Genomic DNA, 121896 nt, shown 5'->3' with positions numbered 1-121896 from the left:
ACTTCTGGAGGGAAAAGGCAGATCCCAGGATGATGTTTATTTTTATTTATTTGAGAGTGACAGAGAGAGAGGGAGGGAGAGAGAGAGAGAATGGGCACGCCAGGGCCTCCAGCCACAGCAAATGAACTCCAGACGCGTGCGCCCCCTTGTGCATCTGGCTAACGTGGGACCTGGGGAACTGAGCCTCGAACCTGGGTCCTTAGGCTTCACAGGCAAGTGCTTAACCACTAAGCCATCTCTCCAACCCCTTATCATTTTTTTAATCTTTATTTATTTGAGAGTGAGAGAGAGAAAGAAAGAGAGAGAGAATGGGCACACCAGGGCTTCCAGCCTCTGCAAACAAACTCCCGACGCGTGCGCCCCCTTGTGCATCTGGCTAACGTGGGTCCTGGGGAACCGAGCCTCGAACCGGGGTCCTCAGGCTTCACAAGCAAGCACTTAACCGCTAAGCCGTCTCTCCAGCCCGATAGTCTGTTCTTAAAACGACTGCCTAGGGGAAGCGGCCTGTGCAGACTTAAGACTGAGAGGCCAGGATCACTCGGTCATAGCAGACAGTAAGGAAGAGGCATGCCGGGTCTTTATTACATCAGAGAATGCCTCTCTCCCCTGCTCTCTGTCTTCCCCTCTCTCTATCTCTCTTCCCCTCTGTCTTTATCTCTCTCTCCCCCTTTCCCTCCCTTCCCCTCTCTCTGTCTTTATCTCTCCCCCCCTTTATATTTATCTCTCTCTCTCCCTTTCCCTCTCCCTTCTCCTCTCTCTATGTTTTTATCTCTCTCCCCCCCCATCTTTATCTTTCTCTCTCTCTTCCCCTCTCTCTGGCTTTCTTTCTTTCTCTCTTTCCCTCTCTCTTCCCCTCTATGTTTTTAGCTCTCTCTCCACCTCTCCTCACACTCACCCTCTTTCCCTCTCCCTCCTCCTCTCTCTCCACAACAACAACAACAACACACACACACACACACACACACACACACACACACACACACACACCTTCACCACGCATAAATAGTACCTCGGGGATAATCATACCTTGAGACTAGGATCTTTGGGACGAGCGAGTTCCTAACCTGGTCATTCTGAGATTATTTCTGTCCTTTCTCCACCCACTCAGGAATGGCACCGAGGGGGCGCACACCTGGCAGCCTGGAACCCATGGTTTAAGGCGTGGGGCTCCCCAGCTCAGACCCAGTGTCCCAGAGAACCAGGGGAAGTGTGTTTAGGGCTTGGAGCTCCCCATTTGAGGCCCAGTGCCCCCAGAGGACCAGGGAGAAGTGGGTTCTCCAACAGGGGACCACCTGCCACTTTCCTGTGGGCCTGTCACAAACTGTAGGGGACCGCACTGGTGCCGGAGGGTCGGGGCAGGTTAGGGAGGGTCTGGGGCGCAGTGTCCCATCCCCTAGGTCAGGACGGGTAAGGGGGTGGGGGGGTGGGATGGGTGTAGGGCCCAGTAGGTCCCAAGTCTGCATGGGCGGGGACGTCAGGGGACAGGGTTTGGCTGGGCGTGGCAGATCCGGAGTTTGCCCGGGCCGGCAGGCGGGCCGGGGCGGGCAGGCGGGAGGGGGCGGGCCGGGGCGGGTCCTGGCTCTGCCCAGGGCTGCGGGCCACTTTCCCTCGCTCTCTTCCAGCCCGGGAGAGAAGCGGTCGTGGCCAGCGTGCCCGGTGCCTGTGCGTTCTGGGAGCGCCGCGCTCAGCCCCGGAGCGTCCACGGGCGGGTCCCCAGCGCGCTGCCCAGGATGGAACCCGGACCGGTGCCACTGCTGATGCTGCGGCTGGCGCTCGGGCAAGGTAAGCCCGGGGTCCCCTCCCGTCCTTGGCGTGGGGCCGGGGAGCAGACAGCTGTGCGCCCCGAGTCCACGTGGAGCCGGGCTCGCAGCCACCCGAGCTGCTGCGGGGAGGCGCGCGCGCGCACACACACACACGCGGATTGGGGATTTGAGGGTGGTCCCCATCTCTGCCTCCCCACATCCCCTGGCTCCCCGTCGAGGCAGGTGCGCAAGATCTGCAACCCTCCCTCCCCCATTCCCCCCATGCACTAGCTTGCAGCTCCCCAATACTGCCTGGTGGGGCTTTTCAGGAAACTCTCGAAATGCTTTTTTTTTTTTTTTCTTTTTTCTTCGTCCCATTGGCGTGCACAATGTCGCCTATTCTTGTTTCAGGATGCAGCGCTGGGGTCTCTTTCCACAGGAGACAGAGAGACATCAAATGCCCCTTAAATCCTTGGCAGAGGGAATTTCTTCCTTCCCTTCTTCCTGCTTCCTCTTATTGTTCCAAAGTCGTCTGGGCAGAGTGGTCACTAAATGCAGTCCTTCTCACTTTCCGGGTCCTTGGATGCATGAGGCCAGAAGTAGCCAGAGGGGCCGGGCAGGGGCAGCTCTCCCTGCATGGCCTCACTGCCTCTGCACTGGAAGGAACCCGGGTTCCGTCTGCTTGTTCTCACCCCTTTAACGCGCAGGCAGGTGTGTGCCCAAGTTTAAGAACTTGAGTTGACTTGAGGACAGGATAGCTGTCTGAGCAGCTATCAAAACAATGTGCACGGCCAATGGTTTTCAAGTGTCTTGACAGACAAATACTCCCCCAAACTGTCCTCTGGGGGGGCGGGGGGAACTCTTTCTTTAAACTTGAGAAAAAAATAACCAGTCCAGGTCAACCCTGCGATGTTTTCTGTCGTTCACGGATAAGAGAGAAATGGTGTCAGCGCCTGGCTCCTCCAAGCAGATACAGGACAGGTTAAGGGTTAGGCGGCAAATTTAACACACAGTCTGTACCCAGGAACACGTCAGTTGGTTTGAGGGGCCACCAAGTGTCACCTAGATAGATAGAAGGTATCAGGCAAAGTTGGATTGGGCACTGAAAATCAGTGCTGGGAACTGTACCACCTTCGGGGGGAGGTGGGAGAGAGAGCTAATAGAAATATAAATTCAAGCTCTTCCTCTCTCTAATTGCTGGTATTCAAAGAAGCTATGGAAACACAACATGGGTTTCTGATCCCTGAAGTGTTGAGGCTTGCTTGGTAAAGAGCAGCTAGGAACACCCCGGTGGAATGCGTCCCCGCAGGGCATGAAGTCAGGTCCCCGGATTCTCGTCTGGAGCTCAGCGCGCGTTAACAGACATGACTCAGTGTAAGCCGGCAGCTGCGAGTTCAAATGACATCCGTGAAAACGGCTCAGGTATTTACGCCCTCTTCCTGGTCCCGGCACTTGAATATGCAAAGAAGTTGCCTCTGATTGATGTAAAATTATATAATAGTGCTTTGTCATTGGGGATAACAGTTGAGGTTTTAAGGAGAGTGGCATGGTTCTTTTGGTTTCATAGTGTGAGTATCTAAGGTTAAGTAAGAATCTATAGGCCAACAATATTTACATTTTTCATGGTGTCGCATTAGCTGATGAACTTTGGAGATGGTGTCATCTTTGCACACACTATATTAATGGTTTCTTATGGATTATATATGTGCAGTTGTGGCACACAAACACACACAAAAACTAAAGTTTTTAACGTGTGTGTGTGTGTGTGTGTGTGTGTGTGTTTATTACCCCAGCATCCAGGCAAACAAATTCCCCTTACATCTCATTTTAACCCTTAAATGCTAGTTTACCTTCCATAAGCATGCTCACAGCTGTGGACGAGAAGGACGCACTCGGTGGTTTTGTTCCCTATCTATCACTTTTCCTGGTTCCCAGGCAGGCTGAGGGTGACCAGAGGTATCACATGATGCTTAGAGAACCTGTCCACCAAGTTAACGCCCTCGCAAGAAAGGCGACTGTCACAGCAATGTGAATGAGGTCATGGTCTCCAGGCGCGTGCATCTTTGCGCCCGTATTCTAGAATGTCTTACTTCTTAACTGCCCTGGAGCCCTCTAAGCACTTCTTAAGTGCACATCTTCAGTTCGTAACTACTCTGTGTTCTACACCTTTTCCCTATTTGCGTTCCTCCTGAAACACCCTCCGCTTCTGGCTTCTGTTCCTGCTGATTTCCGTCTATTTCCTGTCCTTGTCTAGACCTCGTCAGTGGCTCATTGTTGGCCTATTTTCAGTTGGCGTTTACTGAGCTCCGTCCGTTTGTGGCGCTCTGTCCTGAATCCTCCTCTTCATTCTATCAGATTTTCCTGAGCCTGGCTCTCCAGCTCAGCCTCACCCTTCTCTTGAGTTTGCTGGTTAGCATTTCTTTTCCTTTTTCTCTTTTATTTATTTTTTCTTTTTCTTTTTTATTTGAGAGAGCAATAGGTGAGGAGGAGGGGGAGAGAGAGATTGAGAATCTCTCCCTGCTAATGAACTCCAGATGCATGTGCCCCCTTGTGCATCTGGCTTACGTAGGTCCTGGGGAATCGAACCTGGGTCCTATGGCTTTATAGTCAAGTATCCTGACCACTAAGCCATTTCTCCAGCCTGCAGGTTAGTATTTTTATCAGCCACCAAATATGTCCACCATGTTATTCTCTAAGCACAACAAACACAACATTTTCTAACCTGAATTCCACTCGTATCCCCAAAGGTTTTCTCCTCTCTGGTGTCCTGTGGTTTTTGGGCAGCATTGTTGAGCAGAGAGAAGAGGCTAGAAATCTAGGGAGCGTTTCCAGCCTCACGCTCACGTCTGGGAGTGGGTAGTTAGTTCTTCCCACGATGCACGCCGTCAGCCAGCCAGACCAGCGATCATCTTCTGGGGTCTTTGAACTGCCTTTCCTGATCTCTTTCTTGCCCTTTTGTTTATTGATTCATTGTCATCAATACCCTCTTTCTGAGACTCTTATCAGTGTCTAATCACTTCACTTTTGTATTTCACACACCTGGTGGTCCCCTCCACACCCGCAAACGGGCAAAGTCCAAATTTCCTGGTGTCATAAAAAGTCTTTTGCCATCTGGCCACAGCCTCCCTATCCAACTTTTTGTGTGCCCTCCCTTTTTCTGAATGTATATAAGTACACACACACACACACACTCACACACTGCAGAGCTTGCAGATACACCTGTTTATACCGTTTTGTGTCTGAGTACATCTGGCCATATCATGCTTGATGTTAGAATATATTCCAGACCATTCCATCATCTTCACTATGTTGTTGCTTTTTCTCTTTTCAAGGAGAGAGAGAGAGAGAGAGAGAGAGAGAGAAAGAAAATATAAATGAATGGGCACTACAGGGTCTCTTGCCACTGGGTATGAATTCCCGTTTGCGTATCTGGCTTTACATAGGTAGTGCGGAACTGAACACAGGCTGTCAGGCTTTGCAAGCAAGTGGCCCAACCACCCAACCACTGAGCCATCTCTCCAGCCTACAGACAGGATTAAAAATATGTTTTATTTATTTATTTGAGAGAGGGAGAGAGAGAGCGTGTGTGCAAGAGAGAGAGGAAGAGGTAGATAGAGAGAATGGGCACACCAGGGCCTTCAGACACTGCAAACGTGCATGGGCCACCTTGTACATCTGGCTTATGTGGGTCCCAGGGAATGAAACGTGGGTCCTTAGGCTTTGCAGGCAAGCGCCTTAACTGCTAAGCCATCTCTCCAGCTCCCTACAGCAAGTGTTTTAAGTGAATGCTACAATATTATCACTGCCTCTTCCTCTCATTGTGTCTCTTGGCATTTTTGGCTTGTGGGTGCGTGTGTATCTAATGTGGACTGTGTGTGGTGTGTACACGTACGTATCCTTGGAGCGCCCCGTGTGTTTGCACACAGTGGCTGCGGTATAAAGAAAGACACATGTCCCGTTCCATCGCCCTAACGCTGCCTCTAGTTTGAGCTGCAGTCTCTTACTGACTGCTGGGCTTGCTATGTTTTCAGAGCTTTGGAGATTCCTGGGTCTCAGCCCTCCTCCAGGACTAGGGTTATAGGCATGCATGGCCATGTCAAGCAGTTTATAAGCATGTTAGAGACTCAAACTCAGGCCACCTGGGAGGCTCCCCTCAGGCCGTCAGTTTTGTTCAGGAAGGACACTTCACAGGTGAATCATCTCCCCAGACCTCCCCACATTTCCCGCGTTACCTGGACCACCTTGGCAAGTGACCACCAAGAGAGGGAGATTTCAACGCGAAGAGGCAGTTATCACAACAACTGTGTCAGTTCAGATGAATTCCTTCTGACGTGGGCGGTGACTGTTCCCTGGCTTCATGTGCTCACCATCCTGGCTCTCATTAAGAAGGGCATGCCTGCTCATGCAAACACACGAGCTGCTAATGATAGAATTTCAGACTTCCAGCAAAATAATGACATGTCGGTATATTAAAAAAAAAATACAGTGCTGGAAAGATGGCTTAGAACTTAAGGCACTCGTTTGTGAAGACAAAGGACCCTAGTTCAATTACCCACTACCCACATAAGCCAGATGCTCAAGGTGGTGCATGCATCTCGAGTTCATTCGCGGTGGCTAGAGGCCCTGGTGCACCCGTTCTTTCTGTGCATCTGCCTCTTTCTATCTCTCTCAAATAAATAAGCAAACATAAATATATATATTTGGTTTTCCGAGGTAGGTTCTCACTCTAGCCCAGGCTGACCTGGAATTCACTATGGAGTCTCAGGGTGGCCTCAGACTCACAGCGATCCTCCTACCTCTGCCTCCTGAGTGCTGGGATGAAAGGCGTGTGCCACCACACCCAGCTCCAAACATAAATATTTTTTAAAATATGGGGCTGGAGAGATGGCTCGGTGGTTAAGGTGCTTACCTGCAAAGCCTAACAACTTGGGTCCGATTCCCCAGCACCCAAATAAAGCCAGATGCACAAATACTCACCTGCATCTGGAGTTCCATTGCAGTGGTTAGAGTCCCTCATTCTGGTGTGTGTGTGTTTCTCTCCTTGAAAATAAATAAAGAAATTCGCTTTCAAAAATAAAAATGGAGCTGGAGAGATGGCTTAGCAGTTAAGTGCTTGCCTGTGAAGCCTAAGGACCCTGGTTCGAGGCTTCATTCCCCAGGAACCATGTAAGCCAGATGCACAAAGGGGCACATGCATCTGGGGTTCCTTTGCAGTGGCTGGAGGCCCTGGTGTGCCCATTTCTTTTCTCTCTCTCTGCCTCTTTCTCTGTCTGTCGCTCTCAAATAAATAAATAAATAGTTTAGAAACTAGAAATAAAAACGAATTTTAGGGAGATTAGGAAAAATAACAGAGGCTGAAAATTTTTCAGCATCAGGCAAACACCATGGTCTTCTCTCCACCACCAATGCGGCTCAGCTGAAGTCATCACAGAAAGATTCACCACAACACGCAGGAAGAGAGAGCACAGGTGCCTGGCCCTCCGGGAAGAAAAGCAAAGGTCTGGAAAGTCGCCGTCTGTTGCTTCTGATTGTCGTCGTGACAGCGACCGCTGGTTGACCAGGCAGAACACGCAATGAAGTGGCCTTCCAGGAAAGAGCCGGAACCTCTCAAGTCCTGACACAGTAGTCTGGGTGTGACAATGGCCCTAATCTCCTTCTGACCCACGGAGATGACAGCGAATTCCACGAGCCACTGGGAGCTCACCTTCAGGAACCATCACGTCTACGCAGACACAGTATCTGGGGGGAGTAAGCAGGGGTCAGGAGTAGGATTGCAGCCTGTTTGGAAGCAAGTTCAAACACTCTCCTAAGCCACTGTGGACAGCTAACGGGCTTCAGCCCATCATGCTCACATTTATCAAGTCAGCACCTTTTTCTGCATAGCTTGGAGATCCGGGCTATGGAGAGGGTGCTTAGCGTGAGCTGTGCCTTTCATCACTGTCAGATGGATATGCCAGTGGGTAGTGGTATGTGGGCCAATAAAGATATGTGAGGTGTCAGGTTTAGATGTGAAACTCAGGGAAGTTATGACTATTTTGCAGGCATGATGCCAGCAAGATATCTTAAAGAGGGGGCTGGAGAGATGGCTTAGCGGTGAAGGTGCATGACTGCGAAGCCTAAGGACCCAGGTTCGATTCTCCAGGTCCCACATAAGCCAGATCCACATGGTAGTGCATGCATCTGGAGTTCGTTTGCAGGCCCTGGAATGCTCATTCTCACTCACTCTCTATCTCTGTCTCCCTCTCTGTGTCTCAAATAAATAAATAAAAAATTAAAAATATCTTTTAAAAAAGAAAAAAAGATATCTTACAGATAAAGCTAATATACTGGTCGTGTCACAGAAAGATGGTGAGAAAATAAGTATCCAGGGCTGGAGAGATGGCTTAGGTGGTTAAGTGCTTGCCTGTGAAGCCTAAGGACCCTGGTTTGAGGTTCTATTCCTCAGGACCCACGTTAGCCAGATGCACAAGGGGGCGCAGCGTCTGGAGTTCATTTATAGTGGCTGGAGGCCCTGGCGTGCCCATTCTCTCTCTCTCTCTCTCTGCCTCTTTCTCTCTGTCTGTTGCTCTCAAATAAATACATGAACAAAAAAAAATTTAAAAAAGAAAATAAGTATCCAACCATATCTTTGAGCTTCTGAGTTATCAAAATGAAAGACCATCTGCTCCCTACCCCCTCAGTGTCTTGAACATTTTTATATACTTTCAAAGTTATGTTTTCTGTAACTTAGAGTTGTAGCCTGTTCCTATAGCGTAATAGATGCTTGTGCCGAATTAATGAGTCAGACAGAACTAAACGTTGGGTTAGAGATGCAGAAATAGCGCTGTGATGCACTAAGGTGCCTGCAAAGGGCAGAAAAGAAGGATTAGAATTCTGATCTCCCAGGGACGAGCTTAATGATCATGGAGTTGATTTCTCTGCCATCCTCAGTAGATTAAGGTTGTGGTAAGAAACACAGAGAGTAGCATTATTAGAAGACCCAAATCTCCTCGATCCTGGGACAGATGTTTAGTTCTTTAAAAAAAAAAACATTCAATTTATTTATTTACTTGCAAGCAGAGACAGAGAGGAGAGAGACAGACGCCAAGAAAGAGAGAGAATGAGCGCGCCAGCACCTCTGGCCAGTATGAACAAACTCTCGACGCATGTGCCATTTAGCGCATCCATTACTGGGGAATTGAACCCTGGTTGTTAGGCTTGGTAGGAAAGTGCCTTAACCACAGAGCTGTCTCCAGCCCAGATGTTTAATCCTTGAATGGAAAAAGTGACAAAAAAAAAAAAAAAAACACATCATTACACATTCAAGCTGTTTTCAGAGAGTGGAAGGTGAGAGGTCAGAAGCCATCTGGCCTTGGGTCCTGCAAACCTTGGCAAGGAGCCTGCCTCCTATTTTCAGGACAGTGGAACCGTCTCTCTTACGCAGGGAAGAGCCTTGCTCATAAGTTATCATTAGCAACATTGCTGTACTGCTGGGGGAAGTTGGTTGGATGGAGACCAGACAGAAGGCACCAAGAACATCTAGGAAACAAAACCGTTTCAACGTTAGCTTAGCATGCCAGTGACATGATAGTGATCAGAACTTGGTGAGTGGTAGCGAAGAAAGAGAGAGGGAGAGAGAGAGAGAGAGGAGCACCTTGAAAGATAGAAGGAAAAAATTATGTGGGACATGGGGACTGGTTTATGGTGCTGTCACACGGAGAGAGAAGGCAGGAGTTCAAGTTGTGATTTGAAACCTCTGTATGGTGTCATTCACTGAGGCAACTGTCTGAACGAGGGAAACAGGAAGAAAGTGGTGATCAGTTTGTGCAGCTAGAGTTGGAGACCCCCAGGTACCCTCACCTAGTCAGTCAGTGGTTTCATGGAATTGTCTCAGGAACAGGCAAACTGGAGACCTGGAGAGAGATGACCTCATCTGTAGAAACACTAAAGCCATGGCCTGGATGAGTCAGGCAAAGAAGAGTAGAAAATGTCTCTGGGTACAACCTGGGAACTCCTTTGAGGCTCAGGGAAGGAAGAGGCAGTCTAAAAGAGAGGCAAGGGGCTGGAGAGATGGCTTAGCGGTTAAGCGCTTGCGTGTGAAGCCTAAGGACCCCGGTTCGAGGCTCGGTTCCCCAGGTCCCACGTTAGCCAGATGCACAAGGGGGCGCACGCGTCTGGAGTTCGTTTGCAGAGGCTGGAAGCCCTGGCGCGCCCATTCTCTCTCCCTCTCCCTCTATCTGTCTTTCTCTCTGTGTCTGTCGCTCTCAAATAAATAAATAAATAATTAAAAAAAATAAAAGAGAGGCAAGGAGTGGCCAGAGAATTAGAAAGAAGGCTTCAGGAAGTGAGGTACCACTGGCACATTCAGAGTCGACCTTACAGAAGCCAGGCACGTGCAGTGGCTTTGACGAGGGTGGTCTCCACGGGGTGCAAACGGTAGGAACAAGAGTGGAGGGGCCTGGGGATAAGTGGAAGTGAGGACCCGTAGGCCGGGAGGAACATTTGATCATAAAAGGGAGAAGAGAATAGAGAGAGAATCAAGAGAGGAGAAGTTGTCTTTGAACACCTCCGCAAACATGGAGAAGCTTCCATAAAATGATGGTGATGAGATTTGAATTTTTTCTTGGTTATGATCCACTATGGTACAACTGTAATATTTTTTTTCCCCAAAAAATAAGGCATCCATAGGTATCAAAGACCTCCTAGCAAAAGACATACAGCAAAGGAGAAGAGTTTTGAGGTTGGGGTAAGGGTCTTTGCCCAGGGAAAGGAGACGCAGGAAGACTGGTGGCCAGCATTGGCACAAAAGACTCTCACAGATGATGATGAGAAAGCAGCTAAGTAGGGTCTAGGATGTGGAAGGGAGAGGTTAGATTGATTGACAGGAGGAAGGCAGAGTCGATCCAAGGCTGCAACACAGGAAAGAGCAGAACGAGAGCGAAGCCAAGAGGAGCTTAAGGTCAGAGAAACGGGAGGAGAATCCCTCGGACTCTAGCCCGCTGCCATTCTGCTGACGAGGTTGTTTCAGAAACACGCTTAACGTGCTAAGGTAGTTGATCATCAGGACGTTGTTTTTTTTTTTTTTTAATTTTTGTTTATTTTCATTTATTTATTTGAGAGTAACAGAGAGAAAGAGGCAGAGCGACAGAGACACAGAGAGAAAGGCAGATAGAGAGAGAGAACAGGCGCGCCAGGGCTTCCAGCCACGGCAAACGAACTCCAGACGCGTGCGCCCCCTTGTGCATCTGGCTAACGTGGGTCCTGGGGAATCGAGCCTCGAACCGGGGTCCTTAGGCTTCATAGGCAAGCGCTCAACCGCTAAGCCATCTCTCCAGCCCAGGACGTTGTTTTTGATGCGTGATACGAAACAGCGTTCCAACTTGGATAGTCAAGTTATATACTGCTTCAGGCAGATTTTCCTGAAAATAAATAATAAATAAAATTGCGGGGGGGCCAGGGACATGGTTAAGTGAGTCAAGTGCGGGTTGCACAAACGAGGATTGGGAGGGAGGAGGGAGAGGATGGTACCGACATATGATGTGTCCACACACAGTTTCTACTTAATTTAAAAAGAAAAAAGTGAAAGAAAAAGAAAAAAAAAATAAACCTTGGGGGAACCTGAATTTTGACCCGCAGAGCCCACATAGAAGCTGGGTGTGGTGGCATATACCTTCAGTACCAGCGCAGGGCAGCAGGCTGCTTCGGACTCAGTGGTTCTCTAGGTTAGCTTCAGTATGACGGAGTGCAGAGAGCGCAAGGAATCAGGTGAAGAGACGCGCACACACCGAAAAGAGAAGGGAAAAGTGGCTTGCAGAGACGTAGAGATTCATGCTTCTTCTCCAATTAATCTTTTGCATGTCCATCTTAATCTTTGACGCTGGAGGGGTGCTGTGCACGGGTGTGGGGGTGAATATGGAGGTCAGAGAGGGTGCTCAGTTGCCCTACTCCAGAACACTGGCCTCTTCCTCAGACAGGCTCCCGTGCTGGCCTGGACTTCACCGGGGAGGACACATTATCTGGCCAGTGAATCCCAGAGAGCCTTCTGTCTCTAATGGGATTACAGGCGCATGTAACCATGCCCAGATTTTTTTTTTTTTTTTAATGTGGGTACTGGGGAATCGAACTAGAGTCTGCACGCTTTTGAGACAAGCAGTTTGCTAAGTAAGCTATCTCCCTAGAGCTCCCCAGTTTTAATTCTGACTTTTACATAGTACCATAGCAATCTTTTGGTGTTTTTGTTTTGTTTTGTTTTGATTTTCAAGGTGGGGTCTCTGTAGCCCAGACTGACCTGGAAATAACTATGGAGTCTCAGGCTGGCCTCGAACTCACAGTAATCCTCCGAGTGCTGGGATTAAAAGCTCTTACCACCACATCTGGCCACCACCACACCTGGCCATAGCAATCACTTAAATAATGTTTTTTGTCAATCTGTGTCACGTTAACTTTGAAAGGGTTTATGGGTACAATATCAGATCCTTCTACTCTGTGCAATGCATGTTCTGTTCAGATCATTTTAGAGCCGTTTTACTTAATTGTATAAATTTGAAAATGCACTGATTCATGATTTTGTCAGTTATAGTTACCTCGAATTGGCATGCACCCAGGTGTTTTATCCAGTCTGGGTCCTCAGACACTTGCACAAGTAAGTCACTTTGCTACCCAGGACAGAACCGAACCGCACGGTTGGCTTGTGTTTTCGGCTCACGGAACACTGTGGCACCTCACAACTGTCCAATACATCCGCTTGTTCTGACTGTTCAGGTAGTTGGCACAGGCCACAAAGTTCCGACATTATCTTGCTGCACCGCAGAGGTCATTCATAAATCCGGAACACAGAAAGGCTTTCTGTCTGAGACGGAGGTTAATGTTCAAACCGAGCAACGGGCACTGACGGCGTGAGTGACCCCTTCGCTGTGGGTGCAGAAGCACGGGCGGAGCCGTCACGCCCGTGGGTGCCTGGAGCATTGGCAATTGTCATTCTCCCCTTCCGCGGTGATCCTGCTCTGTCTCTGTGTGGGGCTCATTCAGTTTCCCTGGATACCATGTGGAAACAGAGTGAAAACACACTGGCCTCCGGTCAGGTCGGTAAGATGGCTCGATTCCAGGTTGTTTTCCCGTTTTGTTCCATTCCTCAGCCGCTGGCTTCTTGGTGGCTTTCTTAGGCCACGGGGCCATCCTAGACCTTATGGCCCCTTCTAAATCATACTCTGAATGACTGGTGCATAAAATCGAAATTTCACAATAACTGACTTAGTTTTCTGGGCGTTAGAGTTGTTCCCTGGGTGTGGGGTGGGGATCGGGAAGTAGAAGAAAAGCTGAGCTGGAAGTTTGAATGCCTTTAGATGGTCTTTATTGTTTTTAATAATGCAAATGGGCCAGGCATGGTGGTGCATGCCTTTAATCCCAGCATTCGGGAGGAGTTCGAGGCCACCCTGGAACAATATAGTAAATTCCAGGTTATCCTGGGCTACAGTGAAACCCTACCTGGGGTGCGGGGGAGGGGAATGTTGCAAATGGGCTGGAGAGGTGACTCAGAGTTTAAAGGCACTTGCTTTCAAAGCCTGAGGGATACAGGTTTGATTCCCCTGTACCCATGTAAAGCCAGATGCATAAAATGGAGCATGCATCTGGAGACCATTTGTAGCGGTAGGAGGCCCTAGTACTGTGGCTATTTTCTCTCTCTCTATTTGCAAATAAATAATAAATAAATTATTTTTAGAAAAAAAAACCTAAGTTCTGCATTGCCCTAATAATACATAATGCAAAATTGAAAGTGATTCATCAATAATTTATGCAAGTGTCGTGGTAATTAAGACATTCCCTTTTTGGCCTGGAGAGATGACTGAGCAGTTAAGGCACTTGCCTACAAAGCCTAAGGACCCAGGTTTGATTCCACAGGACCCACGTAAGCCAGATTCACAAGGTGGCACATGCATCTGGGGTGTGTTTGTGGTGGCTGGAAGCCCTGGTGCACCCATTATCTTTATCTGCCTTTCTCTTCCTCACACACATAAATAAATAAAGCATTGAATATAAGAAATACCCATTTTTACTATAGTGCTTTGTATATTCCTCTCAAATAATCAGACTTTCATGGCATCATTTTCTTATGATTTCTTATTGCTAGAAGGTGAGAGAGAAGTACAAGGGTTCAAGTGAATCCCTTTGTCAGCGTGCAGCCCGCTCACTGCTTGCCATGTGCTGGGGACCATTGTGACAAGTGAATGATGCCAGGGAGGGCCACAAACGCCACCTACTGCTCTGTGCGATTGGATGGACTCTGAGTGACTGCCAAACTGAACATTTCTCAACTTCTATTTTCATGTTTCTGTGCTTATTTTTAAGATTATTGGACAAATTAGTTTTCACTTCTTTTTGAAAAATATACTGGGGCTGGAGAGATGGTCTAGCGAGCGGTTAAGCACTTGCCTGTGAAGCCTAAGGACCCCGGTTCGAGGCTTGATTCCCCAGGACCCATGTTAGACAGATGTGCAAGTGGGGCGCATGCGTCTGGAGTTCATTTGCAGTGGCTGGAGGCCCTGGCATGCCCATTCTCTCTCTCTTTCTCTCTCTCAGCCTCTTTCTTTCTCTCTCTCTCTCTCTGTTGCTCTCAAGCAAATAAATAAAATAAGTAAAAATATTTTAAAATATTGTATTTATTTATTTGCAAATTAGAGAGAGAGAGAGAGAGAGAGAGAAAGAGAAGAGAATGGACATTCCAGGGTCTCTAGGCAATGCACACAAACTCCAGATGCGTGTGCCACTTTGTGCATCTGGTTTCACATGAGTACTGAGGAATCGAACCCAGATCATTAGGCTCTACAGGCAAGAGCCTTAAATGCTGAACCATCGTCACTTCTTTGACAGAAATTGTTAGCACTTAAGATCTCTTTCCTTAGTCTTAAAATGTACTTAGAATGTACAACCAATAAAAGCATTAGGGCAATGCTGGCATCTCTCCCCCACAAGCCCTTTCTGAATCTCATAAAAACAGTAGCATCATTTATCTTCAGCCCCATTCCCTTTGCTACTGAAGACGCTGTGTAGGATCGTGTGGTGGGATGTGAATACAGTAGCAAGGATTTCAACTCCCGCAGTGCATGATGTTCCCAACTGAGGCCAGCAGAGCGGCCCTCTGTCCATCCCAGCTTTACCGTCACCCGAGCACACTCTGCATTTTCTTATTCAGCACCAGGATTTTTATGTTTTTGTACTTTAGTTGATTTTGCTTTTCAAAATGTCCTAAAAAAAACATGTGTTTACACAGCCTCATTGCGAAACAAATTTATGTATTAATTGATGGGTGGATGTGCTGAGACCAGAGACTTAAAGGGAATGCTCTCCCATAGGAACAATGACGTGCGTTTGCTAATTTGGTATGGGCAGGCATTACACTGAACGCCGTTACCATGAGTGAAGAAAACGCACTGCATGTGAGAAGCCCTCAGTGCAGTCCCCTCGCGTCTACTTTCACGCATGCGTGTGTGCGTGTGTGTCATTTCTTTATTTTTTTGACAGAGGGAGACAGAGAAAGAAGTGTTAGAGAGATCATGGGCACACCAGGGCCTCTTGCCACTGAAAATGATCTCCAGATGTGTGTACCACTTTATGCATCTGGCTTTACGTGGGCACTGGGGGAATCAAACCGAGGCTATCAGACCTTGAAAGCAAGTGCCTTTGATCACTTCAGCCTACATCTACTTTCTCTATTCTATTTTCCCTTTGGAGTTTTTTCTCTAATATAAATTATTATTATTCACTAATTCTCGTTTCAATAATGATGATCCTATTGTTAAGCCCTTTCTTAATTATGATTTTGTTATTGCAACTTGAAGTTTCATAATTGTTGCTTAGTTCTTCCTAACTGTCTTAGCTGAAGTTTTTTTTTTTACCTTCTCAATTATTCCTTATTATTCCTTTTATTAGTTACGTACACAGTATGTATACAGCCTCGTTGGTACCATCGTTAGCCTCCTCCCTGTCCTCTCCCACCCGCAGGCACCCTCCTCCTTGGGGAAGGTGGGTCGTGCATTGTGGGGGTAGCCATCAGTTATGGGGAGGAGGCAATGTCTTTGTGTATGATGACCCAACTTGTGGCTCTAACAATCCTTCCGCCCCTCTTCTGCAAATTTCCCTGAGCCATGATGGATTCATTTTAGGTCTACTTCAGTGATGAGGTCTTGGGAGCCTCTGTGTCTCTGGCTCTCTGGCTTGGTAGGAGTTGAGCGTTCTCTGTGTCTGTCTCCTTCACCCTTGTGCTGGTACCAGGTTCACCAAGAAAGCAGCACTTTTGCTCATTTCTCCAGTTATTCTATGGTCTCAGCTGGGGCCCTGGTGAGGTGCGAAGAGCTGTTTCTCTCCTTTGGATCTGCATCCGTCTGAACAAGAGAGAGCTGAAGATTTTTAATGGAGCTTGCTTTCATTTGAAGGGTTGCGACCCTGAGCTCTTCATAGATCGTGTGTTTAGGTCCCGTCAGTAGACCCAGGTCGCCGTGGCCTCCAGTTTGGGCTGGTCCCCATTTACGCTCTCTTCTCCCTGCTCACTACTCGTCCTTGCTGGACAGTATATCAACGCACTTACCTGGGACAGTAATTTGGAGTTTGGGATTTAATCTTTCTTTTATTGTTTAATTTAATTTGATTTTTTGGGGGGTGGTGGTTTTCAAGGTAGGGTTTCACTCTAGTCCAGGCTGACCCGGAATTCACTATGGAGTTTCAGGGTGGCCTCGAACTCATGGCAATTCTCCTTCCTCTGCTTCCAAAGTGCTGAGATTAAAGGTGAGCGCCACCACACCTGGCTAATTTAATTTTTAAAGGTTTTAATTTTAAGGTGGGGGGAGAACTGGTGGTCCAGGGCCTCAGCCACTGAAATTGAATTACAGGCACTTGCGCCACCTAGTGGGCATGTGCGACCTTGTGCTTGCCTCGCCTTTGTGCGTCCGGCTTACGTGGGATCTGGAGAGTCAAGCATGGGTGCTTAGGCTTGGTCATATTTGCCATCAGGTTATCTAGATACACATTTTAAGGGTCTCCATAAACATAAAGCCACACTGATTTCTAACCTTCCAATTTCTTAAAGGCTGTGTTGAAGTGACCTTTTAACTGATAGAAAAGTACATGTTTTCCTTTGGCAAAAATGTATTAAATTGATGTTCCATATAGACTGATATTATAAAATTTTAATTTTATAATGAAAATACATTAAGTAGCAAATTTAGTTCACCTATAATTTTTTTTTGTTTGTTTTGTTTTTCGTGGTATGGTCTCACTTTAGCTCAGGCTGACCTGGAATTCACTCTGTATTCACAGGGTGGCCTAGAACTCACGGTGATCCTCCAACCTCTGCCTCCTGAGTGCTGGGATTAAAGGCGTGCGCCACCATGCTTGGCTCTCACCTATAATTTTCACACACATACACACACACATATTCTGTTTTTAGCTGCAAGGTAAGCTTACGTATTGAAATACCAAATTTGACTAGTAAATTTAGCTTATAGAAGCTGAATACGTGATCATATCACAAATGACACATACTAAAATATTCATCTTAACAGGAAGAGTATTTCCTTTCTTTTTGTGTTTAGAAGTATGAATTTAAACTTGTCTTAGATGTATTCACCACTTAAATGTGTTTTTTTTTTTAACTTGGTCTATTACATTTATATTTTTTCCACCTGGGTTTCATGTTTATGCTTTAATGAATATATTGTGTGCCTTGTCCTCATTAACTATTGTCCCATTGTTTTATATATAAGATACATGAAGGTTTTTTTTTCCTGTTTCCTCTTGGATAATTTCCCAGAGGGCATTATTATGTCCGAGACTATACATATGTGTATGTGGGGTGTGTGTGGGGGGTGGTATTTAGGTCTTATCACATTTTGAATAGCATAGCCATTTATTTTTTCTTTTAATATTTTATTTTTATTTATTTATTTGACAGAGAAAGAGGCAGTGAGAGAGAAGCAGAGAGAGAATGGGCATGCCAGGGCCTCCAGCCATTGCAAATGAACTCCAGATGCATGCGCACTCTTGTGCATCTGGCTAATGTGGGTTCTGGGGAATTGAACCTGAGTCCTTTGGTTTTGCAGGCAAACGCCTTAACTGCTAAGCCATCCCTCCAGCCCAGTATAGCCATTTATAATGTAGAAATTTACCAACATTTCCAACATTAGATTTGCATTCACTCTCTGTAATTTGGTAGCTGTAAAGTGGTACACACATTCTTGTCATTCACAAGAAATCATTCTTCATAAGTTACAATTTTGGAATACCTGTCTTCTGAAAAAAACAAAATAAGCCTGTTGATTCAGGTCCTGGAATTTAGGCTTGGTGTCCTAGCACTCATTCCTAGAAAAACATCTCAAGAGATCATCTGGGAGCCGGAGAGATGGCTTAGAGGTTAAGGCATTTGCCTATAAAGCCAGAGGACCCCAGTTTGACTCTTCAGGATCTGGGGAAGCCAGATGCACAAGGGGCACAGGCATCTGGAGTTTGTTTGCAGTGGCTGGAGGCTCTGGCACGCCCATTCTCTCTCTCTTCCTCTCTGCCTCTTTCTCTCTCTCTCAAAAATAAAGAAATAAAATATATTTAGGAAGAAAAGAGAGATCGTCTGGTTTGACGTTCCTCCTCATCTTCTAGCTGGCTCTTGAAATGAGTGCAATATAGGACGTTCTGTCTGTTTTGAAGATGGCTGGCCATCACCCTCCAAACTTCCATTTGTCTTCTGTTTGGCACGTGCAGTTCCATCCATTTTCACTTGAACTTGACAGTCCCCTAGGAAAGATGGCGACTCTTCAGACATTCTGGTTGCCAAAACACTTGATTGTAAACGATGCCATGTAGGTTCGACGGCAACACTCTTCGTTCATCATCACTGACCCTGTCTCTGTCCCATGGTTTCTTGCACTGCTTTGAAAATGGCCAGGGCACTCTGGCCACGTGCTGCTTTGAAGGGGTCAACAGCTTCCTTCCTTCCTTGACATGGTAGCGTCCAGTCTTCCCAGCGCAGCACCTGCAAGTAACTGGCTTCGCCTGTCATGACCTGGATTCCACAGTCAAGCATCCTAATAAAGAAATGACATGAGTAGAAACTCATCATGCTCACCTCACTTGGGAGGGGGGTGGCGGAGAATGAGATTTTGCATCTCAGAGCCAGGATGTAGCAATATTCCACCACAGCCCCAGGGCCAACTTAAAGACTGCTCACTGGTTACATGAGCTGGGGTCGGGGCATCTGCGCAGAGCTTGATGATCCTTTCTAAGAGAGAGAATAGACAGAGTCTCACTGTGCTGGCGTGTAAATAGCTCATCTGGCTGGATCGGCACCCTACCCCCAAAGCGCCAAGGCAACATATATCCAAGTACCACCAAAGGTCCCCTGAGCAGAGCCAGAACGCACTAAGCACTCTTACTGTTCCCAGCAGCATAGAGGTCTAGCTGTGAAGGGTGAGTTAAATGTCATCACTTTTCTTAGTGACCTTAGGTAAGTCACAAGCAACCCATTTGCTGCTTTATTGTTTCTCACTGACAGGCTCAAATGTGATTATGAAAAGGGAAGCATTTTGTACCTCGTAAAAGACAAGGCATATTTGAAATCCGTGAGCTTGTTACTCACCTACTTTTGCCATCACCCATTTACTTGGGACACTGTTAAATGTCGAAGGACCTACCACATCCCAGACACTGGCAGAATTGTGAACTGTAAGGCCTTGTGAGTGCAGGGATTACTGTACAATCACCACACCCAGCACATTCTCTCCTTACGTTGAAAGCTGGGGTGCGTGGGGGGGGGAGCTTTTTGCTATGTTCACAGGCAGTTGTTGAGGTCATTTTGGGCTTTGACTAGGGGGGTGTTTTTTAAGTGACATAGCTACAAGCCACACGTTACAAAGCTTATATCTTTACATGCTGGCTGGTCATTTCCAAAGAGCTATAATTCACTTTGCTGGGTTTTTTTTTAATTCTTTTTTTTTTTTTCTTTTTTTGAGAAGGAGGAAGCGTTACCTGCACTGGGGCCCTTGCGGCCTAAAGACAATGCTATTGCAAAAGATGCTTCCTGTGGTTGTGCATGCCTACAAAAGATCTAACATGACCTATGGCCATTTCCCGTTGCTATACATATTCTGGGTAATAATTAGCTGCACTCAGGGCTGGAAGCGTGTTTGTTTAGCTGTGGAGCAGGGCTTCATCACCCTGCATCCTGTCCGTGTGGCTTCCTGGAAGGTCTGGGGACTGATAATATTTTCTTGGTCTTGATGGTGGGCTTTTTACGCACATCAGCAAAGAGAGTCATTTGTCTCCCAGCTACGCATGATGCAGCAGTTTCAGAAAATTAAGTTGAAATGCACAATGATGCTAAAGAGACAGGACAAACAGAAACCGACTTTACTAAAGCGCTTCTCTCTAGGCTGAGGGTTTTCTAATGCATTATCTGATAACAGGGAGGGATGCCCACATAATAAACTACCACGCAGATAAAAAAGCAATGGAGGGCTAGGGAGGTGGCTTAGTGGTTAAGGTGCTTGTCTGCAAAGCCGGAGGACCCAGGTTCGATTCCCCAATACCCATGTGAGCCAGATGCACAAGGTAGTGCATGCTTCTTGAGTTCGTTGGCTGGAGATCCTGGCACGCCTATGCATGCTCTGTCTTGCTCTCTGCCTCTTTTTCTTTCTCTCTCTAATGGAGATCCTAGTGCCTGAGAAACTTGTCCAGAGCTGCTCCAGCCTCAGAGGTTCAACACGTGCCCTCATTTTCAGGGGGGCTGAGAACCTTTGCTCCATGGGAGAGCACCAGCTGGCAAGGTGGAGGTTGCAGTCTCACAGACGGAACCACAGGAGCGACAGCCATGACACTTGATACTAGTTTTTGGCCTTCTTATTTTGAAAAGGACACAGGAAGATGAGCTTCCCTCCGGTAGACTTGCCGTCCCCAGTGATGGATGAGGGGACCGTGAAGTGCTCTTGTTGGCTCAAGAGTTATTGTGAGAGCTACTGCCCATTCCATCTTTGGAACCAACTTCCTATTTGCCCTGTGTGAGGTGGAAGAGAAATTCTTTTCCATTCTCATTTTAACCTTAACCCTATCTATTGGTTAAGGTCATAGGCCTACTTTCACCCAAGGCGTGGTTATCAGAAGATGGGAATCACTGGACGGTACTCTACCATCTCCCAGGGAGTGGTGGGGGCAGAATCTCTGAGAGCCTGGTGTGAGAGAGAAACTGCAATGCAGTGAGAGTGACGACGTGGCTCTCTGGGAAACGTCCATTCCAAACAAGGGACCAGATGCTGAGTGTCTGAGACCCAAGAGTGGTTAAGGAGGAAAAGCTGAAGGCAGGGCTGGAGAGATGACTTAGCGGTTAAGGTGTTTGCCTGCAAAGCCTAAGGACATCGGTTTGATTCCCCAGGACCCATGTAAGCCAGATACACATGGTGGCACATGCCATTGCAGTTGGTTTGCAGTGGCTGGAGGCCCTAGTGCACCCATTCTCTCTCTCTCCCCCTCTGCCTTTTTTCTCTCTCTTTCAAATAAATTCATAAAAATAAAGTTTTAAAAATAAACTAAAAACAGCTCATTAACATTCCAAGCTACAAAGGACGCAAATGATGAGAATCAAGGGAGATACAAAAAAGAGGGGTTCATGAAGGTTTTGATGATCAGGCAAGAAAGACTACAGCCAAAAAGTTATAGAGATATTTCTTATGAATGGAAGTGTACAGAAGAAATAATCATTTTAATTCTGTTTATTTTTCATTCACTGACTGCAATATGTGAAATGCACTTTCCATTTAGCAACTTAGGTAACAGGGAAAGCAGGTGGAAACGGGGAGGGAAAGAGAGAGGGATGGAGAGAGAATGGGGAAAATCTCTCTTCCATCTCACACACACGGGGCAAAACAGGAAGTCGGTTCCAAAGATGGAATGGGCAGTGGTTGTCACAGTAACAGGAGTATTTCGTGGTGCCCTGTAGTCATCAGGAGACAGTGCGTGTATCAGATGGCAGGCAGCCCATCTTCCAGAGTCCTTTTCAAAATAAGAAAATCTACTGAGTTCTTAGGAGGCACCGAGTCATAGTAAGTGGACATAGGAAACAATTGTGGGACTTTTGTGTGGTTGTTTGCTTTCAAGGTCAAATTGCTGAAATGCAGAAAGGCCTTGAAATGACCTAACCACAAGTAGCCTGTAGCAGTTCACATAACTTGATGGGATTTCTCTCTCTCTCCTCTTCTCTCTTACTCCCCCCTCATGCCCCATTCTCCCCAGACCTTAACACATTGCATAAAATATGGACCTTACAGGATACAGAGTAAGTTTAGATTTCTCTATATAACCTATCATAGTAACTTGAGAATTTATGCTATCATTAGACTTCTCTCTGTCTAGTCCCATGACAAAAGACCACAGGCACTTTTATTTCCTAACAGTCATGGAGGTCAGCAGTGTAGGCATTTTGAGGACTGGGGTGGGGTGGAGTGGGGCACTTGCTGGTTTACAGCTGGCCACCTTCTCTCCATGTTTTTGCCTGGCCTGTCCTCTGGTGTCCCTTCCTTTGGTACAGACCTGGGTCCACTCTGATGACTTCACTTAACCTTGGTCATTTCCTTGCAGTCCCTGACTCCAAATGCACTCACGTGGCAGCGTGGGGAATCAGTGTGTTACGTGTGAGGCGATTGTACTTTAACCCATAACATCCCCCAAACCTAAGCAATGCATTAGAAGGTGTGTTTCTGACTTTGCAAATGAGTGACGCCAATCATTTTATATGAACACAGAGTAACTGTCAAATACATGATATATACATTTACTATAAAAAACGATGTCCACAAACCATAAGGTAGGGGATTATGTTCCAAAATGTCATCTGGCATCTCTCTCTCTCTCTCTCTCTCTCTCTCTCTCTTTCTCTCTCTCTTTGTTAAAATTGAGATGAAATTCATTCCAATCCTTATTCTATCTCTATAAGCAAGTAACACACTCCCAAGTTTCTTTGAACTCCCGAGAGGAATACACTGCCCTCATCATTTCTCCCTCAACTTCCTCGATGTAGACTTCTCTGTTCAGTGGAACCTTGTGCACTGGCTACTGTGTTAGCCGGTTGTGTCATGGATGTTGACTGATGTCGTGAGACTTGTGAGTGAAAGGAGAAAGGCTTTCCGATGGCCAGCGACACAAGCATCCTGATACCAGTTTTTGGACACAGGAAGATGAGCTTCCCTCCGGTAGACTTGCCGTCCCCAATAATGGATGAGGGGACTGTGAAGTACTCTTGTTGGCTCAAGAGTTATTGTGAGAGCTACTGCCCATTCCATCTTTGGAACCAACTTCCTATTTGCCCTGTGTGAGATGGAAGAGAAATTCGGCCTGAGCACGCCGAACCTGGATTCCACTCGCTCTAGCCTCATAGCGGACAACCGCATGTACCACGGGTTACGCTACACGAAAGGAGCAGAGGGCTAAACTTTAAATTTTATTTTATTTCTTTTTATTTTTTTAAATTTTTTTGTTCATTTTTATTTATTTATTTGAGTGTGACAGACAGAGAAAGAGACACAGAGAGAGAGAGAGAGAGTGAGACCACCCCTCGCCCTCAAAACACAATGTATACAGGGACAAGAGATCCCTGACATGAATCCTCTCATATTTCCTTTGTATTTACTAATCCTTGTCTTCATAAACCTCCACCACACAACCTTTAGGTTTGTATGTAGCAAGGGGCGCTAGGAGACAAGCCAACAGAAACACCAGTGCACACAGACTACAGGCTCAGTGCGAGGTGTCCTGGTTCCTGAAATCTTGAACCTCATCACTCTATTGCGAGCCCTCTTCCCTTTTACCGATCATTCTCCTCCGTCTTGGGTAAGAGATATGCTATCTGACTCTCTTCTCCCTATCTCTCTCTCTCTCTCTCTCTCTCTCTCTCTCTCTCTCTCTCTCTCTGCTTGCAAATAGGTAAATAAACAAACAAACAAATAAATAATTGAAGTTCCTTTGCAGTGGCAAGAGGCCCTGGCATGTTCTTCCCTCTCTCTCTCCCCCCCCTCTCTCTCTTTCTCTCTCTCTCTCTCTCTCTCTCTCTCTCTCTCGGTCCCTCTTGTCTCTCTCTCAATGTATAAATAAATTAAGTATTTCCTTAAAAAAAAAAAGAAATGGACACAAGATGATAAAGTCCACTTAATAAATATGTGTCTATAAGTTTAACAGTTTTATTGGATGGACTGTTGTGAAGGGAGCTAACATAGTCGTACAATCAGAGAGATGTCCACTGACATCGTATCGTAGATATGAAAGAGCTCACACAGTGAACATGACACCCATGGAACTGAAGTTGTCATGTAGCCATTTAAGACATTGAGACGGGAGTATTTATCACCATTGCCATTTTGGCACATAGTGACTCAGATCTCCAACTGTTATATAATAACTAGAAAAGGGAAATTAAGAGTTAAAACCACCCCTGTGGACCACAGTGATATTTTCACGGGTGCGATCATCAGATTAAGTGCTGAAAACAAGATGGAAGGGAGGTAAGAAAGAGCTTGTGTTCTAGGACATGAAAGGAAGTGAATGCTTTCTGATTTTTGCTTATTGCAAGAATATTATACAATGGATGAAATGTGGAACACAGCAAATTGCTTTCACAATTAAACTACTTGCTGGGTTAATATTTTATAGGCTACTTTGTATTTTTCTTCTCTTCTGAAAATTAGTTTTGTATTAGGCTTTCATTAAACATTTTTACCCTCCCTTTATTCTTCACTATTTACTGTTTTTAATAATTATAAAATTTCATTTTTTCTATACTGCGATTTGCCTACTCAGTTTCCTTGTATTGGACATTCAGGACTTATTATTATTATTAAGTGGTCTTTTATTTGTTTGTATAGTCATTCACTTTGAGCTAGGGTCTTGTGTAAACCTAGTCTGGCTTTGAATTCACTAAGTAGTAGGCACTGAATTAGATGAGTTAGATGGGCTCCTTTGCCATCTAATTTCTAGAGTTATATAAACTGATTAGGATCATATACCCCATGCGAAATGATGACATAGATAGTGAGCTATAAATCCATTTTGAAAGAGAAACGGGTGAGTTGAAATTGTCCAGATTTATCAAATGAGACAGAAAAATAGAAATATAAATCAAATGTGATGGAGGGATAGTGACAAAGAATGACACATTTTGTGAAGAAAATGAGCAGACCATTTGTGATCAGAACTCCTAAAGGATAAAGCAACAAGGCTGAAGAAATTGAGCCAAGCAAAGAGCCAGAGCTTAGCCACCCCGGCACACAGACCAGGAAACACATCGAGCACTAGTCCATTTCGGGTTCCTTACCTGCCAGTTGTTAATAACCACTAGGTTTGCACAAGGTTGTTGCGAGGAAGAAATGACGCAGAATGATTTTGTCATTTCAAGAAGATATGGAAGGAAGAAGTAGTAAGACACAATGGGATCCTGGGCATAGCAACATAGTGGATAATAGGTAAGCACCATGGTTTAAATAGAGGGGAGGGCTGCAGAGATGGCTTAGTGGTTAAGGCATTTGCCTGCAAAGCCAAAGGACCCAGGTTTGATTCCCCAGGATCCACGTAAGCCAGATGCACAAGGTGGCACATGCGACTGGAGTTCGTTTGCAGTGGGTAGAGGCCCTCGTGTGCCCATTCTTAATCTCGCTCATAAATAAATAAAATAGAGGAGAAATGCTGAGAGGAAATTTTATCCAAAATAATCACACTTATGTTTGAGTATTAGGAATCTGAGAAGTCCCTTTTCACTCCTCATGTTTCTGCATTCCAAGTCTTTATTGAAGAGCATATGTTAACTTGCAATGGGTTTTGTTCAATGACGATTGCCCAGGTGCTAAGAAAATAAAGGTGAATACAAGGTAGGGCCGGCCTTTCAAGGATCCTGCATTTAGTAGGCAGAGAGACACCAAACAATACAGACATGTGAGAAAACGTGGGGTACCTGTGACCCCAGTGGCAGAGTGACGGAGTGGGACAGCGCGGCTAGGTGGAGGGGTCAGAGTTCCCGCTGAGAACGGAGCACGGAGCCGTGGCCCGCGTGGTGGACGCTTGTCATGACCTAAGTGGTGCAGAGCTGGAGAAACTACCGTAGGCAGTGGGACAGGGAGCTGGGAAGGCCCCAGACAGAATGTACTGGATGTGCTCAGGGAACAGGAAAGGCCATGTGAATGCGACTCATTGTGACCAGGAGGAGAGGAGAGGGAAATGAGATCAGACAGATGCACAAGCTCCACATGGAAGCAGGTCTTAGAAACAAGTCGAGGAAATTGGATTTCACTCCCACTACAAGGCGATGGGAATGCATTTCTTTTAGATGCTGGTAAGCTTGGGCTGTTTGTTTATTTATCTATTTATTTTTCAGGGGGAGAGAGAGTGAGAGAGAGGTGGATAGAAAGAAAGAGAGAATGGGCACTCCAGGGCCTCCAGCCACTGCAAGATGTATGCGCCAGCTCATGCATCTGGCTTCCATAGGCACTGGGGAATCAAACCTATGTCATTAGACTTCAAAGGCAAGCGTGCCTTAACTGCTAACCCATCTCTTCAGCCCTATGGGAGTATTTTAAGTAGAGATAAAAGTGACTACGTATACACATATTGCATTTATTTACTATATATATTCCTATATGCCCATATATAATGCAACTAAACTTCCATATAATCAAGTTAACTCCAGCTTTTTGTTGTAAATGGATTTAGTAAACATAAATATGCATAAACAATGATGCATATATGCTATGTGTACATAATGTATAAGAACTTTTTATTTTTGTTTATTTATTTATTTTGATTTTTCAACGTGGGGTTTCACTCTAGTCAAGGCTAACCTGGAATTCACTATGTATTCTCAGGGTGGCCTCGAACTCACAGCAATCCTCCTACCTCTGCCTCCCAAGTGCTGAGATTAAAGGTGTGCACCACCACGCCCGGCTTATAGGAAAATTTTAATCAACCATGGTTTACAAATGGTGAGGTTATCCCTTAACATTATGTCCTTCAGAGATGCCACAGTGATCTTATTTAAGACCATTTTATTATGGTATAACAACAAAACCACCTAACACTGTTTTTTTTTAAAGTATGTTTGGCATTAAGTCAGGTATGACTCTATATGCAATATCATAAAATTTAACTTCAAAATAATAAAAATGAACTCCATCATATTTTCTTGTCATTGCATGATTTGCCATAATCTAATTAATGGAAGGAAGGGTGACAATATTTTATGTCCAATCTCGCATGTTGTTTCTGGGGTTAGATATTTGTAAAAAGCGATAACAGTTTTTCATGATCTCCCCAAGTTCTTTAGGTAATATATTTGAGACCTGGCAGACATTCACATAGTAATTGCTAAATTCTGTGCGATGGGTAAAGGGGAAGGATGGATTGGATACACCGGTATTCTGAAGGCCTCATTCTGGTTTTCTGCTTAACTTGCTGTGCTATTTTCTTGTATATTTTGAGTCCTCAAAAGTAAAATAGGTGGCTATGAAAAGAAGACGTTAAGGTTAAAATCTGCAAATGTTCTGCATGTAGATTACGGTACTTAGTTTCTCAAAAGGAATATTTGCACATCTCTTCTTGGCAGCACGGATTTCTAAGAAATCACGATCCTAGCTTTCGCGATGAGCAAATCCCCACCAGAGTGGTTTTGGCAGTTGAATTCCCCCGTTGACTACATTGTCCCTCTGTCCAACGTGCTCACGGAAGTTTAAGGGCACAATGGAAGAGCAAGTCACTTCTCCCAGGCTTTCTGCACCTCGAACAGTAGAATTATAATTCACCACGTGGCTCGCTGCTGTCTTGAACGTGGGCTCTTCCTCTGCGAGAACCCGTGGTCACGGGACTTTGAGGACAGTGAATCTGCTCACTGGGCGCAGACGTGGATGCTGGCGCCAAACCACACAAAGCCCTCTTGCATCTCGGCAGAGGGTTTACACATCCCCAAAGCTCCTTTCTCCAGGGGCGTCCAGCATCAATGCTCCTGTGACAGAGGAAAAGTGGTGACCCTTACTCCCCCCATCCCCACACGCCATCTGAAGCAAGAATTTCCAAAACTGTCTATCCAGATGGGTCCTCCTCACTCTTGGTTCTGACTTTTATAATTTGTCAATTCTTATTTTATTGACAACTTCCATGATTGTAAACAATATCCCATGGTAATGCCCTCCCTCCCCCCACTTTCCCCTTTGTAATTCCACCCACATCATATCCCCTCCCCCTCTCAAGCAGTCTCTTTTATTTGGATGTCATGATCTTTTCCTCCTCTTATGATGGTCTTGTGTAGGTAGTGTCAGGCACTGTGAGGTCATGGATATCCAGGCCATTTTGTGTCTGGGGAGAGCACGTTGTAAGGAGTCCTACCCTTCCTTTGGCTCTTACATTCTTTCCACCAGCTCCTCCACAATGGACCCTGAGCCTTGGAAGGTATGATTGAGATGTTTCATCACTGAGCACTCCTCTGTCACTTCTCAGCTCTGTGGTGCCTTCTGAATCATCCCAAGGTCACTGCCATCTGAAAAGAGAAGCTTCTCTAACTAAAAGTGAGGGTAGCATTAACATATGCATATGAACATTAAGAGCAATGCTTACTGGACAGTTTAGTGAGCACAGTATATACAATTAGTCAATTCTTGGTCATTAAGGAAGAAAAATCAAAGAGCAAAACTCGGGCTGGGGAGATGGCTTCAAGCCAGTGACAGCCCCTGATACCCAAAACATGAAGGCCAAAGAGGCCCTGATTGTCCCTGGGTTCAATTCCCCAGCACCCATGTAGACAGCTGGGCATGACCACGCTTGCCTATGGCCTCAGTCCCGTGGGGTGTGGCGTACCAGGCTCACCAGGTTAGCATTCTGATCGAAAATGGAAGCTCCAGGGCTGGAGAGATGGCTTAGCGGTTAAGCGCTTGCCTGTGAAGCCTAAGGACCCCGGTTCGAGGCTCGGTTCCCCAGGTCCCACGTTAGCCAGATGCACAAGGGGACGCACGCGTCTGGAGTTTGTTTGCAGAGGCTGGAAGCCCTGGCGCGCCCATTCTCTCTCTCTCTCTCTATCTGTCTTTCTCTCTGTGTCTGTCGCTCTCAAATAAATAAATAAATTAATTAATTAAAAAAAAAAGATACAAGACCTTTCTCTACACTTTTATCCCCAAAATGCTGTCGTCTGAGAGGAAAGGATATGATTTCCAAGGGCTTTGCCTATTCGTCAGCAACATGTTTACGACAGTCACGTCCTGTCAAGGTTTGCAAGGGGCTCAGAAGAGACCCTTGAGATCTTATAGCTAAGTGGCTGAGGGTCTTGCTTAATGAAGGACAATTAGAACTCAAATGACCTTGAAATCCTTAACAGGTCAGGCAGAGAGTTGAGTTCAGCGTCTTGACCGGGCCAGTCTGCGGTTCAAATCCCAAACCTGGTTCTCACTCCTCTTCAGTGGTGAGATGCACTGACCTCTGGGAACTTTGGAAACCTTTGGGAAGCAAGGGTGTCCATTAGTAACTATCTACCGAGGGTGCGGTGCGGACAGATAAGTCGTGAACCCTGCCCGTGGTCTAGGCAGCTTGAGCCCGGGGCCTCACGTAAGTATGTTTGGCGCACTTGCTATTACTGATTAGTAAGCACAGGTATGGTTTGCTATTCTCAGGCCCAGCAGGATTTAAAAAAAAAAAAAAAAAAGGTCTTGAACCATTATATTATGTACTTGCAGTGAAAATTTATAAGTACAGGCTATGTTTTTAATTTTTTAATAGGCATTTTGAGCTGTTTGGCATACAACGTTGGCCTCCCAGAAGCAAAAATATTTTCCGGTCCGTCAAGTGAACAGTTTGGCTACGCGGTGCAGCAACTTATAAATCCAAATGGCAACTGGTAAGACTGGATTTTTCTTCTCAGTAAAATACGATACACATTCAGTATTTGATAATTCCAACTGCTTGTTCAAATGGATGCATGAATATATTGCTAATGGATAATCCTCATTTGTTTATTGGAGACAGACAGAGAAAGAGGCAGATAGAAAGAAAGACTGGGTGCGTGAACCAGGGCCTCCAGCCCGTGGAAAGAAATCAGACACCTGCGCCTCCTTGTGCACCTGGCTTACGTGGAAACTGGGGGATCAAATTTGGGTCATTAGGCTTCGCAGGCAAATGCCTTAGACGCTAATCCATCTCTTCAGCTCAAATCCTTGAATATATTTTTTTAAATGAAGGCCCTTTCTTTGAGAGTTTGACAACTGCAGGTTGATAATTGATAGGTGAGTGTAATGGTGCTTTTTTGTAAGAGCCTGGATAGAAAATTTAGCTGTCTCTTGCAAACTGATAACAGTTTGGGCCATTAGATTAGTTAATGACAGCGAGATAGATACTGTCTTCATTTCTTATTCTGTAAATATTGATATTCCTTGATATTTAAGATCACTGGCCAGCTAACATTGTTCTGGTGTCGTTTAAAATAGTAGAATGATTGAGCCGGGCGTGGTGGCGCACACCTTCAATCCCAACCTTTGGGAGGCAGAGGGAGGAGGATCACTGTGAGTTCAAGGCCACCCTGAGACTCCAGGTCAGCCTGAGCTACAGTGAGACCCTAGCTTGAAAAACAAAACAAAACAAAACAATTATTATAATTACAATAAAATAAAATAGAATAGAAAGTAGAATATCCCTTAGGTATTTCTCGGCAAGCCTTTCCCCACCCACTTCTGTTGCATTTCTGCATCTCATGAAAGGCTGTTCCTAAGCACCCTTACAAAACTTACAAAGATGTCTTTATCTAGCAACTTTTTTTTTTTGCCCCATAGTAACCCCGGCCTTTTAAATGTAGGGGTTACATTTATATACCAGAGCTTTTCTGCCTGGTAGAAACTGACCACTTTATTGGAATTGGAAAAATACGCGTGTATCACCATTGCTAGTTTGTTGCCATGCCCACAAGGGGAAATCAGATGGTTCCGACAGTTGTTAGACAGAAGACAAGATGGTGAGTTCAAGTTCCTCCTCTGCCCAATTTGGTACCTACTTATGAACAGTTTTCCTGTCACTGGAACCTCATCTCTCTGCTGTAACAGAAGGTTCTAGACTGTGGTCATTCACTCTGGGCCTCAGATCCTAATCTCCACTCTTCAAAAAGCTTACCAACAATTACACAGAGAACAGTTGAACTGTTACATGAGAACCATAAAATACAATATCCTTGTGTCTGAACTCATTTTTAATTCTCTAAATAACCAAATTCAAAATGTATTAAAAAATATTTCATTTATTTATTTGCAAGCAAAGAGAGAGAGAGAGAGAGAGAGGGAATGGGTCCACCAGGACATCTGGCCACCTCAAATGAACTCCAGGTGTATGGGCCACTTTGTTCATCTGGCTTTACGTGGGTACTGGGGATTTGAACCTGTGCCATCAGGCTTTTTAAGCAAATACTTTTAGCTGCTGAGCCATCTCTCCAGGTCTTCCCCTCCTCCAAATGTATTTTTAACCCAAGTTGTTTCAGTACCAAGACATAACCTCTCTTTGGGTAAAGGAAAGAAAATGAAATCCTGAAGATATAGGTTAGTACATCTTAGAAGGCGTTTGGACAAGGTGAACACTGAGCCTAGTTTTAAAAATATTTTTTGTTAATTTGTACGCAAAGAGGGAAAGATAGAGAGAAGACAGACAGACAGAGAGAATTTGCACACCAGGGCTTCCAGCTGCTGCAAATGAACTCCAGATGCATGTGCCACTTTGTGAATCTGGCTTTATGTGGGTCTTGGGGGACCAAATCTGGGTCATTAGGCTTTGCAGGCAAGTTCCTTAACCACTGAGACATCTCTCCAGCCCAACATATTTTTTTAAATTTATTTGAGAGCAACAGACAGAGGGAGAAAGAGGGAGAGAGAGACTGGGCACGCCAGGGCCTCCAGCCACTGCAAACAAACTCCAGACACGTGCGCCCCCTTGTGCTTCTGGCTAATGTGGGTCCTGGGGAATCGAGCCTCAAACCGGGGTCCTTAGGCTTCACAGGCAAGCGCTTAACCGCTAAGCCATCTCTCCAGCCCCCAAAATATTTCTATTTACTTGAGGTAGGATAGATGAATGTTCCAGGGCCTCTGGCCACTGCAAATTAACTCCAGATGCATGAAACACTTTGTGTGTCTTGCTTTATATGGGTACTGGGGAATCAAACTTGGGCAGGTGGGCTTTACCACAAGAGCCTTGAACCTGTGAGCCATCTCTCCAGCCCTGTGCTGAGTTTTAAGAGGCAGAATGGATGGACTGGAGGAGAGTGCTGTGAGGAGACTAGAAAAAAATGACTGTTAGAGGCGCCTTGTCAGGAGCAGGGATGAGAGTGGTCAGCGTGGACTGGCAATGGCTATAACCATTTGGGAGAAGCATTTCTACCAAACACAATATAATATTTTCATAACCATAAAGTAGTAAGAAAGCTAGCGAGGTGATATGATTAATGTTTTAACAATACAATCTAGATTAAACTTGCTCCTGAGCACCTAGATTGGATCTACTTCCCAACAGAGGGTCAGTAAGCATTGGTTGGATGACTTCATCAAAATCCTGTTTCCAAATGACTCACCACAGATACTCTTTGGTGTGACCTGCAGGAGATTGACTAAGAAACGTGAGTTAAACGAGACTCACATGAGCTCCAGTGCTCTACTCTGTGACTCAATATAGCCGAGAACAACTGGCACTGGGTTTGTGAGGTTTTTTAAAAAATATTTTATTTATTTATTTGAAGCAGAGAGAAGGAGACAGAGAGTCTCAGAGCCCTCTCCTCTTTGTCTCTGTGAGCGTTCACCACATTGTTAAGAGACAAGACTTAGCAGACTGGACTGAGATTCTGCGCTGATAGCGTGATGTCAAGACCTGGGGACACCAGGCATTTCTAAATGCTGCCTCGGCCATCTCATAACAATCCTGAACAATGTATAAACACAAGACAATGATGCTTGGAAACAAGACCCTGTTCTGTGTTTGGCTGGGCAACTGCCTTGCATTCCAGCATGGCAGCAAGCTCTCTGGTGAGATGTGACGCAGTGTAGGTTCAAGGCCTTCCTTCCCTTCATCCACGATCTGATCACCAGTGTGTCTGAGCAGATCCCACTATGCAGAGGAGAAGGGAGCAGACGCATGTGTCCTGAGGGGCGGCCTGCTCTGTGATGAGATGCAGGAAGGAAGATCGAGACCTGTCTGCATCATGTCACCGACGGGGTCTTGACAAGCAAAGAAACAGAGCAGGCTGTGCCATGGGCATAATTGTCTAACCCTTGGTAGACCGGGTACCATGTGAAGCACAGAAAATGCAAAACATAGATCTGAACCAGTTGCAGTCAGGTTCGCATCGCTGGCAGAAAACACCCGACCAAGAGCAGCTTGTGGGGAAAGAAAGGATTTATTTTGGCTTACACACTTGGGGGGAAGCTCCATGACGGCAGGGGAAAGCGATGGCATGAGCAGAGGGTGGACGTCACCTCCTGGCCAACATAAGAAAGGACAACAGCAACAGGAGTGTGTCAAACACTGGCAAGGGGACAATGGTTATAACGCGCATAAGCCAGTCCCCAACAATACTCTGTACCCTGGAGGCTTTCATTCCCAAATTGCCATCAGCTGGGGACATGGCATTCAGAACACTTCAGCCTTATCGGGGACACCTGAACCAAACCTCCACGTGCCCCTCAAGGGGTATGGGATAGTCTAAGGCAGAGATGTCTGTGCAGAGGAGGCGACCGTGGATAATAGGGAACACAGAATTCAGTGCCATTCCTCAGAACTCACGGTGCTTGGGTGGTCTTAGTGCCCTAGCTACATGAACTTAACAGTAAAAGCCCGTTTTCCCACTCTGCAGCCTGGGTCGCTGGTGACACAAGATCTCCTGATGGCCTGGTCATCAGTCCCACCCTGTCCAGGGATCTTGCCACTGAGAACGGGCTCCAGGGCCTGGGGATGCCATGGCAATGCAGGCGGACGTCAGGCAGGACAGATAGCCTTCGCAACTCACAGGGAAAAATAATGCAAAACTCAGGACCCAGAGCTGCCTATTTGTTTTGACAATTGGCACCGTGCCCTTCCCCAGTCCTAATTTATGACAATCGCACAGACATTATGGCAATAGCAGATGTGGGAAAGAACTGTTTAAACAGTAACTTTCCTTCTGATACTAATGAGGTGAACTCTGGGCATACACAGTGGTCTTGCATCTCTTTGAATCAGTTATAAGTGTGTACACTTGAAAAGTAAATGCACGCATTCACACAGCACACACGCACGTGCACACTCCACCGCTTTTGTGAAGCTAAAGTTTTAATTCCCCTTTCCTCCTCATACTTGGACTTTCTTGATAATCCATTTTAACTTCAACTCCGCTCTCAGCCATTTTCATTCTTCTGACAACTCACTTCAGGCTCTCTTCCACTTTCTTAAAAAACACTCCACTATTTTTTTAAAATATATTTTTAAAATTTATTTGTTGAGAGAGAGAAAGAGGCAGAGAGAGAGAGAGAGAGAGAGAGAGAGAGAGAGAGAGAGAGGGAGAGAATGGGCGCAACAGGGCCTCCAGCCACTGCAAACCAACTCCAGATGTGTGTGCCCTCTTGTGCATCTGGCTTATGTGGGTCCTGGAGAATTGAACCGGGTTCCTTTGGCTTGACAGGCAAATGCCTTAACCACTGAGCAATCTCTCCAGCCCACACTCCATTACTTTTAAAGACAATTTTTCTTGTTCTGTGGACCCCATGCTTCTAAGAATTCAGAGGCATATTTTACATCAGCATCTACCAGATTTTTAACAAAAGCCCAGTTGACTCTTTTATTAGTTTTATTTGTAAGGTTTTTATTGCACTCTAGACTTCTACTCCAACAATAAAGATGGCATCTCTTTGATAATTCTTGCGCCTTATAGTCTCATGCAAGCTGGATGGTTTTAAAAGCAAGACGAATGCCCAAGTGCAGAGCCAGGGCAGCGCTTTGGCAGCGATTGAAGCCACGCTCTTTCCTTCTCCAGAGCCGGTGGAGGACGGGCCCTCCGCCTCCTGCCCCGGGCCCTCCTCTCCCAGGCAGGATGTTGAGATGGGGTTGCTTCAGTCCTTATCACGAGCAATCTGCAAAGGCTCGAGATATGTTTAAAATCATTTCCTGGAGCTCATGGGGGAGGTGTGCTGTTTCTGTTTGTGTAGTCTGAAGGCCTGTCCCAAGACCAGGCTGAGCTTATGATATGACTCAGTGTCACTGTGTGACAAAGGCTGACTGGGAGCAGATGGGAATTTCCAGATGCGCAGATGAGTTTTCTGTGCTGTCTGGGATGGGTGCACACTCAACTTCCTTATAGAGAGAGGAGAAGCAGGATGAGCCACCGTTATAATGGAAGGAAGTCCATCCATATATGGCCTTACAGTTTTAATATGTGTGTGTGGTGTACATGTGTGCGTGGTACATGCATGCATGTGCACTAGTCTGTGTAGATGCATGTGCCTGCGAGCCTGAAGCCTGAGGAGGACATTGGTGACGCCCTCGTGCTCGGCCTCCCTCTGTCCTTGTCATAGGGTCCTTCACTGAACCTGGAGCTGATCAGTTTCTGTCCAGACTGGCTGACCATTGAGCTCCTGCCCCCCACAACTTTGAAAGTGATTTTGGAACCTGTCTCCCCTCACGCCATCTCTGAAGGTCACAGCCATGCACTGGCACGCTTGGTTTTTTACATGGCTACCCCCGCTCTCTGTACCATCCTCCTTCCATCGGTCTTACGGTTAAGTCTGGCTAGAGCCAGTGGGATGGGCACCCCGTGCCTTCTCTGCGTCCCATCGAGAGGTCCCTCACCCCGGTCAGGAGCTGGAGCACAAGGCGTTTCCCTCAGCCTCCCCATCTCTCTCTCTCTCTGAGTGACTTGGGAACATGCACTCAACCTCCCCGAAACACCAAGAAGGCCTTTTGCAGGAATAAATGTGAAACCCTTCCAAAATGAAGTCACCTTGCGTGTGAGCGGCAGCCGTTGGCATCTTGTAAGATGAGGCGCTTATAACCAGTTCCGTTCTCCCTCCGCATTCCTGGCCCCTCAGCCATCTCTAGGGGCGTCATTAGCTTCCATGACTGTTGAATTAGCTGCACCGCATTCCTCTGTCTTCGGAACGGCCCCTTCTCTCGTCCTCTGCATCCTCCTCCTCCTCATTATCCTCCAAATGTCACTGTGATCCCTTTCCAAACAGCCTTTGCTTTTCAGTGCAGCCTTTAACCGCGAGCCAACATCACCCTTACACACTTTCCCAAAGACGGACTCCTCTTGCCTTCACACTACCTATGCAGCCACACTGCACTTGCTTATTTGAAAGCTTTGCTTTTATTTTACATGTTATGTGCAACCAAGCATGATGCTACAGGCCTTTTATCCCAGCACTAGGGAGGGTGAGGTTAATTACCCCAGTGAGTTTGGGGCCAGCCAGCCATCCTGGGGCTGCACAGTGAGTTAGGCAGTTAGTTAGTGAGTCAGGTTAGTCTGGGCTAGAGATTTCTTCCTGTGTGAGGGGAAAGAGGAAAAAGTGTACCCAGATGAATATGAATATATTCATGTATATGATATAAATATATATATCATATATGTATCATATACATATCTATCTATCTATCTATCTATCTATCTATCTATCTATCTATCTATCTATGTATCTATATTCCTGCTTTCCATTTGATTTGGCCACTTTCATGAATTTGTAAACATCCAATTATTTTTTTTATTCTGTACAATCCTTGGAAGGCTAGGTAGGATACATTCCTGCATGTTTAAGTTAAAAAAGCACATTGTTTCTTTTTATAAGATTTATTTTTATTTATTTATTTATTAGAGACAGAGAGGGAGAGAGAATGGGCATACCAGGGTTTCTATCCACTGCAAATGAACTCCAGACACAAGTGCCACCATGTGCATCTGGCTTACGTGGGACCTGGAGAATAGAACCTGGGTCCTTAGGCTTCTCAGGCAAGCGCCTTAACCACTAAGCCATCACTCCAGCCCCCACATTGCTGATTTTTATAGGTAATTGTTGGACTACTTTATTGCCACGCGATTAAAACATCACTCAGCTCTTCACAGAGGTATGAAAAGTGTCACGCATGTTGTCAACAGAGACGTCCGTGTATCTCTCGCTTGGGATATTACAATAACCTTCTAGTAACTTCACCTGCAATGCAACCTTTTTTGTTTGTTTGCTTTTCCTAGGTAGGGTCTCACTCTAGCCCAGGCTGACCTGGAATTCACTATGGAGTCTCAGGGAGGCCTCGAACTCACGGCGATCCTCCTACCTCTGCCTCCCGAGTGCTGGGATTAAAGGCGTGCACCACCACGCCCGGCTCAATGCAACCATTGTAACAAAACAGCTTTCACAGTTCCTAAAATATGTCACACCCAAGACAATTCTACTCAAATATCTAACAAGACCTTCGTCACCCCCAGGGGAGGAAGAGCAGAGACCTTTGAATTACGCTCACGCTGGTCTCTTCGTGACCGTCACCCTCTCCTCCCGCCTTCCCCAGCCACGGGGCTCTTGCGATTGCTGGGCCCGTAACCCAGGCTGCTCTCCTTTGAGCCTTTGCTTCTGCACCCCTTTCTTCTTGAGGTCTTTTTTTTTTTTGGCTGTTCTAATAAAGATCGCACTGCTCCCCACTACCCTCCGAAGCCCTGTTCGCTGCCACCACATGGTTCTCTTTCTGTGTCCGTAGTAATTCGTTCACTGATGTGTCCTTAGTGCCTGGAATTAAGTGTGACCCACAGCAGGTCTCGTCACCATGCACAGGACAGCCAGCTGGTGTATGCAGAGTCCACAACCTACCCCAGGCTGAGAGATGGCTCAGTGGCTAAGTGCACTTCCTATGCCAGTCTAGGGGGCGGAGGAGGCCTTTCATGGCCCAACTTGGAATCTCTAGAACCTGTATAAATAGTGGGTGTGGCCAGGCTAACAAGGGGGAGGCAGACAGGAGAAGAATGCCCAGGCTTGGGGGAAAGGCAGCCAGCTCCCTCATCAATCAGTAAGAGACGCTGTTACCTCAACTGAAACCGGAATGAGGGGCAGAGCGCCCCCTGTGGCAGGAGAGTGCATAGGATTTGAGCATCTCTCTTACACACACACACACACACACACACACCCCACATTACAAAAGAAAAGAAAAAAGAAATGGTGCTGTGGAATTGTGCCCCTTCAGAACTCAATAAACTGTTTTTTTCTTCTCAGGATAACAGACTGTCTTCATGTACTATTTTAAGCGCACCTGGGTCAGTAATCTCTATAAAAATCCCAGAAAACAGAATTTACAGATTACAAAAGAAGATATTTATAGCAGTCCATCGGTTTAAAACTATCCTACCTACACCACCATAAATGCTATTTACTAACCAAATAAGGCCTTTTGAATAGCACTGGAGGTAGGCAAATCAGTGATGTTTTGGGAGTCCACATAATCACTATTTCCTCACAAGATAATTGAACAGTAAGTGTTATTTAAGGTAGTCTTGGAAAAAAATCCCCAGTTTCACTGTGGGAAAAGAAAAATTTATATCTTGGGCTTTTGTTTAGTTTTGAGACTCAGGACATATAACTGTCCATGCATTCCTTTCTACTGGTTGAGGTGACATGAAGTCCATTGCTTTGCAGAAGTTTGGCCATATTTCAACAGGGGTCTACCCATCAGTATGTCCTGTCCCCCACCTTTGTGACATTCTGTCCTGGTATGCCTCCATAAAAATCCATAAAATTTTATAGCTCAACATACCTGCCTCCCTAACTTCCTGCCTGAGTAATTTGAGAATGCTGTGTTTGTGTGGGAGTGGCCGCTGGTCAGGTCACAAGCTCTCCCCATGAGGGTGAGCTGTCAGGAACAGAATTCCACGGAGGTCTCGGGGTAGATGACAGGAGGAATCTGCTTAGTGGTAAAGGCAGTGCACAGTGACCTGGGTCCTGGCCTGCAGTCACCACCATGGCGGGGAGGCCGACGTCTAAAATGATTTGCCACACCGAAGTCAGGAGTCACGCATGCCAAGGCCACGCTTGCTCTTCTCGGCAGTACCCAGAATGGTCAGATTTCCTGCTGCTTTCCCCTGTATTGTGCAAAGAATGTAAGGTAGATGATGAAGATGTGGTCAGGAGAGATGGCTTAGCTGTTAAGCGCTTGCCTGTGAAGCCCAGGGATCCCGGTTCGTGGCTCGATTCCCCAGGACCCACGCTAACCAGATGCACAAGGGTGCAGACGTGTCTGGAGTTCGTTTGTAGTGGCTGGAGGCCCTGGTGCGCCCATTCTCACTCTCTCTCTCTCTCTCTCTCTCTTCTCTCTCTCTGCCTCTTTTTCTGTCTGTCGCTCTCAAATAAATAAATAAAATTAAACAAAAAAGATTTTTAAAAAAGATGATGAGGATGTTTGTTTATATATTAGGGTGGGGTAAGAGCCAGTGTTTTTGGCTCACAGCTGAGCAAATGCACACCTCTCTCTCTCTCTTTCTCTCTCTCTCTGTCATCTTCCTGCTTGCTTAGCCCAGGAAAGCCACCATCTCTCAGGAGTGCTGTCTTAACTCCTCTCTGAGTTTAAGGTTATCAAATTCCAAATTCTGAGGTGAAGTGAGAGGAATGAAGAGTAACTATGGACGCAGAAAGCAGCAGATAGTCTCACGCCATCTCATGAGCTCGATTAGAACCCTCTAATGCAGCTGAGACACTAAACAATCAAACACTTTAGTTAAGAGATGCTTGTCTTGGCCAGGCGTGGTGGCGCATGCCTATAATCCCAGCACTCCAGAGGCAGAGGTAGGGGATCGCCGTGAGTTCGAGGACACCCTGAGACTACATAGTGAATTCCAGGTCAGCATGGGCTACAGTGAGACCCTACCTCAAAAAAAGGGGGAGCTGAAGAGATGGCTTAGCAGTTAAGGTGTATGTCTAAAAAGCCAAAGAACCCAGGTTTGATTCCACAGGACCCATGTTAGTCAGTTGCACAAAGGGGAGGAGCATGCATCTGTAATTCATTTGCAGTGGCTGGAGGCCCTGCGACGCCCATTCTATCTCTCTCTCTGTCGCTCTCAAATAAATAAATAAAAATAAACAACAAAAACAAATTATTAAGAACAAAAGGAACACTTGTCTGTAGCTCCTCGGTGTGTCTGTGTTGGGCTGTGGTGTAGACGTGTGCACCGTGCAACCCGAATAGCGTGTTCCTGCCCTTCAGTGACCCTGCTAGGGGTGTGACCTGCCCTCTGTTGTGGGCATGTGCTGTCAAGGCACGTCTAGTGTGCAGCGCCCTCCACCTCACTTCTGGCTTCTACTCCAGCATTTTCTCGAACTCAGCTCACCCTCTCAGATAGTTTGCCCAGTCTGAGACCCATGCCAGGCCTTCATTCAGACGCAGGGAAGGGGAGGTGCCTGAGGGCCTGGGACTGGAGCTTAACAACCAAGCCCAGAGGCTTCCATCCAGCTGTTGGCTCATGAGTGAGCCATTGGCCCGTCATTCTCAGTGCTTCTGTCTATAGAGTGCAGATGACATAGTCTCAGATCTGCTTTTTTTTAAAGAGGTGACTTACGTAAGTGACGATAACAAGAGTGAGCGTCTGTCTCAGTCAGTGTACACTTCCATCCCTCTCTAATTGACAGCTTTTCTTAAGCACTCTTTTGTTGTTTTGTTTTGTTTTTGCAATTCTTATGAACACAGAACTGGCATGCCAGGGCCTCCAGCCACTGCATTCGAACTCCAGACGCATGCACCACTTTGTGCACATGTTGTGACTCTGCACACGTGCGTCACCTTGTGCGTCTGGCTTATGTGGGATCTGGAGAGTTGAACATGAGTCCTCAGGCTTTGTAGGCAAGCGCCTTAACCACTAAGCAATCTCTCTAGACCTTTTTTTTCCCCTTTTATTAACTAGAGAGTTGTATGGATATAGCACATGTTAGTTCCATCATTTCCCTCCTCCTTGCACCCGTTCCGCTGAGGACTCCACTCCATGGGATGCTGGAATCCCTCCTAGATTTGTGGGTTTTGAGACGTGGGGGGCAGCAGCCAGACACTGTAAAGGGAGGGGCAATGCCTCAGATCTGTTTTGCGCTTTAAATTAGTTTGGAGAGCCTCATATCCACTTCAAGATGCTGTGATTAATGGGGATTCCCAGAATCACGCTTTCTACAACTGCTTTCTAGAATGCGCTCGCGCTGTGTCCTTGTTGCTGTGATAAAAGTAAGAGCCTCACAGAAAGCGCTGGAGGAAGGAAGGGTGTAGTTTGTCTCACGGGTTGAGGATGCAGTCGTGGTTGGCAGAAGCCTGAGGCAGAGGGACACAGCCTGACCGTAGTGGGGACAATGACACCACACACACTCCACAGTCAGCTGTCGTTGGAAAATAGAGCTTTGATGCTTGGAGGAGCTCTGCAGGCTAAGGTAGAAACAGCCAACAGGTTACTAACGGTCTGAGCTGCCTTCTTTGCATGGGCTAGAGCGAGACTCTACCTTGAAAAAAAAAAATTAATTTCACCTGGTGCTTTTTTGTTTTTTAATTGTACTAACGTAATTGGCTGAGAGAACATTAGAAACTACATGTGTGGCTTGAACTGGGCTTCTCAAACTGCTTGGCCGAGACCTGGGGAGTGTGGCAAAATACCCCGTTTCTCAGGTATTTATTAAGTATCTTGATAAGCTAAGAGGAAAGAAAGAAGGCCAAATTATAACTGGACAAATATGAACTGTTCCCCTGTACAAAATTAAAATTAAATGTGAATTGTCACTGATCTGTACTTACCACAATATGAGTAGTAAAAGAAATTCTCATTTCTAGGCTCCTGGTTGGGTCACCATGGAGTGGTTTTCCCGAGAACCGAATGGGAGACGTGTACAGATGTCCTATTGACTTATCCACTGCCACGTGTGAAAAACTCAACTTGCAAAGTAAGTTGTAATTAGCATTTTTTTTTTTTTTTACCAATATCAAAGTCTTGTTTGTCATAGAACATATACCGGTCATGGGAGGAGCTAAGAGCCCCTGGGAGGGCAATTCATGTCCGTGGTAGACAGACTATGACTTGAGAAGGAAGGTCCCTGAGCTAGGGTGAAGGCTTGAGAGAAGGCTTACGGCAGCCACCCCAGGACATGAGGGAAGAAATGCAACTGTGAGGAAATGAACGCAGTGGTGACAGGTTGGCTGGGATTGGAGAATAAGTGACATTACTGAGGAACGGCCAAGCTTAATAGCTCAAGAGGACTGGAGAGATGGCTTAGCGGCTAAGCGCTTGCCTGTGAAGCCTAAGGACCCCGGTTCGAGGCTCGGTTCCCCAGGTCCCACGTTAGCCAGATGCACAAGGGGGCACACGCGTCTGGAGTTCGTTTGCAGAGGCTGGAGGCCCTGGAGCGCCCATTCTCGCACTCTCTCTCTCTCTCTCTATCTGCCTCTTTCTTTCTCTGTCACTCTTAAATAAAAAAATAAACAAAAAAAAAAAATAGCTCAAGAACAGATGCAGCCCACAGCCAGTGTCTCAGTTTGGGGGAAGAGAGGAGGTTGCAGAGGGTCGAGTCTTATTTCACCTAGCAGCAGGTCTCATGAATCTTTATTGAAAAATCCTACCTACCACTGCGCTGAGCTAGATTCTATCAAATAGCATGCATTGAAGGCATTTTTCAGTGACTTAGATAAAACAACTGTGACATGGAATCAGCGTGACAAATAGTTGGTATCCTCACATGTGAACTGTTTGTCAGAAAACTTTAAATAACCAAACAAACAGGTATCCGTTATCGTCACCCTTCTGTAAATTCTTTTAAAGTTTCTGCGGTGGCAGACATTGATGTCAAGGATTGGTTTGAGCACAGCGGATTATATAGAGAATAAATCAAGGGTCCATACATAGTTTTCCATGTGTATTTTAACTCTTATCCTTTTGTTAGTATAAATTAAATAAGACAGGTAAGGTGCATTAAAAAAAACAAATGGATTTAAGTATCCACAGCAGAGCCAACCTGTAATATTCCTGGCACCCTACAGTGAGCCGTGGATGGCATGGCCCACCCCATTTCACACTTCAGTATGGAATTCCAGCTCCTCAGTATGTGACAGGATACGATGTATCATCATAATCCTAAGTGAAAAGTAGAGATTAAGTCTATTTCCTGTTTCCTTTTCTCTGGAAGCTTCAACAAGCATGCCGGGCGTTACTGAGATCAAAACCAATATGAGCCTTGGCCTGACCCTGGCCAGGAACTTGGGAACCGGAGGCTTCCTCGTGAGTAGTTTCTTCCCAAACCCTGTGAAATTGTGTAGTCGGTGACGTTTTCTTCCTGTCCCTTTATCGAATGGAGTCTTGAGATTGAAACTTCAGACCTCGCTTTTGGATCACTGATGCTATTTGGAGAAGTAAGGCAAGATAATCACCTGTTGGTGTGTGTACTTCTTGGATTGTTCTCCAATATCATAGGATGGGTTGTTTTTTTGGGGGGTGGGGGTTAGAAGACAGAGCCTTTGACCTTGAAAGGCGTGCTTCATAATCGTTGGCAACATCAAAATCTCAGGTCTCACACCTATTTCCTGCAGGAACATTCAAGTTAGGTCCTGTTCACTCAGACAGCAAGTTGCAAAGGTGACGTTTGTTTTAATGGCTGGCTGACCGGATATTGTTTCAAGACACGGCATGGCCTACGGATCTCACGTCAGCTTTTTCTCTGGCTCATTTTCTATGGGAAGATATCACAAATCAGTAAAATGAAATGCCTCATTTGGCAGTTCATCTGGCAACAACCAATTGGTTAATAATTCACGTACCTAAATGAACTTTGAATTGAATTAAGAGCTAATAAAAAGAAACTCGAAGAAAAGGGAAATTTTCTGTAGAAGATAGGTCTTTCTGAACCTAAAATTGAATCAATGAGGGCTGGCTAGATGGCTTATCAGTTAAGACACTTGCCTAACAATCTGGGGCTTCATTGATTACGCAGCGCCCATGTAAATCCAGATACACAAAGAGACACATGCATCTGGAGTTCGTTTGCAGTGGCTAGAGGCCCTGGTGCACCCATTCACAACCTCTCTCTCTCTCTCAATCCTTGCAAACAAGTAAATAAAAGTTTAAATAAAAAATAGAATCAATGATGCAGGAAAATATCAAAAATACTTGATAATGTAAAAAGAAAAACATCACATACCAAAAAATAAAACTGAAGTACAAACTAAATCTTATTTGAAATTTCTCCTGGTTCATATAGGTTAGTGTCATTGTACAGTCCCGTAAGACAAGCCCTGTAAGCTTGTTTTAGAAAGCTTAATTTTACTTGGCTAACTTCCGTTACATAATCAACATGGTAACATAAAAGGCTGCTTTACAGTGGACTTTTCTAAAAATTAGTTTAGTTTTTAACTTTGAAATTGTGTTTGTTGTAACAACTGTTTGTATTTAGTTAACCTTGCTACCCATGACATAAACTAAATGTTGTTTATGCTGTGTGGGACACCAGTATGTAAATGATTTTTGTAAGACATATTTGTGGCTTATCATATTTCAAAATCTCTCTCTTTTTTTTTTTTTTGTTTTGGTTTTTCAAGGTAAGGTCTCACTCTAGCCCAGGCTGACTTGGAATTCACTATATAGTCTCAGGGTGGCCTCAGACTCACAGCAATACCTTCTACATCTGCCTCTCGAGTGCTGGGATTAAACGCATGCACCACCACACCCATCTCAAGATCTTTTTGATAGTGATGATCTGATGTTCTTGTTTGTCTTTAAGGTTGACTCAGTCAGAAGGACATTTTGAGAATAGGGGATTATAGACTGTACTTCAGTCTTAATCCCTAACTCCAGATAAAGCAAAATAAAGTTGCAAGGGAATTTGAGGGTTTAATTTACTAGTTATTGTAACAGAGACACACACAAAAGAGAGGAAGAGATGTCAATTTCTTTACACACATAAAAGGTCAAAATCTTAAGATACTCTAAAAGTTCTATGGAAACGGCTGACAATCATCACATATTTTTGAGCCTTCTTAAGTTCTTGGGCTTCAAGCAGGAATGTTCTGGCATTAACAATTGGCATATTTGAACTTAACTTCTTAATGCTCTTTTCCATTGCTTATGAAACAAAAATGTCTGTTCTCGAATGCTTTGAAAGTTATTTTCCAAGGTGATAAAAGAATTAAGAATGCAGATGTAGAAGTCAATCATTCTCATCCATTTTTATAAACTGGAAGCATCAATAATGACTGGGTCAACTAATTGGCAAAATGAAGTCATTTTATAGGAGGGAGACTGCTCGATCTCTGAGTATGAAATATGACCACTGCTGTTTCTATTAAGCTACTTAAAGTTGAACTGGGTCAAATAAATTTCTTTTGTTTTTCCAGTTGCTTCTTATAAGTCGACATTCTTCTGTTCCATTTCTGTGATGATTCTTTACATGAATTTAATGCCTCTCATATGGTCCACATCCATATGTCATGTTAAAAACTATACAAATTTTTCTTATTGCAACTTGGCTTCTATAACCCACTTTCCTCGTTTTCATGTTGTGAAATGAATATTGTTCAGCTTAATGTTTCCTATATGTTCATTCAAGGGCCACTGAAAAGGAGAGAACTGGGATCTTGATATTGATTTCATGAGCTATTGATAGTTGAAGGATGGGGTTTTAAGGAAGGAGAGCAATACGAGACAGCTTTAGTGACAAAAATAAATTAGGAAGTGGGAATAAGAGATCTGGAAGTCCTCAAAGGAAAGAAAAACTTCACAGCAAGATTTAAAAAAAAACTGGCAGAGCCTGAGATTACATAGTGAATTCCAGGTCAGCCTGGGATAGAGCGAGGCCCTAACTCAAAAAACCAAAGGGAAAAATTAAAAAACAGAGACAGTCTAGTTTTAGCCGGGCGTGGTGGCACTTGCCTTTAATCCCAGCACTCGGGAGGCAGAGGTGGGTGATTGCCGTGAGTTCAAGGCCACCCTGAGACTACATATTGAATTCCACATCAGCCTGGGCTAGAGCGAGATCCTACCTCGAAAAACTGAAAGAAAAAAAAAAAAACAACTGGCAGTCAGTGTTTGGGTTAACTTGTTAGAGTCCTTTTTAAAGTGTGATTTTTTTTTCCATGAAAATTTTGCCCTCTGGTTTTTTTTTTTTAATATTTTTTGTTCTTTTTTTTTAAATTTATTTATTTATTTATTTGAGGACGACAGACACAGAGAGAAAGACAGATAGAGGGAGAGAGAGAGAATGGGCGCGCCAGGGCTTCCAGCCACTGCAAACGAACTCCACGTGTGTGCTCCCCCTTGTGCATCTGGCTAACGTGGGACCTGGGGAACCGAGCCTCGAACCGGGGTCCTTAGGCTTCACAGGCAAGCGCTTAACCGCTAAGCCATCTCTCCAGCCCTTGCCCTCTGGTTTTTGAAAAGCAAGGGATCTGTCTCATAGTGGTAGACAGGCAGGGACATGGTGGCCTGGCCCTGTATATTTGCGTGTCCTTAGGTTACCGTGAGGCCTCTGCATGGTCCCAGGACTCTCTGGGGGTTCCCACCTGTTGCTGGAGGCTCTTGGTGGCTGGATTCTGTTAAGAAGGGACAGGGGGAATCTGATCTGCAAACAGCCGCGATGCCGGTGCATAAGTCACACTTGCCATCTCCCTGAGCGTGTTCTAAGCAGTCTAGGTCTGTGGACCACTCAATATTCCCTCCACACAGCCATTGTAAGCAAGGAGACACCGTTGTCCTCTTGTGGAAATGAAGTGCCCGAGGTCCCAGCAGCTAAAAGATAGATAAAGAACCAGTTTTCCACTCAGTTTCCTCCTGGGTCCTCCCTGCATGGTGGCATTCTGTGGGAGTCTCCTCCGTTCACTGGCACCCATCCCTGAAGACTCCATTTTCTCTTCCTCCTGGCTGGCCTTCCTTGGGACAGAACGCCCGCTACCTTCTCCATATGGTCGCTCTAGGCATTTCTGACTTGTCACTTGTGAGAATTGGCAATTCCTAGTCTGTCCAGACAGAATAGAAATGAGGCCTTAGGGCTGGAGAGATGGCTTAGTGGTTAAGCGCTTGCCTGTGAAGCCTAAGGACACTGGTTCAAGACTCCATTCCCCAAGACCCATGTTAAGCCAGATGCACAAGGGGGCATACACATCTGGAGTTCGTTTGCAGTGGCTGGAGGCCCTGGCATGCCCATTCTCTCTCTATCTGCCTCTTTCCCTGTCTGTCACTCTTAAATAGATAAATAAATAAATAAATAAATATATATATAAATAAATAAATAAATAAATAAATAAATAAATAAAATAAATGAGGCCTTAGTTCCACAGCAGTTAGCTTGTCCAGCACACGTCCACTTCTTGCCTTCTCGTTTCTTGGCAGACGTGCGGCCCTCTGTGGGCGCAGCAGTGTGGGAATCAGTACTACGCCACTGGCATCTGCTCCGACGTCAGCCCCGATTTCCAGCTGCTAGCCAGCTTTTCACCTGCTGTGCAGAGTAAGTGATGGATGTGTGGGCGCGCTGAGTGATGCCTGGTGTCCAAGGGAGGGGAGGTCACCAAGTCCCACCCAGCCTCTCTGGAAATCTGGCTTTTGCCTGCTGTAAAGTTTGACTCAACTATTAAAAAAAAAAAAAGTGGGCTTTATTATTTTCTTTTTTTTCCCCTTATGTAGCCTGCCCTTCCCTCATAGATGTGGTAGTTGTATGTGATGAATCAAACAGTATTTACCCATGGGAGGCAGTAAAGAACTTTTTGGAAAAATTTGTACAAGGCCTGGACATAGGACCCAAAAAGACTCAGGTATGTACATCTGAGAAAATAATGTTAGATATGAAGTCATGTCTTTCCCAATGACTAAGTATTCATTTTAAATGCATTTAATCATAACCATGAGAGTTAAATGAAAACAGTATTAGACCTATGACTTTGCCCGGTCGTGTTTCTCTTAGAGTTTTATTTTTGGCAGCATCAACAGTGCGGTATTATTGACATTTTAGATTGCATAATTTTACCTCTCTAATCCTCTCATTTATTAATATATTTTTAAATTGAGTACATATATATATATGTGTGTATATATATATACTTATGATAATAATGAACTCCTATGGTTTACACCTTGCTGGGAAAACAATTATCTTTGAATTCTGTTAGTCTTAAAGATAACTCACTAAGCATAATTCTGATATTTATTGTTTTATGCACTTATCTACATTCTAGTCTAGACTGCCTTGTCTATTATTCACATAGAACCAAGTCTTTTCAATAATTTGAGATAGTTCCCCATATTTTGAGAAGCCCCGGATTTGATTTTATATCTTACCAAAAAAGAACAAAAAAAAAATGGGTGCAAAATTGTCCCACTTCTCTAAGAATACTGAGTAGCATGTATTTTATTTATTTATTTATTTGAGAGCGACAGACAGAGAGATAGAGGGGGGGAGGTGGGGGGAGAATGGGCTCAACATCAGGCCTCCAGCCTCTCCAAGTGACCTCCCCGTGCTTGTGCAAATTAATGCTTCTGGCTTTACATGGTTGCTGGGGAACTGAGCCCCATGTCACCCCTGGCTGCAGGCAAGCATCTGAACTGCTAAGCCATCTCTCAAGCCCTCAAATCCTGTTGTTTTTATAAATGAAAAAATAATGTTTGTTTACTTGAGAAAGAGAAAAGGGGAGAGAGAGAATGGGCACACCGGGGCCTCCAGCCACTGCATCTGGCTTACATGGGTCCTGGAGAATCGAACCGGGATCCTTTGGCCTTGCAGACAAATGCCTTAACCGCTAAGCCATCTCTCCAGCCCAAATCCGGTTACTTTTGATACAGTCTTACATCTTCCCATAAGGAAAGAAGTGCAGGAAGACCGTACCCCTCAGCATCCTTCCAGTACCTGTCAGACTCCCTCCCAGACACAAACAGCAGATTGAGTGGAGGAATCTGTCCCGTCCTTCCCACCTCCCTTCCCTTCTGAGCTCAGACAGTCCTGTGCCTTTCTGGGTCTCTTTTCATTGATTTTCTATTGCCTTTTCTTGGTGACACAATCCCTAACTCCCAGGCTTGCAAAATTGTTTCACAGCTTGGGAACAGATACATTGGTAAAAGGGTAAGACTTTCTTGATGTAAAGAATTATAAAATGTTGGGCTAGAGGGATGATTTAGCAGTTAAGGCATTTACCTGCAAAGCCAAAGGACCCAGATTCAATTCCCCAGGACCCACATTAGCCAGATGCACAAGGAGTGCACACGTCTGGAGTTCTTTTGCAGTGGTTGGAGGCCCTGGCATGCCCATTCTCTCTCTCTCTCTCTCTCTCCCTCTCTCCCTCCCTCTCTCTCTCTCTCTCTCCCCTTTTCGCTGTCAAATAAGTAAATAAATAAAAATGAAATGTTTTTTTTTTTTAATATCCTGACATCTTATTCAGGAGTCCTTCTTGGTGCAGAAGAAATTGCTCAATGATTAAGGCTCTTGCCTACAACGGCCAACAACCTAGGTTCGATTCCCCAGTACCCACGTAAAGCCAGATGCACCAAGTAGTACGTGTATCTGGAGTTCATTTGCAGTGGCTAAAGGCTTTGGCATTCCCATTCCCTCTGTCTGTCTCTCTTCTATTTCTCTCTGCTTGCAAATAAACAAATAAAAAAATTTAAAGTCTTTCTTTCTGTCAGTTCTCTCAAATAAGACTCATAATTGCATTTTCCGTGAAGGCTAGAAATTCCCTGCCCCACATGCATATCCAGAAACTTGGCTTCAGAGATGTTCCATCCCATAATAGGAAAAAAAAAGCAACAACAGTACAATCAGTCAATCAAAGTTGACGACATACCTGGGAAATATATTGTTTTCTTTGTTGAAATCTAATTCTTTGCTACTAATGAGATGTTACCCTCCATCTATGATCACTAATAGTTGCATGAAGCAGTGATAATTAGAAAAGTTTATTTCTTTTTAAATCATCCTGTCAAAAACAATGTCTTAATAGCCATTCATATTAAATAGTATAAGGAAATTCTTTGAAAAATCTTCAGTTGTTACTGAACCAGAATCATAAGCTAAAACACATCATTTGCTAGACAATAGTAAGGACATCCAAGAAGGATCAGTTCAGAAAGAAAGAACTACCAAGAAGAAAACTTTCAGAAGCGATTTCCTTAAGCCATCCACTCATGTCTACATGCACTTTGTATTCTTACGACATTAAATCCATAGAAACCTATTTATAACATAATGATAGACCTTTACTAAACTTCCGTTCTTTTGAAGGTGGGGTTAATTCAATATGCCAATAACCCAAGGGTTGTGTTTCACCTGAACACTTACAAAACCAAGGATGCGCTGGCCGCAGCAATGTCCCAGACATTCCAGCTAGGTGGGGACCTCACGAACACTTTCAGAGCCATTCAGTATGCCAGGTAAGTCTCGGTGCTAGAAGGCCAACAGTTAGACAGTATGAGTGTGCTAACAAGTGAAAAAATAGGAAGAAAAGACACAGGACAAAAAGAAAAATAAGCCTGCCACCCACACGTAAATCAGAACTGATCACAGAGCAAAGTCAGCATTCTGTGAATTTTCCAAGAATCACATGAGAGGTGAAGTTAAGAAGCTTCTAGGATTCCGGCATGGTGATAAAAATGGGTCTAGTTGAAAAAGCTATAGGATATTTCTCTACACACATATGTTTAATAATATAAAAACATTTCAGAAAATAACATATGCTTAGTTTTGTTTTTCCATTTTTTTTTTTTTTCCTTTCTGAGATCAGGTCTAGCTCTTAGCCCAGGCTGACCTGAAATGCACAATGTAGTCTCAGGCTGGCCTTGAACTCACAGTGATCCTCACAGGTGATAGGATTAAAGGCATGTGCCACCATGCCTGGCTAACATGCTTAGTTTTACTTTTTTATGAAAGAGAGAGAGAGAATTGGCATGTCATAGCCTCCAACCACAGCAATCAAACTCCAGATGCGTGTGCCACCTTGTGTGCATGTGTGACCTTGCACGTGCATCACCTTGTGTACCTGGCTTACGTGGGATCTTGGAGTTGAGCATGGATCCTAAGGCCTCATAGGCAAGTGCCTTAACTACTAAACCATCTCTCCAGCCCTATGCTGAGTTTTATATACATTAACTTTGAAGTGTTCCTTAGATATTCAGGTAAAAATAGCAAGAATTGCAGCCATTATTTTGGAGACAGAAGAAATGAATGGAAACTGATAGAAAGTGATATCATATATCTGCTCATTTATCCTAAAGGTGACAGAAAGAATAGGAGATTCCAGCAGAGGGAAAATAAGTTGCTAGACAACTGTTCCACCATCTAGAAATAAATTAAAGCTGAGTACCTGCCTGAATTTTTGCGTCCAACTAGATTTGGCTGGATCAAAATTTTAATTCTGACTGGGCGTAGTTGTGTATGCCTTTAACCTTAGCCTGAGCCACATGGTGATACCTTGTGTCTAAAAGCACCAAAGCAGGGCTGGACAGATTGCTTAGTGGTTAAGGCGCTTGCCTATGAAGCCTAAGGACCCATGTTCTACTCTCCAGATCCCACATAAGCCAGATGCACAAAGGTGAGGCAAGTGCAAGGTCACGCATGCCCACTAGGTGGCGCAAGTGTCTGGCGTTTGATTTCAGTGGCTGAGGACCTGGCATTTCAATTGTCTCTCTCTCTCTCTCTCTCTGTTGCTCTCTCTAAAAAGATAAAAATAAAATATAAGTAAATAATTAAAAATATATTTTTAAAAATGCAGTAAAGTAAAATGAAATGAAATGTGAGAAATAAAATGATTAATGGGTTACATAACTTGTGTGACTTTCAAAAAAAAAGCCTCAGAGACAATAAGGATTTTTTAACACCACGTCAAATATGAAAAACATAAAAATGAGTTAATGGTTTTGATTATAAACATATATTATGTAATACATATATTTATATCAAATATATTTAATAGTTATAATAAATTAAATCTATATTAATATTTATATTAAAATATAGAAATATATAAAATTTCTGTACAGATAAAAACCACTAAAATCTATAATATGTCCAAAAAACTGAAGAAATTATCAGCAGTATGTCAGAGAAAAAGTAACTTTTTGTCAATAAATAGATGTTACTCATTATAAATAACACAAAGATAATAGATTAAGACATAGAGTTAAGAGTTCATACAGAAAGAAATATAAATGACTAAAAACATAAAAATACTCATCAATCCTTTATAGTGAGTGTAAAAACAGAAAGCTAAAATTAAGAAGTTGAATAATTTTCATTGCCAAGAGAAGGGTGTGTAATTGCATTCATATAGTTGCACAGATGGTAATATAAACTGATGGAAATGTTAAAAAATTTTTCTAACAAAATTTGAAATGTGTATATCATTCACCACATGTCGCTGTAAGATCTCATGCCATGGTACATTGAGACTATTGCCTGACACAACATACACACAGTTATTCACTGTAGCATTATTTATGTAAAAAGAGTAGCTTAAATATCAAATAATGAGGAGCATGGAAACATAAGCTGGTGCCTACAGATAATGAACTTTTGATTAGCCGTTTAAAAAGAATGAGGGCTTTATATGTGCCAATATGCAAGGATTTCCATTAACATTAAAAAAACTCTTTAGAGTAAGCCCTTATCTTTGAAAGAAACTTACAGATATCATATTATATATGAATATTACTTTTAAATGAATAATTTTTATAAAGAAATGTAAGAAATTCAGAATAGCAGAATGTACCTTGGCAGAAATAGTGCCTAAATTTTGCTTGCACTTCATGTATTTTGTAATTGTGCCTCTTTATTAAAAAAATAATAAAGGCTGGTGACATGGCCCAATGGTTAAAGTCCTTGCCTTTGAAAACTAACAACCGGAGTTTGATTCCTCAGTACCTTCATAAAGCCAGACACACAAAGATGCACGTGTGTCTAGAGTTCACTCGCAGTGACTAGAGGCCCTGGTGCGCCCATTCTCTCTCTGTGTTTCTTTTCTCTGTCTCTTTCTGCTTGTAAATAAAATAAAGTAAAATAAAATAAAATAAGAACATAAAAATAATCGAGTCTCACAAAAGTAAATGCATATCTCATGATTGCCTAATGAGTAAAATTTGTGGCTGCAATATCTTTGCTCTGTGGATTAATACTAAGTGAATTTAAAATTTCTTGTGGGAAGATAGTCTAAGGAATTGTGGGCTAAATTCACACAATACACACTACCACCATGAATACTATCAAAACTAACTTTAATATAAGTAAGAATTATATTTCTATATTCTAAAAAAAAATATTTTATTTATTTATCTGCAAGCAGAGAGATAGCAAGGAGATAGAGAACACGTGTGCCAGGTCCTCCAGCCACTGCAAACGAACTCCAGATGCGTGCGCCCCCTTGTGCATCTGGCTAACGTGCGTCCCGGGGAATCAAACCTAAGTCCTTTGGCTTCGCAGGCAAGCACCTTAACCACTAAGCCACCTCTCAAGCTATTCCTGTACATATATATATCTCCACAAGCTACAAAGAGAATCCTCTTGAATATGAATGACACTGGCATTAAGGCAGAAAGAAATTTCCGGGGAGAGTGCCACATAGCTCAGGATGGTCGGGCTTAAGGAAACTCATTGTCAGTGACCTTCACAAGCCAGAAGTCGACCTGTAGACTTTGCCTTTTATTTATTTATTTATTTGAGAGCGACATGCAGAGAGAAAAAGAGGCAGACAGACAGAGAGAGAGAGAGAGAGAGAGAGAGAGAGAGAATGGGCACACCAGGGCCTCCAGCCACTGCAAACGAGCTCCAGATGCGTGTGCCGCCTTGCGCATCTGGCTAACGTGGGTCCTGGGGAATCGAGCTTCGAACCAGGGTCCTTAGGCTTCACAGGCAGGCACTTAACTGCTAGGCCATCTCTCCAGCCCTAGACTTTGCCCCTTGATAACGAGTTTAACACTGTCTGCCGCAGAGACTTCGCTTATTCCCCAGCTTCCGGGGGACGACCAGGTGCCACCAAGGTCATGGTAGTTGTAACTGATGGTGAATCCCACGATGGCTCCAGGCTGAAAGCTGTCATTGAGCAGTGTAATGACGACGACATACTGAGGTTTGGCATAGCAGTAAGTGGCCTCTCTTTGTGCTCGTCTTCCGTGGTTGGGGGTAGGGGGTGGGTATGTGTTCCTATATACCACCACTTTAAGTCAGCCCTTTATCACTGACTGGTCAAAGTGGATTAAAAGGGCTGGAGAGATGGCTCGGTGGTTAAGGCACTTGCCTGCAAAGCCTAGTGACCTGAGTTCCATTCCCCAGTACCCACACAAAGTGATGCATGTGTCTGGAGTTTGTTTGCAGTGGCTTAGAGGCCCCAGAGCACCCATTCTCTCTCTCTCTCTGTCTGTCTCTCTCTCAACCTATCTCTGTATTGTGTGTGTATGTTTGTGTGTGTGTGTGTGTGTGTGTGTGTGTGTGTGTGTGTGTGATATCTCTGTCTCTGTGCTTGCAAATAAAATAAATGCATATTCTAAGTGGATTAGAAAGTTTTGACTGTCCATTACTTCTTGCTGATGTATGGCCCAGGTAATTTAAAATATAATTGTAGAAATGTCACTTGATTCACTAACCCCAAAGGGATGATGACCAGGAATGGACTAAAATGGGCAATAGGAAAATTGGAATCAAGCAGGAATGATCTGTTTGTCCCCGTTCCTCTGTTTTCAAGGTCCTTGGGTACTTAAACAGAAACGCTCTGGACACTAAAAATCTGATAAAGGAAATCAAAGCCATAGCCAGCGTCCCCACAGAAAGGTACTTCTTCAACGTTTCAGACGAAGCAGGTCTGCTGGAGAAAGCGGGGACCATAGGAGAACACATTTTCAGCATCGAAGGTAAAGGCCTTCTCGCAACCTTTCTATACAGCGGGGAGACCCGTGCATTTGCTGCACATGCGTGTGTTCAGATCCCCAGAACCCACTCGCACACACAAGCCAGACACGGTGGTGCCTGTCTGTAATCCCAGCTCTCCTGTGGAGAGAGGGGAGGTGCAGATGGGAGACACTTTAAGGGTTCATTGGCTAGCAAGGCAGGCAAACAGAATGGTGAACATCAAGGGGCCAGGCTTAAACAATGCAGGAGGACAGAACCAACAGCTGGGGCTGTCCTTTGATTGCCACAGGCACACCACGCTTCACACACACACACACACACACACACACACACACACACACGAGAGCCAAAAAAAAACCAAAAGAAAAAAGTAAAATAAAACAGAATTTTATTTCATGAAATTTTTTGAGCATTTGTTATTTTAGTATTACATATTTGCCCTGTGAATATTAACTGGTCTGCATAAAATCTCATCAATTAGCAAGAAAAATAGATAAGGTATATGACTTAGTTTATTAAAGAGAAAATATAATAAAATAAGCCAATAAGCATAAGAAAATATTCCTGTCTTCAGAAATTATAAAAATACAGATTCAATCACTTTTTGTGCCGCCTAAGAGATGACACAGATCAATAATGCTTAATTTTTCAGCATTACTGAGAAGCCAAGAGACACATGCATTTTTGATAAGATGGTGAATTCTTATAACTTTTGGTAGGACACTTTAGCAATACCTACTGTAATCATAGTTTAATATCTTGTGTTATGTTGTATAATTTCAAAAATTCCTAAATTTGTTTATAATTAAAATATGTATTTTATAAATTATAAAAAGACTGAAAAATTTCAGCTGTTCAAATTGGGGAAAATAGTTTACCTATGTATAGTAATTTACTTATACAGTCTCAGAAACCTAGTTAGGAGAAATATATCACATATTAAGAATCCCACGCTATATAGAAGACTAGAATACTCTTTAAATTTGGTGAAAAGTTCCAAATAACCCAAATACTAGTTCCAGATGGTTAAACCAAAGAACTTTCAACAATAAAGGCAGTATTCAATTGATTGCCTATTGATCGCCTATTGGAAGCTGGGTCCAAGGATTGCATAGGCTAACATCGTTGCTGTAGTCAAATCTTGATCTTAATTACCCACTGGAAATTTCTGACACACCCCAACTCTTATTGCTTAAGTATAGTGCTTTTAAGTTATTTAAACCATCATTAAAACTTAATGTCTCCTGAGGTAACAAAATCACTAAGCTACGCTTGTTAATAAATTTCCCTGTCATTCATGAGTAAGTGTAGCATAACATAAAAGCTAGCGAGTAATATTTTGTACATTATCTGCTGTTATAGACTATTCAGGGGCATAGCTATTTTATTCCAAACTGTGTCTATTCATCCTGCGTGAGTTACTACATCTAAGCAAGAGGACATCCTGCAGTAATATTCAACTTCATTTATGAGAACATCAGTGAAACTTTGCCATTGGGACTGCAACCCCGCTTTATGTAGAATGCATAGTGATTGAGCCTTAAGGTGTCAGCAACAAAGATAAGCACCTAGGCACAAGGAGGACACATCTTGAACCTTGGTTTCTGATGGCTAACCCAAGTATCTCTCAGTGTCGACAAAATCAATTGTCTGGTCTTTTAGCTGCATCTGGAGTATTATGCATTAGAGGCACCGACATTTAAAATGAAAAATTCAGTTAGCTTTCTAAGCTGGTAATCATAATTTAAAAAAAAAAAAAAAGCTCATGACCTTAATTTTTACTTTCCCTCATGTTATTCTTTTGGAAAGGTTTTTGGATATCAGAAACATCACAAGTATTCCATTAAATATATTAATGCTTAACTAAGGTTAAAGGCAACTTAAAAAAACTTCCTTGGACACCTTCATAGTGATTCCTTCTTCCCAGAAATCCCTGCCGCGGTTGTGTGAGAGGTTTAGGACATGGCGTGGGGATGGCAGTGCATGTCCGTGTTTGGAAACTGGATTTGAAATGGCTGGCACTAATGCATTTTGAAATTGTACCACCCAGGCACTATACAAGGAGGAGACAACTTCCAGATGGAAATGGCCCAAGTAGGATTCAGTGCAGACTACTCGCCTCAAAATGTGCGTATATCAAACAACTCAAGCTCTAGTGGACAAAACACTTCCAGACCCAGTAGCCTACACACAAAACAGGGAAAAAAGGCCCATCTAGTAACCAACGGGTCTGATTCCTGGTCCCAGGAATTTAGGGTTCTTTGTGCTGCGCTTTCATTGTCTAAAAATGACAGTTAACCACACTGTGATTTCATACTTCATGGGCATGTTCTGCAGGGAGAGTATAATGTACAAAAAAAAAAGAGGACTTTTGAGTGTCCCAAGGCACAGGCACAGATTTCAGGCTTTATCTGAATAAGGGATTTGACTCAGTTAACTACCTGAAACATTGGTTAAAGACACAAACAATCGCTGGCAAAAATGCATTCTGAGCTTTCTTCTTTGAAGTTAAAAATGACTTATTTTTAAGAAAAAGAATTCAAAAAAAAGGCTCTCGAGCTGGGAGGGGTTTCAAGCAAGTCATCCCTGTATTTTTTTTTCTAAGTGTAGAGAAAGAAAATAATTTAAGATTAAGTAGTTAGAAGAAAAATGTGGGGTGGGATTGGAAAACCACTGTCCTCTTAGCTCAGGGAAACCCATTCACTTTTCTCAGAAACATCTAACTCTGGTTGTATTCAGGATAAGGGCAAGATAGGCGAAAGGATGTGAGGTGCTGGGCAGTATTTAGAGAACAATTTGAATTCAGAAGATTTGATAAACAGATCAATGCTCATTCTCTGTCTAGTTTGGTTTCTTTTTTAAGTTTTATTTACTTAAGAGAGCGAGAAAAGCAGACAGAAGAGAGGAGGAGGCCAGGGCCTCCAGCTTTACATGCCCACTGGGAAATTGAACCTGGGCCATCAGGCTTTACAAGGAAGCATCTTTAACCACTGAGCTCCCTTGTCAGGCCTCTCTGTCAAGTTTTAATGAATAAAGCATGCTAACTTCTTCTGGTTCACCAATCTTTAGAAAGGCTCCCAAAAGTTTGGATTCTCTCCCATTAAAACAAACAAACAAAAAAAAGTAAGTGAATTTGCACCTAGAGAATCTTGCACCCAAATCCCTGAGGCTGTTGAACGCTCCCTGGAGACCAACCACATACTACCAATGTCTCTGATTTGATTACACTTACTTTCGCAAGTTTATGATCTCTTATCTTCAAAGTAGGACACATCCTTTTTCTATTTATAATTTTTAATCTCAAATCATATCTGAGATTTAAAAAATTTAACAATAACATCTCCCCTGCTGATCAAACCTGTGTTGTGTGATGACATCACTTGAAATATTGGATTTGGACCCATCCAAAGCCTCCTGCCTCCTTTTACCTTCCCCACTGGGCTGGCTCAGACCTAGTTTCTTTCTACCACATGGAAAGTTCACATGGAAAGTTACAGCTATCGGTACCTTTTGTAGCTAAGTTGCTGCCAACCAGATGAGCTACTGGCCTAAGAACATTTGAGAAGGACTTGAGAAGAGGGGGAAGAAAGATGAAAACGCAGCAGGTCAGAAGAGGACTTCCATAGCAGCAGCCTTACCTTCCTCTGGGGCCAGCCTTTGCTGATGTGCCGGGATATCTCATGCCCACCACAAGCTTTTCCTGACCTTGTGTGGAAGTAGAAGTGACTCATTTTAGGGGCTTTGAGCCATGTGCAAATGGGCGCCTCTGAGCAGAACCTGGAGATGGTTGTGTACACGCCCGATACCGCAGCTCACTGCCAAGGCTCAGATACACGAAACATCGCAGCCGCCCCAGCCCAGGCCAGCGCAGCTCCTGGAAAGCTAAATGACGCTGAGCTACATCAACACGCATTCATGGACCTTGGACCTCCTTAGGCCGACCTCCTTAAATCTAGACAATTTATTTCAATATGTTGCCTAGCCTGCATTGCTGTGCACTAAAGGTGATCGGCCTCAATAACCTTCTGTTTTCGATTGCTTTAGGATATTCTGATGCTGGGGGCCGTGGGAGCTTTCGGCTGGAGTGGGACTGTTGTTCAGGAGACATCTCGTGGACACACCATCCTTCCTAAGCAAGCGTTTGAACAAGTTCTGCAAGACAGAAATCACAGCTCATATTTAGGTAAGACAGAGAAGGATGTGGCTCGGAAAACTGAGGTTTCCTTCCTTCCACTAGCTTCTCTGTTCGGAGCTGTCCCCTAGTGAACACACTTTCTTTTCTTTTCTTCTCTTTTCTTTTTTTGGGTTTTCAAGGTAGGGGTTCCACTCTAGCCCAGGCTGGCCTGGAGTTCACTATGTAGCCTCAGGGTGGCCGCAAACTGCCTTCCGAGTGTGAGTGCTGGGATTAAAGGAATGCATCACCGTGCCTGGCAACTTTTCTAGATATCTATTATTTATTTACTTAAGAAAGAGAGAGAGAGAAAGTGGGCATGCCAGGGCTGCCACTGAAAACGAACTCCAGACACATGGGCCATTTAGTACATCTGGCCTTATGTGGGCACTGGAGAATTGAACCTGGGCCATCAGGCCTTTTAAGCAAGCACCTTTAACCACTGAACAATCTCTCCACCGCTCATTTTCTATTAACAAAGGTTACCTCTTTGCCAGTCAGGCCTTAGCCCATAATTCCTCAGTGAAAACCATGCTTTATACCCAAATCTCTTTTGGCTGTTGAAACAATTGTTAATTCCTGGAATACTCATTTCTAGTAGGCAATATACTAAGTAGTAGTCTTATGGAATTTTGGAGTTAGTTTTATTGCTGTTCTTGTGATAAAAGTCACCAGTTTTTAGTACCAACTAGGGGGAACTGCCACTCCATATATATGAACATTTAAATCCTTCCAGCAACTCTCTGTGGGCAAGTGAGGTGAATAATTGTCGATGGTTAAACAAGTTACAGAGTAGCGAGTCCAGAATTTATACTCAAGACTGTCTACCTCCAAGGTTTATATTCATTTCCCTAAGCAACATTACTTTTTTACTGAAATATTTTTATTTGAGAGAGAGGAAGGAGGGAGACAGAGAGAAGGAGAGAGAGGGAGAATATGTGTGTGTCGGGGCTTCCTGCTGCTACAAACAAGCTCTGCTTACATTACCACATTTTGCACAGCTGGCTTTACGTGAGTATTGGGGAATCGAACCCAGACCGTCACAACAGCCTCTAACCACTTAGCTGTCTGCCCAGCCCAACATTACCTTGTCAATTCACTTATTCATTCAAGAAATACTTGTTGGGGGCTGGGAGAGATTTGCTTAGCGGTTAAGGTGTTTGCCTGCCAAGCCAAAGGACCTTAGCTCAATTCCCCAACACCCACGTTAGCCAGATGTGCAAGGGGGCACAGGCATCTGGAGTTTGTTAGCAGCGTCTGGAGGCCCTGATGCACCCATTCTCTCCCTCTCTCTTTTTCTCTCTGTCTGCCTCTTTCCTTCTCTCACTCTTCCAGATAAATAAATAAATAAAAATAATTAAGAAAAAAGAAAAAAAATGCTTGTTGACTGCCAGGTTAGTAAATGATGGATGAGAACAAGCCAGGATCAAAGGTCAACCCCGCAAGGCGAGTCCCCCCGAGGCTGGACGCGCGGACAGGAACAGCCCCTCGCGGGAGCGCTGGGAGATGTTCCCACGACCTCTCTGCTCGCTTTAGCCTTCAGAGCCCCTCATTTTGGATCTCTCTCTCTCTCCCTCTCTCTCTCTCTCTCTCTCTCTCTCTCTCTCCTAGGTTATGCCGTCACTGCGATTTCGACAGAAAATGGTGTCCACTTTGTTGCTGGTGCTCCTCGGGCAAATTACACGGGCCAGATAGTGCTGTACACTGTGAATGACCACGGCAACGTCACGGTCACTCAGTCTCACAGGGGGGACCAGGTGCGTGTCATGGCAGAGCAGGTGACGTGGATGCTGTGGGCGACTGTGGCGGGAAGTTGAGCGTGTCGTTTGCTGTGGCTGTCTCGTCTCATCTGAATTCTCGCTTTGATCCTAGATTAGCCCTCCTCTTCATCAGCTAACCGGGAGCTTAGCTAACTTTCTAAAGTCGCCTGGTTTCAATGGGCTGGAGCTGTCATTAAAATGCAGTTGTATCTGGTCTCAAAACCACCACTGCCGTTTGGTGACTTCCCAGTCTGCATTCTTTTTTTTGACTGCCAAAATTAATTATACAGAACATTACTTAAAGACACCAGCAGAGAGCAAACCACTGCTCTGTGGGCAAGCCCACGCCAGGAGCCCCAAAACTGAACTGACCTTCCACATCTGAGCCCGTCAGCGTGGCCTCCCGGGGTTGATGTTCCTAAAAAGCAGACGACTGTCCTCTCAGCTCCCGGAGGCCAGACTTTGTGACAGATCTCTGCGTGTCCCCGTGCAGCAGAAGTTACTAGAGCAAAGGCCGGTTGACTGGCTCCTGTCTCCTTCCAAAACAGCTCCCTGGTCCATGTACTTAGCGCATATTTGAAACAGGCATTTTCAAATTGCTAACAGTCCACTGAAAGTCAGGGAAACTATCCAGTTTTATCTTCTTTGGGATTAAATCTGATCCCACTATTGCTGTTGATTTCCTCTCAGTAAGTGCTTATTATTCTTGGCCACAAACTAGCTAATTTCACACATTTACCTCATCTTTAATACTATTTATTTATTTACTTACTTACTTACTGAGTTAAGAAAGAGGGAGAGAGAGAGAGAGAATGGACCCACCAGGACCTACAGCCACTGCAAGTGAACTCCAGATGCATGTGCCACTCTATGCATCTGGCTTACGTGGATCCTGGGGAATTGAACCTGGGTCCTTAGGCTTCATAGGCAAGCACCTTAACTGCTAAGCCATCTCTCCAGCCCATCTTTAATACTTTAAAGAAGGCTGCTTCTATTTTGAGAAAGGCAAGGCAATGTTGTGGAAGCAATCCCTTAATCACTTCTAAAACCCTAAGGGGCATGCATGCACGTAGGTGTGTGCCAAACATTGCAGAACGGGCTGACATCCAGATTCCCAGGTTTCACCGGGTTCACCCATCTGCTCTACGCCGCTGCGCCACCTGTCCCGGACCGGGTCACAGGCATTTATGTCATTTGTGTCTCCATTCCTCCCCACTTGGAAAGCTTCTTGTCCTGAGGGTGCAGTTCAAATGACACTTGTCTCTGAGTGTTCCTGCTCTCCTCCCCCACTCTCCCACCACAGGGCTTTGTTACCATGGAAGCAAGGTTGGTTTGTTTTTTTCTTTTTGCACCTATTCCTACTGCTTTCTCTACAGTATACCTCAAATAGCAAAGAAAGGCTCTCTTATAAGTGTGACCTGTGCCCCGCTGTGGCATCACAAAGACTTGGAGTACTTGTTTAAAATACCTGTTTTCTGAGGCTGGAGAAATGGCTCAACAGTTAAGGTGCTTGCCTGCAGAGCCTAACATCCCGGGTCCAATACCCACATAAAGCCAGATGCACAACATGGTGGTGCATACATCTGGAGTTCATTTGTACGGGCTAGAGGCCCTGGCATACCTGGCATATACCCCCCCTCTCTCTCCTTGCAAATATAAAATATTTGAAATATTATTTTCTGGATCACACTCTAGATATTGTATCAGAATTGATGGAAAATAGGGAATCTTTTTTTTTATATTATTTTAAATTTATTTGCAAAGGGAAGGAGACAATGGCATGACAGGCCACTGCAAACAAACTCCAGATACATGTGCCACCTTGTGCATCTGGCTCTACATGGGTGCTGGGGAATTGAACCTGGATTGTTAGGCTTTGTAGTCAAGTGCCCTTAACCTCTGAGCCATCTCCCCAGCCTGGGGACTGTATTTGAGACACACTTTCTTGGTGAGTCTTTGAGCACACCAAGTTTAAGACCAAGTTTTAGGTGGCAATTCATGCAGAGGAAAGGATCATATTGTTCATTCTTATGTTCCTAGTGGCTTGCAGGTAATAAACTTTTCCAGTGCTGTGTGTTGAGTGAGTGAGTGAAAGCTGAATGTGGTAGTTATGCAAATGACCACAGGAATATGTAAATGACCGTAGGAAGATGTAAATGAGGAATGCTAATATTAGTATGTATGCCTTCCTACTCCAGATTGGCTCCTATTTTGGTAGTGTGCTGTGTTCTGTAGACGTGGACAAAGACACCCTTACAGACGTGCTCTTGGTTGGTGCACCCACGTACATGAATGACCTCAAGAAAGAGGAAGGAAGAGTCTACCTGTTTACTATTGTAAAGGTAAAAATAGACATTACACTGGGGGTTAATTTGCTTTAGTACTGATAAATGAACTAAGCTGTGGTGTGAAGGGACACGCACTCCCCCTGAACAGTTGCTGATTTAAATGTATAGAACTATTTATTATTCATCCATGTTGAGTATGTCCCCATTTTAAAATTTGTAACAGTCACGTTAAATGGCACAATTTGAGCTCTATGTGTAGTGTATCTTGTTTTTCATACGAGACCTTTGAGTTGATAATCTTGAAAAAAAAAAAAAATCAAGCCACTGTAAGTGCCAGGCACCTTGGACATACACACATGCAAACATTTGTGCATCTCCTAGGTATATCTTGCAGTCTTTGTGATCGGCTATTAATAACCAGGCAGCGCTTACTTTTATCACTGATGGTGAAGCAGTTGTACCAGCAACGTTAGCAACCTCCATTCCATCCAATCTCAGATGATTTCTGCATTACTTTGTTAGAACAACCCATCACCTGGTGTCACATGTAGGTGTATGTTCAGCTCTTAGAATTTCAAATCCTTGCCATAAAACTTGTCTTACAAGGAAGGAATGGTCTTTCTAACTCATACGCTAAATTCCCAAAGTGAGTTCAGATTGGAATATTGAGCTCAATGAGAGCAAGAAGAAAAACAACTTAAAGACAGGCTAGCGTAGAAAGCTAGATAACTGCAGAGAGAAAAGACAAGTTAACATTGCAAAAATTATGTTTGGTTGTGGTATTCTGTCCTACATTATGAAAATTAGTCTAAAAACTGACCATTTCAGTAGTTAAAATAATTCCAACTTCACATAAAGAATGTATAAACCATATCAACTTCTTTGAACATTTTTAAATTCCCAGTTTTTCAAAATATCTCTTGCTTTAAAAATATTATGAATTATCATTAATTATTAAGATGAAATTATGCAATACCTTATTGACCTCAGTCACAAGATAAGAAGAGCTGACCCAGTTTAATGGCTGAAGCACTTAGCTTTCTTGTGAAGCCATGAAAATATTTCCATACTTGAATGCAAAATCTGGGCGGGGGAACTGTATTTTACAAGGGAATACTTTTTTCCTCTTGATAAAATTAGCATCTGTTGTCATGGAATATTAACAATTTTATTTCCACTTTCTACCCCATTACAATTATGTCACCATTAAATAGGTTTTTAAGTAAAGTCTAAATTATCATGTTTGATTTTGTTTTATGTCTACCTTAATTTCATGCAAGATGTTAGACTCTCATCAGGAAGATTTTAAATCAAAGGATTGGAACACAGGAGAGGGTCCAGATGTGAAGAGAAAATGGAGATAAAGGTGTGGGTACTTTCATGAGGTTGTTGAGATACAGTAAAGAGAATTATTACCACCTTTAATCTCGCCTTGTGAGCAGATAGCCTGTGACCTTAATTGCTAACACTTCACTTATCATGCTTGTCAGAAGTAGCGGATCTTCAATGCTAAGATTAAAACCTGGACCACTTTTAAGATTTCAAAAATTGGTCTGGACATCAATTGCTCTGAGTTTTAATGACACTGTCCTCATTCTGAGGTTGGCTTTAATCATCCCTTTTCCCCCCACTCTGTGAAGGGCGTCCTGAGCCAGCACCAATTCCTGCAGGGACCCGAAGGCACTGAAAATGCCCGCTTCGGTTCAGCCATTGCAGCCCTCTCAGACATCAACATGGATGGCTTTAACGACGTCATCGTTGGCTCACCGTTAGAAAATCAGAACTCGGGAGCCGTCTACATTTACAACGGTCACCAGGGCACCATTCGCACAAAGTATTCCCAGGTAATCCGTGAGGAACACAAGCCTGTGTTACGTACAATCAGGTTAGCGCTCAAGAGCTTCCCCCAACCCATCACACTTACTGCATAATCTCATTCCTTTACTCAAAAAAATAGTCCTTGAGTGTGGTGATGCGTGACTTTAAACCCAGCACTGGGGAGGCTGTGGTAGGAAGATTGTTGTAAGTTTGAAGCCATCCTGAGAACTGCATAGTGGAATCCAGGTCAGCCTGGGCTAGAGTGAGACCACCTCAAAAAACATGAATATATTATACATTGTATAATTATTTTATTTAATATCACACACACACACACACACACACACACACACACACACACACACACACATATATATACATATATGATATAATTTGCTGAACCTTTATTAGGTGTCAAGTACTGTACTAGCTCTGAAGATGCTGTAAAGAATAGAACAGACAGGCTAGAGAGATGGCTTACCAGTTAAGGCTCTTGCCTGCAATGTCAAAGGTCCTCAGTTCAATTCCCCAGGACCAACGTAAGCCATGTGCACAAGGTGGCACATGCATCTGGAGTTCATCTGCAGTGGCTGGAAGCCCTGATGTGCCCATTCCCTCTCTCCCTTTCTCAAAATAAATAAACAAATAAAAATAACATATTTAAAAAGAATAGAACAGACAAAAACCCGCCCTTTGTGGTTCTTACATCCTACTAGAGACAATATGAAAAAGAGGAATAAGTAAGTTCCACGCATCAATAAATGCTAAGACAAAAAAAAAAAGTAAGACAAAAAAAAATAGCAAGACTAGAAAGCAAAATAGGTGGTAACATTTCAAGAAGGTGTGGTATCGGATAGTTGATGGATGGTTGAGACGTCACGGCACAAGTCATTGAATCAGGGCCTGAGCAGGCATTGCTTCATCCCCAACCCACTGACTTCTCTATTCTGTGCTGGACTGGGATTAAATAGCAAAGATCCGCAGTGTTTCGTTGATGAAATGCGTGGCTGCAGAAATGACCCCGAGAGGTGAGGTGCGGTGTGACTGAAAACGCCATGGGACTGCTGGAGAATACCGGCCACCTGGGGCACAGCCACGTGGCCCACAGGACGGGGTGGTGGACGGACCGCCGTCTCTCTAGCTCCCCTGTTGCGTAACAGTTAACTTCATGTCAAACTTTTCAGAAAATCTTTGGATCTGACGGTGCCTTTAGGAGCCGCCTTCAGTTCTTTGGGAGATCCCTGGATGGCCATGGGGATTTAAATGGGGACTCCATCCCAGATGTGTCCATTGGTGCTTTGGGACAAGTGGTTCAACTCTGGTGAGTTAGTAAGAGCTAAGTTACAATGAGCTACCATGACGGCATTTAGACACGGCATAGACGTAATGTAAGACGGGTGGGAATTTATATATTATAGTTTGCCTAAAGGTAAGAATTCCTTCCCTCCGGGAGAGAAATATGCACACACATACAGGTACATATTTGCTGACAAGTGTGTGTCTTATTAGATTATTTGAAATTAAGCCATGATTACATAATGTACATAATACATATACATGTATGCATGCAAACAACACACACATTTCCTTAAAGTCACGTTTTCCTTCTCTATCTGGTGAAAAGAAACCATGCATATAGAAGGCAAAGCCCCTGATGTAATGTCCAGGTTGTTTTTCCTGAATGTTGCGATGTGATAAAGACCCGCATCTCAGCTCAGCTTCTGCCTCCTGAGAATGCACTGGAAATTCTGACATCAGACCGCGCGTGTGCAGTGAAGCTTCTCGTGTGGTTCAAAGGCAAATTCTTACATTATCAGTGCTGAGCAGCTTAGGCTGAGCTGACCTCACGTTGACTTCCATAGGCAAAGAAAACACTGACCCGTGACTCCTTCAAATGAACGGACCCATGCATTCATTTTCCTCTGTTGAAAAAGTGCCTTTAATCTCCAAATAAATCAAGAACAGAAACATGACTCTGGCATTTTTTGATTTCTGAATTTGACAATAATATGTACACATCTGAACCGTGTTTACTTTAGTGAAATGCTGGGCTGGAGAGATTGCTCAGTGGTTAAGGCACTTGCCTGCAAAGCCTAACAACCTGGGTTCGGTTCCCCGGTACCCACATAAGGCCAGATGCACAAAGTGGTACGTGCGTCTGGAGTTCATTTGCAGTGGCTAGAGGCTCTGGTGTGCCCATTTTCCCCCACCCTTGCAGATAAATAAATTAAACATTAATTTTTAAGTGAGTAAAATGCATTATTTTTATTGCAGGATGAATATATTATGTGGAAAAATAAACCTCAATGATACTATTAAGATGATGGGAAAAAACACTAGATACTATATTAATGAATAATGTTAGTTAAAATCATTTAGGATTAGTATAACAAGTGCAGTATAAGTATGTGGTTTAACTCTAACTTATTTAATAAGATACATACCTGTCAGTAAGCATTACATGTAAACCTCTTTACGTGTGGTGGGCCATGTACTTCCTAGGGAAGTCAACATGTGTGGAATCAAATTAATGGGCTGAGCTGATCGTTCAAGCTAGGCTGATATTATGTGGCCATGTGCCTACAAAGTGTGGACACTGTTTTCTCTGATGATAATTTGTAATAAGTTTATAATATACATTAAATTAAAGACATCTGCATTAGAATAAGTGCTTAGTCTCTGGAAAAGATCACCTTACAAAAACAACCACTCTCGGTTTTGTAAACGCGAGAGGGCGTCTCCTTTGTCATCATTTGCTTTGTGACTGCTCCTTAGGAGACCTTAGAGGTAGATAATAACCATGGAAATAACCATGAGAGTAGTTTGCCCATCACTTTCCCATTACTGTCAGGTGAATTTCACAATGGTAGATTCTAATTTCTCACTGGCTAGTACTAAATAAACTGGCAAGCCACCCAGCGTCTTGTGTCTCACACATTCTCACTGGTGACATGGGGACCGTAGGAGTTCTACCCATGTCACACGGGTGACGTGTAAATAGCAAACGAGACCATCTGACAGGCCTAAATGGTGATCCTGGAGTCAGAAGCTTCTAGAGCCCTTTCTGTGATCCTCTGGGTTCATAAGCTAGTTGCCATCAACTGGGGCCGGGTGGTACATTCCTGCATCCAGCTGCAGAAGCAGCAGAAGAAAAAGCCCCAACCACTCTCCTCAGCCCTTCACCAATGCCTTCCCTCTGCCCTGCCTTTGCCAGAGGAGCAAATAACACCGATGCCAGGTGGCATGACACACAGAGCCCATGACTTAACATTTCACTTGCAAAGAGCTGGCAATCTCCCATTCCATGTTCATGCAGTGTTATTTAAATATATATGTATTTAAGCATATATATTATTATATTAACAATTGTAATTATATTATTGTAATTATGTAATAACATTCTATAGTATTATAATATAATTATTATAATTATATTATATATGTTATAATTAAGTTATAATAGTATATATAATTATATGTATTTATATATGTTATATATTATATAATTATAATATACATTATAATTATGTAATAATGTTATAGAATGTAATATAATTATACAATATATTATTATGTTAATATATACATATGTTGAATATGCTTGTGATGCAGCTACATGAAGACATTGTCCCCGTTTGCACAGAAAATACCAAGTGAGTGCGGGAAGAGTGGAGAGAAGGAATTCAGCCACACTGGCCCTGGGTCCTCTGTGTAAAGCTCACACAGGCGCATGCTGGGTCACAATCTGTTCTCCTTTCTGTCTTTCAGGTCACAGAGCATTGCTGACGTGGATGTCAAGGCTTCCTTCAGGCCGGACAAGATTGCTCTGGTCAACAAGAATGCTCAGATCGCCCTGGAGCTCTGCTTGGGGGCACGGTTCAGGCCGACGGGGCGAAACCACAGAGTGGGTGGGTAGAGATGCGGTCGCGTGGCAGAGGCAGGTTCGCCTCCACAGCTTCAGCTGCAGGTGTGCCATACGCTTCGGTCTGGAGACCAGGCGGAATGAAGATCTTCGTTAGCAGAGACTAAAATTACCATGCGTTAGGTGCTTAAGCGAGGTTCACTGGACACGGAAGGTCTGTCGAGGGTTTCCCCGTCAGATCCTGAGGGTGACATTCATCTGTGGACCATTTTAATCTCTGTGGCATAGTCACATAGTCACATAGTCAGTTTTTCTGACCCACAAATCACTTACTTAGATCTTTAGGCAGACAGATGTCCCTGAGCTGTTGGTGTTAAATAAGAGTGTTACAGGCTGGAGGGATGGCTTAGTGGTTAAGGCATTTGCCTGCAAAGCCTAAGGACCCAGGTTCAATTCCCCAGGACTCATGTTAGCCAGATGCACAAGGAGGCATATGCATCTGGAGTTCATTTTGCTGTGGCTGGAGGCCCTGACACGCCCATTCATTCTCTCTCTCCTTCTTTCTTTGTCAAATAGATAAATAAAAGTAAAATATTTTAAATAAGAGTATTACGTTGGCTATGCCATCACCTACATAGGATGCGCTCTGTAAAAGAACTGAGTATTTTCCCTTTTATGAAAATTGACAGGCATGAAGTTAGGAGAGAAAAGGGGAAAGCAATATATAATTTCTTCCAATTTTCAGAAATATTTTATTTATTTCTTTGAGAGAGAAACAGGCAGAAAGAGAGAATGGGCATGCCGGGCCCTCTAGCCACTCTAAATGAACACCAGACACACGTGCCACCTTGTGCATCTGGCTTATGTGGATACTGGGGAATTGAACCTGGGTCCTTACACTTTGCAGGCAAGTGCCTTAACCTCTAAGCCATTTCTCCAGCCCCAAATTATTGTATCTTTTATAAATAACATAAAGAACCAAGAAAGATCTGAGGGTTGTCCCGTGAGATGAGAGAAAATAAGCAAAAAGTTACCATTGGCAAATAGCAGAAAATGTCATCCTTTCTCTCCTGGATTGACTGTCACCTTATCACACCTGGCCAGGTGTTTCATCTCCATGGAAACCTTTTTCTAACCACTGACCTCCCCTTCATGCCTCACCCCAAAGATCTTAGTACCCTCCCATAGAGAGAAGGCAATTCAACAGTCGATTCAAAGTCACTTTTCCCCCACTTGCCATTATTTGATGGGCTCTCACACTTCATCAGATGTTCGTTCCAAATTTCAGAACCATTAGCTCTGGCTGGTATCAAATCAAACTGTTAGCAAAGTAACTTCCAGGCTGAAAGTGTGGATGTCAGTTGTATGCAATGAATATCCAAAGCCAGTTAGATTCACATTGGCCACACCTTCCACGTTTCGCTGCAAGTCTGATCCATCTCGACATCTTTCATTTTCTGAACATTGACCCAACTTTAAGCAGCCTACCTAATAGCCTTGCCTTGGACAACACGTCCATCAGAGTGGCCGCGATAGTTAAGTCAAAAACCATTGCTGTATAAATAGCATTATTAGTCTGCCTAAAAGATTACATTGGGGAAAACGTGTTCTCTGCAAGAAGAAGCGGCCGACTGCTGAGCTTTCCTAGCCCCAAAGCGTGAATGTGCCTCTCGGATCTTCCACATTGTGACCCTGCTTCACTCTTTCTGTTGGCACACACGGGGGTCAGGGGGGAACAACAGTCCTTTCAAAGCGTTTCCTTCCCGTTAGTTGGCTGGCGAGAGTCAAAGACTTTCTTGGCGTTGAGTCAGAATCCTTTGTCGTGGACATAGTCAGGTGCACTCTGATGAGCAGACCTTGAGATTCTGTCACCTCACTGCTTGGCAATAATTGCACGTAAGGACAAGACTTCCAGCTTTAAAACTGCGAGTTTATAAGGCGGGAGGTTTCTATTATTTATTAACTCAGGCACAAGCTCCAGTGTTAAGGTCACCATAAAAAAAGTCAACATATTGCCTATATATCCATTTCATCAAGCTGTTTGAAAAAAGAGAGAGTGCACTCTGATGTCTCTGTCCTTCCTAGAGTCGCCGCTGCACCGTTACGCTTCCTTTATATCATCTCGTCACTTACTTTTAGTCTGCTTATTTGATTCCTCTACATTTTAGCCATCTTTAGTAGGCTCACTAAGTCACTAGAGCACAAATACAATTCCTGTGATAGATACTTTAAAAGTAACATGTAGAGGTAATGCCTTAGAAAATGTATTTAACTTCAAAATAATGAATATAATAAAATACCTCAGAGTGAGTCCAGATAAGGCAGTTATTCTCCTCTCTGTTTCATAGGAAAAGAAACATGTTTAAGGAGGTGAGAGGTTAAACAAACTTCCCAAAGTCACAAAGCTCGTAGTCTGCGGAATTAAGATTAAGCTCGAGGATTTCTGACTGAAACCCTATCATTGCAGTGTTGTATGTCTGTCCTTGTGGAAGCATCTAGAATATGCCAGGCAGTTAATTTTTCACAGTCACATTAGCCCTCACCATGACAGGCCTCTCAAAACGACTCGAATTTCATTTCTGCCTTTGTTCTGGCTGTGTGAACCCAAGTCGTGCACACTACCTCATTTAGTGTAGCTCATTGTCTCCAAAGCAGGATGGGGATATTCGCTTCCAAAATATACGGCCACGTTCGTGGCGTAAGGCGGTATGTCCAACTGCAGGTATTCGATAACTAAACAGTCTTTTCTTTTGCATGTTTCTGAAGCATGGAGAATGACGGCCGTGGATAGGGAAGTGTGTGTGGGGGGGGGGTGTATTCACATGTGCGTGTGCAGATGTGCACGCCCCATGCCTTCCTGTCACTGTCCATTTGCATATGTCTTTTGTTGAAACACGATCTCTCCCTCAACCCAGAGCTGCTTCCAGAAGCCCCGGCCATTCTCCCTCTGGTCTCTGCACCATCCCCCTCACCCCCAGCTAGGGTTTCAGGTGTGACTGGCCACAGCCCGCATGGGTTCTGGGGAGTCAGACTTGATGAGCTCTGACCCAAGTGGCCATCATGCATAAGGGGCAGGCTGTCTTAACCACTAAGCTGCCTTCCCAGCCTGTCTCTTCTTGTTTGCTTATTTATTTGCAAGTAGAGAAAGAGAGAGAAAGAATGAGAAAGAGAAAATGGGCAAACCAGAGCCTCTTGCCGCTGCCAAAGAATTCCAGGTGCATGCACCACCTTGTGCATCTGCCTCTACCTGGGTACTGGAGAATCGAACCCAGGCTGCTTTTGCAAGCAAGCTCCTTTAACCACTGAGCCATCTCCCCAGCCCCCCCGCCCCCACAGACCCTTGATCTCAGGGCTTTGCACGGCAAGACACAGCGAAGCAAGGATGGGTTTTCCTTCACAGTTCATTTGTAATAACATTCCTTCATGGCTTCTGTTGCAGCCATCATGTTTAATATGACCCTTGATGCTGATGGGTACTCCTCCAGAGTAACCTCCAGGGGCGTGTTCAAAGACAACAATGAAAGGTTTCTGCAGAAGACCGCGGTTCTAAACCAAGCACAGCTGTGTTCCGAGTTCCTCATTAACATACAGGTGAGGCCTCAGGGCTATCTCTTTACCCCAGTGCTTCTTAAACACTCGTGAATACAGAAATTCTGAAACTGAAACTGTGTTAGAAAAGAAATGCCTGCTCTTCTAATAAATGCCTTTCTTGTCTAATTCTGTGAATTGAAAGCACATTGTTTATGCTAAGACTTATGGTAACCTTCTATTTTAATACGTTGGTGACATTGTACTTCAGTGGAGATTGCAACTAAAAGGGATAAAAGGTTATTTTTTAAGTATTTTGTTCCTCTTTATTTATTTATTTGAGAGTGACAGACAGAGAAAGAGGCAGAGAGAGAGAGAGAGAGAGAGAGAATGGGTGTGCCAGGGCCTCCAGACGCTACAAACAAACTCCAGATGTGTGCGCCCCTTGTGTATCTGGCTAATGTGGGTCCTGGGGAATCGAGCTTCGAACTGGGGTCCTTAAGCTTCACAAGCAAGCACTTAATCGCTAAGCCATCTCTCCAGCCCTTATTTTTTTTTAAGTCAAAGATGCAGTTTTCTTGGGTGAACTTTCCATTGAAAATAAATTTTGTTTTGACATTTTCCTATCAAGGAGAATGTGTCTTCCTTTTAAGCTACTGAAAATGATAATCTCAGTTGTGATTTCCACTGTTGGCTTAAGAGGGTAAATGATGTAGATTATGTACAAAAAAAATTACTGGTTCTAATATTATATCATAATATTCCTATAGTTCTCATAGATATGGGAACTGTCTCATGTAGGAAAAATACTTTTCAGGAGAAATTTTCCAACATGAAATTTATTTTACAAGTTACATGAAACAGCTCTCCTTAGCAACTGCACAATAATATTTGAAAGTGTAACTTGCTGGGCACATCACTCTTAAATGAACCGATCATGTAATGTCCCAAATATGGCTAAAGAGGTTAAGGTACATAAAAATTGCCAAGAAGATAGATATTTATATGTGTGTGTGTGGTGGGTGTACGTGTGTGTGGTGGGCACACATGTGTGCACATACGTGTACATATGTGTATGCATGTGGAGACCAGAGGTCAACATGGAGTGGTGTGGTTTTTGTAGAGACACCTGCACTGGGTCTGGTGTCCACTGAGTCAGCTGGACTAGCTAGCCAGTCTCTGCCTTTTTATGCCAGCATTGTAGGCGTGCCACCATGGCCAGTTTTCATGTGGGTGCTAGGGACTGACACTCAGGCCCTAATGCTTCTGCAGCACGCAGTTTATAAGCTGAGCTATTTTCCTCAGTGCCAAGAAAACTTTTCAAAAACTTATTTGCAAGCCAGGGCGGTGGGGGCGGGGTTGAGCACACCAGGGCCTCTAGACGCTGCAAACAAACTCCGGATGCACGCACCACTTTGCGCATCTCGTATTACGTGGGTACTGGGGAATCAAACCTGGGTCATTAGACTTCACAGGCAAGTGCCGTAACCACTCAGCCATCTCTCCAATACCCCCCCACACACAAGAAAAGTTGTTTTTATATCCAAATTTTTGGTTCCCATAACAAGATATTTGAGCTTTAAAAGATGTGGATCATGAATTTTAAGAGGCAACCTAAAACACTCCTGATAGTAGATGGATGACCTAGAAATCAAAAATGCTAAGCAAGGGCTGGAGAGATGGCTTAGCGGTTAAGCGCTTGCCTGTGAAGCCTAAGGATCCCGGTTCGAGGCTCGGTTCCCCAGGTCCCACGTTAGCCAGATGCACAAGGGGGCGCACACGTCTGGAGTTCGTTTGCAGAGGCTGGAAGCCCTGGCGCGCCCATTCTCTCTCCCTCTATCTGTCTTTCTCTCTGTGTCTGTCGCTCTCAAATAAATAAATAAATAAAAATTTTTAAAAAATGCTAAGCAAAATGTTGGGAAACATGTCTATGAAATGTTTCAATGCATTAAAATCGATCATCTGGGGCTAGAGAGATGGCTTAGCGGTTAAGGCTCATGCCTGCAAAACCTAAAGACCAAGTTTGATTCTCCAGGACCCACATAAGCCAGATGCACATGGTGGCACATGTATATGGAGTTTGTTTGCAGTGGCTAGAGGCCCTAGTGCATCCATTCTCTCTCTTTCTCTCTCTCTAATAAACAAATAAAAATCAGTAAATATTTTTTAAGAAAAGATCAATCACATGGTTTTTGTTATGGTGTAAATTGCAGGTTTATTGTACATGAAGGCCTGGACTTTTTGTTAGTTGTTAATGCTATAAATATATATGTTCAATGAAGGAAGGAACAGCGGAAGGGAAGGATATAGACAGGGAGGGGAGGGAGGGAGAAGGGGAGAGTAGAGGAGAGAGAAACCTAGCTTCCATCTCCTCTTGCCTTGTTGAGTAGTGGATCAAAGTACATGTTGTGGAAAGTGAAGGCTACAGGCCGTTTTTCTTAAAGAATAAAAAATTCTATTTGCTCTATTACTATTTGTCATTAGTACCAGTTATGTGCACCCAGTGTACCCATCTCTCAGCCAGCCGAGGAAGCAAATCCTCATAGCTCGCTCCCCAGGACAGCTCAAGACTTAAAAGACCTGCTGGCAAATGGACTCTCAGAAAAGGCAGATTCAGCTGGGCGTGGTGGCATGCGCACCTTTAATCCCAGCAGGGGTAGGAGGGCCACCCTGAGACTACATAGTGAATTCCAGGTCAGCCTGAGCTAGAGTGAGACCCTACCTCGGAAAACAAAACAAAGCAACAAAAAAAGGGCAGATTCAATTTTGAATTTCTTTTTTTAAATTTTTTTGTTCATTATTTATTTATTTATTTGAGAGTGACAGAGAGAGAGAGAAACAGACAGAGAGAGAGAGAGAGATTGAGAACGGGCGCGCCAGGGCTTCCAGCCACTGCAAATGGACTCCAGATGCGTGTGCCCCCTTGTGCATCTGGCTAACGTGGGTCCTGGGGAACTGAGCCTCGAACCGGGGTCCTTAGGCTTCACAGGCAAGTGCTTACCTGCTAAGCCATCTCTCCAGCCCGAATTTCTTTTTTCCATTTGTGTAGACATTGTTCTTTCCTGCCGAGAACTGGGAGGAGGTTTGTCAGATGGGTTCCAGATGACTTTTGCCACATCGTTTCCCCCCTTATTTTTTTTTTTTTCACATAGTAGATTAGATAAGGGGCCATGTTTCCTGCAATGCTGCATAGCCTCTGCCCTCTGTACAGAGACAAAGAGGATCCGTTACACTCGCTTGCGTGTGGGTCGGGCAGGCTTTCGTGACTATTGAATGACACATTCATCATCTGTTCACCATCTTCTTGTGCAAGGAGAAATAAAACGCGTATGAGTCATTTAGGTCAGAGGCTGGAAACTTGATTTGGGATATCAGCATCACAAACAGGTTGAGTCCGAGGAAGGAACCTTTGGCTCTTTCCTGAAAGCCAATGTTAGGCCCTTTCCTGGCTGAGTCCTAATAAGTTCTTTCAGAGAGGTGATTGTGACACTCAGGAACCATTCATTAATTCTTGGCACCTAGTGAGAAGGTTGAGCCCGCAACTTCAGAGCTGGGCGCTGCCACAGAAATCTGTCGAAGACGTAAACCATACATATCATCTAAGTATTTATTGTGACTTGTAAATAATGAGATTACTGGGGCTGGAGAGGTGGCTTAGCAGTTAATGACCCAGGTTTGATTCCCCAGAACTCACAAGGTGGCACGTGCATCTGGGGTTCATTTGCAGCGGCTACAAGCTCTTGCGTGCCCGTACTCTCTCTCTATCTGCCTCTTTCTCCCCCTTCAATTAAATAAATAAATAACATATTTAAGCTATTTCAATTAAATAGCATATTTTTACAAAAGACTGAGGTTACTAATGAAGTCCACTAAGAACTGTTGCTTCAGATTTTCATTAGCATGGAGACCCCTTCTATTTCTGAATGCTGAGCCCACCAGCAGAACCAGCACAAAAGAAGAAGTGTTGTTCATTCAAAACAAGGATGGGCTGGAGGGATGGCTTAGCGGATAAGGCACTTGCCTGCCAAGCCAAAGGACCCAGGTTTGATTCCCCAGGATCCACATTAGCCAGATGTGCATGGTGGCATATGCATCTGGAGTTCATTTTCAGTAGCTGAAGTTCCCTGGTGCACCCATTCTTTCTCTCTCTCTCTCTTTCTCTCAAAATAAATAAATAAAAAGTTTAAAAAAACAAGGATAGTCTTCATAACTGAGAGGTGACTTGTAAGATGCTATTTCTTTTCATTTGTTCTGCGTCCAGAAACCTTCTGATGTGGTCAACCCATTAGATGTGCGTGTGGACCTCAGCTTGGAGCACCCCGGGACCAGCCCTGCCCTTGAAGCCTATTCCGAGACAGTCAAGGTCTTCAGTGTGAGTGTGTGGACAGGCTAATAGAACTTCATAGTTACTACAGTATGTGCAAGACACTAAGAACATAGCCTGCTGCCTTGATTTGTAAGTGAAATGATGCACAAAGTTCACTGGATGTAAGTCTCACAAAGGCGGGGCTTTCTGTCTATCTTGTTCTCCGCCAGTCTCATATCTATCCACAAGAGCAGGGTCTATCCACCATAGGTGTTCAGCAAATGTTTCTTAAAAAAAACAAATAAAAAATATTCTAAACAGCTACTGATTTCCATCCAATAATAATAATAATAATAATAATAATAATAATAATAATAAACAAGACTACCAATGCCTATGAAGTTCTTTGTGTTGCTTCGTTATACTTACTTTAATCTAGCCCCCTCTGAACAACCATTGTGAACTTTGTATTTGTCATGCTTCTTTATGACTGTGCTCAGCATGCATGTGTTCCTAGTACATTGGCTGTCCATGTTTTTGAACATTATTTAAGTAGAATAATGCCATTTGCGTTTTTATGCTTTCTCTTCTGACCTGAGCATGACTAGGTTTTTGTTTTTCCTTTCTCTCAGGTCCCTTTCTATAAAGAGTGTGGCAGTGATGGTCTCTGCGTCTCTGATCTGGTTCTGGAGATCCAACAGCTGCCAGACGCTCAGTACGTTTCACTCGGAAGCTCGGTGTTAAGTGTGAAGATAAATGGCACACTACATCAAGTGATTTTTTTTTATTAGTTTTGTACTCAGTGATACAGTCAAGTTGGTACCATTGTTAGCCTCCTCCCTGTCCTCCCCCTCCGCGGGGACCCTCCTAGTTGGGGAATATGCATTGTGCATTGTGGGGTTAGCCATCAGTTATGGGTAGGAGGAAATGTCTCTGCGTATCCTGACCCAATGTGTGGCTCTGACATTCTTTCCGCCCCCTCTTCTGTGAATTTCCCTGAGCCATGCTGGGCTCATTTTAGGTCTGCTTCAGTGATGAGGTCTTGGGAGCCTCTGTGTCTCTGGATATCTGATTTGCTAGGAGTTGATTGTCCTCTCTGTCTATCTCCTTCACCCTTGTGATGGTACCAGGTTCACCAAGAAAGCAGCACTCTTGCTCATTTCCCCAATTATTCTTAGTTTCATCTGGGGCCCTTGTGCTGAAGACACCATACGCTGTTGGCACATAATATGGAGTGGACATGGTTGGAAGCTGGAAGAGAGTCAGTCCCCAGACAGTTTGCGTTTCTAGTGCCAGAAGGTGCCCACATGAGCTACTGGGGGAAAATGACCAATATCTGTCCAAGCCATTCATGGCCGAAGCTCCTCAGCAGCAAACAACCTGACATGATGCCCACACAAGTGCAATAGTGATGTACAGCCAGGGTGGGAAACCACCTGCTCTTGACTTGGCTAACCGATCTGCTCAGTGGAACGGAACCCCTAGCTGGGAAACAAGTCAGAACCATATCCAGACATGAACCCGCTCTCCATTACCAAGCTCCCACCAAGTGTGGGGCTAAAATAGGCCCTACACCTATTAAAATCACGTGATGTTTTCATTGTTTTTTTCTACAGAAGAAGTGCAATAATAAAGACTTATATGCCCTAAACCTCAATTTCCATCACCCTTATTAGAGAAAAGCAATAAGACAAGAAACATTACCAAAGCCAATGAAAAGGAAAATTCAGTGTGGTAGATTACTTGTCAGTGTTATTTTTCTTCTCTTTTTTCTGGGGTGTGTGTGTAGTGCATGTGCTGTGGCGTGTTCACATGTGTGTGACTTATCCTGTGCACATGCATGTGGCATCCAGAGAACACGGGATGCCCTCCTTTAGCACTTTACTTTTGTGTATTTGCGACAGAGTTTCCCACTGAACCTGGAGGTGCCGTTCCCCCCAAACCACCCCGAGTCTCCACTCCCCATAGCATTGGGGTTACAGGAGTCCATCGCCATGCCCGACTTTTTTTTTTCTTCTTGTTTTGGTTTTTTGAGATAGGGTCATACACTAGCTCAGGCTGACCTAGAATTTACTATATAGTCTCAGGCAAGCCTCGAACTCACAGTGATCCCCCTACCTTGGCCTCCCGAGTGCTGGGATTCAAGGGGTTCACCCCTGGCTCAGCGTTTCTTTAACATGGCTGCGGGGATCAAATTCTCAGACTCAGCTGCTCTCGTACTGCTGTGACAGGTGCTTTTACAAATATATTACAAATATTACAAAATATTGAGCTCCCTCAGTATGGTTTTTTTTTATTATTTTTATTATTAAGCAGTTTCCTCAGAGTTTAGAATACAAAAAAATTTCTTGAATGAATGAAATTTTAGAATGCTGACCTGTTGGTTTGTTTTACGTTAATCACACTTATCTTTTTCTCCTTTTTTTTTTTTTTAACAGAAAACAACCTTTTATTGTCAGCAGCCAAAACAAAAGGTTAACATTTTCCATAACGCTGAAAAACAGAGGCGAAAGTGCATACAACACTGCTATCATTGCTGAGTTTTCAGAAAACTTGTTTTTTGCTTCGTTCTCTATGCCGGTACGTGAGGACACAGGAAGATCAAATACTGTCTTCCTTGCACTCAGATCTCCTTGGTCCCTAAGTTGTGTGAAGGACAATGACCGTGGACATGAGCAGCCTCCCTCACTGCTTCCAGGTAGCGAGGCCACATGAGATCGCAGCTCTGCGTGACAACCGTCACTTTTTCCTTTACCCCAGAACGTGGCCTGTAGATCTTCCCCAGCCACCCATGGGGCTCCACGGATGTGGCGCACTTGCTCTGAGACATTCCGAGTCCCACAGCTTAGCTCGACCTTCTGCCGTCTCAGGTCCTGCTGCTGATGCCAAGATAACATATTCCAGCAAAGCCAGGCAATCCAGTTGACCTGCTGCTGATCGCTAAACCAGAAGTGCACTTGACCATGAGAGCCCCTTGCTAATTCCTCTGCCCCCAAGCCATGAAGAGAAAAAAGGAAAAGCTATGATTCCAAGTGAGGCACTTGATTAAAGGATTAGAAAGGGTTTCTTCCCAGTTAAAATTGATAGACTCTCATGAGAGTTCCAAGTGCACACTGGCCTTTGTGTTTGAACTGTACTCCTATTTAAGAGAAAATGAATGCAAAAAAAAAACCTGGCCAAGATTCTGTAAGTTAGTTGGAATAATATAGATGCTAACGTACATTTTTCTTCCTTGAAAAATATACCTTTCAAACCAGGCATGATGGTGCTCGCCTTTAATCCTAGCACTCTGAAGGCCTAGGTAGGAGGATCACTGAGCTCAAGGCCAGCCTGGGACTACAAGAGAGTTCCAGGTCAGCCAGAGTTAGAGTGAGAGCCTACCTCAAAAAAAAAAAAAAAAAAAAAAAAAAGCTACATATATATTTCAAAACTATTAAGAAAAAGATACTGCCAAAATAATATTTCAAGAAATTGCATTAAAGCTACCGTGCCTCTGAAATACAAGAATTATGATTTCCTTCTGGGAGGGCAAAGAAAATGTAGTTTTAACCCATTATTGGCTTGTCAGCTGTGTCTTCAGAGATACACACACATTCTCATATGCACTATAAATGAATGTGTGCTATCCCCTTGGTCTTGTTCAGGTGGATGGGACAGAAGTCACCTGCCAGGTTGGTTCATCTCAGACGTCGGTGACCTGTGATGTGGGGTACCCTGCTCTAAAGAGCCAGCAACAGGTACCCTTGTGTGTTATCCTCAAATGCATGCTAGCCGTACCTCAGCGCCCGTGTGGACTTGCCAAAACAGTATTGTCTGTTCTAGGCAGCATCCTTTATTCTAGGCGTGGGTGGGAGGCACACCCATGCCAAGGCACACGTGCAGAGGTCAGAGGACAAAGATGGACGCTGGGCCTCACCACCCTCAAACCCCCAGGAGATTCTCCAGTCTCCACCCCTCTCTTGTCCAGGCACACTGGAATCACAGACACCCACCACAGCATTTAGCTTTTGAGATGGGTTTTGGAGACCCAAACTCAGGTATTCACACACCTCCCTAGCCTAGGTACCATTTTTTTAAATTTTTTTATTTAGCAGAGAGAGAGAGAGGGGGGGAGAGAGAATGGGTGCACCAAGATTTCCAGCCACTGCAAACGAACTCCAGATGCGTGCGCCCCCTGTGCGTCTGACTTACATGGGGTACTGGGAAGTCGAACCGAGGTCCTCTGGCTTCAGAGGCAAGCGCCTTGACCGCTAAGCCATCCCTCCGGCCCCTAGGTACCGTTCTTTTGATAAACATCACAAAATAACCAGGTACAGACTTAGCAGAACTTTCTTAATTGCAGCATTATTTTTTTAGTATATTGATAACAGTGGAATTTCTCCTCCATGGGCTTTTTTTCTTTTTTTTCCAAATTCATGTACAATCCAGACAGTTCACTTCTGTCTGGTATCGGCACAGGGCTTCATGACTGTGCCAAAGCAATACGGCTGCATCACTAAAATGGCCCAGTTTCAAATAAGCTCTCCTCATTCCCATGTACCCGGGCTAAAAGCAGGTGAGAAGATTAGCACCCCACCAGTTTCAGAGTGTAAGGCATGTAAAACTCAGAATTAGGTGGGAATGGGTTTACTCTGATGGGGAACAGCCCCCCCCCCGGGTGTAAAACAGCAAACCCTGATGAACCCTAACGTTGGACACAGGTGACTTTTACGATTAGCTTCGACTTCAATCTTCAGAACCTTCAAAACCAGGCAGCTGTCGATTTTCAAGCCCTCAGGTAAGGACGTCATGGGACCGGGAATTGCTGGTGGATGACTCTTCTCCTTAAGTTCCTAACATGCCTCTTCTTCAACAGCGAAAGCCGAGAGTCGAACCAAGAAGATAACGCGGTCAGGCTCAACATCCCCCTCTTGTACGATGCCGACATGCGGCTGACCAGGTAAGGTGACGCCTGCTGCTGCTGCTTGTCACTGGCTCAGCTCGGGTGTGTAGGATATTTGGTCCTTGACTGAGGTTTACTTCCCTAAAAGACTAGCTAGATGTCAATGGACCAACTGATGCTAAGGAAAGCTTTGAGTGACTCTTGATGATTATTTTTCCTAAGTATTTATTTATTTGCAAGCAGAGAGAGATAGAAGAGAGACTAAGCCAGCCAGGGGCCTCCAGCCGCTGCAAACAGACTCCGGATGCATGTGCCACTTTGTGCATCCGGCTCTACGTGGGGACTTGAACTCGGGTCATTAGGCTCTGAAGGTCAGCGCCTTAACCTTGGAGCCATCTCTCCATCTTCAGGATTACGGACTCAAGGCAGAACCAAAAAGACAGGAACACGTTATTTCCACATGCATTGGGCAAATGCCCCCAGTGGTGGTGATATTGCAGACTTTCCCTGGAAGTTGACGCAGACGCTTAGGGAGCCCCAGCCCCTCACTGCCTACTTAGCCCAGGAGCTGTCAAGCAGGGGCCCCCCTCCCAGGCGTGAAAGCTTGCAAGCTGGTGGTTTGGCAGCAGATGCCCATATGGAGTCTCAGATGAATGGACGTGGCAATGCATCGGATAGGGAAACTAGACCAAGCCTGGGCTTCTCAATGGAAAATCCCACACATGACCCATTAGAACTTTCTTCCAACCTAGGGGAAATAAAGGGTTTTTCCAGAGGAAGTCATCCATGAAGAAACCTTTGCTTCCTTTTTTCTTACCTTCCCAAAGCAAGTAAACCTGAGGACACCGGTTAAAATGTTACTAATGATAAACGCCAGCCCACTTGAATTGTTCCCGGGGAGAGGTTCTTGGAAAAATGGGTGACAACATGAATCATGCAGGTGGGAGTAGGTTGCTATGACCTTGACTCCACTCATCAGTGAGGAGGGTCACGAAACTCTACAGAGCACAGCCACATGGCTGCACAGTCTCCTGGGACACCCGTTCTCCCTGGTGCAGCATTAAGGCCACCAGCACGCACAGACCAGTGACTCTGACCTAAAAATAAACAGGACCGTAGGCCCTCTAAGACCAGTGGCCACCGGCCTCCCTGACTCCACTCCGACCTCGCCTCCCCCGCCCCTCAAAGCATGGAATGTGCACATCACGCAGGAAATCGCCCAGCGCGAGAGAGAAATGGGCCACCCTGTCTGGACCAGTGACTGCATGAGCCGAGGTACAAGGACTGTGTCCTCATCTCGCGAGTTGCAGGGACGCAAGGACAAAAACGCGACCCCACGCAAGTCATCCGCCCCTGAAAAATTAATCGGTAACTACAGATTTCAAAGGACTCCCCGCTGCTGGAAGAAAACAAACGCAGCGTGCCAACTGATGTTGCCACACTGGCTCACTTTTTCCCTTCTCTTACTGATTTCACTGTGGTCGTGAACACTTTTGTTGATAAAGGCTATTGATCATTTTGCACTTATACGTCATCCTCGAGTGCATGTTAGCCGTACCCTAATATTCGTGTTAGCGCACCCACAGAGTACTGTATTAGCTAGGCATCATCTCTGATGTGAGTAAATGTGAGACTGAGATAGGACTTCACTTCTACTAATTGACATCTGACCTATGTGTCTTTGTGATGGTGATTTTATTCTGGTACATTCCTTTGTTCTCTAAAGTAAATAGTTAAAAAATTGGGGGATGGAGCGATGGCTCAGTGGTTGAAGCATTTGCCTTCAATGCCTAATGACCCAGGTTCGATTCCCCAGTGCCTGCATCTGGAGCTCATTTGCAGTGGCTGGAGGTCCTGGTGCATCCATTTTCTCTCTTTCTATGTCTCTCTCTATCCCCCTCCCCCCACCTCTGTCTCCACTTAAATATATAAAATAGGGCTGGAGAGATGGCTTAGCAGTTAAGTGCTTGCCTGTGAAGCCTAAGGACCTCAGTTCAAGGCTTGATTTCCCAGGACCCACGTTAGCCAGATGCATAAGGTGGCGTATGCATCTGGAGTTCGTTTGCAGTAGCTGGAAGTCCTGGAGTGCCCATTCTCTCTCTCTCTCTCTCTCTCTCTCTGTATGTGTGTGTGTGTGTGTGTGTCTGTTGCTCTTAAATAAATAAATAAATAAATAAATAAATAAATAAAAGTAAACAAAAAGTTAAAATTAATTAAATAAAATACAAATTTATATTATGGAGAATTATTTGCCAAAAAGGAGCTACAGTGGCTTCTAATCCTATATGTAGGTAATTCTCCAGATGTGTTTTACTTAAAGAAAAGCATTAAACATACATAGAAAATCCAAATGCTACAGCAAGATACACCATTTAAAGGGAGGTCCTTACCTCCTCATCTTCCTGGTGACAGTCCTTCACAAAATTCCAGGACTATTTTAGCATATCTTGCAGATAGGGTGTTCATTTATCTACCAGGACATATACATGCAACAGGAAGGTATACACACACACGTGCAGAAATACTTTACATACTAAAAATAAATGATAAAAATATTCTTCCACGTGTTAATTTTATGTAATTGTGGAATGGTTTTCACATCATTCCATATGTATCTAACTTATTTTATGACTAGATGGATACTAATTTGTATTAACCATACTAGTATTCATGGTCTAGTTGATTGTTTGCCCTGATGTTCAACCATCAAAAGCAATACTGAAAAAAAAGAACATTTTTTTTTAACATCTTGGAAACTTTTGAGGAAAAAAATCCCACACAGTTCTTACACAAAATCATTTGACAACCACTGTGACACTATACAAATGTGCAGTCTACTGTATAAATATGATGGGTGAAAATAAAGAGGAAGAGTAAAAAAAAAAAAAGTATTTTTAACAGGATCCTTCTGAGTTTAGGTAACTGCTAGTATAACCCTTAAGTGACTTAGGGAAAAGTTTTCTAACAAATGGAAAAATGTCTGATCCCTTTACAATGCAAAAAGCAGAACACATTAATCAAATTAGAAATTGGCTCTATTTACGTACAACATAGACATGTTCTGGAAGGCAGAGGATAGTCGGTGCACACATGGCCAGTCTTTCTGTTTCAAATCCTAGGCAGCTCTCTCATTTTTCCATGCAAGACATCATTGTTTCCTCTCACACACATATACCCATGACAAACGCTGCATGTATTAAAGTGTCCCTGTGATAGATTTTTCCTTCTGAAATTTTGGAAGAATTTGCTTGCAGGGAGGGAGGGAGAGAGACAGACAGATGGGGGAGAGACCCAATGAAAACAAAACAAAAACAAAACCTTAACCTCAGAATATGTCCAGTCCTTCCTGTAAGGAAATAGAATGAACATCATGTAATTAAAATAAAGTGTCCTTTGTGACTGCAGGGAGGGATGTGGCTGATGCTCTTCAGACCCATGCCCTCCCCCACAACCCCAAGAAGCTTCCCTGGATGGGATCCTACCTAGTCACCACTGCGCTTGGCAGACATGAACTTGCAGTACCGAGTAGAGAGAACCAAGATGTGTCCAGCGCCAGAGCTTGTCTAATAAAAATCTCTGCCTCGTCAATCTCGATGGTGGTTCTAAGTAATGGAAGCAGTTTGTATCAACTCCACCCCAGCCCCAAGCCATTCGCCTTGGTTTTGGAACTGGAGGCAAATAGGAGAAAGGCTTAATAAGGAAAATGTAGGGATGGTCATGTCCAGTCACGAGCAGCGCAGAGCCGAAGAGACAGCACCTCGTGGTACTCCAGCCACACCGAGGGGAAATCGCTGCCTTACAAATCCAGTCACCCCACCCACATGCCCGAGTGTCCAGGAGACCTACACGCCGGTCAATGCCGCGGCGGTTTGGAGAGCAGTGCAGCTGCCATTTCTCAGATACTACTTCTGTGCATAGTTCAGAAACTTGACGAGTGATCAACATATAATCCAGACACGTTTATTTACTTATGTGTGTGTGTGTGTGAGAGAGAGAGAGAGAGAGGGCATGCCAGGGCCTCCAGCCACTGCAAATGAACTCCAGACGCATGTGCCACCTTGTGCATCTGGCTTTTATGTTACTGGGGAATCAAACCCCTATCATTAGGCACCTTAACCACTAAGTCATCTTCCCAGTCCACATAGATTTTCACAAAAGGAACCTGAAGGGACAGTTTTGAAAGGAATTAATTTCAGTCTTAGAAACACATGTTGGGCCATGGCCCTATAATAAGCGCTTGTGTGCATTCAGTACTTTTTAGTTAGGTATTACTCTAATCATAATTCTACATATTTGTGGGAAATGAGGTAAGAATTTAATGTATGTATCTGATATATAATAGCTATTTGTTTTAGTGTTAGAGACGGATATCAGACTGTGAGACTTTATTAAGCACTCTTGTACATTTTGTGCTTTTCGAATTGTTTATTGTTGTAATAATAACCCTACATATTTAGGGAGTGGAGGTTGGTAATTCAATACATTACACAATGTATAACGGTAATGATAAAATCAAAGACAAGTGGCGTTTATATCTCTGTCTTCCCCAGACTCTAGTCAGACACAGAAAGGCAAACACTGCATAGTTTCTGTCTTATGTGAAATCTTCAGAAGTTGATGTGGGACTGGTGAGATGACACAGTGGTAAGACTGCTTGTCTGTGAAGCCGAAGGACTCAGGCTTGATGCCCAGTACCCACATACAACCAGATGTACAAGGTGCCATGTCCATCTGGAGTTTGCAGTAGCTAGGGCCCATTTTCTCTCTCTCTCTCTCTCTCTCTCTCTCTCTCTCTCTCTCTCTCTCTCTCAAATAAATAAATAAAATAAAGTTGATGTGAATATAAAAGGGTTACTTCGTGTTCACGTAACTACGAGTAGACCGTCTCATTTGTATCTAAACTAGAGATCCGTAAGGACAATATGAAGCTTGAAGAACAACAGCAAAGCTAAAATATTTGCCTTCACAAATGTCATCCAACAGATCCACCAACATGAACTTCTATGAAGTCACTTCAGATGAGAATGTGCCTTCTGTCATACAGAACTTTGAAGATATTGGTCCAAAGTTCATCTTCTCCCTTAAGGTTGGTAAGCTTGCCACAGGCTTGCTAAGCCAGGAAGGAAGGGAGAGGATGGACGATGAGTCTGGGAAGAAAGGACGAAGACAAAAGGAACAAGCTATTCTCATCAGGAGGATTTGTTGAAACGCACACTGCTGGGCCTCATCCCCAGTGTCCACTTCCGTGGGTCTGGGTATGGACCCAAATGTGTGCGTTTCTAACAAGTACCCGGGTGTCACTTCTGGTCAAGCTGTCAAGCTTTGAGAAACAGTGAGGCCGATAAAAAATAAGTAGACACCATGCTTTGTGTGTGGTTATGTGTCCTGAGAAAGGGGAATAATGACATATTTTTAAGGCAAATAGTCAAGCTTATCAACCAGGCATGAGTCCAATGGGATTCCTATGGACAAGTGTCATGGAAATAAAATCAGGAGGCCACATTGTACTTGGAAATCACCTCATTTGAGGAGCTCATCATTTGCACATAATACAAACATAGGTTTCGTCCAATCCTGCTAAGTAGCAACTAAAATTTTTTGAGCTAAATTTAACGCAGTATGACTGTATCTGTTGTGGCTTAGATTGATAATCCCAGCATTTGGGAGGCTGAGACAGGATCGCTGTGAGTTCAAGGCCAGCTCCAGCTGCATAATGACTTATAGGCCAGTCTGGGATACAAAGTGAGATCCTGTCTCAGAGAGAGAAGAAATTCATTTATGAAAGAGTAACCATGTGATAAAAAAAAAAATGTTAGAAACTTTGGAGGATAAAAAAGAATCCATTTGCCATTCTAATTTTCTACTAGTCTGTTACATAGCTACATCTTTGCAAGTTTCATTATTATGAAAAATGATAGACAGCATCTTTATTACTTATCCAGATACTAGAATTTAAGCATTTTCATTTATTTATATGAGAGTGATAGAGAGAAAGATAGACAGAGTGACTATGGGCATGCCAAGGCCCACTGCCACTGCAGTCCGACTCCAGATGCATGTGCCAATTCACTCGCTTGGCTTTACGTGAGTACTGGGTAATCAAGCTTGGGTCATCAGGCTTCATAGGCAAGTACCTTTAATCGCTCATCAAACTCTTCAGCTCCAGATACTGGAATTTATAAAATATATGTGGCACTTGGTTAACCAAATTTTTAATAGAATGTTTAATCAATTAGTAAAAGTAACATTCTTAAGAAATGTATCAACCATTGTACCAAATGTTTTATATATATATATATGGACACATACATACATATATATGGACGGACACACACATGTGTGTGTATATATATATATATATATATATATATATATATATATATATATATATATTGGTCCTCATCAGTGAGGACCAATGTTGTGCCTGTGCATATCCATTTGCTTTCTCATTATTTTACAAATGAGAAAACCTAGGTGTAGGTGTAGAAAGGTTCTATTCCTTGCCCAAGCCATATGGCTATCCATTTGCTAATACCACTATATACTTTCCCAACCCTCACCCCTGTTTTGTTTGTTTGTTTTTCAAGGTAGGGTCTCTCTCTAGCCCAGGCTGACCTCAAATTCACTATGTAGTCTCAGAGTGGCCTCGAACTCACAGCGATCCTACCTCTGCTTCCCATGTGCCATCACGCCTGGCGGTTTCCCTTATTACCAAACACACCGGGGATCACATAGCCTATGTCATGTGCTTTGCGTATGGTTCCATAATGTTTTCTTCCCTTCGCAGGTGACAACAGGGAGTGTCCCAGTCAGCATGGCATCTGTGACTGTCCAAATTCCTCAATACACCAAGGAAAGAAACCCACTCATGTACCTGACGGGGATAAACACAGACCAGGTGAGGTTCTGCTCGCCAAAATTGCCTAGAAAGATATCTACGTTCAACATAGAAGCAACTTGTGAGTTTTGGACAATTGTGTCTGATGTTTTATATAAAAAGATGTTACGTATGCATCCCAGGTGCCGATTAACTCACATTTAATTTCATGGTAGTTGCAGAAAGCTGTTAGAAGAAAATAAATATCTGGGTATAAGTATTTAGAGATGGCCAGAATTATCCTAAGGGCTCTGAGGGTTTTTTTTTGTTGTTGTTGTTTTGGTTTTTTTCCGGATAAGGATCTGACTAGGTCAGAGCCCTGCTAAGAGAGAAAACTGAGATGTGAGAGACCGAATCCGTTGTGGATGCACAGTCAGTCTGTACAGCTGCAATTAGTATCTGGTCTTCAATAGCCTGGAAATTAGATATTTCAATTACCCCAGTCAATCTTGAAAAAAAAAAAAAAACACATGCCCAGACAATTAAATCAGAATTAAGATAAGGACCCAACCCTGATGTTTTTCTTAGACACTTCCCCTCTGGGTCTACCTTATATCCTGGGCCAAGAAGCATGGTTCTAGCCAGTGCTAGACACTGGCCATCTTTAGTTGAGCACTGATCGGTGCTTGTGTTAGTAATATTGCTGTAGTGTGCATAGGAGACTATAGGAAACCACCATTCTAAAAGGTTCTAAAGTGGAAAAGAGCTTCATGCTGAGTCACTCGCCGTGTATTTGCGTTACACGTCGGTCTCCATCACACAGTCGCTGTTAGTATTAGTGCGTCTTCTCATTGCCGGAACAAGATACTCGAAGCTTGGTAACTTTACAGAGAAGGAGGCTTATTTGATTCATCGTTCATGGAACATTTGAGGGCATGATGCCAGAACCATTGCAGCTCTAGAAAGGGCCTCGTGACAGTCGGTAGGAGAGAGGGAAGCAAGGGGACACTGTTAAGCAGGAAGCTGGAAAGGAACCCGAAGTCTACATTCCTCTGACGACATACCCCTCATCAGCCTGCAGACATCCTGCTAGGTCCTCTTTTTTTTTTTTAATATTTTTATTTATTTATTTATTTATTTATTTATTTGCAAGCAGAGAGAGAGAAGAGAAACAGAGAGAATGGGTGTGCTAGGGCCTCCAGCCACGGCAAACTCCAGACGCATGCGCCACTTTCTCCATCTTGCTTTATGTGGGTACCGAAGAATTTGAGCCTGAGTTGATAGGCTTTGCAGGCACTTTGGCCACCGAGCCATCTCTCCAGTCCAGGGTTCCCTCTCCACGCTGTGGGCCCCCACCCCCACCTCACTCCCGGGGAACCAAGTTTCCAATGGGTGAACTTTGGAGAACAAAGCACATCGAAGCCCCAGCAGCCTGTAAAAATCCAGCCTGCCTTGTCTATTCACATGCGCAGATTCAAATCCCTTGGGGTGTAGTGTGTGGCAAGAACGAAGCACCGAGCCAGGGAGCATCAGTGCGTAACAACTCCTGCTCTGCCCCCCGCGTGACATCATGATGTCCTGACATGCCAAGAGAACCCTCCTAACCCATTCTGATCCCCAAACTTACCATGGTGCTCTTCTTGGTAGACTGGTGACATCAGCTGTCAAGCAGAAGTAAACCCATTGGGAATAGGACAGACAGCTTCCTCGGTGTCTTTCAAGAGGGAACACTTCCAGCACATAAAGGAACTGGTGAGGACAAGCTAACACGCGACATTTCCTTCCGTCATTTAGTGTTTGTTGCGTCTGGACTCGAGTCGCCCGTTTGCTCCAATGACCGGCGCACAGAGCTTTCTGCTTTTGCCTTCAGTAGCCGCCATGAATTGGGGTGTAGGAAACACATGACCTGGCTAGAATGTGGCTCAGGGGGTAGATTGCTTGCCTGGCACACACAAACCCCAGTATGGCATCAACTGGGCATGGTGGAACATGCCAGTCATGCCAGCATTCGGGAGTGCCCGAAGTTCAACATCACCCTTGCTGCCTGGCAAGTTCAAGGCCAAGCCAGGGCTAGCTGAGACCTCGTCTTAAATAATGTCCAATTTGAGGCGATTGGGGTTATCAGCTATGTCATGACTTACAGAATCCACGTCCACAGTTCATGGCATGAAAGGCACCACGGACGAGGGGCTGGGGAAATGACTCACTTGTGCTGGCTTGCAAAGCCTGCCAACCTGGGCTTGATGGCCCAGCACCCATGTAAAGGCAGACGCAAAAAGTAATGCAAGTGTCTGGCATTCATTTACAAGGGCTAGAGGCCCTGGTGTGCTTACACACACCCACACACACCCACACACACACACTGATGATGATGATAATAGTAATAATAATAATAATAAAAATAATGTAAGGACACATTTCTACATTGTGTACCTTGGAGACATTATGGAGCCGTGAGGGAGCTGGGCATGGGCTTTCGAGGTGAGAACCCCGAAATTCTCCCTCCGCATCTTCAGTAAGTCTTGTTAGTGGCTAAGGCATGCTGTTCTCTTGTGTTCATGTATGTGACCATCTGCTGCTCTCCAGATAGGCCCTTTTCTTTAGGAATGAGGTTAGTCTAGCATCTAGCCTGGTGCTCAGTATATATTAAGTACTTAAGTCAATAACATTTAGTAAACAACAGCAACAAAAAAAAATAGTATCAAACCCTAAACAAACCAAAGCTCTTCCTTATCCCTATACACATGGAAAAATACATACATATGCATATACATGAAAATAAACACACGTATGTATGCTATTACACAAGTGGGCCACGGTGCCTATGATATAAGTTAATACTTTATATGGACTACTTTAACATAAGGTTTATTTACTGATTGATTGATTTTTATTTTTTATTTCATTTTTTGGTATTTTCAAGATAGAGTCTCACTCTAGCCCAGGCTGGCTTTGAAGTCACAGTGATCCTTCTACTTCTGCCTCCCAAGTGCTGAGATTAAAGGTGTGCACCACCACGCCTGGCTTATAAGGTTTATTTTTTTTTTAAGCCATTTATAGAAAAGCTATGTGAAATTTACAGGAGTTTCCATATGCCTGCTGTCCCCGCACAGTCATGGCCTCCTCCAGCACCAAAACCTTGTATGTCAGAGGGGCGCCTGTGTCATGGCTGATGACCCCCACCGGCTGGTCACTACCAAAGGCCATCATTCATGTTAGAACTCACGGCCAGCACTTCAGAAGTCCCCACCATGGATTTTGAGAGATACAATAATGTGCATCCATTTATGATGATATGATATATGGTATTTTCACTGCCTTAAAAAAACCTCCGTGCCCCTGACCCCAGCCTCTGCCCACCACTGATTCTTCTAGTGACGACTTAAATAAGTCTAAGAAATGCACGATGATCATTATGCTTAATGACAAAATTGTACTACATGATGTTTACATTCAGTAACTTAACCAGCACATGGTTGCTAAACATAAGTGAATCACTGTGTTTGTTTTTGCTCTCATGAGTAATAAATACGCAAGATTGGGTCCTTGGTCCCACTCATTTCAGTTGATCTCCTTGAGGATGTGTATATAGAAAAGAATTGACTGAGGCACGGTGGTGGTGCACGCCTTTAGTCCCAGCACTCGGGAGGCAGAGGTAGGAGGATAGCCGTGAGTTCGAGGCCAGCCTGAGACTACATAGTGAATTCCAGGTCAGCCTGGGTCAGAGTGAGATTTTACCTCAAAAAAAAAAAAAAAAAGGTTGAAAATATCGTGTGACGTAGAACCAAAATCTCTTTGGAAGAATATATAGGAGCAGATCATGAGATTGATCATTTCCACAGATTTCCAAATACTGAGCTTTATCTATTTGGATGATGTAAGCAGTTTTAAGCATTTAGTGTCTCTCTCTCTCTCTCTCCATCTACTACTGGCTCCAATGTGAAAGAACTGCGAGACGGCTTCCTGCGGTAATGTCACCTGCTGGCTGACGGATGTGCACATGAAAGGAGAGTATGTCATCAATGTGACTACGAGAATCTGGAATGGGACTTTTGCTGCAGTAAGTGACGGCAAGGGCTTCCTTTCTTTCGCTGCCTCAGCACTAGGAAATGCGCACCTTCGTCGTGACAAAGGTCCTACCTCGTGTGGGCTCTTATTCTGGCTAACGCAGTGGGTCACCAGCACAGCAGCAAGATTGCCCAGGGGCGCTGGGCTCCAGGTGGGAGCGTGCCGCCCCTTGGCACCCCGCTGAGCGTGCGTGCCCACTTCTTAGATTCCATGCCTGCTGCAGTCAGGCTCGTGTTGCTGGTAGAAATCACCCAACCAGAGCAGCTTGTGGGGAAAAAAAAAAGAGGTTCATTTTGGCTTACAGACTCGAGGGGGAAGCTACAGGATGGCAGGGGGAAATGATGGCATGAGCAGAAAGGGTGGCCATCACCCCCTGGCCATCATCAGGTGGACAGTAGCAACAGGAGAGTGTGCCAAACACTGGCCAGGGGACACTGGTTATAACGCCCATAAGCCCGCCTCCAACAATACACCGCCTCCAGGGGGCGCTAATTCCCAAATCTCCATCAGGTGGGAACCTAGCATTCAGAACACCTGAGTTTATGGGGGACACCTGCATCCAACCACCACAACGCCATACAAAAGAATCTGTAGGAATGGTGCCAAGGTTGCCTTGGCTACAAACACCATCTTCATCATCCTCCTTGGCATGTTTCTACAACTTTTCCCAGTCTCTTCCTCTCTTCCACACACCCCTGGCAAGATTCTTGGACCTCAGCCTTTCTCCGTGAGCTAAGCGTTTAGTTGATCTCAACCCCCACAAACGATGAATCCCACAAAAGGATCCATGCATCTCCCCCTGAGATCACATGCAACCTCTCTGCTCTCCCGGTTTCCCTTCTTGGGATGAGAGAAGCCCAGGGCGCACCGTACTTTTGGGTTCTGTTGGTTCCCACGAGGAGTTTGAAGTCCCCAGACAGGGTGATTGCAGCTTTTTCATGCGTCAGGAGTGAGTCTGCCCGAACAGTTTCTGAGGACGCAGCTGGATTAGCCAGACTGTCAGCCTGGTGTGAAGACTGTTGGAGTTAGGCATATGTGGTGCTTTGAACGTATCGCCCTGACTAGGGTGTTTTGGATTAAGACTGAGTTTGCAACTAGAGTCTCCAGGGGGCTGAGCCCTGCGGGATGAAGAGGTATGTCACTGGGGCAGGGGGAAGGGTGATCTTGTGTGTAGGGTGGTGCACGCCTTTAATCCCAGCACTCAGAAGGCTGAGGTAGGAGGATCGCCGTGAGTTCGAGGCCAGCCTGAGACTACCTAGTGAATTGCAGATCGGCCTGGGTTATAAAAAAAGAGCAGCTTGAGCTCTGGTTGTTTGTGCTTGCTGGTTGTTGGTTGGTTTTTTGTTGTTGTTCTGTTTTTGATTCTGCATTGCTGATGTATGATGGAGTGAGCCCGTTTCTTCCCCCACAGATGGGACTTCCCCTGGATCCTGTAAACCTGAATAACCCTTCCGTCCCGCAAGCTGCTTCTGGTTGGATGCGTGTCCAGTATTGGGAAATAATAGCACTCCTCCTTCAGTCTGATTGCTTGAGTGGCTGACCCTTTCTTTTTGCCAACACTGGTTCCTATTGAAGTGATAAAAGGTTTAAAAAATATTAAGTAGTCTGAGAATCCTAGGTTCTTCGTGCCTCTCACTGAATATTCTTAAGTAAATGAATTGGCCCCAAGGTGCTTATGGTCAGACTCTACTCGCTGGACTTTTGCCATGTCAAGACAGCTAATCGTCCCCACTCCCCGATTCGGAGTTCTGAGTACAACTATAGTTTCCCCTTCTAATTTGTCCCTGCAGTCAAAATATAAACAACATGACTGAATGAAGGCACAAAAAGCAAGAAGTAGGTACGATCAGGAGCAAGATGGCAGAATCGGGGCAGTGGGGAGATGTGGTCTTGAGATCCCTGCTGTAAAAGCTTGCTGTCATATTGGCTGCACGGGCTTTAAAGGATCCAACGTCCAGGACAGTTTTAAGTGCGAAGATGTGACAAAGGCTGTCTGCTGTCTCACCTCCCTTCCTCGCTGCTGCTCACACTTGCCAAGTGCTTCCTGGCTTCTTGGACTTCAGGAACAAATGTCTCCGTAGCAAACCGTGCCAACTGGGAGGGAAAACTGCCTTTTGCAGGTCAAAAAGCAGTTTCTCCAGCTGTGTGAAGAACATTTGGGTTTTCTTGAGTTTGCTTAAATCTACACCATTTTTTTTGTCTATAAAGCTTTTTATTTTTATTTTTTTTAATTTTTTTGTTCATTTTATTTATTTTTTTGAGAGTGACAGAGAGAGAGAGAGAGAGAGAATGGGCATGTCAGGGCCTCCAAACTCCAGACGTGTGCGCCCCCTTGTGCATCTGTCTAACGTGGGTCCTGGGGAATCGAGCCTTGAACCAGGGTCCTTAGGCTTCACAGGCAAGCGCTTAACCGCTAAGCCACCTGTCCAGCCCTATAAAGCTTTTTAAAAGTACTTTCTCAACAGTTTTCGGGAGCATAAGTTTCTTTCCTGGGAGCAAGGGTCTTTGACAGAATAGCATTTCTTCTTTATCAACATGGTTATGATGAGAAAACAACCTTCAGGGTTTATTGCATGTCAAATCCCACACGCCCTCCTTCCTGGGCATCCAGAGGTTTGCCGGCGACCTGTCAATCTCCTCTCCAGCTATTCCAGCAGCCAAAGTGGGTGTTCCTCGGACTAACCTGGGAGATGCAGCCTGCCACTCGGCTCTCATTGCCTGGATTGGGGCTCATGAACGCCCTGCTTTCTGGCTCTGCTCTCCTTCTGAGACAATGCGAATCAACCCAACGTTTCAAGCCATGGCACCACATAGTGGTTGCTCCGGCTTCCACAGAGCCTTGTAAGGGAAGCTGTAAGGGCCACCCTTGCCGAATGCTAGCGGGGGTGGGGGGCTCTTTTCTTCTCCTGGCACGCGTACTGTACCCTCTTCACTCATCAATGTTGCAGGATAGTGGGGCCTGAGCTGGGCACGCAACTGTATCATTGTAAAAAGAAAAAAAAAAAAAAAGGTCATCTTCGGTCTGCAGGGACTGCAAAAGTAGCCTATGCTTAACTACTATTTTTTGGTTTACATTTAAACAGTAATAAATATTCTTAATGCCCCCCCCAGTAATATATGTTTAAAAGACCAGGGCTGGAGAGAGATGGTTTTGTGGCTAAGGCACTTGCCTGCAAAGCCAAAGGGCCCAGGTTCGATTCCCCAATACCCACGTAAAGCCAGATGCGCAAGGTGACGCATGCACCCAGAGTTTGTTTGCAGTGCCTGGAGGTCCCAGTGCGCCCACTCTTTCCCTATCTGCCTCCTTCCCTCTCTCTCTTAAAAATACATATTAATTATATTATATTTTTTAAAGACCAGAGTTCAGGGTTAACTTATGATGCAATCTTCCATCTTGAGGAAATTAAAAGTAACCAGAGACTGAGCCAGTGGAAAGGAAATACACTGCTCACTTTTGGGAAAATATATCCTGCCTTTCTGGCTCCTAGATGGAGTTTAGCAAATTGCTTCATGGAAGTGTTGAATCCTGTACCCTAGTAACCAGAAAAGCTGAGCCCTAATAGCCAGAGCATGTGAAAACAGCTCTGAAGCCAGAGCGCTGTATTGCACTTCACACAGTCACCCTGCCCACGGCTTGCACTGCAGAGAAAACAGCCAAGATGTTCACATCAATAACGTTTACAGTGAAAATTCATTCTCGTTTTGTAACTATATTAAATAATGCATTTGGGGCTGGAGAGACAGCTTAGTGGTTCAGGCCCTTGCCTGCGAAGCCTAAGGACTCAGGTTCGACTCTCCAGGTCCCACAAAAGCCAGACACACAGTGACTCAAGCGTGCAAGGTCACACATGTGCACAAGGGGACACACACGTCTGGGGTTCCATTGCAGTGGTTGGAGGCCCTGGTGCGCCAATTCTCTCCCTCCCTCTCTCTAATTAAAAAAAAAAGGCAGTCTGGGGCTGGAAAGATGGCTTAGCGGTTAAGCGTTAGCCCGGAAGCCTAAGGACCCCGGTTCAAGGCTCAAATTCCCCAGGACCCACATTAGCCAGATGCACAAGGGGTCGCACACATCTGGAGTTTGTTTGCAGTGGCTGGAAGCTCTGGCGCGCCCATTCCCTCTCTATCTGTCTCTTTCTCTCCCTCTTTATCCGCCACTCTCAAATAAATAAATAAAAACGAACAAAAAATATTTTTTTAAAAGGCAGTCTGTTGGGCTTGCCTCAAAACAATTAATGCATTTAACTTTATTTCCTTTTAAGGGACTCATTACACCAGCATAAAATGTATGGCCTTGTGACATCCCTAACCCCACAGCCAGTACTGTTTCAGAGGAACACTAAGATTAGAAAGCCAGAAAGTATTTCTATTGGGGAGTCTGGAGAGATGGCTCAGCAGCTAAGGGTCTTGCCTGCAAAGCTTAATGACGTGGGTTCAATTCCCTAGTTCCCTCATAAAGCCAGATGTACAATGGTACATTTATATATAAATATAATATATTATTTCTATATATAATTATATATATATAAATTTTTTTAAAAAGAAGTAAATTTCTCCCAATGTGATACAACATTTCAAAAGGCTCATAGTACCTGTATAGTGAAGTCCATGTATGCATTTAAACACTATCATTTTACACTTGTGCATCCCAGAAGAAAATTTCCATTTAAATGCTGGATTTCCATTCCATTAAATGACTCACTCAGGCAAGTATATAATACTACTTCTTGCAACTCTACATCATGTTTCAAGCTTCATCTTTTTTAAAAAATATTTTATTTATTTATTTATTTGAAAGAGAATGGGCGCTCCAGAGTCTCCAGCCACTGCAAACGAACTCCAGATGTGTGCACCCCCTTGTGCATCTGGCTAACGTGGGTCCTGGAGAGTTGAGTCGGGATCCTTCGGCTTCGCAGGCCCCAGGACTTGGTGTAACTTGTGGCGACAGGACCTAACCACCTGCGCATTGGAGAAGCCCCCCAGTAACTCCACGTGGGCGGTCCTGACACACAAGCAGCTGATTCAAGCTTGCAGGTTCTCAGGTTTCACAACTGCCATTTGTTCTTGTGACTTTCCATCAGGAAACAAACAAATCACGGACATGCAGAGCTCTCTGCAGCTAGGATAGAGCATTTTCTTGGCTTTCTGTTTCAGTCGACTTTCCAGACCGTACAGCTGACAGTGGCTGCGGAGATTGGCACCCACAACCCTCAGATATACGTGATCGAAGACAACTCCGTCACGGTGAGCGCGTCCCAGCCCTCCTTCTGTGAAGAACTCAGTTTCTCAGAAGACGAAAGGCATTCTTACCTTGTGTGCATGTGGAGTATCTTTACCAAAACACTGAGTCTGGGGTTACTACGAGATTTGACAAGAGTGTTTACCACTCAAAGTTTAGTGATACCCATGCCTTCCTCTTAGCCTCCCACGTTGGCACAGCTGGCTTTTCCAGAAGTGATGACCCAAAGAAAGACACACCCAGAAAGGCTGTGTCTGGTTTGGGACACAGTACTGGCTCCTCTGCTAGGCCAGAACAGGCACCACGCTCCTCTTTAACGCCGGTGCCTGCGGGGAGCCATGGGGATGACATGAGATCTAAGTTTCTGTGAATTAACTCATAAGTTGTTTTCAGGGCATTTTTAAAAAGAATGAATGAATTGTGCCCAGTAAACGAGCCATGTATGGAGGTGTTTTCAAACAGCTCTTCTTACCCCCAGACATGGACTGTGTGTGGCATGTTCATTCATCCCTTTACATTCTAGAGATCTATCTGTAAATGCAACCCTTGTTAAGAAGAGTGTTCCAGAGATGAAGACTTGCCCAGAAGACAAGGGCCCTCTGTCCTCAAGGCTGGCATGGGCCTCTTTCCTGAACATTGAAACCCCAGCAAGCAGATGCCGTTTTTAGACACCGCAGGATTTCCATGCCCAGCTAATCTGCTGGCAGAACTCTGAGCATTTTCCTCCCAAAGGTTTTGTTAAGAACTGGAAGCCAGTTCATGGCTCTGTCCCCAGGCCAGCTGGGCAGTTGGCCTCTGTCCAGAATGCCAGCCTACAGACTTGCTTAAAAAGCCAGTGGCCCCGTGAACTCTGGGCCCCTCTCCATGCCCGAGAGTAGAGCTCACAGCAATGCTGTGGTATTCTCTTCTGGGGGAGGGAGGGAGGATTCCGCACAATAGAGGCTGCCTTCCTGCCTCTGGTGCAGGAACCTCTCTGAAAGCCCACACCCTCTTAGCAAAGGCTTGGGCATGGAAAGTCAGAAACAGAGCCAAGGGAAATGTAGCCTCCACATACGAACTGCTGTGAACTTAGCCTAGGGAGACAGTTGCAGGGATGGTTTTGAAAACTCACTTTAGAAAAAAAAATGCAGTGTTCTAACAGTAGGTAAAAACTCTACTGAGGTCTTTGCTTTTCATAAAGCAGTCAAACAATGTCATTGAAAATTCAATATTTGATTTTTCATGAATCCATCAGGTTTTTCTTTTCTTGTTTTTTTTTTTTTAATGAATGCTACTAATTAGTAACATAGGCCAACTTCTACTGGTGTCTATGAACTTTCTTTTAATCCAAACAATAATCTAAATAATTTTTGAAGACTATTTTGACTCCAAACAATTAATTGGCCCATCCCTATAAAAAGATAAGTGATGGTTTCATTTATCTGAATCGAGATCCTCTTAAAAATCTGATGTACAGGGCTGGAGAATTGGTTCAGGGGATAAGGTTCTTGCCTGCAAGGCCTAACGAACTGAGTTTGATTCCTCAGTGCCCATATATAGCCAGAAGCACAAAGTGGCACATGCATCTAGAGTTTGTTTGTAGAGACAAGAGGCACTGGCCCATCCATTCTTTTTCTCTCTCTGTTTGAAAATAAATAAATAAATAAAATATTTTTTAAAGTTTTGGTACCCAAAATGTGCTTGTGAGGCCCCAGGTTCTGAAGTCTGGAAGCCACTCTGGGCACATGATTACTGGAAATCTGTGAACCACAGGAGCCTAGAAACTTCATTCATAGGTTCGTAAAATCCCACAGTTCAGCTTTTGAATACAAATGGAGCGATTACCAGCCATCACTCTCTTTTCTCTCTCTAATATAAGTAAACAAAATATCTTTTATTTCACTTAATATTTTATTTTATTTATTTATTTGAGAGAGAGGAAGAGGCAGATATAGCGAGAGAATGGGTGCACCAGGGCCTCCAGCCACTGCAAATGAACTCCAGATGCTTGCGCCACCTTGTGCATCCAGCTTTATGTGGGTCCTGAGGCATCAAACCTGGGTCCTTAGGCTTTGCGGACAAGCACCTTAACAGCTCAGCCATCTCTTCAGCCCCTTAAACTATTTTTTTTTAAAGGATATTTTGTGGAGGAAATGGTTGCTGCACTTTTCCCAATTAAGAAAAAGAATATGAAATGTCACTGTAAAAGCCCTTAGGACCATCTTCCCCTAACGTGGCTCCAAACTGTAAATATCACCAGGAAGTGGGCATTAAGGGTCATAAACCTGCTCAAGGACAATTTCACCTCTGCAAAGGTCAGCCTGAACCCCTGAGATATTCTTTCCAACACTTGAGACCAATCTTGAAATGAGGTTGCAACTGGCCTTTTAAAACCCAAAATAAAGCTGTGGCCACAAGGAGTTAGGGAAAGGCTGTGTTTATATTTCAAAACCGCTGGCTTTCGCTTAATCATGAAACCTGGGCACCAGGAACGGGAGCGTCGGCTTCCTCATACGGCGCTCGCAGCTGTCAGGTACGGCCAAGAGGGCTTGCGTGCCTCCTCCAGATTCAACAGAAAGTCTCTGTCATTTGTTTGGGGGCTTTGCAGTTGCCTGCAAAGCCAAAGGACCCAGGTTCAATTCCCCGGGGGCCCACATAAGCCATATGCACAAGGTGGCGCATGCATCTGGAATTCCTTTGCAGAGGCTGAAGACCCTGGTGCACGTATTCTCTCTCCTCTATCCATCTGCCTCTTTCTCGTTCTCTCAGATAAATAACTCATATATATCTGTATCTATATGTTACACACACACACACACACACGTATGACTTGTATTGCACAATGCTTGAGGAAAGTAGGCAGGTCATGGCCCTCTCTAGAGCTCAGCGTTCACAGGGTTATGGAGCTGGGCTGGACTACGTTTTGTCTCTGTGGTAAGCTCACGGAAGACTTGTGCATGTGCGCTTGCAGATTCCTCTTATGGTGATGAAACCCAGCGAGAAAGCCGAGGTCCCAACCGGAGTCATCGTGGCAAGTGCCCTCGCGGGAATCCTGTTGCTGCTCTGTGTGGTTGCCGGTTTATGGAAGGTGAGAGGGCTCCGGGTTTCCAAGTGCAGCACTTCTGAATGCTTCTCCTAAAACTCCGCAACCTTAAAATGGTCAGGGTACCACTTGTCATAGGAAAAAAAAAAAAAATTGCAAGTTGGTAATCTCTCCCCAACACCACCACCCGTTTTTTGGTTTTTCAAGGTAACGGCTCGCTCTGTTCCTGGCTGACCTGGAATTTATACATAGTCTCAGGCTGGCCGCGAACTCACTGGTGATTCTCCTACCTCTGCCTCCCTAGTACTGGGATTAAAGGCGTGTGCCACCATATATCTTTGAAAACAAGGTCTCTTTTCTCTCTCTCTCTTATTTTAACCTTCCTTTCATCCAGGGCCCTGAACATTTTCTTCAGCTTAAGATAAGTAGAGGGATGGCGAGATGACTCAGCAGTTAGGGCCTAAGAACCCAGGTTCGATTCCCCAGGACCCACATATGCCAAAGGCACATGGTGGCATATGCATCTGGAGTTCGTTTGCTGTGGCTGGAGGTCCTGGTGTGCCTTTCCTGTCTCTTTCTCTCTCAAATAAATGAATAAAAATAAAAATGTTAAAAACAATTTTTTTAAAAAAGAAGCTAAGTAGAATCTCAGAAATGTAACGTCATGCAATGCAGCTGACCTCCTTGGATATCAGTTCCCTCCATCACGGGTGGAAGAGACGAGCAAGCAGCCTTCCTACCACACTGTCCAGGGGTCTCCAGGGACTCCTGCAAGTGACGCGGATAAAGTGGGCAGCTAAGGGAGTCAAAGGCACGATGCCACTGAGCCATGGGCAGCTACAGTATTTGTTCCTTTAACTGCCCACAGCATTGGGTGTGTTGTGACGTGGAGATGCGAATCGCCACCGAATGGGGGTTGCGTTTCTTTCTCACAGGGTGCTAACAGTTTCACGTCGCCTTTACAGCTCGGCTTCTTCAAGAGACAATATAAGAAAATGGATAAAAATCCAGAGGATACCGACGAGACCACAGAACTCAACAGCTGAGCCGCCCTGGGCGGACGTCACTGCCGTGGGGACTGGCAATGTCCAGCCGGGGTTTGTGAGGGACGTCACAGCTTACTTGTTTAAAGTCCAGGGTTGTTTTTGTTTTTTTCTTTTTTTTAAATAATGTGGGTGATCTTGACTGATGATTTGAGAAAAACCATGGTGACTTTGGGGGTGAAGAAATCCTGGGTCACGATTAGGGGTAGAGAGAGTAGCCATTTCACATAGGGAAGAAAAAAGTAACCTTTACACCGGCTGGCCCAGGGTTTGCAATTCTAATGTGTGAGAAAAAAACGAAATGTTTCCAGGCATGATAAGTTTCGAAGAAAAATTATAACACTTTCTCGGCTTGAGGGGGGGAGGGTTGGGAAATGTTCTCTTTAAAATGATTTGTTTAAACAGCAATAATCAAAGTGGCAAGTGCCTGGGATGTATATTATATATAACTATATGTTGCCAGTATATCATATTGATATATTGTACATATATATATGTAATAGTGTGGCATAAATCATTGTATATAATACATACTATAAATTATAATGAGGACTTCCACATATATAAATATACATATATATATCATGGCTATTAATATTAACAAGAGGGGGGAATAGTACAGGTCTTGTGTTTTTGTTTTTTGGGTTTCTTTGTTCAATTTATGCCAATCATTCAAAGTTACCACAGGAGATATTTTTCAGTGGTAATTTTATTTGTAAACTGGTGAAAAATGGGCCTGATCATGTGGGCCTGTAATCTGGAAAAGTGGATCACAGGTTCAAAACCTGCCTGGGCTCTTGGGTGAGCCCAGGACCGGCATTAGCAACTTGAGACCCTGTCTCAAAAGTAAAATGAGAGCTGGGGAGGGGGGGGCCTACAGGCTCATGGTAAGAGCACTTGCTTAACATGACCTATGTTCAATTCCCCACTGCTGTCAAAGGGGATTAAGAAAAAATAAAAATAAAGAGGTCAAAATGGCTGCTGGGTTCTTTCAGCCCCTGCCTGCGTCCTCAGAGGTCTATCCTGCTGCATTTGTCAAAGAGCGCTTGATATTTGAGGGGAGCTCCGAGTGTCACAGAACACGTGGACACTCCAACCCTGTCTGCTGGGGCCCAGCCGTGCAGCCAAAGGAAGAGGACGTTTTGTTTCTCTGGAGGATTCCGAGCCGTTCTGGAAGCCCATCGCCCCAGCTGGCTTGCGGGGACCTTGTGCGTTTCTGAGAGATGAGTAGTTTCTTGACAACTTGACTTCCTCCCCTCCTCAGCCGCTTCTCCCACGTCACGGTGCCCCCAAGTGACAGATGCTTCCTGCCACCACCTGCCAGTCTTATTTGCCCTTAAACAAGCGCACTTCTGCACGCTGCGGTTTCTGGCAAGGCAAATCTATCTCCTCGGGACTTTGAAGGAAGCCCTGGAGCAGATGCACCTCTGTGCCGCTTTCTAGACATGAGAGTTTTCCCCGGGGCAAGCGTATTCCCAAGGTCAAGTCCTCAGCCGCATCACTGGTCACCCTGGGATGAGACTTTCAGGTGCTTTCAGGAGCGCCGGGTCGCTGGGAAGCGAATGGACCACGCGCTGCGTACACTTTCCTCCCTTGTGCGCCTCCATTTCTGAGCCGAAGCATTCATGAACTGAAGGGGTGCAGGCAAGAGCCTCGGGGGCCCTTTTAATTTGGACACGGCATAAAGCTTCAGATGAGTCCCAGCCTCTCAGACTGCGGTGTTCCTGTACAATGGGATGACTGGGCTGGGCTTGCAGGGTGTCTCTGTCCTAAGGTCTATGCTCTGGATGGCCTACAGGCTGGCTTGGACATCCAGACATGCTCACATGCACACAGACAGCCTCGATGGCCCTGTTGGCTGCAAGGTGACAGTCCACAGCTAGCTGGATTAGTTAAACGACGTACTTGGTACTAGACAAAGCAAAGCAAACAGGTGGTTGGGGTGGGGGGTAGTTTGCTGTGAAAAGTCGGAGAATTTTAACAAAAACAGTGTGGTATGCGCTAGGTTAAGTGTGCCAGAGTTGGATTCTTTTAGCAGCTGTTTGGAGTCACTGTACTCTTCCAACCAAAATTTTATTTTAAAACAGTGGATAAACAGGCCATGAACCCTTTGAAGAGTACTTTAAAGATGTAACTGCTGCATGCGTGTGTTCATTTACCTACTGTACTTGAGAAGCAACTAGAACATACTTTCTTCTCTCTCTCAGTCTCTCTCTTTCTCTGTCTCTGTCTCTCTCTGTCTCTCTCTCGCTCGCCTTAGGTAAGCGGCCAGGTTACGCACTGCACACACTGAGCTGGGGACCTTTGGCTAGCCCCGTCTCAGGTAATCAGCCTTGACTGGTGTCCAAGGAGTGGTCGGGTCACACCTCAAACGGCAGCCCTTGTCTCTGAAACATGCGTCACCCTAGCACAGGGTCCTGTGACCCTGGCAACAGCGTCAGTTTGGAGCCAGGGGTTTTCTCAGAGGCGTGGGGGCGGCCCTGTGCCATGCAGCATCTCTGCCCCCACCTGCTCGATGCCAGGCTGCTTCCTCTCCTGAAGCCATGACCAACCCAAAACGTTCCCAGACGTTACTACGTGACCCAGGTTCTTTCAAGCAAAGGTGAGGGTTCATCCAAGAAAGCTGAGTGGGGAGCGGGGAGGCAGTATTTGAAAAGAAGTTATGCATTCCACCCAACCATACTGTTGCTTTAAAAGTAAGCATAGAGGGGCTGGGTAGACGGCTAAGCGGTTAAGGCGCTTGCCTGCAAAGCCTAACGACTGGGGGTCAATTTCCCAGTATTGACATAAAGCCAGATGCACAAAGGGCACATTCATCTGGAGTTCATTTGCAGAGGCTCAAAGGCTCTAGTGCAACCATTCAGTCTCCCTCTGCCTCCCTTTCTCTCTCTTTCTGCAAATAAATAAAATATTTTTAAAAGAAGTAAGTATAGGGATTAAAAGATGCCAGGTTAGCATTTTCACTTCATTAATGGTGCGTCACAGAAAGTGATTTAAAAATAAACAAACTTTGAGTTGTATCACGCACAGAATGCCACCCGCCTTAGAAAATGTGAAATCGCTGGATGAGGAAACTGCAGTGAATTAAACGGCGCATCAGTCGCCCACTGCAGCAGCAAACCAAAAGCAGCTGACTGGGCAGAAGGACCTTCTAGCAAGCAGTGGTACTTTATAAATAAACAGTGCAACTTAACTGTGAACGGGAAAGAAACCCCAAGCCAATTGATAAGTCACGTGACTGATTATCCTAACATTTTTTTAAAAGCATAACATATTTATTTTGATAAATACTTGTAACCCAACATATGAAAATGACACTGACAAGGCATTCAACAGCCAGCAGCATTCTCTATACTGACCCCTCATCCACGTCCTTAAACACACAGAGCAACCGGAGGCACAATTTGGTAGGACTATGCCCTGCTTGCGTATTCAGGCAGACCCATTTTCATTAGCTTAAAAAGATTCAACACCCAGGGGTGGAAGATAAACAGAGGGGCCAAGTTTGAAGGTGGTGAAAATATGAGCTACGACGTTGAACTTTAAAGAATAAAAGTGTAGTGATTATGTAACTACAGAGTATTATGTATTTGATTTTGGCAGGTGAAATCAAAATACAAATGCATATATCGCATACGTCTGTTAAAATTGTGTATTTCTAAAGGAGAAATGGTCTCATGTCCTTCACACAGGATATGTCTTTGATGTGTTTGCTGTTTTAAATTAAATGTGTCGTCTTGTTTGCTCTCCATCAAAAGTATATTAAAAAAGAATGTATTTGTTTCTATAACACTTGCACAATTCATTGGATTTCTTAAAGGCAAAAAAAAAAAAAAACCTAATCAAATTGTAGTCAGTATAAACAACGTTTCTCATATCAAAGCATTAGAACCAAGCAGAAAGGTTATATTTAATGGTGAGCCACTCTTTTCATATGAAATTGTTGAATATCATTAAAGTTGTTTTGAAATTAAGCTGACTTGCTTGGGTTTTGAGTTTTCTACGTGACATACCTCACTGTGTTTAGCAGTGGGCTCATTTTGCTTCAAAACATGTTCTCGATTCCCTTTAAGAAGAGCCAGGCTGTGACTAGCTATAGGTATCTGATCTGACAGAAAACAACAATGCAAAAAGAAAACCCCAAAGCTCAGTCATAGGGATAGATTTTATTTTAGTTTTTTTTTTATTGATAGCTTCCATAAGTATAGAAAATAAGCCATGATAATTCCCTCTCCCCCTCTTCTCCCCCTCAAGCTCACTCTCAATTGAACCCCTTCCCTCTCAGTCAGTCTCTCTTCTATTTCGATATCATCATCTTTGCCTCCTATTATGAAGGTCTTACTTCTCTTTTTTGCTTTTTTTTTTTTTTCAAGGTAGGGTCTCACTCTAGCCCAGACTGACTTGGAATTCACAATGTAGTCTGAGGCTGGCCTTGAACTCACAATGATCCTCCTACTTCTGCCTCCTGAGTGCTGGAAAGGCGTGCACCACCACGCCCAGCTATCTTTTTTTTTTTTTTTTTAATTTCAGTAGTATCAGGCACTCTTCCCCCCGACTGCTCATCTCCATCATGCTGAAATATCTCATAAGGGCAGCTGATTGCCAAGTAGCCATTCAATGTGCTTAAAACACAATGCTAGAGAAAAACATCTTTTTTTCACAGAAAGACCTACAACCAAGCTACCATTTTGACCTACCATTCTAACTGGAAAACAATCTTACACTCACTTTTACTTTTTTGTTTATTTTTATTTACCTGAGAGCAACAGACAGAGAGAGAAAGGCAGAGAGAGGGACGGAGAGAGAGGGAGGGAGAGAGAGAAAATGGGCATCCCAGGGCCTCCAGCCACTGCAAACGAACTCCAGACGCGTGCGCCCCCTTGTGCATCTGGCTAACGTGGGTCCTGGGGAACTGAACCTTGAACCGGGGTCCTTAGGCTCTATAGGCAAGCACTTAACCGCTAAGCCATCTCTCCAGCCTTATACTCACTTTTAAAAGATAATTCTTCTGTCTGTCGCTCTCAAATAAATAAATAAATAATGGACAAAAAAATATTTTTAAAAAAGATAATTCTTCTATTTATTCTGAATTACTTGCTACAAACCACAGAGTTACTTTTAAATCCCATCATTCTATCATAGATTACGCATCATTCACACAATTTTTACTGAAGGATGACCTCGGCCTTCAAGAATGGCTTACTAAACTGAACTTCTTGGTTGCAGGCAAAATGAAATCTAAGTTGTTCTGACTATATCCCTGGCTCTGCTGCCCTCTGCTGTCCAGTTCTACTAACTACAGCACACAAATCTGACTTTTAGATAGCGATATATATATATATATACACACCCCCACAACTTCAATACTTACAGACAACAAACTACGGTGTTTCCCTCCCCTCCCCCACTTTCCCCTTCATAACTCTGCTCTCCATCATATCCCCTCCTTCTCTCCATTAGTCTTTTGATTTGATGTCATCATCTTTTTCTCCTATCATGAGGGTCTCGTGTAGGTATTGCTAGGCACAGTGAGGTCTTGGATATGGAGGCCAAATTCTGTCCGGAGATTTGTATGTAAGGAGCGGTACCCTTCCTTTGGCTCTACAGTCTTTCCGTCACCTCTTCCTCAATGGACCCTGAGCCTCAGAGGGTGTGAGATGTTTCAGTGCTGGACACTTCTCCGTCCCTTCTTCTCAGCACTGTGTTGCCTTTTGGGTCATCTCAGTGGTCATCGCCATCTGAAAAGAGAAGCTTCTCTAACTAGAAGTGAGAGTAGCATTAATATTTGAGTACGAACATTAAGTGTAGTGCTTTCAGGGCAATTTGATGAGAGTAATATATGCATTTATCCAGACAAAAGCAGGTTTTATACCACTAAGGCTCATGACCTCCCCTGCCATAGGCTTTTGATTAGGTTTTCAGTACCAGGCACGCATTCCCTCCCACAGAGTGGGCCTTCAGTCCAATTAGAGAGCAGTTGGCTTCCCCCGGAGCAGACATCCCATGATTGCACTCTTTCCGTCATCTCGCCTATCTGGCCAAATGTGAGGCTTCCAGTGTCCACTATTTTCACTGCTGATGATTTCTGTCTCCCATAGGGTTGCATACAGTGCAGCTTTTACCAATTTTCAGTAGGCTGGTCTACAGGGAGGTTTTCTGCTCAGCACCAGCTTGATTTCTCAGTGACTTTGCCGCTCAGGCCTGTGAAGTCTTCAGCAATAGGGTCTTACCATCTCTCTCATGGGAAACCCAGGGCCTTGGCAATAGCCTATAATGTTTTGGGCATGCTAGAAGGTACTATGTAAGAGACACCAGAGAATGGAAGTGGGGAAGGAGTGGAGAAAAGTGACATCGGTCAACCAGATACTTCCTCATCTCTGTTAGCATTACAGCTACGTGCATCAGGCGTGTTTGACACACAGCAAGAATGTTAAGAACGCTGGTTCAGCAAACCCTAATACATACCCTCCTCCATGGACTGGCTAGGCACTGTGGTGACAGATGTTTTGATCTCATAAAGCTGATAGGCAAGTGACATGATGGCACAAAACTAGATGCGATACATCAAACCACATTATCAGGCTGTTTCCAATTTCTTGAGGACTGTGAGGTCCTGAGCTACAAGTGGCTGTTAGAAGGTTCTGGATAGAGATAAATGATCTGACCTGGATTCTACACTGTGGCAGGTTGGGGGGGGGGGGCGGTGCCCTCCATAACAGACTAAAGTTATTTAGTTTCCTGAACTAGGTAGGATCAGGATGACTTAAACGGAGGGGCCTTAGGACATCATACCCTCACCACCCCTATCTCAGCTTGCCTCGCCTGTGCCAGGCATGGGATGTAGTGTTTGCACATCTGTACCCAATTAGATCTCTCTCGAGCTTGCACCCTGCCCAGGTTTGGGTGGAAATCTCTTCTCAGTCCAGGCCCATTCATTGGCTGGAACATCTGGTGTACATGTGTCCAGTTGGGGGGGAGGCACAAATTCTGTATCCTCCTGGATCCATGCAGGGAGCCATTTTTCCTCTCCCTCTCTCTAGAACTGGCATGTTTTGGGTCCTCAGATGGATTAAGTGCTCTCTCCCACCTGGAGGGGTGGGAAGAGACACATTTTATCTTTTATTACTGTCTTCACTTTTAATCTTCTTGGAAACGCACATATTTTTAAAGACCCTTTTCACATTTGTTTGTTTGTTTTTCCTCTAAGATCCATGTTTATGTGGACTCGCATGGCTTACACAGGTTTTTGGGTTCCATAGGGTGTACCTCCTCCCCATTTTACCTTCCCTTTTTTGCCACCCCCCCATTTTCTTCCCTCCCCGCATCTTTGTAAAAATCTGAATAAAATGTGGTATTTTAAAAATCACTGTCTTGAATCTGGAATTGCCAATTCTTTGGTTGGTTTGCAGATATGAACTCAGGCTTGGGGTTCCAGAAAGCACCCCAGAACCCAGTTCTCAAGTTATAGCAGCAGGACTGTCAGCAGGCCACGCCCACAGCCCACAAGAAATGGGCCATGGGGCTGTAGCAGGAAGTGGTTGAACTCGCCACACATCCAGGAATCCTCTTCAACAACAGGTTCGTTTTCAGTAATCTGAAACCATCATCCAAAGTACTGGCTTTGCAATCACCGTTCTTGGAAAATTCTGGAACTATATTGTGAAGCTAAGCATCACATCCAGAAGACAAAAGTGTCCACAGAATGTGTCAGCCACTGTTATTTCCACTTGAAAAAAAAAGTCTCACTTCCACGTGAGTTCGTGAATTTCCTAGCTCCTGAGTGAATTCACCTCACAGTCACAGCTCCAAAGTGGCCTTAAAATCGTGCAGGCAGTCTTCTTGAAGGCTGCTTTCCCTCGTAGCTGTTACTCTTTTACTATCTGAACAGCAGAGCTGCACCGGCTACGCTCCAGTGATGCCAGCCCCTGCCGATCCCGCTCAATTCCAGTGTGGTGCGCTCAAACCTTTTAGGGACTCTCCACCCCGGTTCCAGCAGCCCCAAAGGAACTCCTCGGCCTCCACAGCGCAGACTAAAGCCTGCCTCTCCCTCAGAACACAGCCCACGTAATGAAGGCGCGATTCTTTAAAGAAACGTTCAAAGAATGTTCTAGGTTCTTCCACAGCAAAACTGCCCCCAAGAAAGACGAGAGCATTCAGGTAGAAAAGCCTCCAAATCTACAAACGCCCCACACTAATATCGCATGAAACATAACAAGCATGATGCTGTAACAACATGTGTACGAAATCCTAAGAACATATACTGCGGCCCTCAGTGTGTTTAACATGCTTCTAGACACAGTGTAGCTGAGAGTTGAGGGTTCCGTGGGCCAAGGTTTGGTGGGAGGGCAGGGAGGTACCGAGTTGAACTTGGCGAGGGAAGCAGGTGGAGTGTGTGTCTGTCTTCCCAGTGTTCTCCAGGCCCATCTCTGGACTGACAGGAATAGGCACTAACTAAGTAGGAGAACCCCCCCCCCCAAAGCTGGCCTAGCTGCCCTACGGTTTGCTCCCAGATATGAGACCCACACTCTGTCCCATGGTAACTAAGGGTGGAAGCAAAGGGTGGGAATTTGACCCAAGACAGACATCCATCAAGCATTTGCTGTGAATTAGATAAAGAGAGAGAAAAAATGTCCTTTCACTAGAAACGATTACTAGGTTTGTTATTTGTCAAAGAAACAAGAAAAAAATAAATAAAATTTTTGATCTATGTATCTAAAACTAGTTTTTATTCCTTTAAAAAGAACATTTGTATTTGGCGTTGGAGAGATGGCTTAGTGGTTAAGGAGCTTGCCTGCAAAACCAAAGGACCAGGACCCACGTAAGCCAGATGCACAAGAGGGCGCATGCGTCTGGGGGCCCTGGTGTGCCCATTCTCCCTCTCTCTCTCTACCTGCCTATTTCTGTATCTCTCTCAAATAAATAAATAAATAAAATATTTTACAAAACATATTTGTATTGATTGGTAAGCAGAAGAGGAGAATGAGATTGAGCATACAGGGCTTCTAGCTGCTGCAGACAAACTGCAGATGCATGCGCCACTTTGTGTGTCTGGCTTTAGGTGGACACTGGGGATCAAACCCAGGTCATTAAGGTTTGCAGACAAGCACCTTAGCCACTGAGCCATCTCTCCAGCCCAGTAGTTTTTATTCTTCATGCATACAATGCTAGTTCTGTGATGACAACAATTATCTGAATCATGCCCCTACGCCGAGTCCTGTACCTAGTCCACGTGCATACTTGGAATCTGCTCAGACAATGCATGTCAAGTCTCCTCCCGTCTCTGCGTGAGGTGGCGGGTATGTCCGCTGCCTGGGAGACGATGGTCATTTCCTGACACAAATGCCAAAACATCACATTGCGTACCTTAAATATACGTAAGTTTTACTTGTTAAGTATACTTCGATACAACTGAAAAGCTTATTTTTACCAAAAAAATGCATAGTAGTTATATACTCAAATCTACCAATATAGCATACAAACCAATCAAAAACTGGGTCGTTGTTTAGTAATAAACCTATTGCAGACAATGTGACTAATTGTCACAAATGATGTTGCACAAACACCCAGAGCAAAGCTGCCCGAAAGTGCTTTAATAAAGAATTGATTTCCTCCAGGAATGCACGCCTAATTTTAAATGGTAACTACCATCTTAACACAAGCCATTTTGTTGTGAGTTGGTTTCACAATAATTTTATGCTGGCTGGTATACTGGTAACAATATTAATAAGAAATAAAATACAAAATCAACACAGTGCAATTACAGATTCTAAAGTACTAGAGATTTCCATGATATAAAATCTTAGGCATTAATTTTGTTTTTTTTTTTTTCAAAAAAATAAAACCAGGAATTTTTAAAAAGATATTTAAATCATGAAGGTATTTAGCTCATAAGATACGGAAGCTCTGAAAAAGTGTATCAAAACTCTCTGATGGCATTCGGGTTTTGCCAAGATTTCCACGAGGCGCTCCAGACTCCGACGGCACAACTGCCCGTGCACGGGAGAGGCGGCCAAAGGCCGAGGGCGGCGCCCAGCCCACGTGAGCAGCGCCGCCATTCGGAATTATCCACAGAAGGCTGAATCTCAGCTCACACTGAAATCTCCCATTTTCCCACCTCCGGTTCCTAAACCACCTGTAATCCTACGAAGTACAGTTTGCTTTCTTTTACTCCATTTATCTGCTAATATAACCCAAGATTGTGCATCAGCAAGCTATCTTGATTTACAGAGAAGAAAAATCAAAGTGTGACCAATGATAAAAATTGACCACATTTAAGACTCGATGTGCGTTAAGTGATCAATCACTGGCTGCCCAGAAGCATTCTTTGTTTCTTTTCCAACAGGACGAAGATTCTTCATATATTTCCTAAAAAACAAAACCAAAACAGGAATTCAAAATGCATTTCTACAAATGAGAATAAGCTACACTGCAAGAAATCAGACGAATGAGAATGTCACCTCTATCGGCCCCTCTTCAACAATCTCACCAGCAGTGGCATGGGGCGCCGAGGGCAGCGACATCACCGTATGCTCTCGGCCCTTACGGACTCCAACCCCATCTGGGGAAATGAACTGATAAGGCTACGTTCCACCACAGCAGAGGACAAATGACTCCACTTGGGATGTGACAAGACACATCCAGGCTCAGAGTAAGTAGAAGGCGGGACAATCTTTGGCTTTAAACATACATACTTTTTGCTTTCTTTCCAAACACACCTACCTGGGCGTTGCTTAAAGGCTAAAAGGCGGAAGGAACTTCCCGGCGGTGGTGAGAGTGAGTCGCCACCAGAGGCCGGGCTGCAGGACACCGGCTCTGGAGGGACAGGACGGGGACGGGCTGTCCCGAGCTCATGCCCTGCGGCTTCACCTCCATGGCTCCCCTTGGCCGTCTTCCCCCGAGTTATGTCAACTTCCTCCCCAAGTTCTCTGCCTGCTTCTGACTTCGCTGGGTTCCCTCCAAGCAGCCCTGAGCTCCCGGCCTGACAGTCCACCTGCACGCGATGGCGGTGCCCTGGGCGCCGGCCGAGGAGGTCACCCGGTGGCTCGGTGCACAGGTCACACCTGCTGCACACCCCAAGCCTCGAGGAGACGAAGAGCGAAGGGAAAGGCCCTCGGCGTGGGGACAGCCCAGGGCTGGGAGCCGCCCGCAGCTCCCACGACGCTGGGGGGCGAAGGGGCTCCTCAGCCAACTACCACTTCTTTCTTGGTTTGGCTGTTGACGGACAACATGCCAGGACTTCCCACTTGGCTGTTTTTGGACGGCGGTGTTACTTCTCAGCGCAGCAGGAGTTCAAATTCACGACCCTCCTGCTTCAGCCTCCCAAGTACCAGGCCTACGGGTGAGACGCGGCTTGCAGATCCACGCGGCGGATGAGTTCTCACCCGTCTCCCGACTCTACAAAGAGCCACGGCTATTTGTGCTTTGAGGAGTTTCTATGTCAGCTAGTGGTGAAGAAGCTGTCAGTCCCAGTTTTCCAAAGAGATTACTTCACCCGGGGATTATGAGAACAGGGCAGGTTAGGAGTTCTCGCGGCCAGGACTTCCTGAGGCTTGTACCCAACGCACTGCGCCACGTGATCTTTGGGCATGTAGTGTTCACGCTTAACAAGCTGGGAAAGAGCTACGCTGTGAACCCAGTATTTCACGTACAAGGAGAAAAGATTCCAAGGCATATGAACACAAATTCTAAGTACTCTTTTTGTTCTTTCTTTAAATATATTTTTTTCTTTTTAAAAAACTATTTTATTTAATTATTAGATAGGAAGAGAGAGGAGCAGGTAGAGAGAGAGAGAAAGAATGAGCGTGCCAGGGCCTCCAGAACTGCAAACAGACTCCAGACGTGTGCACCACCTTGTGCATCTGGCTGACGTGGATACTGGAGACTGGAACCTGGCACCTTAGCCTTCACTGGCAAGGAGCTTAACTGCTAAGCCATCACTGTAGCCCTTTTTGCTCTTTTTAAAAGACATTTTATTGATGGCTTCCATAATTATAGGCAATAAACCATGATAATCACCTCTCCCACCCCAATTCTCCCCCTCTCAAATCCACCCTCCATCAAATCCCCTCCCTGTTTCAGTCAGTCTTTTATTTTGATGTCATCATTTCTTCCTATTATGAAATCCTAAGCACTTTTATTTTTCACCCTTTATTTAAGAATTCCTAGAGCTGGTGCTCAATTTATAATAGCTGGGAAATGGAACCAGCCTAGATGTCCCTCAACTGATGAGTGGATAACGAAGATGTGGCACGTTTATACAATGGAGTTCTACTCAGCAGTAAAGAAAAATGAAGTTATGAAATTTGCAGAAAAATGGATGGATCTGGAAAGGATTATACTAAGTGAGGTAACCCAGGCCCAGAAAGCCAAGCGCCACATGTTCTCTCTCATATGTGGATCCTAGCTACAGATGATTGGGCTTCTGCATGAGAAGGAAAATACTTAGTAGCAGAGGCCAGTAAGTTAAAAAGGAGATATAAAGGGAAAGGAGGAGGGTACTTAATAGGTTGGTATTGTATATATGTAAGTACAATGATTGAGATGGGGAGGTAATATGATGGAGAATGGAATTTCAAAGGGAAAAGTGTGTGGGGGGGAGGTATTACCATGAAAATGTTAATAAAAATTGTGAAATAAAAATAAATAAATAAATAAAAATGATTTCATAGCTGGGTGTGGTGACGCACGCCTTTAATCCCAGCACTTGGAAGGCCGAGGCGGGAGGATTGCAGAGAGTTCGAGGCCACCCTGAGACTACGTAGTGAATTCCAGGTCAGCCTGAGCTAGAGTGAGACCCTACCTCAAAAAAAAACCAAAATAAATAAATAAATAAAATTTTAAAAACTCCCGAGGAAAAGCATCATGTCTACGTGGTGAAATGAAGCATCAACTCACCTTTTTCCATATGGGCACCTTGGCTTTTAAAGCGTTAATGGCATAGTTCACAGCTTCAAGGGACGCAGTCCTGTGAGCTGAGGACACAGCAATGATAGTGCTTGCTTCTGATACTGGAACCAAGCTTGAACGAGATGGTCAAAAGTTACCACCTGGGCTGGAAAAATGGCTCAGAGGTTAAGGCGCTTGTCTGCAAAAACTAACGAACTGGGTTCGATTCCCCAGTACCCATGTAAAGCCAGATGCACAAAGTGGTGCTGCGTCAGGAGTTTGTTTGCAGTGGCGGAAGGCCCTGCCATGCCCATATTCTATTCATTCTCTCCACCCCCACTCTCAGTAAATATAAATAAAATATAAAGTAACTTAAAAAATTACCACTACTTCTTAATGCTGAAGGATCTACTAGAAGCACTGGGGAGATATTTGGTGGAGAAAGCACTTGCCATGCAAGCTTGAGTCCCGGAGTTTGGATCCTCAGTACCCACGTAAACACCACATGGATGCAGGGACCACGTGTAATCCAGCACCCACGTAAATGCCATGTGGACACAGGGACCATGTGTAATCTAGCACCCACATAAACACCACGTGGACGTAGGGGCCACGTGTAATCCAGCACCCACGTAACTGCCACGTGAACACAGGGACCACGTGTAATGTAGCACCCATGTAAACACCACATGGACGCAGAGGCCACCTGTAGTCACAGCACTCAGGAGGCACAGAGTGGATCCCAGAGGCAAGCTGGCTAGCTAGACTCACTGCTTCCCTGAGCTCTGGCGCAAGTGAGAGACCTGCCTTGCTAAGGAAAATGGACACGTGATCAAGGAAAACACCCAACATCAACCTCTGATTACCACACACGTGCATAAGCACGCACATACACACACACACACACCAACAAAAATGTCAGATAAACAACAACAAAAAAAATCCCATTTTACACTTGAACTCCACTAAAATTCCATCTTACTTAAACAGTCAATTTAATGAGAAAACAGCACATTGTCAGTTATGCTCAGAAACGACGGCACAGGGGTTGGGGCCAGTTTCCAGCACTCATCCACAAACTCTCTTAGATGGGTGCTGGGAAGAAAAGGTCCTCTCTCTGATTCAATAAACATCTGATTCAAACCAACGGACACAGTGCAAGGCAGATGCCTAAGGATATAGAAAAGCTACCACATTGAGCCTAACATAGAATTTAAAATCATAAATAGCAATTAATATCAAGCAATGATGACAGTCATTAATAAAATTACTGCATACTAATAAATCATGGCTAATAAAATTACAAACATAGTCTTAATTGCTGACCTCCCTTTAAAAACTCTAGTTTTTTTATTAGTACAAAAAAAAAAAACACAAAAAACCAACTCTAGCATATTGTAATAACTTTAGAGCTATAATAGACTTTCAACACAAACTAAATTCAGACTACAAAACATATCTAAAAAGGCCTCAAGGATTTTGGGATACAGCCACCCAGGTGCTTGGGCCCAGGGCACTCTGTTACAACGGAAGAGGCCACAAGGGCTCTCAACACGGCAGGCAGCCATTGAAGGTACTGGGGCTTTCTCTATGGTCCAATACAGAAGTCTCAAGTTTTCCTTTCTTGGTATTGTGAGATGCCTAAGGAGTCGGGAATCAGCATGGGCACACAGATGGAAACAGCTGTTCTTAACTGTTAACACAGGTAAAGGGGTTTATGGTGGTTCGATTCAGGTGTCCCCCATCAACGTGGGTATTCAGAGATTTGGGAATTAACACCTCCTGGAGGTGGTGTATTGTTGGGGGCAGGCTTATGGGTGATAGCCAGTGTCCCCTTGCCAGTGCTTGGCACACTCTCCAGTTGCTGTTGTCCACCTGACGTTGGCCAGGGGGTGATGTCCACCTTCTGCTCATGCCATCGTTTTCCCTGCCATCGTGAAGCTTCCCCTTGAGATTGTAAGCCAAAATACACTTTTCCCCACAAGCTGGGTGTTTTCTGGAGCAATGCAAATCTCCCTGCGACAGGGCTCTTACCCAAGGCGATGGAACACCGCTATGTGTCTGACCGCCCACTTCTGTCTAATGTCACCACAGATCTTTCTGATTTCATTCTCTGCCATGGGAAGATACGCTTCATATTCCAAGCCAATGACTTTTTTGCCTTCAAAGTTATTTCTTGTAGTCCCTAAAAAAGGGAGAGAGAGAGAGAGAGAAAAAAAAAAGATGTTCCCCTATAAGTACATTAATAAATATATATACTTCTGACAGCCAAACAGCATACAATTTATCTAAAACCCACTGAAATTTTCTAAAGGGAAAGCTGACTGGAAAAACAATAATTATCTAAACGATGATTGGGAAGTATAACAACAAAGATGAAGCCACCTACTGAAAAACGATAATTATCTAAACGATGATTGGGAAGTCTACTGACAGCCCACGCGTGACAAAGGACGGCGGCCGCACCTCGTACTAGCTGTTAGCATTCATGTCACACAGAACGCAGCCGCTTGCGGCATTATTAACAAGCACGTTTTTCCTCTCAATATTCTGAAAAACACAGAATTTTCTCTCCTAGCAATGACCTATAATTTCACATAGGTTAACTTGAAAGTTACTAAAATAAAACTTAAAAAAGTGGGGGCTGGAGAGATGGCTTAGCGGTTAAGCGCTTGCCTGTGAAGCCTAAGGACCCCGGTTCGAGGCTCGGTTCCCCAGGACCCACGTTAGCCAGATGCACAAGGGGGCGCACGCGTCTGGAGTTCATCTGCAGAGGCTGGAGGCCCTGGCACACCCATTCTCTCTCTCTCTGTCACTCCCAAATAAATAAGAATGAACAGAAATTTTTTTAAAATAAAAATAAAGCATTCTGTGCACTTGCCTGGGTAAGCTTGGTTTGTGCTCAGTACCCTTTGTCCCCTGACACTCAACACTGAGATGGAAAGCATTCAAACTAATTTCTACTCTCCATGCAACTGAATGCGGTGACAATCCCACACTCACCTACAAAGAGGGACACGGCACCACACAGTGGAGAAAGGACCGACCGCGAAGCGTCGTCTACCGAAAGCCTCTGGGCAGTGAGCTTGACCACATCCCGGGGCCTCTCCTCCCCCTCTGCGCTCTCCCTGGAACGACGAGGGAGTGAAAATTAGCAGGAAAATTAGGAGCGAGATGCTTAGCACATCGAAATTAGAGGTATGTTTTCCTGTCAACCTTTTCTACATTACAAGTTGTGATGGTCTGAATAGATGGCCACCAATCTACTCAGTGTTTTGTTAGTTTGCAGTTTGGATCTGCAGCCACCTGGCTGGGGGCGGTGTCACTGGGCAGATCTTAGGGTCCAGCTGTAAGGTGTGATGGTGGGTTTGAGATTCCAATGTAAGGATATGCAAAGTGCCTAGTGCTTTCTGGAGTTCCTGAAGTGTGCGTGTGGCTTCTCTCTCTGCTTGGACCTGTGAAGGCAGGCCAGCTTCTTCTGCCATTATGGAACTTCCCCTGGATCTGTAAGCTTCAATAAATCCTTCCTCCATAACTGTGCCTGGTCTGGACGTGCATCTCAGTGAATCTGAAGCTGTGTGCTACAGAAAGAGATTCTAGGTCGGATGCAGACACATAGAGTTCCGTGGAGATGTCGACAGAGCAAGCCACGACTGGCTCTGAATCAACCAATATACTGTCTATTTCGTGTGAGGAGTCTCCCACGCACATAAAGGACTTCTGCACACGCACCAGCTCCACGGCACTCCACGGTTCTGCTGGGTGAGCCTGCATGGCTCAGCAGAGCCTCATGTTATCACCGGGGGTCAAGGGGCACCCTGGCGCTAGCTGAAGACCAGGCCGCACAACCACCTCAGCCACATGGGGAGAATGCATGGAAGTAAATGGTCGTCTGAGACAGGGCACAGGGCTATTAGAGATAACAGAGGTGATACTCTAGGGAAATATTGGAAGCTGCAAGCTAACTAGGTAATAACCTGTGATGAAATGGGGGCTGGCCCCTGCAGAGAAAAGGAGTGGGCACATGCACGATCCGGCACAAAGAACACGCACTGAGGAGGCCCCGGAGACTAAGCATGGGGAACATTAGGAGGAGGGCCTGAGGCGGGACAGGCGCCTGACACCTTGCAGGCTTAAGTACAGTCCCAGAGCCTGTGAGCTTTCCTCCAACCAGGAAAAGGAAGGCTCAGAGGAGCTCTGAAACACTCATTCAAGGGGCTGAAATTCCAAACAAGAAGTCTTAATAAATCCAGTATTTATATCCCTAGCTCCTTCCAACTCCTGAAAGAAAAAGGATTAATCATTTCCCACTGGGTATGGAATCTGCTATCTTGTGCATGTGACCCCCTACCCGCCACCCCAAGCTTCTCACACCTTTGTCCCTTAAAACATACGTAGTGCCAACAGGAACATGGACAAGCACCCAACCACATGGAGTTCCCCCACCTCTAAATGACCGAGACCACGCAAACCCTTCTGGCAGGCTTTAAGTTACCCAACACAAGCCCTGCCTGCCACACACAATATGCACTGCTGCCGAGTGCTCCTTCCAACCTTCCCATACCAGACACTGCACCTAAGGGCGGCGTATCGCTTCCGGAATACATCCCAAACTCGGACAAACAGCATTAGAGGACTTTCTGAGCAAGCGATAAATATCCAAGTGAAACGGAAACACAAAGAATCCTACTGTGTGCAGACAGCAGGGAAACACAAGGAATCCTACTGTGTGCAGACACAGGGAACACAAGGAATCCTACTGTGTGCAGACAGCAGGGAAACACAAGGAATCCTACTGTGTGCAGACACAGGGTACACAAGGAATCCTACTGTGTGCAGACACAGGGAACACAAGGAGTCCTACTGTGTGCAGACAGCAGGCCTGAGAAAACCCTCTCACTGCAGACCTGGATACCTGAGACACAGACTGACTCCTCATTTTCCGGTCACTGCCCTCCAGGGAAGGGGCGAGGACAGTACAACCTGCACAGGCCGTCTCTGGCCTGTCCTGTTCTTTCATGGAGTCAAGGCTTTGCCACTGAGTTTCACTGATTTTTTTTCTTTTCTTCCCCACTCTTATGTTTAGAGTTTTTAACCAGGGATGACTCTATACTTTACTGACTCTTCCGTTACAGTAAGCGTCAGTCAGACACTACACTGAAGGGGTTGACTCTCCCCAAACTCCCTGAAGACTGGGTGTCAGAATCCCTTCACAAGGGCACGGAACTGCCTGGAAGGAAGGAAGAGCCGTGGGTCAGCGGGGTACAGCTGGGACAGCAGAGCTCTCCCTTCGCCCCAGACAAGGTCAGCTTCTTCTCGAGGACAGCGATCTTCTAACCTTCTAGCTGTGCGATTTCTTTTTTTAAAATGTTGTTTTAATTTTATATTTATTTATTTATGAGAGAGAGTGAGAGAGGATGAAAATGGGCACACCAGGGTCTCTAGCCACCATAAAGGAACTCCAGATGCATGCACCAACATGTGTCTCTGGCTTACGTGGGTTCTGGGGAATCGAACCTGGGTCCATAGGCTTTGCAGGCAAGGGCCTCAACGGCTAAGCCATCTCCCCAGCCCTAGCTTTGCAATTTCTCTGCAGTTCTCTGTGCCCAAAAATGTAACATCATATTATTAACATGAATTCAAGTATTGGTTCTGCCACTGTAACCAAAGGTCATGTGATCAAACACAAGTTTAAAAAAAATTTTTTTTAATTTGTTTGAGAGAGAGAGCAAGAGGGAGAGATTGGCACTTCAGGACCTCTAGCCACTGTAAACAAACTCCAGATGCATGAGCCACTTTGTGTATCATGGGTACTGGGGAACTGAACTCAGGTCCTTAGCCTCTGCAGGCAAGCACCTTAACTGCTGAGCCATCTCTCCAGCCCAAAGACGAGTTTTTGTTTCTAAACTTATCAGAATTTGCTTCCACACCGGCACAGTATGACTGTGAAAGACATTACATTGTAATACACTGTTTCACATGGAATGGGATCTCAACAAATACACAGAGCACACCACGTGATACAGAGCTGCAGCTAACAGGGTGAATTCCGCGATGGGAGGCAGGTGCCCAGCACTTCCTGCCAGCAACACAGTTACAGCTGCACCAATCAAGGACTGGCAAAGGCAGACTAACAAGGAATACACAATCAAGGACTGGCAAAGGCAGACTAACAAGGAATACACAATCAAGGACTGGCAAGGCCGACTAACAAGGAATATACAATCAAGGACTGGCAAGGCCGACTAACAAGGAATATACAATAACAAGAAGCCACACACGGTGACCACCTTAGGTTCCTTCTCTACAAGACTGGCTAAGGAAAAGAGAGTCCACATACCTAGCTGCCTCAGGAGCACTACCCTCCACTGATGGGGGGGATAATGGCGATTTCGTCTCCCGGTTGAAGCAGGAGTTGCTGATCTCCAAGCTCGACATACTCCTGACGAACAGCAAATATTATCTGATTTCTAACATCAGCCAATCTGAACGAGAAAACATTTCATTAGAAGGTTCAATGCGAAACATGGCTTTTTTTAATGTCCAGTTGTAGCAAGCACTATACGAAGCACTGCCTACAAAGCTACTGAACTAACTCGTACTTTGTAGGGCATGCTGCTGAGGGACAAAGGGGCTCGTTACAAAGTCACATGAAGCCACACTTAACACTGTGGGTCTTGGGAAGCGAACACACGGAAACTAGATTGGAGGCAACATTCAAAACAGAACAGAAGAACTGGGAAGATGGCTCAGTGGTTAAAGGTGCTTGTTCGCAACATCGGCCAGCCTGGGCTCAGGTCCCAAGCACCCACATAAAACCAGATGCACAAAGCAGTGCAGGTGTCTGGAGTTTGTTTACAGTGGCAAGAGGCCCTAGCACATTCATTCACATTCTCATTAATTAAAAAAACAAACAAACAGGCTGGAGAGATGGCTTAGCGGTTAAGCGCTTGCCTGTGAAGCCTAAGGACCCCGGTTCGAGGCTCAGTTCCCCAGGTCCCACGTTAGCCAGATGCACAAGGGGGGGCACGCATCTGGAGTTCGTTTGCGGAGGCTGGAAGCCCTGGCGCGCCCATTCTCTCTCTCCCTCTATCTGTCTTTCTCTCTGTGTCTGTTGCTGTCAAATAAATAAATAAATAAAAATTAAAAAACAAACAAACAAACAAACAAAACAAAAGCCAGAGCAAAGGAAAAGAAAAACTTCCTAATCAGTATATGGCTTTGCCATGAGCCTTCTAAGCATAGATATGCATACTAAATATAGTTAAGAAGTTTCTCACAAGAGCAGCAGCTGTCTCCCTGCAGGTGGCTAAAACTAAAACAGCACAGGAAGGCCCATAAGCTCTCACCGACTGTGAGGACAGTAAGAGCATCTTAAAAGACGGAATCAACAAAAGACCCCTTCTTTGGGGAGGGGGTTATATATTATAGCCTTTTGTATATAACACCAGGAGTTCCGGGTTAAGTATCTACGCTGAGTAGATACTTAAATTTAATATTTCTGGAATCGTTCCAGAAAAATATAACTAGCGATCCTTCCTAACAATAAGCGCGGAAACGGAAATTCGCCTTTGGAATGGCGTTCCATTTGCACACTCCTAAAGCAGTCAAGTGTTCATCTGGTGCACTCGGCACAATCTTACCTACCCAGGATGTCGAG

At 44.6% G+C, this 121896-nt stretch overlaps 2 protein-coding genes across 3 annotated transcripts in view; one reads left to right on the top strand and one right to left on the bottom strand.

Annotated features, from left to right (window-relative positions):
- The first annotated feature begins 1648 nt into the window (after positions 1-1648).
- On the top strand, positions 1649-101703 carry Itga2 (integrin subunit alpha 2). The gene is made up of 30 exons (XM_012950241.2): positions 1649-1782; positions 29487-29604; positions 41529-41638; positions 42875-42966; positions 47065-47179; positions 47356-47483; positions 49940-50088; positions 53637-53787; positions 54387-54552; positions 56601-56677; positions 58595-58733; positions 60333-60478; positions 62680-62823; positions 64410-64613; positions 65772-65908; positions 68356-68495; positions 71889-72040; positions 76239-76349; positions 76916-76998; positions 78722-78863; positions 79928-80020; positions 80984-81060; positions 81139-81222; positions 86149-86251; positions 87953-88063; positions 89630-89734; positions 91929-92042; positions 97202-97291; positions 100237-100353; positions 101274-101703. Exons 1-30 carry the CDS (start codon positions 1731-1733, stop codon positions 101352-101354), a joined length of 3531 nt encoding a protein of 1176 aa, XP_012805695.2. The 5' UTR covers positions 1649-1730; the 3' UTR covers positions 101355-101703.
- Positions 101704-110711: 9008 nt separating this feature from the next.
- Mocs2 (molybdenum cofactor synthesis 2) overlaps positions 110712-121896 on the bottom strand; it is a 12294-nt gene continuing 1109 nt past the window's right edge. For both annotated transcript variants that reach the window (XM_045139065.1, XM_045139066.1), the window contains exons 3-8: positions 121884-121896; positions 120577-120721; positions 117240-117364; positions 116271-116421; positions 114246-114369; positions 110712-111716 (exon numbers count right to left, since the gene is read on the bottom strand). The exon at positions 121884-121896 is cut by the window's right edge and continues 109 nt beyond it. In XM_045139065.1, coding sequence (XP_044995000.1) covers positions 111648-111716; positions 114246-114369; positions 116271-116421; positions 117240-117364; positions 120577-120674 — 567 coding nt within the window. In that variant the 5' untranslated portion in view covers positions 120675-120721; positions 121884-121896 and the 3' untranslated portion in view covers positions 110712-111647. The remainder of the gene's footprint in view (positions 111717-114245; positions 114370-116270; positions 116422-117239; positions 117365-120576; positions 120722-121883) is intronic.

This window comes from Jaculus jaculus, chromosome 20 (assembly GCF_020740685.1).
Source record: "Jaculus jaculus isolate mJacJac1 chromosome 20, mJacJac1.mat.Y.cur, whole genome shotgun sequence".
NCBI classification, from domain to species: Eukaryota; Metazoa; Chordata; class Mammalia; order Rodentia; family Dipodidae; genus Jaculus; species Jaculus jaculus.
Note: the sequence above shows the minus strand (reverse complement) of the source record. Positions and strands in the feature narration are given on the sequence as shown.

Bases quoted from the DNA above. Each gene is read 5' to 3' on its own strand.
- Itga2 (XM_012950241.2), top strand. From the start codon at position 1,731: ATGGAACCCGGACCGGTGCCACTGCTGATGCTGCGGCTGGCGCTCGGG. The intron at 50,089-53,636 runs GTAAGTCTCGGT...TGTCTGCCGCAG, and splicing joins AGAGCCATTCAGTATGCCAG to AGACTTCGCTTATTCCCCAG. The intron at 65,909-68,355 runs GTGAGTTAGTAA...TCTGTCTTTCAG, and splicing joins GGACAAGTGGTTCAACTCTG to GTCACAGAGCATTGCTGACG.